The 140138-nt window shown below is 29.9% G+C and overlaps 20 protein-coding genes and 2 non-coding genes across 51 annotated transcripts in view; 13 read left to right on the top strand and 9 right to left on the bottom strand.

Annotated features, from left to right (window-relative positions):
• LOC118449669 (aminoacylase-1) overlaps positions 1-1831 on the top strand; it is a 3563-nt gene extending 1732 nt beyond the window's left edge. For both annotated transcript variants that reach the window (XM_035884503.2, XM_085661465.1), the window contains exons 3-5: positions 1-389; positions 802-1092; positions 1194-1831. The exon at positions 1-389 is cut by the window's left edge and continues 118 nt beyond it. In XM_035884503.2, coding sequence (XP_035740396.1) covers positions 1-389; positions 802-1092; positions 1194-1337 — 824 coding nt within the window. In that variant the 3' untranslated portion in view covers positions 1338-1831. The remainder of the gene's footprint in view (positions 390-801; positions 1093-1193) is intronic.
• Positions 1832-2697: 866 nt separating this feature from the next.
• Positions 2698-18265, top strand: jumu (Forkhead box protein N4 jumeau). 6 transcript variants are annotated; one of them, XM_085661464.1, is made up of 5 exons: positions 2698-2833; positions 14592-14895; positions 15091-15571; positions 15671-15918; positions 16669-18265. In XM_085661464.1, exons 2-5 carry the CDS (start codon positions 14600-14602, stop codon positions 17336-17338), a joined length of 1695 nt encoding a protein of 564 aa, XP_085517590.1. In that variant the 5' UTR covers positions 2698-2833; positions 14592-14599; the 3' UTR covers positions 17339-18265. The 6 variants fall into 6 exon arrangements, with proteins under 6 accessions (XP_085517590.1, XP_035740392.2, XP_085517589.1 ...); XM_085661463.1 differs by lacking the exon at positions 2698-2833 and adding exons at positions 3212-3349; positions 3554-3867 and having other exon boundaries at positions 15091-15918; XM_035884499.2 differs by having other exon boundaries at positions 15091-15918.
• A 3658-nt stretch (positions 18266-21923) lies between these two features.
• LOC118449665 (nardilysin) lies at positions 21924-26815 on the top strand. The gene is made up of 14 exons (XM_035884494.2): positions 21924-22444; positions 22534-22625; positions 22746-22951; positions 23068-23181; positions 23276-23471; positions 23564-23769; positions 23855-24025; positions 24123-24466; positions 24538-25035; positions 25133-25283; positions 25382-25515; positions 25602-25980; positions 26052-26532; positions 26618-26815. The coding sequence occupies exons 1-14, from the start codon at positions 22149-22151 to the stop codon at positions 26776-26778; spliced, it is 3429 nt and encodes a 1142-aa protein (XP_035740387.2). The 5' UTR covers positions 21924-22148; the 3' UTR covers positions 26779-26815.
• Positions 26816-26963: 148 nt separating this feature from the next.
• LOC118449666 (constitutive coactivator of PPAR-gamma-like protein 1 homolog) lies at positions 26964-38726 on the bottom strand. Of its 2 annotated transcripts, XM_035884495.2 has the most exons (17): positions 38596-38726; positions 37418-37846; positions 37155-37327; positions 36953-37066; positions 36737-36883; positions 36277-36643; positions 35957-36208; positions 35491-35874; positions 35260-35398; positions 35025-35150; positions 34825-34942; positions 34428-34728; positions 33878-34122; positions 33174-33302; positions 33015-33115; positions 32729-32870; positions 26964-32196 (listed from the first exon to the last, which is right to left on the bottom strand). In XM_035884495.2, the coding sequence occupies exons 2-16, from the start codon at positions 37626-37628 to the stop codon at positions 32729-32731; spliced, it is 2949 nt and encodes a 982-aa protein (XP_035740388.1). In that variant the 5' UTR covers positions 37629-37846; positions 38596-38726; the 3' UTR covers positions 26964-32196. The 2 variants fall into 2 exon arrangements, 1 of the variants encoding a protein (XP_035740388.1); XR_004840459.2 differs by lacking the exon at positions 26964-32196 and having other exon boundaries at positions 32852-32870; positions 33015-33127.
• Positions 38727-39289: 563 nt separating this feature from the next.
• On the bottom strand, positions 39290-42433 carry Gp93 (heat shock protein 90 Gp93). The gene is made up of 4 exons (XM_035884497.2): positions 42265-42433; positions 42099-42185; positions 41334-41940; positions 39290-41251 (listed from the first exon to the last, which is right to left on the bottom strand). Exons 1-4 carry the CDS (start codon positions 42308-42310, stop codon positions 39604-39606), a joined length of 2388 nt encoding a protein of 795 aa, XP_035740390.2. The 5' UTR covers positions 42311-42433; the 3' UTR covers positions 39290-39603.
• A 1086-nt stretch (positions 42434-43519) lies between these two features.
• LOC118449672 (calcyphosin-like protein) lies at positions 43520-46447 on the top strand. Of its 2 annotated transcripts, none has more exons than XM_035884509.2 (5): positions 43520-43676; positions 44570-44723; positions 45259-45436; positions 45517-45726; positions 45828-46446. In XM_035884509.2, exons 2-5 carry the CDS (start codon positions 44572-44574, stop codon positions 45927-45929), a joined length of 642 nt encoding a protein of 213 aa, XP_035740402.1. In that variant the 5' UTR covers positions 43520-43676; positions 44570-44571; the 3' UTR covers positions 45930-46446. The 2 variants fall into 2 exon arrangements, with proteins under 2 accessions (XP_035740402.1, XP_035740404.1); XM_035884511.2 differs by lacking the exon at positions 43520-43676 and adding an exon at positions 43892-44018 and having other exon boundaries at positions 45828-46447.
• Positions 46448-46492: 45 nt separating this feature from the next.
• On the bottom strand, positions 46493-46563 carry TRNAG-GCC (transfer RNA glycine (anticodon GCC)). Its single transcript has one exon. It is a non-coding gene; the product is annotated as a tRNA-Gly (tRNA).
• Positions 46564-46820: 257 nt separating this feature from the next.
• On the bottom strand, positions 46821-46892 carry TRNAD-GUC (transfer RNA aspartic acid (anticodon GUC)). Its single transcript has one exon. It is a non-coding gene; the product is annotated as a tRNA-Asp (tRNA).
• Positions 46893-47329: 437 nt separating this feature from the next.
• Positions 47330-50827, top strand: LOC118449670 (27 kDa hemolymph protein-like). Of its 2 annotated transcripts, none has more exons than XM_035884507.2 (4): positions 47330-48031; positions 49589-50062; positions 50143-50311; positions 50399-50797. In XM_035884507.2, exons 1-4 carry the CDS (start codon positions 47989-47991, stop codon positions 50649-50651), a joined length of 939 nt encoding a protein of 312 aa, XP_035740400.1. In that variant the 5' UTR covers positions 47330-47988; the 3' UTR covers positions 50652-50797. The 2 variants fall into 2 exon arrangements, with proteins under 2 accessions (XP_035740400.1, XP_035740401.1); XM_035884508.2 differs by lacking the exon at positions 47330-48031 and adding an exon at positions 48504-48695 and having other exon boundaries at positions 50399-50827.
• A 1118-nt stretch (positions 50828-51945) lies between these two features.
• Positions 51946-55214, top strand: LOC118449720 (interferon-related developmental regulator 2-like). Its single transcript, XM_035884617.2, has 6 exons — positions 51946-52231; positions 53375-53853; positions 53957-54210; positions 54320-54563; positions 54658-54870; positions 54950-55214. Exons 1-6 carry the CDS (start codon positions 52198-52200, stop codon positions 55034-55036), a joined length of 1311 nt encoding a protein of 436 aa, XP_035740510.1. The 5' UTR covers positions 51946-52197; the 3' UTR covers positions 55037-55214.
• A 146-nt stretch (positions 55215-55360) lies between these two features.
• LOC118449717 (uncharacterized) lies at positions 55361-58789 on the bottom strand. Of its 3 annotated transcripts, none has more exons than XM_035884605.2 (6): positions 58648-58789; positions 57678-58405; positions 57461-57583; positions 57215-57379; positions 56973-57137; positions 55361-56487 (listed from the first exon to the last, which is right to left on the bottom strand). In XM_035884605.2, exons 1-6 carry the CDS (start codon positions 58685-58687, stop codon positions 56209-56211), a joined length of 1500 nt encoding a protein of 499 aa, XP_035740498.2. In that variant the 5' UTR covers positions 58688-58789; the 3' UTR covers positions 55361-56208. The 3 variants fall into 3 exon arrangements, 1 of the variants encoding a protein (XP_035740498.2); XR_004840478.2 differs by having other exon boundaries at positions 56346-56487; positions 56831-57137; XR_014983032.1 differs by having other exon boundaries at positions 56347-56487; positions 56585-57137.
• Positions 58634-62886, top strand: Suv3 (Suv3 RNA helicase). Of its 2 annotated transcripts, none has more exons than XM_035884600.2 (15): positions 58634-58763; positions 59166-59257; positions 59367-59608; positions 59699-59921; positions 59989-60157; positions 60245-60356; positions 60498-60628; positions 60714-61027; positions 61178-61319; positions 61402-61560; positions 61627-61806; positions 61930-62078; positions 62150-62271; positions 62339-62416; positions 62585-62886. In XM_035884600.2, the coding sequence occupies exons 2-15, from the start codon at positions 59181-59183 to the stop codon at positions 62722-62724; spliced, it is 2238 nt and encodes a 745-aa protein (XP_035740493.2). In that variant the 5' UTR covers positions 58634-58763; positions 59166-59180; the 3' UTR covers positions 62725-62886. The 2 variants fall into 2 exon arrangements, with proteins under 2 accessions (XP_035740493.2, XP_035740492.2); XM_035884599.2 differs by lacking the exon at positions 58634-58763 and adding an exon at positions 58951-59107 and having other exon boundaries at positions 62585-62885.
• LOC118449716 (uncharacterized) lies at positions 61661-70860 on the bottom strand. 3 transcript variants are annotated; one of them, XM_035884603.2, is made up of 7 exons: positions 70721-70860; positions 64536-64761; positions 63424-64462; positions 63043-63353; positions 62116-62262; positions 61965-62041; positions 61661-61800 (listed from the first exon to the last, which is right to left on the bottom strand). In XM_035884603.2, exons 2-4 carry the CDS (start codon positions 64752-64754, stop codon positions 63094-63096), a joined length of 1518 nt encoding a protein of 505 aa, XP_035740496.2. In that variant the 5' UTR covers positions 64755-64761; positions 70721-70860; the 3' UTR covers positions 61661-61800; positions 61965-62041; positions 62116-62262; positions 63043-63093. The 3 variants fall into 3 exon arrangements, with proteins under 3 accessions (XP_035740496.2, XP_085517748.1, XP_035740497.2); XM_085661622.1 differs by lacking the exon at positions 70721-70860 and adding an exon at positions 64942-65146; XM_035884604.2 differs by lacking the exon at positions 70721-70860 and adding an exon at positions 65018-65146.
• Trs23 (trafficking protein particle complex subunit 4-like protein Trs23) lies at positions 65170-66186 on the top strand. 2 transcript variants are annotated; one of them, XM_035884627.2, is made up of 2 exons: positions 65170-65446; positions 65535-66186. In XM_035884627.2, exons 1-2 carry the CDS (start codon positions 65272-65274, stop codon positions 66008-66010), a joined length of 651 nt encoding a protein of 216 aa, XP_035740520.1. In that variant the 5' UTR covers positions 65170-65271; the 3' UTR covers positions 66011-66186. The 2 variants fall into 2 exon arrangements, with proteins under 2 accessions (XP_035740520.1, XP_035740519.1); XM_035884626.2 differs by having other exon boundaries at positions 65175-65446; positions 65532-66171.
• On the top strand, positions 66384-70870 carry LOC118449714 (uncharacterized). Its single transcript, XM_035884598.2, has 3 exons — positions 66384-66790; positions 66926-70632; positions 70736-70870. Exons 1-3 carry the CDS (start codon positions 66542-66544, stop codon positions 70836-70838), a joined length of 4059 nt encoding a protein of 1352 aa, XP_035740491.2. The 5' UTR covers positions 66384-66541; the 3' UTR covers positions 70839-70870.
• Positions 70871-74903: 4033 nt separating this feature from the next.
• LOC118449723 (mitoferrin-1) lies at positions 74904-80896 on the top strand. 3 transcript variants are annotated; one of them, XM_085661626.1, is made up of 6 exons: positions 74904-75045; positions 76542-76824; positions 76913-77137; positions 77209-77419; positions 77499-77688; positions 80762-80896. In XM_085661626.1, the coding sequence occupies exons 1-5, from the start codon at positions 74929-74931 to the stop codon at positions 77686-77688; spliced, it is 1026 nt and encodes a 341-aa protein (XP_085517752.1). In that variant the 5' UTR covers positions 74904-74928; the 3' UTR covers positions 80762-80896. The 3 variants fall into 3 exon arrangements, with proteins under 3 accessions (XP_085517752.1, XP_035740515.1, XP_035740517.1); XM_035884622.2 differs by lacking the exon at positions 80762-80896 and adding an exon at positions 79692-79921; XM_035884624.2 differs by lacking the exons at positions 74904-75045; positions 80762-80896 and adding an exon at positions 75929-76078 and having other exon boundaries at positions 77499-78071.
• On the top strand, positions 80322-81229 carry LOC118449725 (protein SPMIP1). The gene is made up of 3 exons (XM_035884628.2): positions 80322-80678; positions 80762-80916; positions 80998-81229. Exons 1-3 carry the CDS (start codon positions 80490-80492, stop codon positions 81227-81229), a joined length of 576 nt encoding a protein of 191 aa, XP_035740521.2. The 5' UTR covers positions 80322-80489.
• A 47-nt stretch (positions 81230-81276) lies between these two features.
• LOC118449721 (uncharacterized) lies at positions 81277-82785 on the bottom strand. The gene is made up of 6 exons (XM_035884620.2): positions 82782-82785; positions 82452-82694; positions 82186-82388; positions 81912-82114; positions 81662-81839; positions 81277-81579 (listed from the first exon to the last, which is right to left on the bottom strand). The coding sequence occupies exons 1-6, from the start codon at positions 82783-82785 to the stop codon at positions 81277-81279; spliced, it is 1134 nt and encodes a 377-aa protein (XP_035740513.2).
• A 4631-nt stretch (positions 82786-87416) lies between these two features.
• Positions 87417-90475, top strand: HLH3B (Helix loop helix protein 3B). Of its 7 annotated transcripts, none has more exons than XM_035884608.2 (4): positions 87417-87670; positions 88496-88723; positions 88924-89135; positions 89344-90471. In XM_035884608.2, exons 1-4 carry the CDS (start codon positions 87668-87670, stop codon positions 90287-90289), a joined length of 1389 nt encoding a protein of 462 aa, XP_035740501.2. In that variant the 5' UTR covers positions 87417-87667; the 3' UTR covers positions 90290-90471. The 7 variants fall into 7 exon arrangements, with proteins under 7 accessions (XP_035740501.2, XP_035740505.2, XP_085517750.1 ...); XM_035884612.2 differs by lacking the exon at positions 87417-87670 and adding an exon at positions 87696-87769 and having other exon boundaries at positions 89344-90473; XM_085661624.1 differs by lacking the exon at positions 87417-87670 and adding an exon at positions 87750-87892 and having other exon boundaries at positions 89344-90475.
• Positions 90476-91336: 861 nt separating this feature from the next.
• Positions 91337-94924, bottom strand: LOC118449659 (uncharacterized). Its single transcript, XM_085661645.1, has 5 exons — positions 94898-94924; positions 94237-94751; positions 93197-93501; positions 92865-93124; positions 91337-92624 (listed from the first exon to the last, which is right to left on the bottom strand). Exons 1-5 carry the CDS (start codon positions 94922-94924, stop codon positions 92034-92036), a joined length of 1698 nt encoding a protein of 565 aa, XP_085517771.1. The 3' UTR covers positions 91337-92033.
• Positions 94614-130057, bottom strand: LOC118449662 (ADP-ribosylarginine hydrolase CG3568). 2 transcript variants are annotated; one of them, XR_004840458.2, is made up of 10 exons: positions 129751-130057; positions 99723-99995; positions 99040-99303; positions 98441-98610; positions 98007-98078; positions 97427-97713; positions 95824-95985; positions 95636-95746; positions 95274-95469; positions 94614-94751 (listed from the first exon to the last, which is right to left on the bottom strand). XR_004840458.2 is itself a non-coding variant. In XM_035884490.2 (10 exons), exons 1-9 carry the CDS (start codon positions 129778-129780, stop codon positions 95274-95276), a joined length of 1554 nt encoding a protein of 517 aa, XP_035740383.2. In that variant the 5' UTR covers positions 129781-130057; the 3' UTR covers positions 94614-94751. The 2 variants fall into 2 exon arrangements, 1 of the variants encoding a protein (XP_035740383.2); XM_035884490.2 differs by having other exon boundaries at positions 95274-95458.
• A 4896-nt stretch (positions 130058-134953) lies between these two features.
• Positions 134954-140138, top strand: part of LOC118449651 (ferric reductase 1) — a 20230-nt gene continuing 15045 nt past the window's right edge. For 2 of the 6 annotated variants that reach the window (XR_014983024.1, XM_085661594.1), the window contains exons 1-2: positions 134954-135152; positions 136179-136236. Coding sequence is in view for 5 of the 6 variants with exons in the window: in XM_085661594.1 (XP_085517720.1) it covers positions 136227-136236 (10 nt within the window). In the remaining variant the exon portion in view is untranslated. Of the gene's footprint in view, positions 135177-135679; positions 136237-139523; positions 139577-140138 lie in introns of those variants that run through there. The other 4 variants (XM_035884474.2, XM_035884472.2, XM_035884476.2 and 1 more) reach the window with 4 other exon arrangements.

The following is a 140138-nucleotide window of genomic DNA, read 5'->3' as shown; positions in this document are numbered from 1 at the left end:
TGAAAATGTCTAATCAACGTTTCAAGAGAACAATTCACATTTCCTTTGTACCAGATGAAGAAATAGGCGGTAAACTTGGTATGAAGGAGTTTGTGCACACAAAAGATTTCAAGGCTTTAAATATTGGTTTTGCACTCGACGAAGGGGTTGCTTCTCCTACTGAAACATTCTACATGTTCTATGGTGAAAGATCTATCTGGCACGTAGAAATACATTGTACAGGAATTGCAGGACATGGATCTATAATGTTAGATAATAATTCTGGAGAAAAAATCAGAGTTATAATTGATCGATTTATGGACTTTAGAGCATCGGAAAAAGAAAAATTAAAAGATACTACCAAATACCAACTTGGCGATGTAACATCAGTGAATCTAACTCAATTGAGGGTATATATCAACTCTTATTAACATTCTTCTTTGTATCAAATTTTTTTGTATCAACTTTTTTTTATATCAATTTTATTTATATCAACTAAGTTTCTTTGAAATAATAGAATATAAATTGTTCTTCAATTATTAGCATTGTTTCAATTTGCTTTCAATTTTATAATATTTCAATTGATTTTATATATTTATATATTTATTGCTTAATAAATATTTCTATGTTTACATGTCTATTACATTAGGATTTTTACAATTCGCGTAAGTATTTTATGTATATTGAATATTCGCATTGATTATTTTCTTTATATTTTTACATATATATTTGTGGTTTCTTTTTTGTTTTCCTTTTTATATATCATCTTGCATTTAATTTATATGAGAATTCAGTTACTAATTAAATACATGTTTTTTACAGGGTGGAGTGCAAACAAATGTTATACCAAGCGAATTGACTGCCACATTTGATATAAGACTGGATCCGTCCGTCGATCATGATAAATTTGAAGCTATGATCCAAGAATGGTGCAAAGAAGCTGGAGAAGGTGTGTTTTACACGTTCCAACAAAAAAATCCGAAAGTTGAGAATACCAAATTGGATGATACTAATCCGTTTTGGATCGCATTTAAAAATACCTGCGATAGCTTGGGTATAACTCTACAAATAGGTATTTTCCCAGGTGGAACTGATAGTCGTTATGTAAGATCTGTACGTATAACAATTTTCTTTTTTTTATTTTTTAAATATAGAAAGCATATATTTCTAAAAGGAAAAACAAAGAAACTTATTTAATTGTTTTATATATATAGATTGGTATACCAGCAATTTGTTTCTCGCCAATGAATAAAACGAAAATACTCCTTCACGATCACGATGAATATTTGAACAGAGATATATTTTTACATGGAATAGAAATATATATGAAAATAATACCAGCAGTTGCAAATGTTTGAGCGCAATATCGAACGATTCAACGATATGGTGTCATTGAGGTATATCCATAGTATAACCAAAGTGCAATAACAAATTAATATATAATCATACGAATCAATTGTTATGTTAAACGAAAGATTTATATATTTTATGATGCGTATCAGAGGAGAAAATCGTTCTATAAGAATAAGAGGAATGAGAAATCAATGAAAACCCATAGCACATAAAAAAAAAGCAGACAATGCGAGTAATAATATTCTCATAAGAGGGAGAAGAAAATACAAATAATTGAACAAGATAAATTATAAAGCGATGAAATGAAAACATTGAATAGATTAATATAAAGATAGATCAACGAAAAAGTAATATATGTGTATATATAAATCTATATGTATTTGTTCATCCAAGAAGAAGTAGTAGTCGATCTTAATGTAATGTGAAATAATTTATAATATATAAATGTTAATCTTTATACACAGATGAAAAATTGTGAAAATATTACTGGCCATCATAATTTGTCGATGTTATACAAGTTGATCGAAAATATACAAAAGGTATGTTAAAGGAACCGCCTATTGACCTCAGCAGTATCAAAGGATGCCGACTTTATTATCTGTGTAAAATTGCGCAAAAAGTCATCGTCTTATTCCTCCAGATTTATTTGTGCCAGTTTAATTGGATAAAACGATCGGTGATAGTGTCGCGAGTATCCTTTGTTGATCTAGAAGTCGATATATCGGTGCGCACAAATGTGTATTCCCGCCATTGTCGTACGTAGTGGGTTCATTGTTAACCATATGCCAACCATCCCTCTCTAACAAAGTAATAGACTCGTCCATCTTCTTCGACTTTATCTCAATTATTTTATCGACGTAACGATGAAAATTGTGAATGATATTTCGTGTGATAGTGTTTAAAAATAATAACTTCTTCGGATGGTCCTCAAAATATCAAAATAATTTATTAATCAGGAGTAAGAAGAATTTTTTCTTCGTGCATGGACTCGGCCATTTTCTTGCGGCGGGGAGGGGGAAAATGGAAGAAAAACATGCTGCCACTTCTGTCATTCATGCCAATCGTTTGGAGATTTTCGTGGGTGTTACCAAGCGAAGGATTTAACATAATCGGTAGGCCGAATGTTCGAGGTCAAAAAAATCTTTGAGAAGTCATAACAAAGTCTAAAAAGATATCTCGCGTAAATTCCTTTGTCAGCCATGTGCAAATGGTGTAGCATTTAAAACATCCTCGCGAACGAAATGTACCGACCAATGAGTATGGCCTAGGCCGCATCACGTGACTTCGGCCGGCCAATAGGCGGGACGAGATTTGAAATCGTGCGTGGTCTTTGTTCATGAGCCTACCGTCAACGTTACTTCAGTTCCGTAAAGGGGGCCCTGTGTCGGTGTTCGTTTATACATGGTCGCTGCTGAAAATCGCATAATTTCCAAGTAAATATATGTGTGAAAGTGGTGTTTCGCTGAGTGGACGACGTACTTCGAGGATCGTCGAATATACGGTAAGTGAAGATTCCTGTAATCTCATCCTTGAAGATAGGAGATAGAAAGGAAAATGATTTTGTGTGGCCGGCCCGCCACTGCCGTTGTCGTCGTCGTCGTCGTCGTCGTCGTCGTCGTCGCCACTACCACCGTCGCCGCCGCCACCACTGTCGTCGTCGTGTTCGTCCTCATCGTCGTTGTCGTCGTCGTCGTCGTCGTCGTCGTCGTCGTGTAGTCGTTGCTTGTCGAAGTGTTGTGTGGAAAGTTTTGGATTGTGTCGCGCGTGGCGATATTACAAGATATAAGGAGGAGTCGCCTAATGTGTCTTAGAAAAAGAATCGTGTTTATATACGACACGTAGACCTTCAAAAATCCAAATAACAAATACGTCGATTCGTAAACGTTCTTTAAAGCTGATAAACAAATTCTCGCGCTATTTTCTTACGAAATCGAACGAGTTAGTTTTATCGGATTTTTTTTTCAGTGATGAATCTCTTCGAATGAATCTTCGTCGACCTAAAATATTTTATGATACGGTTGGTGTATTTTTCTTTTTTTTTTCGTTTCTCTCTCTCTCTCTTTCTTTCTTTCTTTTTCTTTTTTCTACCACCCTCTTCCTCCTGAAGTGTAAATAATCTCGAGTAAGCGCGGGCATTTTTGCCGCGCTCTACGAATTCGGCCGTGCCTTTCTTTAGTTACACTCATTGTTATGGCAACCGTTTTATTTACCGTAAACGCAGCGCGACCGAGCAACCGAGAATAAACAATCGTGTCGACCGCCTCCGCCGCCACCACCATCACCACCACCACCACCACCACCTTCGCCGCCGCCGCAGCCGCAGCCGCCGCCGTCGTTGTCGTGTCGTCGCTGCCACCGCCGTCATCGTCTTCGTCGTACCGTCATCACTACTACCATTACCAACTACAACCATCATCATATATCGCGTATATGTATGATCGTACAGACCTGAATGAGTGATTCACAATGTGTAGGAGCGTAAAATTGAGCGGGAAGACGTTAGACCGTCTTCTTAGAAAATGTACGTGCGAATAGGTTTGTTCGATCGTCTTTTTTTCTTCCTCCTTCGATCGTTCTTTCTTTTCAAATGGTTCCATACAACTCACGTCTCACGATATATTATTTTTTATTTTTCTTGGTCACAATTAAAATATTTTCAATTATACTTATCGAATGTACGTATACGATGTTTATACAATTCGTATTATTCTCGAGAAAAGCAACGCGCGATCGATAAAAAATGTCGTTCATAATTTAAAAAAAAACGAAAGAAAGGAAAAAAAGGATAGAAATTATTGAATTATGTACATATTTTTAAAAATTTTTTCTCGCAATGTTTTTTTCCTCGTTATATATTTTCCGTCTTAAAGCTAATGGATTTCTATATTATTTTGCAAAAAAAAAAAAGAAGAAAAATGTATTGCTTCTTCTATTATATCGTCGAACTGTCGCGAGAGAAGAGTTAAAATATATCATTCGCAATTATTGCGAATTACAAAGGAAGTTCTCGTTCCATCGATTAAAACAAAAGGCTGGAGTTTATAGTGGCAGCAGTCGTCCAGACTGCTTTGGAGAAGAAGAGGAAGAGAAGAAGAAGAAAAAGAGGAGTAAAAAGAGGGAGGAGAGCGAGGGTGGGGGAGGGAGAGGCTCCTCGTCGTCGTCTCGCGCGCAAATAGATTCATTTTATGCGAGGCAAAGCTTATCGAGCGATCTACTTTACCGTTTGCAACGAGATCTCTCTTAATAATACACTTTTTTTTTCTTCTTTAAAAATATCTATTAACGTTGTACAACAGTATAAAGTAACAACACAGCAAGGAACAAGAAAAAGAGGAGAAAGAAAGAAAATACATGGATCGATAAATATCTGTCTTTTTTTTTTTTTTTTTTTTTTTAATATTGTTGCGTAGTATACTTATGTACGATACTATATACACAAAATACTACTATAAGGTTTGTGTATATATAAATATATATATATGCGGTATAGTTTTTGATAAATTTTAATCTGTCTGATTAGAAAAAAGAGAGGAAAAAAATGAAAAAGGAGTCGTTATATGTGACTTCTCTTCCGGTTTTTCCACCAATATTTCATTATTTTCGTAAAAATCGTCAGTAACGAGCGCATCGGTGGCAGTAAAGAAGGGGGAGGGTTGCGGGGAAGAGCGAGGGAGACCCTCGAGCACTTTCAACACGCTTACCGCCGCCGGGAAAACTATTGACCGTGGGAACCTTCTGGGAACTCTACCCTCGCCATATGCTCACCGAAGGAAATATCTTAGGGACTCCGACCGAAATCTACCGTCTGACCGTTTCTCTCTCTCTCTCTCTCTCTCTCTCTCTCTCTCTCTCTCTCTCTCTCTCTCTCTCTCTCTCTCTCTCTCTCTCTCTCTCTCTCTTTCGTGTCCTCGAACGATTATTTGTCACTGTGTGCGGATACGCGCGCGCGCGCTAATCTACCCGTAAAACTTCACCCTTTCCCTTCCTCTTTCTATTCTTTTATTTTATTCTTTTTTATTTCTTGCGAGGAAAGGAAACTATTATATCTACGAAGACGACTTCCGGTCCAAGATGGCGGCCAGATTTCTTTTTTTTTTTTTTTTTTTCTTGGCTTAAGACAAATCTTACCATTCTTTTTCTTTTTTCCTCTTTTTTGATATTTATTTTATATAAATATTGAATGAAAACGAAGAAAGTTATTTCTAAATGTAATTATAAAATCATAATCACATTAATTTCTTTCTATATACTTCTCGAAGTCATCTTAGAAAGATAAACATTGGGTTGGCCAGCTTTCACGAGACTTTGATAATATACTTCGCAGACAAAGTCTAGTACTAATGGGCCACTTGATAATTTAGAAATCACTCCATTCATTAGGAAATATTTCTTTTTGGTCTTTTAGATCACGATCGATAAAGTTTAGTCCAGTGAAGTTACAGCTTCCTAGTATGAAACAATACGACAAATTAACCTATCGCTTTTGCATCTTTTATTTTCTTATTAGAGATCGATCAAAATATGTACTTACCAATAATATTGACTAGAAATCATAATCGAAAAAATACAAAAATTATATATATACATATACATATACATATACATATACATATACATATACATAAATCGATCTATTTCATATCAAATCTTTAATAGAATTTGAGCGGGAAATTTCCCAAGTTCTCGATTATTCCAATTGCCTTTACTATGTCCGAATCCGTTACACAGTGAAAGCAAAAACTTAACTGAAGTGAGAGAGAACAGGGGCAAATTGATTTCCAACGACTAGTTAGAATGATGTAATCATGGTTTATGGATCTCTATGAGTTAACTTCGATAAGAACTTTATATATGTATTAATTTTGACGACTTTAGGAAAAATAAAGGTAAAGATAAAAAAGAAACCAAAAATAAGAAAATAGATTTCTCTCTCTCTTTTATTATTAATCGAGTCTGTAATACAGAATTTTTTTATCGATTCGAATGATTATTTTCAATAATCTCATCTAGTCATTTTAAATATTAACGTAGTAAATATACGTTATAATCTCTTCGACTAAAGAGTTCGATTGATTTCATGAATTTCGATATAGTGATCTTACTATGAATAAGAAGCATAGAAAGAAATAAAACGTTAAAGTGGTGTATTAACGCAAAAAAGATGGGCTCTCGAAATATTTGAACGATTTCGTGAAGAGGAAGAGGAAGAGGTTAAAGTAAAAGAGGGATAAAGGGGAAGGTTTGGTGAAACTACACCACCGTAGGCTGGTCGATGCGCATGCGCATTGGGAAGTCGGAGGACGACGTCGGCAGGGTGCAAACGTCGTGTTCTCTCACATTTATACGTATATATCTATATATATGTATATGGAGATATATATATATATATATATATACATATCTACACACGGCGAACATCGAAGCTCGATGTGGAGGGGATAACAGATCGATACTCTGTGAAAACGCGACTTAGAGAGGCGCGGTCGTACGCATCCACGGTTGGTCCATCGCGAAATCCACATATTGTTTTCTCCGTGTATCTCTTGTCATTATTATTATTGTTATTATTTTTGTTCTTCTTCTTCTTTTTCTTTTTCTTCCTTTTTTCTTCTTTTTTTCTTTTTCTTCTTCTTATTATTATTATTACTATTATTTCTTCTTATTATTATTATTACTATTGATTTTTGTTATTATTGTCACAATCATGGATCGAACTTAATTTTTACATTACTTTTATTAAAATTTTCAATCAAGTTCAAAGTATTATTTATATTTATATATATATATTTGTTTACTTTTTTACTTTTTTTATATACATTTTATATACATGAAATTTTAATTATTTCGAAAACAAAAGGAAATAAAAAGAAACATTCTAGCTAAACAATTCTACTAAAATATGCTATGTCCATCATGATTATCCTCGAATAATTATTTAGATAATTTAATGGCAAAAGAGTATTATTAGTTTTCTTTAGAATGATAACATTATACGTGTGATATTCTTTGAAATTTTATAGTCAAGATTTGAAGCAGATTATATTTGTTAGAATTTATTCTCTTCCTTGTAATGGAATGGAAAAGGCTCGGACTTCGTAACGCTGGAAGAGTTCGATGTTAATGAACTCGAGCGTGTTTCATAAGTGGTGCCGTTGTTGAAGATCATTGTGTTCTATACTACTCTAGTCAAACACAAGTATATTTTCTCGTTTTAATCTCGCGCGTAACTAAATATATATATATATATATATATATATATATATATATATATATTTTCTGATAAAGAATAAATTAAATATTTAAGGAAACATTTCGTTTGTCTCGAATGAAAGTAGCTTAGAGAATGTATTTGTTCTAACGGTATTAGAGAGCTATTGAACCGAGCCAACAGTTTCATTTCCATGCAAAGTTTTATTGCAGTTAGATATGCTCGTATAGAAAGAAGGATGTAGAATAACCGGTCCGCTTTTGGATAAATAGCATATGCTGTGCTTGAGAGCGGTAAATGAATATGCAGTGTGGGAGCGACAAAGAAAGAATTCGAAGAAATGCATTGTTATTTGAACGAGCCTGTATATACCGTCTCATAGTCACGGTACATTATATCCCTAGAATATTACCAGTGCACTCTTCGCTATTAAAATCGTACTTCTTTTCATTTCTTCTCATTTATTTTCTATTCTTTCCATTTATTTTTTACAATTTCTTTTTTCTCTTTTCTCTTTTTTATTTCTTTTATTTTTTACCTTTTACATTTTTATTCGAAATATAAAAATACAACGAGGAGAACCTTATAGAATATTTTGCTGATATATAAGAGAGAAAAGAAATTTTATGCAATATGCGGAAATATATATATATATATATATATTATAGTATACTATATATTATTATACTTATATATATAGTATAATAATATAGTATAATATACTATATATATATATACTTCCGCTTATCATGAAGAACCTGTTTTATGTATACATACAAAAAGACAGAGATAGAAAGAAATGTTAAAAAAAAAAAAAAAAAAAAAAACGCATATTTACTAGTTTTACGTTTATCCGTGATTAGAAGCATGCTATCACCGTCTAAAAAAGTTTCGAGCATAAATTTTATCGGCGGAAGTGTATCTATGGTGTCCGATACGAGCATGGGAAAGATCAAGGTTTTTTTTTTTTTTTTTTTTTTTTTTTTTTTTTTTTTTTTTTTTTTTTCACGGTCGGGAAAATGACGTAAATTCCTTTATACGAATCACGTAATAAATACAGGGTGATATAACAAATACAACAAATAGGCCAAATGTTTCTAGATAATATTAAAGATCAATTATTCTTTTTCGAGATTACCTAGATTTATAATTTTTTCTTTCTTTCTTTCTTTCTTTTTCTTCTTTTTTCTTTTTTCTTTTTTTCTTTTTTTTTTTTTTTCATTAACCCCAAAAGTCTTTCGAAACAAGTAATTGATTTTTAAAATAATCTAGGTAGTTTTACTTGGTACGTATTTACGTATATATCTTTATATATAAGTCGATTATTTTACATAACGACGTGCGATGCACCGAGTAATCCTCTCCTTACTCCCTTTCCTAAAATAGAAAGTAATCGATATATCCTGACATACATTTTCATGGTTGTTACCACCAGTATACATTTAGATAATGGAAATCGTTTCTTCGTCTAAAGGTTATCACGATTAATAATAAAATAATTATACAGGATAATATCAACAAGTTCGTACAGAAATTCGTTGAAAATATTGAAAATTTTCTATTTGGTTTCCAAGGCCCTTCTTTCCTTTCTTTCCCCCTCTCCCATCCATCCCTCATCCCTTTTCTCGAAAGTTTCGTTTCTTACCTGCTCACAATCCATAAGGTTTCCAAGGAAAAAAACTTTTGAAAAGAAAAGGAACGGCAAAATGTACGTCTACCTAAGTTTACTATGAATAGAAAGGACATTTACAGTGTTCTTCTTTAATTTCATCCATTTTTCTTTCAGAATTTGTCTGAGTGTTTTCGCTGTTCATTTTCCTTCACGAATTCTCAACTTCATTTTCTTTTTTTACTTTTTCTTCTTCCTCTTCTTCTTTTTCTTTTTCTTATGAAACTTTTTCGTCGTGCATCGACTGTCCTTTAGCAGCTGCAACGATATCATCAACATAAGTAAGTGAAACGGGAAGATACAGTTAAGAAAAATAATTGAGGAGAGGGAATAAAATATACTTATATATATAAAGTAAAGAGAACAAAGAAAATGCTTTTTTTATACTAATTATAGATCTTTTCTGTAATTTTTCCGCAACTAGTCCGATATATTTCATTTTTCTACTGACTTTTCATTATTATTTACTAAGATATATAAATATACAAATTAAATATATATATATGTTTTAATAAATTTTCAATCAAAAATATTTAAAACTCTAATAAGCAAGATAGTTGCAAATAGAAAATAGAAAAATATCTAAATTTTTACAAGTGCTTTAACTCCGTCTGTTATTTTATTTATTATTTATAAAAATATTTTCTAATCGTTAATTTCTAATTTTGATTGATATATTCATATAAATATATATATAATATATATTTATTATATCGCTTTTCTCAGATCGGCGAAAATGGCATTCGCTTAGAAGAGCAACGCGGCGACGATTCACATTTGGTTCGCTTCATAAGCCTTCTCGTGCTTCGAATGGAACCGGTTCTCGCGATCCACAAAGAAACCCACCTTTCTGCGCGCGCTCGCGCTCACGCAAGGTCTGCTCTCGTCCCTCGGGTGTACGCGGTACCCTACCCTTCTCTCTTTTCTTCTCTTCTTTTCTCTTCTCTTCTCCCCATTCGATTTTTACAATAAATTATTTTCCATCCGTCATCGGCATCGCCCGTTTTACTGCCTCAAATGAATATATATATATATATATTTATATTTCATTCTCTTTGTCACATTCACCATCTTCTTTTTCCCCCCCTTCGTTACATCCGTTCCTATTTTTCTCTCTTTCTTCCTTTCTTTGTTACTTTTGTTTTATTTCTCTGCTGTCTGCTTGGGTCTGTCTGTCTGTCTGCCTGCCTGTTTGTTTGTGTCTGCCTTCTGTTGCTACTCTTGTCTCCTCTTCCTCGTTGTTTCTATTTTATCGGAGATAGCATCGAGATTCTGTCATGAACGCTGTGCAAACGTTTCGTCAAGAGACCACCGTGTGTTGTTCTTGTAGTAGTATAGTAGTGTAGTAGGGAGTAGAGAGTAGGGAGTAGTAGTAGAAGCACATCGGTCTCTTCGAGGCTCGTACTTATACGGTTTCGAAAGCATCGTGAAAGGGAAATCTCGTAAATCGTCGAAATATGCTCGTTCAAATTGGCCACTCGCTCGTACGAGCTAATAGCACCTTCCTTCTAATATTTCTACGTTTCTTTCTTTCTTCTTTTTTTTTTTACATCTATTTTTGTGAAGGACACGATTACTTGTTCTCTCTTTTTTTATGTATTTTTTACATCATTCGCGAAGAAGTTTCTAATTTTCGTTAGTGGAAATAAAATGGCCGCCGTTTTCTCTCGTATACCTGACACCGTAACGTGATCGACGAAAAGTATCAGAAATATATTCGAGTTTTTTGGGACTGTGTCAAAAACACGGTTGTCCTTTTTTTTTTTTTTGAATAGCCTCGAACGAACAGGAAGGAACGAACACGCACAAAGAAAGAGAAAAAGAAAGCGAGAGAGAGATAAAAAGATAGATAGAGAAGAGGCCCCTTTATGACCTGTGAAGGATTTCAGGTTGAATAGCTCCCAGGGTCTTTTAGGATCGTCTATCGTTTCGAGTCCCTTCTTGGAACTCGAGCCCTCATAATGTACGCCCGCACTGGCTGCCTGTATATACATATACTATAATGGTAAAATGGAAAGACAACGTCATCTGATCGTTTCACTATGAAGTTAACGAATCAAAGTTGATACTTACGTTCCTATGTATCTTTACATATAGCGATTTTGCAAATTATTTGAGAAAAACAAAAAAAAGAGAGAGAGAGAGAGAGAGAGAGAGAGAGAGAGAGAGAGAGAGAGAGAGAGAAGGAACATGTGAGAGCGCAGCATTACTATCTTACGCAAATAGATTTCACTTTCTATTTTGTTACATTGTTCGACGAACTATCTATACGTTCCAAGAAAGCAGTAGAAACAACTATGAGGCTTTCGTATATGAGAATTTGACACTGCTGTGACATATAATATATATAATAGAACAACAGCGGCAAAACAGATATAATTTTTTCTTCAACGTGTCTGCTTTTTCTCATGATGTCCTCTAATTCTGTTGAGTGTCTCTCTCTCTCTCTCTCTCTCTCTCTCTCTCTCTCTCTCTCTCTCTCTCTCTCTCTTTTTTTTGTTTTTCTTTCAAGTATCTTCTTCACTGATTTTTTTTTCCATTTCTTTCTTCTTTTTTTTTAACTACAATGTACTGCTGTTTTTCCTTCATTCTTTTTTCAAATCTAAACTAACGATTATGTTTTTCAATATTTATCTTTTTTCTTTCTCTTTTTCTCTCAAAAGATAGGAAAAAGAAGTGTTCTCTGAAGAACTTCTTTCATTACAATGTAATGTTGATTTTTCTTTAAAAGAAAGAAAGAAAGAAAAAAAAACTTTGAATTTTATTTTATACTAACAATTATAAATTCTCCAAAGTTTTTCTCTCTCTATTTCGTTTAATGGATAGATTGAAAAAAGAAATGCTATTAAAAAGAGCATCATTAAAGAGTAGGAAGATCTTCTTGCGTTCTCTTCAATATATAACAGCCACGGACACTCGATAGTTTTACCTCATCCTATCAGCAGAGTGATTCTATTTAAAGCATTCAATATTAACCAGTCCATACATCCTGAAAAGATCGTATATTAAACTTTGAGTTAGAATCTTCTTATTCGCTAAAGAAAAAAGTTCGATTAAGATTTCTCAACGATCAACAACGATCATAGGGTGGTTTGGTCAGAATGACATTTTTTATGAGTAAGAAAGAACGACTTCTTATAGAAGGGAAATACAAATGCACGCACGCGCGCAGACATACACACGTATATCATATATGTATATATATGTATATATATATATATATATATATATATATATATGAGAGAAAAAGAACATGTGCAACTGTAGAAGAATGTACTAAGTATTCGTCGCTTGAGGATAATTATGGACAATCAAGAAAGCTTGTACTTCGGGTAGAACATAGCGAGTGGTGCTTATATGACCGTATATCCGACTGTATATATATATATATATGTATATATATATATATATATATATATTCCTTGGAATGCAGATGTGAGAATATGAAACGACGACTGTTCATTTTGATACAAACACCAACGGCAACTGCTTACGTCAATTCATCATCGTCGTTCACATATGATCTCTCATCCGTTTATACGATACTCATTCTTCAATTTCGACTATAAAAGAGAAAAAAATAACTATCAATATTTTTATTTTTATTATTATTATTATTATTATTATTATTATTATTATTATTATTATTATTATTATTATTATTATTATTATTATTATTATTACATAGTAATAGATACATTATACGAGCTTGTAAATACTGCATCACAATTCTGTTTAGAAACATGTATCTCGCGAAATATGGCGGGAAATTCAGAAAGTTCATTACAACATGGCCTTCTAACCGGCGGGAAATTCAAATTACCGTAACATGGAAAGATCGTTTTATCAAGAGTTAGCGATGATTATAATATGTAAGAATTATGCAAATTATATTTTTGCCCCACACAGGCGCGTGCGCGTACAATACAACAACGATTGTTACTATAATGAGAACATCTCGTAGTATGATGAGCGTTGGTGGGTCTTCGTACGGGATCAATTCTCTTTCTGTCTCTCTCTCTCTCTCTCTCTCTCTCTCTCTCTCTCTCTCTATATATATATATATATATATATATATATATATATATCTATCTATCTCTATTTCTCTCTATCTCTCTACCTCTCTATTTCTTCAGTCGTGTGTCAGCAATATAATTTGTTTATATATGTGTTACAAGCCTCGTTATATTATCATCGGTCGCACATCATATATATGTACATACGTACGTACAGTTTATACTCGAGCGAACATAACCTCTCTTCCCCTCTCCTGTTTCTTTTTTCCTCTCCTCTCCCTCCCATCCCTCTGTGCACACATTAGGCCATACAAAATAATACACGTTCGCGAGGGAATACAGTCACGAACGTGCGGGCAACTCGTAATTCTCTCCCCTTCCCGACCAGTTCCCCTCTCCGCTTCGTTCCTCTTCTTCTTTTGCCCCCACTCCTTTTCTCTCATTCGTTCTCACTTGAGGGAGAAGGGAAGCGAACCGTAGAACGAGAAAAGGAGGGGGGAGGCTTACTACGAGAGTCCACGCGCGCTCTATAGTAAATCGACTATAATACTATGAGTCAGTCACACCCACAAGTCGCTTGTGGGTTCAAGACCCTCGTATACGCGCATATATATATATACACACAGACAGAGATATAGAGAAAGAAAAAGAGAGGACTCACGTATTACGTCTCTGCCTACGATGAGCTAGTAAACGTGTGATGCTAGCGCGCGCGCACATACACACATACACACACACGTACGGATTGCCGCACGCGAGGTCATGCTTACGGACACATAATCGAGGATCTATTGGCCTCGTCTCTCGTGGAATCACTTCGAATATCGAATGGTTCCGTATTGTTTATCTCGATAAGAATTTCTACTTCCGAGTAAAATTGTCGTTGTTGTTTTGTTGTCTCTTATATGTTTATGTTTTTACTTGACAGAGGTTTAAATAATGTAAACTTTAGAAATATATATATATTTCTAAAAAAAGAAAGAGATATATTTCATATATGAAAGATATAGACATATATATAATGCATACATACGTATATATGTATATATACATTAGCGTGATTAGATGATTCTTGCACTATACTTAGGATCGAATATAGTATTATTTTCTTCTTCGGTCAATGGCTCGAGGAGTGCTTGGCATTTACTCGACCGGTATATATGACAGCCCTTGGAAAACGACGTCGGTAGGAAGATAGAACTTTGTTTTTATATTTCTAATCCCTGATATATCTACCACCATGACGTCTCTTTGAATTCTTTATTGATTTATTTAATTTGACTTGGGCGATTTAAGAAACTGGAACCAATAGAGATCTGATAATTTTTTTTTCTTTTTATAAACATGTATTTTCTTTTCTTTTCAGTCAGGTGAATGTTGGATACAGAGAGTAGACGCGGTACTGGGCTGGATCAGGGACCATCGAGGGACCCTTGGCTCGCTATGGATTACTACCTGGGCACCGATAGTCTTTCACTTCAGGAAATGCTCGACGTCGACATCAAATGCGAGATCGAAGGGGTAATCGGTGGCCACGCAGATCTTGGCTTCAATTTCGGTGATTTGTCACCGTTAGAATTGGACGACAATCCGGTTGGATGTGACAACGATCTCAGCGGATGGTTCGGTTCCACCAGTTTGCTCAACGGCAACAGCAATAGCTCTAACAGGTATGAATGATGATGATGATCATGATGACGATGATGATGATGACAATGACGATGATGATCATGATAATAACGATAACGATGACATGATTACGATAAAACACGAAACGAGATCGGTATGAGACGATCCTCGAATCGATCGAAAGGAGACACCACTTCCATTTCCTCACAGAGTTTTTCTTCTTCGTTTTTCTGCAGCAATTTCAATTTCGATTTGAGTGGCGGCGATGCTGCCTCCATTATGGTGAACCCCAATTCGGTAATGCCCCACATGGCCATCCACAGTCCTACACCAAATAGTAACAGACGGCACTTTTCTTTCTCGCCAAAGATAGACGTTAAAGAGGAGAAAATAGACGTTGAGAACGAGGTAGAAAATGACGATGATAACGAGAATGACAACGAGAACGACAATGATAATGATAACGAAAACGAGAATGAAAACGAAAACGATCATGAAAATGATAACGAGAATGATAATGATAATGATAACGATAATGATAATGATAATGATAATGATAATGATAATGATAATGATAATGAAAATTATAACGAGATCGATACGGAAATCGAACAGTATGAAAATGATATAACGGAAACTGAGGAGGACACCGAGGATGAGCAGGAATTAACGAGGACGATTCCGATTTTAAAAGCAAAGGCGTCTACTACGATACCGGTAAATACTGCCGTTAAAACGATATCACCTCAAATAACGAAGGCTCATTTGTCACCGAAAATCAATACGATATCCGGCATAAGGGTACAAAATTTTAAGGTCCTGCAGAGTCAACCGAATCAACAACAACCGCAGCATGTTAGGAAGCAGATTTACAATAACAACATTCACGTCAGCACGACTTCATCTCCAGCAATCTCAACGATTAATAAAGAATTTGATTTGTCCGATTACGAGGACAAGCTCTATCCGAAGCCTGCGTATTCTTACTCTTGCTTGATCGCAATGGCCTTGAAAAATAGTCAAACGGGTTCCCTGCCAGTTTCAGAAATTTACAACTTTATGTGGTAAGTCGCTAACAAAATTTATTTCGTCATATCTTTTTCATTCTTTCTCATTAAAATATTTGAAAGCTAACCGTATTATTTTTATAATATATTTAAATGAAAAAAAACTAAGGATAATAGTTAATAGTGCGAACATAGAAAAAAGAATGTTAACAAAAGAGAAAGACTTTCGTTCAACAAACAAAGTCCCAGATCGCTTGTTTTCAGCCATTTGGCCGGAAAGACAAGGGTTGGGTATTACCCCTCCCCCTCTCCTCCCCTCTCCTCCCCTCTCCCCTCTTCTCTTCTCTCCTCGTGTTCGGGGAACGAAGGGAGAAAGTATTGTCTTCTCTCCTTTATTCCCAGGTTACAAGGGGGGAGCTGCCATTTTGTATGGGGCCCTTGGAGCACCAGGTGCATGTCAGGGTACAGTCCCCCTAGAAACTATAGGCGGTACTCTTTGTTTATCCTCTACGATTTTCGTAGACTTACGATTTTTTCAAATAAATTCTTGTGTTCCCCTTCCTGAAGCGTATTTTTATATTAAACGTATGAATTCATGTTTTTATTTATAATATTATAAAAGAAATATAATATGTTCTTTTTTCTTTTCTTTTTTTCCTTTCATTATACGTCCTGTTGTCGGGGATTTCTTAAAGTAAAATTATTTCTTACGTTTTATTTGTAAAAAGTTCGCATTAATTTTTTCGTTCATTTTACCAAGCAAACGTGGCTAAACGTATTTTTAAAACTTTCATATTTATGTTACAGCGAACATTTTCCATATTTTAAAACTGCACCAAATGGTTGGAAGAACTCTGTGAGGCATAATCTTTCGTTGAATAAATGTTTCGAAAAAATTGAGAAACCAGCTGGAAATGGAAACCAAAGAAAAGGCTGTTTGTGGGCAATTAATCCAGCCAAGATAGCTAAAATGGATGAAGAAGTCCAGAAATGGTCAAGGAAGGATCCATTAGCAATTAAGAAGGCGATGATATATCCGGATCATTTAGAATTACTTGAAAGAGGAGAGATGAAGTATGCTGGCAGTGGTGACATGTCGGAAGAAACAGAAAGTTCTGGCGATGAGACTGCAGAAGAAAATGCTGTCTATGATGAATCTATACACAGTCATATCGCAGCTAATTCGGTTACAGATAGTTACGATGAAAGTAGCCAGGATTGCGACGTTGACATAACGGAACAACTTTATGATGAAATTGATATAGAGGATAATAAAGATGCTTTACACATGCAATTAAACATTACTAAACAGGAAGCAATTGAATATGAATTAAGTCCTAGTACAAAAAAGCAGAAAACTCTAACGGGTGCGATACAAGGAAATTACGTATATCAACCAGTAACTACTTCTCGAAGAAAAGCGCCTTTACTATTAAGGGCTGGAACCACAGCAGAATCTTTTCTTAAAATTGAATAAATTTAGATATTATTTAACATATTGAAAAGGATAAATGTATCTATAAGTATTATATACCCATTTTTCAGAGGTTTCGATAAAAACATTTCATGCGCATAGAACAAAATAAAGGAGAAAAATTAAAAGTGCGTCAAATTTTATGCAGTATGACGATCTTATGAGTTGAGTTTAAGATGGATTTCTATATCGTATATCATAATATCCATGAAAAAAGTTCAAAAGCTTTGGTAGAATAATTGATTTATAATTATTATACGTCTTTTGAATTCTTTTCATTGTTAATCGATATAAATGATCTTCGATATAGCACATCATTTTGCTCATAATAATTATTTAATTTTTAATATAATGTAAACTTTATATGATTATAAAAGTTATAATTTTTATATATATTACGATATGTGTGCATGGAAATACTTTTTTGTCATGCCTCAATTACCAAGTAAAATTGTGAGTAGACGCAATCGCAACAAACAACATCAGTACTATATAGTGTACATATGATGATGAAAAGTATAACAAGCAAAGTGGTATATATCCCACTATATCAGTTTAACATGTTAGCTTTTATATGATCGAAAATATTGAGTTATAGATTTAAAACTTTAGTAATTTATGTAACAAACTTACTAGTATATATGTCATGCATTTTAGATTGTATAGATAGTATGTGCTCATGAATTAGCGCTATCATAAATATCGTATTTACTTTACACACTGCATTAGTAACTATAATAAGATATATAGTTACATATGAAGATCTTCCAAATTCATTGAATGATTTCACAAACTTCCGTTTAATATTATTGCGAATAGTATATGTACCGATCTTGTTTCTCTGTAATCTCTATACACGTATAGTTCTATCTTTCTAGCACCATAGAAAATTTCAAAATGTCTTCTCTAATTTTTGACGTATCCTTCTTATCGTAGTTCTTATTTTTATTTCTTTTTTTTTTTTTTTTTTTTTTTTTTTTTTTTTTTTTTTTTTTCTTTTTGCAAAAATATATGTATTGCTTTGCAATTTTATATGTCTGATAAAAAAAGGTGTATTGAGAAAACAAATAATAACAAACAACATTACGTTTATATTAAAAAATTGTTATATTATATATAACTGAACATTATGGTAAAAAAAAATGAGTTTCGAATGCGGTAATTTATAACGTTTTATCTGTATCATCAGCATTATCATTGTTTATATTTTGTAACTATGACTATATTTGAAACGAAAAAAAAAAAACGAAAAAAAATGTAACATAGATTAATAAGTATTTGGTCATTGTAATGTTGGCCAGACTGATGTATTATACTTTTTATACATTTCTGAGATAAATAATAATTGTAAATGTTTCTGCAATTATATACCTGAAAAAACATAAGATTACGTAGTATCACATTTAGGTAGAGTACAAAGACGACAGCTATGGAATGGTCAGAAAGAAAAAATTTTTTTATAGAATAAGCAGATGGGAATTGTATACCTGATTTGTTTTTAAGTATAACAGTAATCGTATTCTTAGTTTTTATTTAATTGTAGAAAAATGTTCCTTTCTCAACTTAGAACAATATTCAATTGACAACTTGATTATTCGTATAAAAAGTATATAAATTGAGATTTCATAGCTTTTCAGAATATTATTGAAATTTTTATATTGACAATAGATATGGCATATCAGTAATTGATTTTAATATTGTATATACATCTTGCAAGTAATAATGCTAGGTTGTATAACAAAACTATCTTTTTTTTCTTTTTTTTTTTTTTCTTTTTTTTTTTCATTTTTTTTTTTATTTTTTTTTTATTTTTTTTATTTTTTTAATTAATGATATGACAAAGCTCACGTTTATGAGTTTTCCTTAAAAATATTATAATACAACGTACCTAATATTTTGATTTATTGACATTATTTTATTGATATTTTTGCAGTAATGTACAAATGTAGGATCAATTAATACAAACTTTGTAAAGTATCTAATCGATAGAATTCTTTTAATTTATTAGAGAAAAATTTTATCCTTTCGGATGTGATTTCTAATTGTCCTATATATTTGCATTATTTACGCTACGGTAAATACTTGATTTGAAAAAATACATACAAAATGAAGGAAATATAACTAATATTTAACAAAAATTATTTCTCGATATTCGTAAAAAGAGAATATGCACACTTTGTCTCCAAGTTATTACAATTCTTATTCATAGTATCTTCTAAGGATATAGAACTTAATTAAAAAATAATATTATATTCAAAATAAGTTGTATATAATAAGAGCTATCTCTAAATTTATATAACAATAGACGAAATATTGATATACTTGTATTACAACATTTTTAGGAAAATTAAATGTGGTATTATAAATCTATTATGTACTAATACAATAGAAAGCTTGCTTTAAGATGTATAAAGTATGTTTTATGATTAAGAAATGGGACCAATCTTTCAAGTTTGATTTTATCACACAAAGATGTTCTTTTTTGTTTCTCATAAGACAGACTTAGTTGACTCAAAGATACATTTTGTATAGAAAGTATTTGTATTACTGTAAATACTTCTTTTTTTTCTAATAAACATTAATAGATTTTTAATCGTACATTCATGATTTTATTTTTTACAGAAAAACATACATTAAACGATTTCTAATAATTAACAAAGAACTAGCTTATGCATATTTTTCCGTGGATATGTTATAGTATCGATATAAAATCGTCCCTATATATAATTGTGCGAATGATTTTCTGAACGGTTTATTTATTTTCTTTAGCATTGCAATGTCAGTAGAAAATCTCCAAGTAACGTATTAAACTTATATACACATTAATCTCTATTAAAAAGGTTTTCAGAAGCATAATATAAAGATTTAATCACACTCACGTTAAGAATTTAGGAAATACTGTAATTATATATAATGATCGATGATTTAATCATTTTTCAGCTCGCAAAATTATATTTGCATAAAAATAATTATTATAAAAAGTATGATAGACAATTATTAGGCCCATTAGGCGATCACGAACAGTGCTATAAAAATGTGTGATATGTACATATGAAACTGAAAAACATCATCGTACAACATTTTTATAGAATAACATTGTAAATATTTTTTAATATATACGTGTGTCTGTTGTTATATGAAATAATGAGTATCTTAGACAAAGATAAAATAGGGACAAACGAAAAATACAGTTCATAACATAAAAAATATGTTACTATTCTATTTGAAAGTATACTAGTTAAGTGCGTATAAACCATAAAGCACACTTTTATCACACAATATGTTTTATGAATTATGTTTGTAGAGAAAAAATAAAACGCAATGCAATATACGTAAATACAGATTCATGGAAAGAAAAAAATGGAATTAGAAATATAGATTGTCATATTATGTAACTACCGTCCATAAAAAAAAGAATTAAGCAATATGCGATGCACATTGAAGATACTGCATTTTCATGATATTTAAATAAAATTTTAGAAGATACAGAAACGTTGTGAACGAGTTAATAAAAATATAATGTATTCAAAGTGTAAAATATCAGGATATGGAAGTATCTATAGAAATTTCATAATCAGTAGGAACACGTTGATATTAAAAGAATTAATATATTTCATTGCATATTTTGTATCTATGACATTGCACTGCCAAAAATGGCCAAATTATGTGAAAATAAAAAAATCAAGAAGATCAATGAAGAATAAATGAAAGAATTCGAATTCGAATTAGATTTGTAATCAAAATCTTCCTACCAATAATTATCTTGATTTCGTTATCATTCAAGTAATAATTATATTTTGATACTTTTCTTTTTTCTTTGTAAAACTAATCTCAAATGGATCAAAATTGTGATGCAAACAAAGATCTTGATTACAACTCTGTGAAAGTACAAAAACTTTGATGCATCATTCTGATTATTGTTCATTCAAATTTGGCGCTTTTTCTTTCTTTTTTCTCTTCTTTCTTTTTTTTTTTTTTTTTTTTTTTTTAATTTAAATAAAAAAAGATAAACGTACATGAGTTTGTATGATTGTATATGATTATAAAATAATAATGATAAAAACGAAGTAACATATTTATTATTATTATTATTATTATTATTATTATTATTATTATTATTATTATCATTATGTGCATAAATAAAAGTGTACTTCGTTTTATGTATTCGAATACGAAAATTGAAGAATATAAATATTCATAGCTTTGAGAATGATTACATTTATGCGATATATATATATCGCATAATCGGTTAATTGTTAGTTTATAAGTTAAAATAAACAAGTAGAATAGTTTTTGTACCTGTTTGTAACATTTCTATATAATGTATAATCTAATGTAAAGCTCGCGTAGTTTCATACAAGTGACTTAGTGCATATTATTAATAACATGTAAATATCACAATAAAACTTTGGATAATAAAACAGATGAGAAAAGCAAAAGCGCTCTTGATAAAAAACAATTCTTAATGAGGCATTAAGATGTTTTATTCACTTTGTTTTTGATTTGAAAATAAAATTAAAGAGAAATAAAAATCGATTTCTACGTCAAACTAATGTCAGAAGTTCGGTCGATAAGTAAGAAATTTGTAGTATTGCCAAATCTGCAGTTAGTGCGTCAAGCAGACACGCTTCTGATATAAAAAAAAAAGTAATGACAATTAAATATTATTCAAAAGATTATTTTAAAATGAAATAATTGTTCTTTTCATTGATTCGTACAATATATATATATTTTCTCTTTTTTATTGCACTATTACGTTTTCTACTTTTTTTATCAGTCGCAAAATAGTGATTCAATATTAGTGTCACGGCACATGCTTTTATCTTTTCAACAAATTCTTTTAAAAGGCAGTGCTAGATGTACGTTTAAAAGAATATTGTTTCCAAATATAATGCCAAAAAGAACGTTACAAAAGCCAGCTGAAAAAAAATTGAAACCAAATTTAAGCTCAATAGAAATGTCTAACGATCAAGAAGTCTCGAATAATATTAACCTTAATGAAAGCACGCTTTCCATGGAAAATATCCAAGAAAATAATGAAAAGCATAAAATGAAGCTCGAATATTTGAATTCTCCAATTAAATCAGAAAATGATAAAAAAGAGTACAGGTAATGGTAAATTAAAATATTGATCACAATCTTCCTTTGAGATAGGTGACATGAGTGACAGAATCTTTTTTTTAATCAAATTTGTTTAGAGTCATCAAATTGGAAAATGGACTTACAGCTTTGTTAATCGCAGATTTACATTCGACTAAATATCCTTCACATAATATTGATGGTATTCAAGGTAATGATACAGTTTTAACATTCAATTTTTGTAAAAATATTCAATTTGTGTAGAATATTGTATGGAAAATTGATCTATCTATATGATTTGTACAAATAATAGTTCATTTGTTATGTTAAGCTGATGCAATAAGTAGCGAGACTGAAGATGATGAGACTGATGATGACGATGAAGAGGATGAGGATGAGGATGAGGATGAAAATGAAAGTGAAGATGAAGATGACGAAAGTGGAGAAGACGAAGAGGGTAAAGGTGAATGCGAACGATTAGAGGGCGATGATGGTCATTCATTAGGAGCTAAACGTCTTAAAAGAGAAGAAAAAATGGTACATTTCAAGAAAGAAAAGAAGAAAAAAAAGATATAGATATTTATTGTAAAATTATTACATGAAGGGTAATACGATATAAAGATTTTTCTTTGTTTTGTAAAATGTGGCTACAGGCAGCATGCGGTTTGTGCGTCGGTGTTGGAAGTTTCAGCGATCCGCCAGAAATTCCAGGAATGGCTCATTTTTTAGAACACATGGTTTTTATGGGTTCTGAAAAATATCCTCAGGTTTGTACTTTGTATATTATATATTATATAAATGAATCATTTTAAAATATTATTATAATTAGAGTTTATTTCAAATGTAAATTATATTTTTTAGGAAAATGATTTTGATGCATTTATTACAAAAAGAAGTGGTTCTGATAATGCTTCTACGGAATGCGAGCAAACCACATTTTACTTCGAAGTACAAGAAAAATATTTATTAGCATCTCTTGATCGTTTTGCACAATTTTTTATTAAACCTTTAATGAAACAAGGTGCAATTGCCAGAGAACGGGAAGCCGTTGAAAGTGGTATGCAGAAATTTATAATCCTTGTGTAATGTATTTATTTGAAAACATATATGTATATATATATATATATATATCTAATAGAAAATATATAGAATTTCAGATGGCTTTGCCTTCTGATCTTTATAGAAAGGAACAGTTATTTTGTAGTTTCGCGAGACCAAATCATCCCGCAAGAAAATTTACCTGGGGAAATTTAATAACGTTACGAGATAACGTAACGGATGATAAACTTTACGAAGAATTACATAAATTTAGGGAACGTCATTACAGTGCCCATAGAATGAAATTGGCTATACAAGTGAGAATATTAAAAATAAATATGTTTAAGAATTATATTACACATGATGGTCACATGATAATATCATGAATTCATGTTCTCTTAGGCTAAATTACCATTAGATACATTAGAAGAATACGTATTGCAATGTTTTTCCGAAGTTCCAAATAATGGCTTACCTCCTAGTGACTTTAGCCAATTTAAAGGAGCAGATTCATTTGATACGCCTAGCTTCAGAAAAATATATAAAGTGAAGCCTATTAAAGATGTTTGTCAAGTATGTCTGTTTTACTTTAGATAGAAAAATAACTTCAACAATAATGATGATGATATAAATAATGATAGTATATCTTATATGATTTTCATATTTTTAGATAGAGTTAACATGGGCAATGCCGCCTTTACATGACTTATATAAAAGTAAACCTCATCATTATATTGCTTGGATTATTGGACATGAGGGAATAGGTTCCTTGATAAGTTATTTGCGCAAAAAGATGTGGTGCTTGGATATTTTTAGTGGAAATGGAGAAAGTGGCTTTGAACATTGCTCTATGTATGCATTATTTAGTTTATCATTGATACTTACAGAAGAAGGTCATAAGCATTTAGAGGACGTATTAAACAGTATCTTCTCATATATTAATTTAATGCGAAAGGAAGGCCCGCAAAAACGAATTTACGATGAAATTGCTCAGATTGAAGAGACTAACTTTAGGTATATAAAAATAATTTCATTAAATAGAATATATCAATGCGTTTATGTGTTATATTCTCTATTGTTTATAGATTTACGGATGAAGTAGCACCTGCAGATTATGTAGAAGAATTGAGTGAGAATATGCACTTTTTCCCTCCGGAAGATTACATTACTGGTAGCGAACTTTACTTTGACTATAATCCTGAGGCAATACAAATGTGCATGGATTATTTATCTCCTGATAATGTGAATATTATCATCTTTGATAAGAAATTTAATGATGAAGAATTTGATAAAGTGGAACCTTGGTTTAAAACAAAATATACCGACATGGATATACCCACAGAATGGACTGAAACTTGGAAGACAATAACTCCATTGCCAGAGTTCCACTTGCCATTACCAAACATTTTTCTTACAAACGACTTTAGCTTAATACCTGTTATTTCGGATGTTCCTAAATATCCTGTTAAAATACATAGCGATGATATATCTGAAATTTGGTACAGGCCTGATCCAAAGTTTGGTTTACCCGAATGTTACATGTACTTTTATATTATATCTCCTTTAACAACGTCAGCTAAAAAGTAAGAAACATTTTTACATGAAATATTTATTTATTTTTACTATATAAATTTTATCCCTTTGATATAATCGATCATTCGTTTATCATTAATCTTTTAGTGTTGCTCTGATGGATTTATTTATAGAAATATTAAAACAATTATTGGTTGAAGAATTATATCCAGCTACAGCAGCTGAACTTAAACATCAAATGTATACGGGTCAAAAGGGTATTGTTGTTAAAGTTAGTGGATTTAATGAAAAACTCCCAGTAAGTATATCTTATTTGATTCATCAATTTTTATCATAAATTGACTGTAATTGTTATTAAAATGTAATAATATACATATCACACACATGTGTTTACAGCTTTTATTAAATATTTGTGCAAAATATATAGCAAATAGTCCAAATCTTATAACGAAAGATCTATTTGATGTTATGAAACAAGAACAGCTAAAAGCTTATTATAATACATTTGTAAAGCCAGCAAAATTAGCTAAGTACATATCCTTTTTTTTTTATCTTCCATTATAAATTATGAAGTTATAATGTATAAGTATTTAATTTTTCATATAAAACTTTATAGGGACGTAAGATTGTCCATATTAATGCTCGATCATTGGCCTGCTGTCGATAGACATACAGCTATCTCTGGTACTACATTTAATGAATTTCAAACTTTTATCGAACAATTTACCAAGCATACATACATACAATGTCTTGTACAAGGCAATATGACAAAAGAAAATGTCATTAAAAATATACAAAATTGCATTGATATTTTAAAATGTGGTCCATTGTTATCGAACACTATGCCTCAATTGAGAGTTACAAAATTGCCCACGGGAATACAATATTGTAAAGTACAAAATTTTAACAAGATGGATGTTAATTCAGTAGTGACGAATTATTATCAATCGGGTATATCGTCTATCAAATTGACTGTTATCATAGAACTGCTTCTTGTAAGTATCTAGATTGTTATATTAAAAAGAGAAAATAAAAGTTACATTAACTATTTCTTTTGCATATTTAGATGATTATGGAGGAACCATTATTTAATCAGCTTAGAACACAAGAACAGCTTGGATATGATGTTTCGTGTCTTATGAGAAATACTTATGGCATTCTTGGTTACTCGATTACTGTGTATACCCAAGCAGATAAGCATTCGACAGAGCACGTGGATAATAGAATCGAAAAATTTTTAAAATCATTCAACAAGTTATTAAAGGAGACTTCAGAAAAAGATTTAGAAACCATAAAAGAAGCATTAACGAAAATAAAACAATGTGCTGATATTCATTTGAAAGAAGAAGTTGACAGAAATTGGTCTGAAATCACAAATTGTGATTACGTATTTGACAGATTGGAAAAAGAAATAATTGCTATAGATAGTATAAAAATTGAAGAATTAAGAAATTGGATAGCTTCTCATACTATTAATGGGGACAACCTTAAAAAATTAAGTGTTCATATAATAGGAAATAAAGAACAAACTTTGGACGAAAAGAAATGTACGTATACAGATATTTAGTCACAGTATGGATTAGCAAAATCATATATCTACAATTATATGTGTATATATATATTTTTTTACAGATATGTCTAAATTAGAAAGTGATAATAAGATTACATACAAGTTGAACTATTTAAATAATAAAGTTACTAAAGCCAATAAGTCATCAGAAGTATATATTACAGATATTGATAATTTCAAAAGTGATTTATCTATATATCCTTTAAAAGATACATTAGGATGATAATATATACCATAAAAAAATGATGTATTTGCCACATTCAGAAAAATATAATAAATATGTAGATTTATAAGTATTAAAACATGGTAACTCTTTGTATTTCTTATCACTTACCTTTCTATGTGACTTGCTGAAATATTACGCATAAAAATAATTAAAATAAATATACATATTCGGTATATAAAACAATGATATGCTATTAATAGAATTTTTATAGTTCTTTTAATTATATTCAAGACATGACAACACGTTTCAATAAATCATTAAACTTTCGAAAATGTCAGCCAACCATATCCAAGAACCTCTCGTGCTAAGAGCTTTCTTACAAAACTTGTTGAAGGTTCAATTTTTCATTGTATGAACCATACATTATGTTGAAAAGCTTTTTTTTAACCCAACGGAGGATCTATGTATCTTATCATTCTATTCTCTGCGTGTGTGTGTTGTGTAGTTACATTATACAAGAAAATTATATGGTTAATATTTTTAAAAGAAATGAACTTAAAATATCTGCCAGTGGAGACGAGAGCCACTCTGCCATAAAAAATGTTTACTTGTTTGAGAAATTGTTTTGATGCATCAAATATAATCTTGATTAGCAGAGCGGCATACTCCAAAGAGCGCAGATTTACAAAGCAAATATTAATGTAATTTGAATATTCTAAATTGTTACAACATCCATCAAAGTGCGTTTGCATTTTAATATTTCGAATAATCATTGTATACATTGTTTTTTTTGTAGTATTATAGAGTTGCCACTACATTTATATAATTATTATCTCCTACTTCCCAAATATGTATTCACTTTTAAAGTAGTAAATGTGATTTTAGCTTTATAATAATTTTTAATTGCCTTGTGTTCTCGTCAGCACTGATTCTTATTTCACTTTATCCTTTGAATTGGAATTACAGAAAAGCATCAGAATTTCAGCATACAAACGTGATTACTTAAATTTCTGTACTTAGTTTTCAGTTCTTCGGCTAGCAAAAGCATAGAATCAGCTCTGCTTGACACTAGACATGAATGGGGTACATGTTATAATATTAAGTTACAAGATAGAATAATTCAACAAGAATACATCAATATTATTGTGTTATATAAATGCAAAGATACTAAATGGGTCGGCTATGTAGCAATAATCGCTATATGTTTCTTAAATATATATTTAATAGTTAAAAATGAATAATTCATTCTGAAATGTAGCTTTCGCTGAATCGATGTTATTATTTATATTTGCCATCACTGAAGCATAATCCTACTTAGTATTATATCGGACACTGTTTAGCAATGACATAATATTTTAAATATAACGCAAGCAATTCATCAAATATCAACATTACATATTCAAATTTAAATATATGAAATTAGTGTCACTGCTTTCATAAAACAGAAACCACTCACCGACCCATAAAGATAAAATTAATTGATTACTAACAATATAGCAGCGCATGCTTATTTTTTCAGGAGGATCTTTTAACTTTTTATAGTTTTCTTTGATAAATCCAAAATAGCAAAAACCCCATAATTTATATTACGCGTTAGACATAATCGAAAAAACATTTTATCCACCACTTTGCGGCATGCGCTTATGTATATAAACATTGTTACATTTTTTAAATACAAAGAAAAAGCAAAACAAAAATAAACATACTAATGATTATCAAACATACATGTTACCTCGCATATGCGCATGTATCTTTTTTAGCTATGAGAAATAATAGCAGAATATACATTATGTAATATTTAATAAGAATATATAATGATGGGGCCCACATGCATTTTCAGCTACATCAATAAGTGTTTAATTTTTTTTATTTTATTTTATTATAGTATATCGTGTTCGCTATATTTTATTATATCTCAATATTGCATATGTAAGCAAAAACTATGACATAAGAAAACTTAAAATTTACAAATGGAACATACTAATTAAAGTTGTTCTCTGTCTATTATTATTTATTAAATTACAATTAGAAATTGCAACTCTACTCATACAATCCTACAGCAAATTAAGAGAATAAGAGAAACATCAATATTTCAATGCCCATCATGGTGTATATATTATAATACGCGAAAAATAGGATAATAATATTTCCTTTTTTTATTTTTTTTTTTTTGGTAATCATTTAATAAAGTAAGTAAAAATTAAATGATTTCATTTTTTTTCTTGTTTTTTTTTTTCAACGATATCTAAAGACCTACTGAGTATAAATAAAAATAAAAATAAAAATTAAAAAAAAAAAAAAGAAAAAAAAAAGAAAAAGAAAAAAAAAGAAAAAAGAAAAGAGATTGTTTTCTTCTGAATCAGGAGCATAATTATATTAGTGATACAAGTAAGCTAATCTGTGAAATCCTACTGGCTGTCGCGACAATAATCTGCGCTAGAAAAATATGATGTTAACGTAAGAATAAAACAGCCATAAAAAATACGAGTCTTACTTTAATTCGTCTGAATATCGATTGCAGACATTAATCGCGTAATTCGTACCATCGACCGTTTCTCAAAAGCATTTGTCACTCTAGCAGAGATACCAAGTTAGTCTTATACTTTGTGTATAATTAATTTTCTGTTATCACAACACACAATGTTCAAAGGTCATTATAGATGGTTACTTCATAAATATAGTAGATTATTCGTATGTTTTTTTTGTTTTTTTGTTTTCGTTTAAATGGTATGTTGTATCATAGACATTTTCTGTGGGCCCCCTTTTTCTACTTATACAACGAAAAGCAGGCACGCATTAAACACGCCCCTGTTTTTAACGTTGATTATGCTTTTATGCAAGTTTCTTTTTTCCGACATTTCTATTCTGTTGTATTCAATATGGATTTCCGCATTTGCTTCGTATTTATTAAATTATTTCATGTTATTATATTGCATACTCATATCAGTGCAGCAGCAACTGATTATGTTGTGTACATCATTGTGTCATTTACATTTTGTATCTGGTATCAAGAGATTGATTTCTTGGAAAGAAAATCATCTACCTTTACGAAAGCGTAAAGTGGCATTTACTCTCAAATTGGTTTGTCAGATCAGAAGGTCTGCTTCTAGTACGTGTCACTTGTAATGATTAATATTCTTCGTTTAAAAATTGTAATTCGCGCGCGCGATAAACAATGTGGTAATGCATATGTCTCAATACATTACATTGCAATTGTAAAATAATATTAGCTAATGGAAACTGTAAGATTTTATATGTCATAAAATATACCTATAAACGCATTTATTAGTTTAATAACCAAGCAAGTGTGTGCCATTCAAAATGCATCGGAAAAACTGTTAATTATTCGCAGATGCTCAGCGCACGTTGAAGCTGACATTGTATAATAATTCATTTCTGTTATTCATTCTCTCCTATCTCTATAAGCTGTCCAAAAGTCAGAGTTAAACAGTTAGAGATATAGGAGAATATGGGATTTTTTTCGGCAATGCTTACTTATGGATGTCATTTCTAAATATGCACATCCAAAGCACTTTTTCTAAACACATCTGTCTTTCCAGATCTTACTTATTTTATCCCACAGGCTCATCAACTCTCTTTTTCTCTTTCTCTCGCGCTCTCTCTCTCTCTCTCTCTCTCTCTCTCTCTCTCTCTCTCTCTCTCTCTCTCTCTCTCTCTCTCTCTCTCTCTCTCGCTCTCTCGCTCTCCCTGTCATTCTATTCAAATTATATAAAGTTTCTCATTGTCTTAATGCATTTTACGCAATAACAAATCTACAAAAATATAACATTTTATTTTATCGTCTCTTCTTATATTATCTCAATAAATGGTTTTTCTTATTCGCTTTAATTATCTCTCTGCACTTAGACACACATCTTTTTGCCTCACCTTATTTAATAATCGTGTTTTGTCGTGCTGTCTTGTTTCTCACCATTCTTTCATTATTGATAAAAGAACACATCTTAAACACTGCTCTTTGGTAGAATGTCCCTCTTTTTGACTATTCTACTCATAAATATATTTATAACATAATCATGTTCTCTAACTCAGTGCATGATAAGCACATGCAACTGGATTTTGTATGTACACCACATTGATCGCACAATTACTTCTAGTATAACTATTCATATGTACAATTAAATGATATATATCATTAAATATAGTAAATGTGTGGAGGACAATAGATGTGTAGGATTTTTGTACTTGGGTTATATGATACTATCTGATTGATTTTTCTACCTCAAGTACATTTTTTTTTTTTTTATTTTAACAGCAACAAGCGACACTCGTATAATTTTGCATTAATCATTGTTTAATGAGTTTTGTGTGTCCAAACACTTAATAAAAATTAATATAAAGGGGCGAAAGAAAACTTCAATGAAAATTAAAATTTTTTTTCTTTTTTTCTTTCTTTTTCTTTTTTTTTTAAAAAAAAGAAAAAAGAAACTATGTCGTTCAAAAAATGTCATTAATATAAAGCAATTCATTGCTCTTTTTCTTCTTTATAATGCAACATATCTTTTAAAGATATAAAGCGTGTTTTATAATATTATTAATCTCTTGAAAAAACTCGTTCGCTTATAATTAATAACCAGCTTAAAAGCTACGTACGTGTAATAGAAAAACTATTACATTTAACGTTCCAATTCAATAGAGTACGTTCATTCATATAAGTTCCAATGCAACAGCAAGTAAATATATAATTTTGATTGCATATAAACGTATATATAATGTGTGTATATTTATATATATATGCATCCTGTGCACATATATAGAGACTTATATTTTATATATATATATATATAAATATATACACGTATATATGCAATGACCTAACATCCCCCACTTATATACATCATTCTCCCACACTTTCCCCCAACACTATCATAAATACCGCATTCATAAATCTCTTTTCTACGTAAGTATATGTCCACATTCATACATCTCACATTCACAACTTACGTATAATACGCTATGGGAATCTAATCTAAATCATATATAAATATATATTTTACCTATATGAAAAGCATCAGTCTCCATGTGCAAACAATCATCTCAGTATCCTATACCTTTTATTTCTATTTACTTATAAAAGTCAATAAACCATCTCGTGATATATCCTTCATTAAATTTAAATTCATTTATCAAAGGCTAGGTTACTGAGATCATCAAAGCAAGCATTTCATATAATACCGGAAAATATATATTTTCATTGTAAAAAAAATAATCACACTTCTTAAGAATTAAATACTTAGCAGCTGACAACTTGTTCTCAGTAGTAAAATTAGCGCACGCATACACTAATCAGTCGAGTTCATCATCCCATGGTATTGCGAGCAAAGATGCTCGTTAGCACAAGCACGATTTTTTTCTTCTATTTTACATAGAGTGGTATGTTTGGCAGTGAGGACATCATATAGTATATGTCAAAAATTGGTTATTCTTTATGCCATCTTCTATATCTCTTTGAGACGCCTTAAAAAGACGTCTTGTCACTTACATTAGTTAAATAATTTGGCCCCATTAGAGCTTTAGATAGATACACCGAGCTATTGTGCACTGGATACTTGACATAATGAATATATGATTTTCATTCGATATGAGAATTCTTGATCACTTTTTAAATTACCGTATCGTTAACTTTCTTATACAACTGAGAGATTCTATACATTTAAAAGTAAACAAAGCAGAACGAAACAAGACAAAACAAAATAATAATAATAATAATAATAATAATAATAATAATAATAATAATTAAAAAAAAAAAAAAAAAAAAAATTTATTCTTATATTGCAATAATTATACTAATCTTTGTAATTCAAATTAAATTTACAGAGTACGACTATAAAATACTTTCTCAGAATACATATAGAAATATCATTATAAGTAAATATTAATTTTTCAAAAGTTCACAGTGCACAATTGCCGATTGAATATATGGATATTGCAGTCTTGAGTCGCATCCGGGAGTGTCTAAAGTCCATGAAAAAGTGGTTATTATAAATACCTAATTTTCAGCCACTACCTGTGTAGGAAGTGGTGCATCTCCCTGGCCCTTCTCGACGGTTTTACCATTTTCCACAGCATCATCAAATTGACCAGGTACTGGCAGTACTTCTTTTGTTGTATTAATACTTGTTACAGGATCTCTGAAATAACAAATAATTCAATTACATTCTGTATGTATATGAATCTGTGTTTGTGCATGTATATAGTGCTTTTGTAAAAAAAAAACAAAAAACAAAAAACAAAAAAAAAAAAAACAAAAAAAACATGGTCTATAAATAACGTACATATAATCATTTAGTCCATCCACATTAATACCTCGTCCTTTGCTATCCTTCTTATCACACTCCTTAGTCTTCTTTATAGTAGTTTTTTTCTTACTGGTTGCCTAAAAATAAAGCTTTACATTTATTTTAGAAACTAGAGTTAATTTAGGAATATAATACCTTCATCTGAGTCTTCTTCCCGCGTCCAGCTATTTGTGTACGATTATTCCCGCGTGTTGGAAAAGTTGGCCTTCCCATTGGATTGAATGCACGGGGTAAACCATACTTCAAACCACCTATTGAAGTAACCTACAACAAATTACTTGTATTATTAATATCTCAATTTTTTTTTCTTTTTTTTTTTCTTTTTTTTTATCTCTGATTTTTTACATTGAAGAGATTTGTAAAAGACTCTTTGGAGAAAGCCTTTACGTATAACACTTACCTTTAAATTGTTTGTTAATTTTTTGTCATTTATTTGTATCAATGATAAGGAAAATCTTGTATAATTAGTCATAACTAATCAGTAACAGTTAAAAATGATTGTGTAATAAGACATCAAATTGAGATACATGTGTGATATAATGTAGATGTCTTTATTTTAATATTGTATGTACTACATATGAAAAGCACACCTTTGTCAAAATAGTTTATAATAAAATTATGTAAAAACATAAAAACAGAGATCCATGATGTACTCTTTAATAATTTTCTCTGAATATTTAAATAAAAATTAAATTTGCAAAATAGAGAACAACGATCTATGCAATCCCTTCAATATTTTTTTGAGAAGAATTCAAAGATTCGTCTTCAGGAAAATCTTCTTCCACGTATAAAGAATGATATTGGATCATAGTTAGACTGCGATTATATGTATATCCTACCTGAGGTGGAAGCCGTCCCCGAGGATGTCCCTGCATAGGTTGTGGCAATCGACCAGGTTGACCATAATTGGGACCCCATTGACCAACAACAACACCAGCAATCTCCAATTGTCCTCCGCGTGAAGGTATAGGGCGACGCATTAGACCACGTTGTGGCATTGTACCATTGCCTCGACCACGAATTAATCCATCATTAATTGTACAGCCAGCTGGTAGTATATTCTGAGGTACTGATACACGAATGCCTGTAAATAATATTGCATTCTTTATCAATTACACGATAATATACATGTTTGATACTTATTTCAATGGGGAGAAAAAGGAAATTATATTATTGTATTAGAAAAAAAGACATAAAAATTAGAGCAATTTTGAGATTCAGGACTTTAAGTACCCGTACTTTTTGGATCAATTGTTTTATCGATACCTATTACTTTTTATGAGGATTTTCATCAAATTTAATGGATGTATACAGTAGATAAATAAAATATATATGAATAGCGAATGTAAAAAGGCAATAATATAATTTGATATATAATAAAATTTTTACCTGGTGCAATAGGCATTGGTGGTCGTGCAAACACGACATTGATCCCTTCAAGTACAGCCTTTCTCATTCTTTCAACTTTTACAACACGTTCTATATGACCACTGCATAATTCTAATAAATTTTTCGCGATAGTAGCTCGTGCTAATGTATGGTGAAATAATTTTCCATCAAAATATAACCAAGGACAACACATTAGCCAAGGTATTGGAGCACCGCAAGCATCATTTGCTAACAGAGCAGTTTCTACACCTGCCATAAATAAGCTTGCAAGTTGAACACCACGAGAAGTTACTAAAGGAAGCTGTAAAATAATTATTTTTTTATTTTCCAATTAAATTTACGATACTTTATTATAGCTGCATTTAATGTTATACTATGAACAATATTGTTGTATTACCTGTAAGTCCTGTAAATATTGAGCATTCATTAATTCTGGAGAAAAGGCCTGTGCAATAAAAGCATCTAATTCTTGACGTCGCAAAATTTTTATTTTATCAGAGAAAGACATAATGTATCTATAAAAAACAAGAAAATTTAAAAAAAGAAAAAATGTCGAACATACAATAAATCAGCTTTTAAAACGTCATATGTACTCACCGTAAAACACAAGCCATAACTAAAAAATGTTGAGGTACATAAGCCGTATTTAACATAAGAGGTGTATCTGACCTCATGCAAGTCAAAAATCCTCTTAATCGGCGACGTTTGTCATCTATTCCTGTGCTATAAATAAAACAATACAGATTTTTCAAATAACACTTATAAAATAATTATTGTGATATATATATATATATATATATATATATATATATAATTAACAAAAGAAACTAACCCAAACCACAAACGTTGAATTGTCGGAACACCCCAACCAATTTGTTCTGCTTTTACTAATTCTGGAGTTTGATATGGATTCGACTTCGACCATACCCATTCCTTTATTATTACGTCCGGAACTTCAATTTTTTCACTATCTACAAAAGTTCAGAAAATATAACAAATACATGTTAAATCATATATAAATGTTATATCACATATAATAATATTTATATGTACATATACGTACCACCTTTTTCTTTACTTTTAGTTGCTAAATACATCCGATGGTGTAAATTAAAAAGAATTGCATATACCATTTGTCTTACTGGTCTATAAATCAGATGAATAGAGGGAAATTCTCTGTGATTTTCATCCTCTAAAAGAACTGGCAATTTAATTTCACCAGCTATAAGAATTTGATATATGTGAGGAGACATTAGACCTTTCTGATGTCTTTCAGACGCTGTACGCATAACTTCTGGTACTGTACTAGGAATACTAGTAGTTGTCTTTTCTATTTGTTTTGTTGAATCTGTAGTAGCATGCGATGGAGATGTAGCCGAAGAACTGCTACTTGAACTTGATGAACTTATTAAAAGATTATGAGTACCATTTATAGCATGACCATTACCTGCATGGATTAAATAAATTCAATTGTTATATATAAATATAAAAATATATTTTGGTTGATATAACATTGAATTGATATTCACTTTGTTCCTCCTCAGATCTGGCATTTTCAGCATCTCCATGACCTTGGATACCAGGTGGATCTATCACTATCTGTGGTGCTGACTTTGCATTTGCCGTTGCTTGCTTGTACGCATTTAAGCTTTCACGTTCACTTTCTAACGTTTCAGAAGCAAATCTAGAAGTTTCCAAACTACTATCACCCTCTGAAGTTGATGGTCCATCAGATAAGTTTGACTGTGTTTGTAAATTTTGCTTGGAATCTATCTTGTGAGCTATAAAATGTGTTTATTGTAATACACATTCTATGTATATATAAAATTTGAAAATATTACTACTTTACCTTTAGTTGGTTTTACGGGCTTATAATGTAAAAATCCTTCTTTTGTACCATTTATATAGTACTGTACAGATTGCCTTAATTTGGAACACCTTGGATCAGATAGAGATCCAAATACTTTCTGCGATACTACATCTAACTCAACAGATGGAAGTTCTCTAACAAAATTAGCAATTATTTTTATCGTTTGTTCAATACTAGTCTTATTAGTGTTTGCATTTATATTTAGTTTTTTGTAGAAGTCAAGAAGATTATTTTCCGTTAAGATATAATTCCCAAGTAATGCTGCCAATAAGCATAGTCTATCTGCTGGGATATTTAAGGCTTTTAAAAGTTCAGGAATTATATATTCTTTTGTATCAAGGGAACCCTTAAAATAGATAAGAATAAACATATGATGAAATATATAACAAAAAATTAATATATATATATATATATATATATACACATACATTATACTAACCTTATATGTAAGTTTTAATTGTTCTGAAGAGAAGTATCTAGGTGGATCAAATGCAGCATACTCAGCATCATCGGCTATTAAACCATTAAAATTATTTTCCCGACAGTAAGCAATGACTTCTTGATGATGATCATCCATACTGCACAACTACAGTTATATAAACTGCATTAATTTTTACTTTTTATTACATATACTTGATATAAATAATCAACTTACAACTGCAACATTAAAATATCTAAGCGCCATACGTAAACTGGTTCTTAAACATACAGGTGGTGTCCACCAAATCTTTGGTGGTGGAGTTCCTTTGGTTGTAATATGTTTGATGACCTATAAACATGATACAATTGTTCGAACAAAGATATAATTAACAAAGGTAGGAAAAAATAATATATTATACCATAAAGGCAGAACTTACATTATTTACTTTGATCCTCACTTGCAACTGATTTTGAACCCAGTCTGCACGACGAGAAGCTTCAAAACAACCATTAAAAAAGACAGCTAATTCTAAACCTGACATTTCTGTTGCTTGTATAAGCACTGCTAGAAATTGTACCATACGATTCCATTGTCCGCCACAAGCCCAATCTGTTAGAAAATCACATTAGTTTCAAAATGATAAAATAAACTAAACCTTCGGATCGTATTATTAAATAAAAAAAAACATCAAATACTGACCTGAGAAATAACCGCCATAGAGTCTATCTAAACAACATTCTCCATCAAGGACTAGTCTTAGTTTTGCAGTTGAATGTGGCGATAAAACTTTACAAACACGATTGCGTTGTCGCTGAGTAACAGTACGTGCTATTTTTAATAAATCTACCGATACCGATCCACCTGGTATACAATTACTATCCAGAAAAGCTTGCAAGTCTTGAATACCCATCTTTCAAAGATATTATTTCTTTTCTTTATGATAATAAGTTTATGATGTATATTTATTATTTGTTGTATTTTTTTTTTGTATATAGTAATATTACTGTTTTTTTTTGTTTGTATCTACTTATATTATAATAATAGCTGTTCCAATTTGAATTGAATTTTTAAATTTTTTATTAGTTTTATGACTTCAAGAAGTGTAGTTTCAAATTCAACAGTTTGAATCTGTAAGAGAACGATAGACTTGGTTAATCAATTATTTAAATTTAATTTGATGTGACATCATCTTCAATCAAATACACGCACACACACACACGCACGCACTCACACAAAGTAAAATTTCACATTTATTCGTTTTAATATATAATATACTACAAGACTCAAATTCATTATGCATTAATTATGTCTGACAGGTTACAAACATATCAACACAAGAATTTTTTATTAACGTGCAGAAATTTGTTGAACATTATTTATACGTCGTAATGAAGATGAAAGAAGGATATAATAAATATGATCGGTCGCGTGATGTGTCCCAAAAAAAAATACAAAGATTTTCTAGTTTGCTTCTTTATTAGAGAACTCTCGAGAAAAAAAATTTGTCACAATTAACAACGAAATATGTCGACGCCATTTACTTTGTTTATACCAGCATAGGAAAGTTTATACACTTACGATAGTGTTTAAGAAATAAATTGATAATTTTTTGACGCGATAAACGTCAATTTAGATGAAATTTATAATTTTCAATGATTCCATTGTGAAAGGAGCGTGTTCAAGGAAAAAAAGAAGGATCCTATAAACCGGCATGGCGAAAGACCAAAGGATATATCCTTTATATTAATCTAGTAGTTAAGATAAATGAAAGGTATTCGCGCGGATTCGTGACCAATTCTTATTTACGAACGAGACCGCGCGAAATCACCTTATTAACAGGATTACTCTTCGATTTGCTTTAGATTAAAAGTACTTACGTTAAATTAGCGAGAATCATCATGGCCCCAAAGAAACACAAAACACACGGGCTTTCAGAGTAGGTGACGTAGGATTCGAAAACGGAAATGAGCACTTGACCGCGCTCCTATGTCTTACGCTTTACGTCCCGATTCCATGAGAATGCTCAAATAAGATTGGTGTTTCGAATCGAGTAAGTAAAAATGGCGGCCGGAAGTCGATTCCGTAACATCATTTGAAAATCTTTTATTTTCCTCTTCGTATTTGGTTTTTCATTATGAATTTATTTAGAATAAAAATTGTATTTTGTCGAACGAAATAATGTCTTATTTTCTTTTTTTTTTATTTTTACATTCTTATATATATTTATATATATAAATTAGATATTTATTTGAACCTGATTTTTACGTATAATAATAAAATGGAAATATATTTTTTTTTGAGTTTTATAATATAGATCATGAAGTTATACACTGTAGGAATGTGAGAAAATAAACAAAATATGTTTGTCTTTCGTTAATTTTTTTTCTTTTTTTTTTTTTGTCAATATATATCACGTATACAAAGAGAGACATACGCACATGTCACATACATACCGTACTAATAATATTCAGTCAATGCTCTTTTCTTTTAAGATACTACAAATAAAATGGAAGATCAAACTAAGTGAATAAGATACTTAATAAAGTTTTCAACTTTTTATCCAAATAGAAATTGCCTCTTATTTCTTGATGAGAATGAATTATATTTTTGTAGTATAATTTTTTTTTTCTTTTTTTTTTTCAAAGAGCATAATATATATGTGTAATCATCCTCCATTAAATACACATATCTATTCGAGATGATTGTAGTGCTATAAATTATAAAAAATCTCGGATTTTATCATTTTAACATAATCCTGTTCATATCTAAATGGTTTATAAGTTTGCAATAACATTTGCAACGGTAATAGAGTGCACAATATCGCTATACATTGTATAGCTGAAAAACTAGAATAAGTCTTTTGTATTATACACGGCTGCACTTATTTAGAGTTCGTCATGTCCCTCCTCCTCTTCTTTTTCCTCCTCCGCATCAACTTCTGTTACTTGTTCCGTCTCTGTGGAACTTACAGTATCTTCCTCTTGAATTTCTTCTTCTTCTGGTACTTCGTCCAAAGAAATACCTAATGTTTTCCTCATAAGCTGTTCCACGCTATCAGCAAAACTAGCAGTTTCTTTCAGCATATATCCTGATCGAAGAGTTGCTGTTCTAAACATCATTATAGCTATGTCTTTTGCAGTTTGATCAGACGGATCAACTTGAATCCTATGTAGTAATTCTCTAATAAGTGGATGCCTTGGATTGATTTCTAAAGTTTTCTTTTGATTTAAGTAATAAGTTTTCTGTGGATCATCAGACTTTTGATGAGCATTGGAGATCGCTAATCTTTCCATATTTCCTGTCCATCCAAACATACTCGCAACAAGAGCACACGGTGAATCTGTTAGACGTTCAGAGACCTGTGCTTTACTGATATAATCTTTCAAAATATCATTCAACCATTTGAGCAAAGGTTCGAACGTTGCTTGTAATTGTTCTTGTATTTCTTTAGCTTTTTCACCTTCATCCAATTGGAAACCCTCCTTGGCGACATTTTGGAATTTCTTTCCATCGAAATCAGGAAAAGCAGAAATAGTGTATTCATCAACAGGTTCTGTTAAATACAAAACTTCGTATCCTTTTTTGTTCAATCTTTCAACGAACGGAGATTTTTCTACCTCTGCTTCAGAAGTTCCAGCAATATAATAAATATGCTGTTGCTTAGGTTTCATACGCGATACATAATCCGCCAATGAAGTAGTTCCCTTTTGAGTCGAAGAACGGAATTGCAAAAGTTTCGATAATCTGGCACGATTTTGAGGATCCTCAATAACACCTAATTTAATATTTGTACTATATTCTTTCCAGAATTTCTCATAATCTTCCTTCGAAATTTTCTTTATCATATCTAGAACTTTTCTAATAAGCTTTTTCTTAATGACCTTAATTAATTTGTGCTGTTGCAAATTTTCACGCGACACATTAAGTGGCAAATCATCACTGTCTACGATACCACGTATGAAGGACAAATAATTAGGCATCATATCGGTGAATTTATCGGTAATAAATACACGCCTAACATATAACTTAATATTATCTGCTTTTGTACCGTATCTATTAAAACTGTCACTGGGCTGGACTTTAGGAATGAATAAAAGAGATTTGAATGTGACTTCACCTTCCGCAACAAAGTGGATCTTTGCCAAAGGATCTTGTGTATCTTTTGTTAATGTTTTATAAAATTCATTGTATTCCTTATCATCGACTTCTGATGGTTTTAAAGTCCAAATTGGTTTAGATTCGTTTAAAAGTTCCCAATCCCAAACAGTTTTATCTACCTTTTTGGTCTTTTTCTCATCTTCTGATGATTCTTCTACTTTAACATCCTCTTCTTCTTCTTCAGATTTATCCTCTGGATCTTTCTCAGTGTCTTCTTCTTTTTTTGGTTTAGATTCATCATCTTCTTCGTCCACTTGTATAACTTTGCTATTCCAAAGATAGATAGGAAAGTTAATAAATTGGGAATACTTTTTAATTAAATTCCTAACAGTATCTTCTTCCAAGAAATCCAACGCTTCATCCTTCATGTGCAAACTATAATATAAAAGAAATTTTTCCTGCATATTATATGTTACAAACAATTTATAAGAATAAAAAAATTTTGTTCAGTTTTTACCTTATTGTTGTTCCTCTCTTAAGTGTATCTCCTCTAGGATCTTCAACGATATTATAGCTACTGCTGTCAGATTCCCAAATGTATTGTTTATCATCGTTATGTTTAGTAGTGACAACTACCGTATTGGCAACCAAAAAGGCAGAGTAAAATCCAACACCAAATTGACCAATCATATCGTTCATGTCTTGTGCATTTTTTACATCTTGCATTTTACCCAAAAATTCAGCAGTACCAGATTTAGCAATTGTTCCAAGATTATTGATCAAATCAGATTTGGTCATGGCTATACCAGAATCTGTTATGCTCAATATTTTATTTTCCTTATCGGCCTTTATTCTGATAGCTAGTTCAGGATTGGCGTTCAAAACATTTTTATCAGTAAGGGACAACAATCTGATCTTATCTAAAGCATCGGATGCATTAGATATTAATTCTCTAAGAAAGATCTCCTTATTACGATAGAGTGAATTTATAATAAGTTTCATCATGCGATTAACTTCTGTTTGAAACGTAAATTTCTCTGCCTTAGCCCTAAGTTCCTTTATCTGAGCTACATTTAATCCATCCAATTTTATACGTTCCTCGTCTCTTTGAATAACCTCATCATCTGCAAACGATATGTGATTTAAAAATTAAAAGGATGTACATGTTTGTTTCAATTTAAATTGAATTAATTTATTTGTAAATGATGGTGAGGATAGAATAACAAAAGAATACACAAAGCGTATTATATAAAACTGTATAAAATATAAATGAGTGTCTTACCGGTACGTGATCCTTCCCGACTAGATCCAAGATCTTTTTCTACAGTTCCAATTTTATCTTCTGTTTCATCTTCAGCCCTAACGAGCCCTTAGAAAATAAAAATAAAACTTACAGATCTTGTTGTTTAAAGGCCATTAAATATATTTTTAATAAATATAAAAATTACCTGCTAAAAGTATCAGGGCCGTTAAAAATATGAATAATTTTTGCATAACTATTGCGCGAGTTCTACAAAGAATATTAGTTAAAGCGATGACGCTTTACCAAATATATCACAAACGCTTCGCACCACTATTTTTCACCGACTGTCACAGAATCCAACTCGACATCATCATATAGAGAAGAGAAGTAAATAATCAAAAACCAATCGCGTGAGACCACGCAATAGAAATAGACCAATCACAGAGAAACTCTTGGCAATTCTTCCAAATGTCGTATTTTAATTCGTCGCTCGGGAATATATAGTCGTTACTTATGTATTTCGAGAATGTTCAGTTTAAGGAAGTAATTGAATTGTTAAAAAAAATTGAAAATATATACTATTTCCGAAATTGTTTTCAATAGTTCTTTGAAAGTGATTTAAATATTAAGGAATAAGAGAGAGCTTTGCTACACTTAATTGAAAGGAGAAAAATATTCTCTTTATTATCAGCATGTGTGTGTAAGAAGTTAGCAGCTGTCGGTAAAGTAACTTTCAACTGGACTGTTGATAACTTTTCAATATAATTTATCGTGTGTCGATAATATAATTTTCTAATTAAAATATTGATATCATTATCTCTTCTAGCTATGTAGTAATCGGATCTTATGCAGATCATGGATTAGTTATAATTGATTTAAGATAAAAACATAAAAATATAATACCAACGTATCGATTACTTTTTTTTAAATATTTTATGTCATGAATTAATATCTACATTAAGTCAAATACATCTATAAGCTATGTAAGGTATGTATATCTATCAGCAAGTATCAAAAATTAAATATATAAACTAATCCACTAATAACAAAAATGATCATGTTATTTATTCAAAAAATACTTTACAATCCAAATAATTGTTATTAGAATAATGAAACTACTTTAGAAAGAGATTCGAAGTTCTAAAAAGAAGAAAAACGTGAAGCAAATAAATAAATGATTCCATATATAAATTCGACAAATTTGTTTCTTTTTTTTTCTTCTTTCTTTTTTGTTCATACGAATATGCGTGTTGTGACACATTCGTCGTTATGGATACGTCTTCTATCGGCAAAAGACCTGCAAGCGTACACATAGTTATAGACCACACATGTCAAACAAAGCTCCTTTTCGAGTAGAAGCAACATGCGAGAATGTAGCCGTTCTGCGTGCGCGCCTACTCGAGCAATATGTGTGTTTGAACTATAGGATGCGACGATACGCGTCGATGAATTCGAACATTGTCACTTGCCTTCCGCTCTTCTTCCGAGAAGTTACCCATTTTATATTTTCCCTTTAGTCATTTATAACCCTCAGCCATTACGATCATAGCGATCGATAAACAGAAGACGAAGACGACTTCCGTTCGCCAGAGGAAACATTATTTTCTGAAAATTTTGGTGAGTCGAACTTCACCGATCGTTAATTGGTGGAATCGAAAAAAAAAAAAGAAGAAAAATCCAATGTTAGACTATATATATCAGACAGATTAGACATATATTGTCTTACATAGGAAACTTATCCTTGGATAAAACAAGACGACTGACATTGAACGTTTCTTAAATATTTAAGGAATCATTTCCTACTATCTGCTGTTTACTAGTCTAACCCCGCCAGTCCTTCGAGTCGAACGTTTCCATTTGTTGATGTGACTACTATAAATTATCTGAAACCTCCTTAAAAAAGAAAAAAAGAAAAAAAGAAAAAAAAATAGAGGTTTAAAAAAAGAAAGAAAATACATTGTGAGTTGTCTTATATAGTATTTGTCGTTAGATATTGTTTTCTATCGATTTAATTTAAATCTATTCGAAAAAGAAACTTTTCAGTTTTCCTTATCACCCCGAATTACTTCTATTCTCAATTACTATCGATATCTCTCAACGTATCTAAATTAACAATTTTATAAAAATTTCATTGTCTTCTTTTCCTTTATTTATTTATTTATTATTATTATTTTTTTTTCTTATTCATTTTTACTATTCGATTCTATTTTTAGAGCACATTTTCTTCAACAAATAAATAAACGAAAGGATACTTATTGATCGTACGTTATCGCGCATATTACACAAAGATAACCATACGTCGATATAATATATACGTTATACATTATGTTTGAATATATAAAAACAAAAAAAAAGAGAGGGAGAGAGAAAAAAAGAAAAAAGAAAACATCACGAAAATCCTTTAAAGGCTCGATTTACAAACTGAATTTATTTTCTCTTGTTGTATTCTCCCTCCTCCATGTTCTTTATCTGAGTCACAATGATTCACACGATCGTTCCCTCTCTTCCAGACATGTTCAACAGACCTCAGAGTGCGACTACGAGGCAAGAGACTGAAATGATTAATAAGGCCCAGAGGGCCATACATACAACCACGGATTCTATCGAGAAGTTACGTTTGCTCTGTCTAACTAGAGGTGCCAATGGTATCCTCGGCCTTGGCAGGTAAGTTACATTTAATAACTTTTGATTTTGTTTTCTCTTCAATTATATCATCAATGAAAAAAAATTGCAGATTTAACAAAAATCGTATTATTTAAAATAACCGACAGATATTTTCATGCAACGAGAAGGATTAAAAGCCACGAGATTTCATATTTAGTATTTCAGATGACTAAACGGTGTTTTTATCTTTTTTTTTTGTTCTTGCTGTAATCGAAATGATTCATCCATCGTTGTTCTCTAACGCAATCTAGACTCATTATAATAAATGAAATTCTTTCTTCAATGTAGTACCTATAATAGTATTGAAAATTTTCTTTCATCCGAGCTTTTATTACTAGGGTTACTATAAGCTTTTATTTAATATTCCTAGGAGTGCTTATTACTGCAAAATGTGTAGCATAAATTTTCGTTTTACGGTTTTCCTTAAATCGTCAATTGATCCGTCAAAAAAAAAAATTTGCAGTTATCGCGATAAAAAAAAAAAAGTAAAAACAAAGAAGAATTAATATTGAATGTTTTTTTCTACCGTCTTCAGAATATTCCGTCGTATGGACGATGACGGCAATAAGCAATTAAACTTGGAGGAATTTACGAAAGGTTTGAAAGAGAGTGGTTTGGAAATATCGGATGATGAAATAAATGAGATATTTCAAAAATTCGATACCGACGGAAATGGAAATCTCAGCGTCGATGAATTCATCGTCGCGGTGAGAGTAAGAATCCTTTTGAGTATTACAAAAATTGAACATATTAATTGCTGAACCGATTTTATATAAATCTATTATTTTCGTAGCCTACAATGTCTTCAAATCGAAAAAAAGTTGTTGAACAGGCATTTCAAAAATTAGATAAAACTGGTGACGGAGAAATAACAATAGACGATTTAAAAGGAGTATACAATGTGAAATGTCATCCACGTTATATAAGTGGCGAGGAAAGCGAGGAAAGTATATTGAAAAAATTTCTTGGAAATTTAGAACAAAACGCAACGAGAGACGGAATAGTAAGTTCTTCGTATAAGTAATTACAATATCCCTGCCTCTTTCGCTTAATCAATTAGTTAATTACTTAATTAATTAATTAATTTTTTCTTTTAATTCTCAGGTCACTGCGGAAGAATTTATGAATTACTATAGTGCGATAAGTGCGAGTATCGATCACGATGCGTATTTCGATTTAATGATGCGCAATGCTTATAAGCTTTAAAAGATTAACTCCATTTGATTATTTATCTAATAATAAACTAAAGCACGTTACACGCGAGCTTTTGTTCAAATAATCTTATTTTGAAAAACGATACAAATCTTAGGATGAAATCGCACAGAGATTATTCGAACCGTGTTATTGCAATTTTCATAGAAATTATCGAGCATAGGTGTTATATACAAATGTTATAAAACTATAATTATATAACGTTGTATGTGATGATACATCTATATTTAATGTACATTTAAATGTACATAATTTTGATGTATATACATAATTTCGATATTTCGAATTCCACTACGTTGTCCTATTTCAATGTTCGACAAAGTTGGTTGCAGGGACCAATCTAATTATATACGTGTGCATATGATATGAAATCCTACAATCCATATTTCAAATATAAAATTTAGTTTTTCTTTTCTTTGTCTTTGTTTTTTACTTATGCGAATAAATATTAATTAAATGATATTGTATGTATTTATGGGCAAATAAAATAAATATTCTAACAATGATGTATACAAATATAATTATTAAAGGAAAATTAAAAAAGAAAAAAAAGGATTTGCATCGGCCGGGAATCGAACCCGGGCCGCCCGCGTGGCAGGCGAGCATTCTACCACTGAACCACCGATGCTCGAAAGAAAACATTTATTTTGAGTATACTGTAATAAAATATTGACCTAGATTTCAAATTTTCATATATTTAGAAAATATAAAGTATTCTAATTCAATCATTTTATTATAATTAAACAACTACACAACTTCGGTGTATTTACTGCTGTTGGGATTATCAATTTGTAAACTTTAATGGTGATGATATTGATGATACTGCTGTAATAATCGTTCATAAAAATAAAAAAATAAATAAATAAATAAATAAAAATAAAAAATCTCCCAGGCGGGGAATCGAACCCCGGTCTCCCGCGTGACAGGCGGGGATACTGGCCACTGTACTACCTAGGATTTTTCTGTCAAGCGCCGAATTTATAAAGTATTTATACGTCAGTTATATTAATCATTATATTTTTATGTAAAATTCTTGTTTACTTATATATAATATACACTCCAACGATACATTATAATCGATTTCACGTTATCAATAAACAATACACCATTTGTAGTCTTAATAAAAATATCACGTAACATTTTTAAAAATAAGAAATGTGTAGACGTGTAGAAAATGCAAGATTACTTTTATATCATAGATAAATATCAAAGAGAAGTACAAAAGTCAATGAGAAAAATGCAAACAAAGCAAAAATAAAAAAAATAAGGAAAAGCTAAAAAGAGGGGCTGAGTTGTAAGAGTAGGAGAAGAAAGAGAGAGAGAAAGAGAGAGAGAGAGGAAGAGAGAGGGAAATAGAAATCGTTGAGAACTTATATAAACTATTCGCTAAGCTATTCCATCTCATTGTTGAGATAAAATAGTAACCGTGATTGTTTAAATTTTGGCGGCATTTTTGTTCTCGAATCTTTTTCTTTTTTCCCCTCCTTGCTTCTCATTTCATTCACACACACGTTCGCTCGCTCGCTCGTCGCTTGCTTACATACTCTTTTCATTCTGGCTTTGTCTATTCCTTTATTTTCAATCGAACCTTGATGACCTTATTGTACATACGTATCGCGTCTCTCTTCGTTTCTCTTTCATTGGCTATGTTTCGATCGCGGCCGTGACACAAGCGTCATATTTTCTATAACAAAAAAAAAAAAAAAAACATCGGTCTCTATTCGATCAAGTGAAAAAAGAAATAAGAATAATAGCATACTCATCTCTCGTACAGTGCATACTAATCGTCAACAGAGTGAAGTGTTCTCTATCTCTATTTCTGTCTCTATCTTTATCTCTCTTTATCTCTCTCTCTCTCTCGCTCTCTGCTAAATCAATAACAAAATATCAAGGTGCATAGGTGAAGGTTTCTTTTCAAGTTAAAAAAATCTTAACTGCAATTCGTCGTATATGAACTATCCTTAAGTTCTTCTGATAATAAGATCTCTACATAAATACGTGCACGTTTGTGAAGCCCTTATTAAAAAATTTTCTGGTTCTTTCGAAAGTGAAAATGAAATATTTTAGTGCAATTGCCGTGGTCTGTTTACTCTTTGGTAAGTTAAAAAAGATAAATAAATAAATAAATAAATATAAAAGAAAAAAATTTCTTTTGATATATGTGTTTTTTTTCCATTGTGATACTCCTTATCTTATTCTTTATGAGCATTTGAAATAGTATTTTTTGTACTTTATCTTTTAAAATACCACTCTAAAAGATAGATTTTAAAGCTTTAAGAAGAAAATTTTTTCATTGGAAAAGAATAAAAAATATATATATATATTTTTTTTTTATCATCCATTTCATTCAAATAGTTTTTTAGATTTATTAAAATTTGTTCTTTTTTCAATTTGAACGATTGTTAAGATTATGAAAATTATGTTGATTTGCGTAGTTATATAATCGAAGTATTCAATTATTTTTTTTTATTTTTAAATAATAAGTATCGATAATGTTATATGGAGTTTGATCTGATTAAGCAACTTCGCGTTGTTAAGATGTGTTGTTCTGATTACCAAGAAGTTTGTTTATAAGATTAAAGAATTGTCAAAAGTGTTACGTCTTCGTGTTACCCTTAAATCGAAGTTAATTTAATTATTGGCTTAGTTTATGTTGGTACAGATTAGTCAAGCATCAGCAAATTTTTTTCACGAAAGATTCAATTCCATTTTGTCATTCTATGAGTCACAAAGAGAGATTCAAAACTATACAAAGACAACGTACTGATATATTCTACAGTAATCTAATAAAATACATAATTAATATTATTTTTTTCTTTTAAATAGATTTATTGTTATCATTTTTAAATAAACATTGAATGTACATAATTTTTATTTCCTGTTTTTTTTCCTCTAACCTCGTGAAAAATGATTGTATATGTTCGGTGCAAACTCTTATTAATAATAAACAATTATTATAACTTTTTTCGTGAGATTTCATAATTAAGTAAATAGAATTATTTAAAAAATATGTTTATCGTATCATAATTAAACGATCGAAATATTTCTTGTTTCCTGCATGAACAGATAAACACTCATTAACAACAGTTGATGAAAAACTCGGTTTCAAAGTCCGTAGATTACATTATATTATACCTCTGTATAGTAATTATAATCTATGTATATGTATAATAATGTATATGTATGTATATGTGTGCATCATAACTATTGCAAAATTTTAAATATTTTTTTATACTTTTTTATATAATCTTACCAATAATTGACATTATGAAGTTATTGGTATTAAAATTAGTATTTTCACTTTGTGATAAGTAGGAACAATTCAAATATTTAATCGTTTTTGAAAACAAATCATGAGATAAAATATCAACATTTATTTCCAGATGAACAAATTAAAAAGTGTGACTTGCAAGTCACTTGTTAGTAGAACTAACCTAACGATATTTTTTTTTGTCGACTATATAATTATGCATACAGACATAAAAGCAAAATACATTCAATAAATAATAGGTTCTATTCGGATAAAAAAAAGAGCAAGCATATTTTTATCAGTAATTAACTTATTTGTTATCATTATGCAATAAAAAAGCTCCTTAGTATTGAACAAAAGTATAAGTATCTTATAATATAGAAAAATTATTTATTTATTATAGGTTTTCTTGGATATGGTAATACGCAGGAAAATTTACCATCTGGCGATGATATACTTAAGAAAGCATCTAGTATCATAAATATTTCTGAGATCAATAATTTAAATACTTCGGCATTGCCTACCATCCAAGAAGCTGTAAATCTTTTTGAACAGAAATGCAGAAAGAATGGTGGACCAAATGCATTTCAGAATGCTAAACATGCCCAGACAGAAATGGAAAAGTGCCTTAAATCGCTTATCAACATGACTGAGTTAAATGCAGAAATGGAAAGTGCCAAACCTAAAGGCGAATTAGATGAAGTTTTCAAAAAATATTGCCGGAGAAGTTCTATTCTTAAAACATGTGTAAATAACTTTACAACTGCCATTGAACCCTGTCTTGAACAGAAAGAGCGTGAAAATAAAAAAATTATTCTAAATATCACAGAATCTCTGCTTAACTTTATATGTTATAAAGAAGGAGATAGAATCGCCCGTATGTATTTTTTTATGTGCATAAAATTGTTTAAAAAATATATATTAATATCAATTAATGTTTCTTATTTTCTTTTCAAGTCTTCATAGCAGCAGGAGGACCAGATTGTTTCCAATCCAAGCAACAAGAAATTCAAGACTGTTTCAATACTACATTTGGTAGTTATATTCCTACAGCTAATCCTACTACTGGTGCAATGCCTACACTTGAAAGTTTGCCATCTTTAATATTTGATGATAAAGAATGCACGTAAGTAGATATACCTGAATATTATATTTATCTTATATATAATATAACAAATATATATATATATATATACTCTTCTATAATTATCAGGGATATGAATAATCTACAACATTGTATCGTTAAAGAATTAGAAAAATGTTCAGACCCAACACCTGGAAATATAGTGGAATCTATATTTAGATTCATTAAAAAAGTAACACCTTGTGAAACATTATTAGTCAATGTTCGGAGTGCTGCTGTTACTGGAGTACAAGAAGAAAGTTCTTCTTCAATTATGACATCTATTCCAACAATGATTGCTGTTTCTTTTTTATTACAATTTATGCATCGTATTTTCACATAGCAAATTAAATAAAAACTTTATTGATGTGAAATCTTGTCAGTTAGAACAATATTGAATTATGTGATTTTTTATTGTATAAAAGTACTATATAAAATTATATAGTAAAGTAATTATAAAATACAAAATATATATAATTAATCTTTCGTTGAAAATTAATATTCATTGTTCGTATTTCTCCTTTGTGTTAATTAAAGGTAGATAAGATAAGTTTATCTTGATTTAATCTAAATCATTTTACGACAACGAAATTGCCTAATTTTTATAAGAAAATATTGTACAAAACTCGTATAAGTATCAGCAAAAATTAATAATGATTATTTTTTTATAAATGAAGAAATGTATAAACAAAGTTTTTGTACTTTATATTTGTGTCTAATATATATATATATATATATATATATATATAGAATAAATTATTTAGATAAAAATTTTATTTTCTTATTTGCATTTACTTATTTATCAAAATACCATTTATAAATGTAATGTAATAACTCTACAATAATTAATTGTGTTTTGTAATTGTAACAGTAATTTTAACATGTTACACTTAATGCAAATTTTTAAATTATACATCGATAAATTTAATCTATAAGCAGATAAATATACATATACAAATGCACCTGAACTCTAAGAAGTATAAAGTATAATTAAAGTACTTCATTTAAGAAAAGAGATATTTATATTAAAGTCATTTGACTATTGTACAATAAAAAACGATTATTGCAATAAATATTATTTCATATACTGTTTGATATTGTGACTATATTTTTATAACAATTATATTACTAGTAGAAATAATCTTTAAGCAATCATGAGTAATAATTTAATGTATTAACAGAAAATAATGTATATTCATATTGCATGAAATTCTTAACACTAATTATTAAATTAAGATATTAACCTTATTAACATGGAATAACTTATATTTATATAAAGTACTTGTTATTAGGAGATATTCATGTGTTAATACATACAAATGTATGCTTATATATATACTTCCATACTTGGTTCAAGGTTAATACAAGTGAAATGTCACAAAGTAATAATGTAATATAAATGAAATGAAATTTTATATATTTATTTGAAAAAATATCTCGCACATTATTTTTCTCGTTAACAGAAACATTTTTATAAAGGTATTTCAATATAAATAATAAGTAATAAATTAAAATTATGTAGCGATTCTGCGCAGTTGTTCCTATTGTGATAAAAATACACGAAATTTGATTCGTTATTCTGACATTTAACTATGACGTCAGAGGAAAATCTGACGCATGCGCATACTAGTTTTCGGAAGATCTCGATAAGTTTCGGGTACGTTCGCTTGTTCGCAAAGGCAGTGCACTTGAGAAGGCCCGTCGAAGGCTGTTCTCGACGTGTATGTTTTAAACAGTCCGCAACATGTTAATGAGTTTTTGTCAAATTCTTATTAAAAATTCATACAGTGGATTCAGTATACGAAAGAAAATTACTAGTGCTAGACATTTACCCTCTTGATCAAGTATCTTTTTTAGTATAAATTGTGCAGGAAAAAAAGTGAAGAACGATGCCAGGCAAAGGAGGGAGAAGAGGAAAATCCGGTAAGAATACCTTAAGAATACTTTTTGTTGCTTCCTTTATGCCTAACTTAACTAAAGGGATACTAATTAATCTTCTTTACCTTTGTTATAAAGTATTAATGTATAATAAGATTTAAAAGGATAATACGAACACGTGATTCTCAACCATCCTACGATTATCGATTCATCGTTTTCTCTTTCGGATGATTCATCCTTGGTAAAGAACTTATTTACTTGGTCTTACGTCACAATACACATATACGGTCGATTAGAATCTTTTTTATACCTTACGTATATACGAAAGGACGTATTGTCCTTCGAAAACAATAATATTTGTCTAGTTATGAAGCATTCATATCGATAATCATACGATAAGATTCCTTCCGCAATTCCCATGTGACTTTCATGCTTTTCGCACATGGTTTTGGAATGCAACGAATCTCTTATTTTCTTCATCGATCCTTTATAATTTTATAAAGATTGTTCCTTTACTTTTTTTAATTATTTTAATACTATAATAATATAGTAATATTTCTTGTTTCTTTTTTTTTTTGTTTTTTTCTTTTCTTTTTTTTTTCGTATTTATATATTGTAGAATTAATCAATTGATACGCGAGGATAAATGTGTTGAATTTTACGCAACATATGATTTTTTCAACAATTTTAGTAATTAGGATATTTTTTAATGAGATTTTAAATTTCACAAATTTGTGTAACTCGAAGGGAGAAAAAGAATTTTCCTCTTTTGTACACGATTATTTTTATTTTCATGTTTTATTACTATTTCCATGATTGACTTTTACGGTACTCTTATTTATGTAAAATATCGAATTTTAGAAAATATGTGATTTACATAAAATATTATTAAAAAAATTAAATGACCTTTAATATGAAGCATTTGGTGTGTTATCATGTGTGATAACTGTAACAGCTGTTCTGATTTAACACATTGCGCAATATGCCATTCACTTTCACATATTAGCTATAGATGATATAATGATTACAATCTGTTAGTACATGTAGAAATTTATTTATAATAAATATTTTTTATTATCATTATTAGTTTTTATAACGTTGTCCTTTTTTTTCTTATTCTTCTGTAATTTTCAAATAATTTCATATCAATTTTAAAATATAGAATTTAATTTTGATGAATTTATTTAGGGCACGGTGGAAAAAAGGCTGAAATAACATCTGATGAGGATTCGATCAACAATGATGCGTGCAGTGTTTCTAGTGGTCAGTCAGATAATCGCAGCATGCCTGATGATGTAAATGATAATGAAGTTGATGAAATTGCACAACAAGAGGCATTTGAGGAAAAATTGAAAGAAGCTATTGATGGTCTAACACAAAGAAGTGCAAAGGGCAGGATAATCTGCTTTAATGGAATTGAAAAGATCTTTGCGATTAAGTATGTTCCAGACTTCGTAGAGGATAGAAAGATTACTATTTCGGATTCTATAGAACGAAGTTTGAAGAAGGGAAGATCTGAAGAACAGTTGACAGCAGCTAGATTGAGTACTTTACTTTGCGTTCAACTTGGAGTTTTTGAAAGTGCAGAGGCAATTTGTAGAGACCTGAAATCTACCTTAACTTTTGTTGCTAATGATACTGCAGCATCTACGAATGCACGTTCTGAAGTAAAATAATATTTTTTATATACAATTTTAAAGATTAGATGTATTAATTACTTATGCTTGTTTGATTTCTATTACTATATATTAAGCAATATTACTTTTTTAGTGTTGTTGGGCATTAAGCATGAATCAGTTTTTGTCTGGTAACGATGCAGCTGATACACTTGATATTGTTCAATTATTATCTGGCATTTTTTCTGGTTCATATTTAAAAGGAAATGGTACAATAGCAGCAGTTTCTGCAGATGTAGCAGCACTTCATGCAGCAGCAATTTCATCATGGACCCTTCTCTTAACTGTCATGACTTCTGCAGAAATATATAATCTGCTTGCCAGTGATAGAAGCAATAATTACATGCCGTTAGTATGAAATAAATAAATAATTAAATATATATATATATATTTGATATATTTGTTATATTTGTTATATTTGTTATATTTGTTAAATAACTAATTCGTGAAATTATAGCTCTCTCAATAGACTACGTGAATTATTAGAATCACCACATCTCGATGTGAGGTTATCTGCAGGTGAAGCTCTTGCTGTGATATTTGAACTTGGTCGTGATTTTTCCTACGATTATGAGCAGGAGTGGGCAGTTGGTCTTATTGATGTACTCAAAGAACTAGCTACAGACTCTAATAAATACAGAGCAAAGAAAGATCGGAAACAACAAAGGGCTAATTTCCGAGATATATTACGATATGTGGAGGTAAATATTTCGTCAACATTTTCTATATGTGCTCATTGATAACAGAATAAATTGAATAACTATAAAATTCATTTAAATATCTTTCACTTTTCAGGAAGATATTGTTCCAGAAATGCATGTTAGATTTGGACAAGAAACGTTATATTTAGAAGGCTGGTGTGCTCGTACTCAATATAATGCTTGCTGTCGATTACTTGGTCCTGGCATAAACATCCATCTAGCAGAAAATCAGTTATTGCGTGAAATTTTCCATCTAGGTAATAAAGTGTTGCCTATAACGTCTCAGAAAACGACTAAATTAGAGAGAGTAAGTATAGTTTTAAAGGAGAACATTATCGTAATTATAGTATATTAAAAAATCTATGAAAATATATTATCTTTTTCAGACTTTAATGAATGCAGCTGCTTTCAAAGCGCGCACTATTTTACGCAATAAAACTAGGGATAAACGATTTGCAGCCATGGCACCGTAACTTAAGTTACTGCAAGTCAAGTATTAAATTTTTCTATATAAAAAATTTGTTCGATTTAATCAAGTACGATTTTTTATTTATTGTATCTACTTAACAGTGGTAGATTATTATGAAACGTTTCATTTTTTTCGTAATATAGGTTCATATGAAATTAAATAAATCATTGAATTTTAAACTATTCACAAAAAATTGGAAATGTGATTATTTTGTACAATTAATATTCTGTATATACAATAACAGATTTATATTTATAAAATTTTGGGTATATTAATAACAACTGCACGTTTTACTGTTCCAAGAGTTGAAAAATTATTATAATTTGATTAATTTCTTAATTGAAGTTTAAAGGCATTATACTGATAATCGTAAAAATTTATAGTATATTTTATAATGTTCAATATGATGTGTTTTAACTTTATAGTCAAGTTAAAATATTTTAATAAAAAAAATTGAGAGGTAGAATTAAATATTTACATAATTGTTGTTAATTTAACAGTTGCGATTCAATTTGACTAAATAATCGTGTATAATTATAATGTTGTATGAAGTATTTGTATTCATTGTACATAGTGACGTATATTATAACGATGATCGTCAGAACAGAAAACGAAGGATATAAATAAAAGTAGTACCTCAGATTAGATGAAATTGTTATTACACATTATATCATATTTCTTTTTTATTTACAACAGTCCTTTCTTTATATCGCGTATGATACATTTTTCTTTCATGTATCGAATTTCTAATCATAGTCAATTTATTAATCTCAATAATATTGCAACTTATAAAATTATGATAATAATAAAGTCAATAAGATACATTAGCCAAATATAGTATTGTAATTAAATATTTCCGCATAAGAAGATCAGTATAATACATTTATATTGCTAAAACTTATAATCATATTAAATGCTATGTTGCAATCGTGTCATTACTTTTTCATCATATATTATTATGATTTTATTAAATTTAGACAAAGTTTATACTGATATAATCTTTTAATATAATTTATTTACTTTGTAAATAAATTTTAGATTATAAGAAAAATTGAATGTTTTTTGTTATTGTAGATAGAATAATATTAATACTTGTACTTTATCGCTTCGATCCTACATATTTTTTATCAGGCACATAATGTACGAATATAAATAATCTTATATTCTAGATATCAGTTAAATATGTAAATTAATTGTTTGTTTCTTAAATTCTTTTTCAGATAGCATATGCCATCTATAACCTAATATTTTTGATACTTCTTTCTCTGTATCGTCATAACTACGACTATTCGTTTTTAGCCATTGATAATGTTCAGGTGTCCAACATGATACTTTTAACCAATCTCCATCACATCTTTTTAAAACCACATTACGTCGAACGTACAAACAACGAAGGAATTTTGCCGTGGAAACTATTTCTAGTATCGTTGATGTTGATATTTTATCACGAATCATCTGTATGGAAAATAATTTTTTATATAACAATTATGTTAACAGTCATGCTCGAAAAAAAAAGAAGAAAAATATTATACAAGATAATACGGTTAGTTACTTTTAAATCAATTTTATCAACATTAAATTGTGTCTGAGTATTTCTGTGTGTGAGACTATATAAAATTGTACACAGAAAATTATACATTATTAACAAATTCATAAAATGTATGTTGATCAGTTTTCACAGAAAGGACATATAATGCTTGAAAAAAAATTGAAAAGTTCATTTAATATTTCAATAGAATATTTAACGACGTAAGTGTTAAAAGTTTTAGGGTTAGAAAATTTTGTTAGAGGAACTTACACTCTAAAAAAAATATTTTGTAATGCAAAAACTCGCATACATATGTTTACACAATTAAGGCATTAATTAGCATCAGTGTAGGGCTTAAGAAAGCTATCACAAATTGACAAGATCAGAAATTTCTTTAAACACAAAATGCTACCAGAGTGTGTAGATTGGGACACATTTTGCAAAATTGTACCAATGCCTCGTCCAATCTTTTAGAAAAATTTTTATGTAAATAATATCTTGTTATTCCCTTGAATGCATAAATTCGAATTGTTGAATCGAAAAAAGAACCATGTGTAATGATCCATGATGGTGAAATCTGTAATACCTCATGATTATGATTATATATACACATATAATTGTAACATATTTTTTCAGAAAATATATTCTACTAACCTGTGTACTTGGATTGTCTATGACTATACTATGACATGGTACAGCACTGTGTTCTAACAGATCTATTGGTAAAAGTACATCTGTAGATTTACGACTTTCTATTTCAAAATGTACTTTTATATATGGGTTATTTGATCTCATTTTTATCCATGATGCTCTTTTTGGCTGTAATTATATTTTTATTAGCATTTTCTTTTCCTTTTAAGATTATGAAAATTCCATAACTTAACAATTTTTTTTTTTTACCAATCTAACAGTTGTATCCTTCGGACTATATCGATTTTGTAAAATATGAAGATGTTTTAATCTTGTATGTCCAAGTAATTCAATGACATCTTCATGAAGATTTTGTGGACTTATAACAAGAACCTTAACAAAAAATAGATAATAGTTATATCGTTTGTTTTATATGTATTTTATATATTTTATTTAACAAAAGTAGATTCTTTCGACAAGGACTTACATTCAAATTAAGAAATACTCCTACATGCAACAATGGACAATAGTACCTAGTAGTATTTATTAATATTAACTTTGATAAAGTCTGAGTACAATTTTCACAAATATCATCCATTAAATGTAAAGCTTCCTTACTATCAAGCATTAAATCGATTAATTCTAAACATTTTAAATTCTTTAAATTCCTCATAAGTCTCTTCAAAGCTTCTAGCAGCTTTCCTCCTGTACCAAAAAGTCTAATACGATCTGGATCATCTCTGTTTGCCATATTACAAGGAAATGTAAACTTAAGCCTTCGAATATTAATACCTACACCTGCTACAGAAGTATTATCTGATCCTTGTCTTTCCGTATACCAAGATATCATATTCATAAATTCATATAAATTATAAAAATTTAACATAGGTTCAAAGACAAGAGTTCTAAAATTTTTTCCAACTTTATTAAGACAAGTTGATGTTCTGATATGATCCAGAACATATTGCCAACCACTATAATAATTAAATTTTCCTCTTGTTAAGGTTGTATCTTCTAATGTAAATGTAGACCATACATTCTGCAATTTGAATGCATGATACCAAGAGCGACATACAAGAGAAGCATAGTATCGCTCACGAATAGTTAAATACGAAAATATCTCTTCCAAAAGTATGTCAGGTATTCTATCCCAACAGCTAAATACTTTGGATGACTGTTCATCTTCCGTATCTTCTTCCCAATCTATATACAATGCTGTAAATGGCAAGTTAATACATCCTCGACTCTATTTATGTTGGAGCTTATATAGTTTAAAGTACTATTTATATATATATATATATATATATATATATATATATATAAATTTTTTGATTTTAACATTTTACTAGTAAAGATTTTTATTTGTATTAGTTTTCTAAAATATATGTAAGATTTGTTAACCTTAATTTTATTTATTTCTTTTATCTCTATACAATCTAAAAATATAATTAACTTACCTTTATCTTCCTCGTCAAATTTCCAACAACCTTTGTTCATTTTTAATATTAACAAAAATATAATGGATGACTTCACAACAATAATTCTTATGAATTTCGTTCCGAATTTTTTATTTGTAAGTATTTATTGCGTTAAAAATACATTAAGATAGAAAACAGCTGATTGAATATCGCCATATTATATACTGAATACAAGTGCGTAAAAGAAACGATTGATGTAATTTCACTGTATCTAGTCTAGTTTGATTTAATATAATCACATGTAGATGTTAAATATGAATTTATAGAACTTCTATTTATAGAAAAGGATTAATAAATGAAGTAACTTTCTTTAACTCATAAAAGAATATAATTCTTTTGAAAAAGAACCTAAAAGTGATCCTTCATTTGAACATCTAGAAAATTGTTATAACTAATATTACATTTTTATTGTAATTGTGACTCAATAAAGCTGATTCATGTGAGTGGAGTAAATTTTAATTTTGTTATTATTTATTTTAATGATCTAATAATTACAGATATAATTGGTAAAAATGTTATCGATACAGACATTTATCTGTGAACAGTATATACAAAGAGGTTCTTTTTTAGCATGTATTTTATTGAAAAGGTAACCTATTTAATTTCCTAAATTATTAATTGATTTATTAGACGCAGAATAAATATTTAGATAATTGTTTGTAAAAGATTTATATATTTTTTTTTTTTTACTATTTTAGATTAATAAATCCGACAGCAAGTATTATACATATACAAAGAGGAAAAAAGAGTAAAAATAATGCCGAGGATATAAATATAAATACATTATTTCGTCCAGTACCCGTAAAGTCAAATTCAGATGATATTAATATAGGAAGCGAATTGACTGGTAATTTAAATAAAACAGATTTGTTAATAGTTTTAAACAAATTTATAGAGGCAAGGGAAATTAAAAGTTTGGCGATGGAATGTGGATTAGATGGTATGTTCAGATAAATTTGTTTCATATTATTATAGTAAACATTTATTATTTATTTAAAGAATAATCTATATAAAAGCATATACTTTATAGATTATTTGCAAAAACAAGCATTTGTAAAATTTAGGGAATATTGTATTCAGTCGCAATCATTACCAGTTGATCTTCATGTTACTTTAAGTGACATTCTTCAACATGCTGGAAATGTAACAGATATTTATCCATATTTTTTACGTTTTGCTAAAAAAATGTTTCCACACATGGAATGCTTAGATGATCTTAAAAAAATTAGCGATCTCAGATCACCTGCTAATTGGTAAGAGTGCACATATACTGAATAATCTTTAAAAAGTAACCGAATAATATGTATAATTTAATTATAGGTATCCATATGCAAGAGCAAAAACGCGAAAAATTATATTTCATGCTGGTCCAACAAATAGTGGTAAAACTTATCATGCTTTAGAAAGATTCATCAGAGCAAAAAGTGGAGTATATTGTGGACCATTAAAATTATTAGTTTCAGAAGTATATAATAAATGTAATGATATGGTTAGTATACTTATCATATATCTATTCAAAGTATTTTAGAATTTAAAGAAGTTTTAACAAACTTATATTTTTTATAATTCTAATCAGGGAACTCCTTGTGATTTAGTAACTGGAGAAGAGAGAAGATTTGCTCATAATTCAGACAATCCAGCGGATCATATATCTTGTTCGGTGGAAATGATTAATTTAAATATTCCTTGTATGTATTAATTATGTAATGATGTTAACTTTGTTCATAATTTTGGAATGAATATTTTCATATTTAACTATTTCTAAACTTTCTTTTGGATATTGCTCTTGGTATATTATGTAACTATTTTATCATTATTTTTTATTGTAGATGAGGTTGCAGTAATTGATGAAATTCAATTAATTAAAGATCCTGGGAGAGGGTGGGCATGGACAAGAGCTCTTCTTGGAATTTCTGCCGATGAAATACATCTTTGTGGTGAAACAGCTGCAATAGATTTAGTAATTGTCTATCTTTCCAATTTATTTACTTTTGATATACTTCATATTATTTTTTATTTGCTGATCGTAACATTATTTTTGATAGGTAAATGCTATATGTCTCACAACGGGTGAAACTCCAGAAATTCGAAAATATAAACGATTAACTAAATTAGAAGTAGAAGATAAAGCGCTACAAACATTTAAAAATATTCAATCTAGTGACTGTATAGTTTGCTTCAATAAAAATGATATATTCGCTGTATCTCGTGAACTAGAAGCAGAAGGAATAGAAACGGCAATAATATATGGTAGTTTACCACCAGGAACAAAACTTGCACAAGCTGCTAAGTTTAATGATCCAAATAATTCTTGTAAAGTATTAATAGCAACAAATGCAATCGGAATGGGATTAAATTTGTAAGTTTCCTATGTATTATATGTCATTATCAAGTATTGAAAATATTTACAAATACTACTATCATAGAATGTACTATATATATATATATATAATATATATATTCTATGATATTATATTAAAGTTAAAAAATGTGTTTTTTTTATATACAGACATATTAGAAGAATTATATTTTACTCTTTAATACAACCAACAGTAAATGAAAAGGGAGAAAAAGAAATGGATACAATTTCTGTATCTACAGCTTTGCAAATAGCAGGCAGGGCAGGACGTTATGGCACACAATGGGAAACAGTAATATCATAATTTAAAATTTTCCTAAAAGGTAATTTTCATTTCATATTTGGAACATTTCATTTGCGAATTTTTTATTTAGGGCTATGTCACAACTTATAAATCACAGGATCTTCCAACACTGAAAAATTTACTCAGTCAGCAACCTGAGACAATCATTCAAGCTGGTCTTCATCCAACATCAGATCAAATCGAATTATATGCTTATCATTTACCAAACACACCATTGTCAAATCTTGTGGTAATAATATAAATTACATATACATTAATTGCTGATATACAAGAAATAATATGTTTATTATTTCAGGATATTTTTGTAACTCTATCTATAGTTGATGATTCTTTATACTTTATATGTAATACAGAAGATTTTAAGTTCCTTGCCGATATGATACAACATGTTCCTTTGCCATTACGTGCGCGATACGTATTCTGTTGTGCACCAATTAATAAAAAACTTCCATTTTCATGTGCTATGTTCCTAAAGGTATAAATACTAATCTTTATTTTTTTTTAGAAATAAACTAATTGTATAAATTTTAATAATATATATGTTAAATATATGTTAATATTACAGTAAATGATAATAATAGAACGATATTTATTATAGTTTGCCCGTCAATATAGTAAAAATGATAAAATTACCTTTAATTGGTTATGCAAACATATTGGTTGGCCATTTTCAACACCTAAATCTATACTTGATCTTGTTCATCTGGAAGCTGTGTTTGATGTTATGGATTTATATCTTTGGTTAAGGTATTTATAATATATATAGAGATTTATAGATATTTACTTAAAACAAATTTAACTCATATTTTTTAATGCAGTTATCGGTTTATGGATTTATTCCCCGATGCTACTATAGTACGAGATGTCCAGCAAGAATTAGATTCACTTATCCAAAGTGGAGTACTTCAATTGACACAATTATTAAATAATTCTGCAACAGGTAAATATCAATTTTCATTATTATATATTAAATATTGATAACATATTAGAATATTTTCATTGTACAGAAGGGACAAGCGCAGAAGCATCTATTTCAGAAATGGATCAATTTTATTTACAAACACGGAAAAATAATTTTTACAAAGGTAAAATTTAAATCAAATAATAAATTACAGAACTCCGTTAAGAAAGTGAAAGTAATAAAAAAAATATTATATTATATTTTTAACATTTAATAATTATATGTGACTTATATTAATAATTTTTAATATGTAGGAGTGTGTGCAAATTGATTTTTCTATATTTTACTTTAGGAAATAAGGAAACTGATAAACATAAACCCTCTCTACCTATAAGGAAGGGTAAATTAACAGAAAGATTATTGGCAGAAGGTTTGCTAACACCACAAATGTTACAAGAACTTCAAAATGAATGGGCCAAAAAGAAAAAATAAAGTTATTTTTTATACAAAATTAATCAACGAAACCTTATGTTAAATTTTTTGGTATAAAAAGTTAAGTCTATCATTGTACATTATTCAATCTTCTTGAGATAGTTCTAAACGAAAACTTGTTTTAAAAAATGTCGTAAAAGAAAAAAAAGAAAAAAGAATTTTCTTCTTTTGATTGAAGAAATATATATATATATATATACTTGTAAAATGAGTGATCAATTTTAAAAAATTTAACATATTTAATATTTCAATAAATAATATAATTCTTTTTATTTGTGTCACTTCTAAGAATTATAAAAACATTGAAAATATATGTACATTTTATCTTCATGTAACCAGGTACAAGACCTTTTTTAAATATTAACATTTTTATTTCGTGTAATGCTCTTTTGCATGTCTGATGTTTCTTTGGCGTGTATACATTTTTCTTTGTTCTCTTAAAGTAAAATTGGAATTATACGATACAGACTCTTTAGATCTGCGTCTTATCAAATGAGATAACATGCTGCATTTGGAACATCTCATAGAATCGTTATTTATAATGAGCGGGCATAGTATATGTCTCCATCGTATACCATCTTTACAGGCTATTTTAGGACAATTATATTCTTGAAAATTTTCAGTTATGCCTAATTAAATGAGATAATAAGATTAATACATATTATTAGAAATAACCTATTTGTATAATTTGGTACATACCTTCGCAAATAATTCTTATGTCAAATTCATCTATTAGTTCCTCAATATCTAACAAGCATTGCACTTTATTATCTTTACCTTCCCTTATAAGATTATACATTATCGGATCAATTTCTTGATTTAAAGCACTACACCGTAATATCATATCAGTTTTTACAAATACTTGTTTTTCCAAAAAAGGCATACCAGTTTTTGTCATTCCCATGCTCAGATATACTATTGTTGTAGCATGTCCTTCAGAAGTTACATTACACGACCAACCTCTTGGTAAAGCAATTTCGAAACACATTTCCAATAAATCTTCAAACAAGATTTCATGTTCTCGTATTTCATCATATACACAGTCGTTATATCTATTCAAACGATCATTTACAATATTTAATGTTTGATTTTTCATATATAAATTTCTATTTTTCTGTAAAGTATTATCTATACATTTTTCCATAATATAAGTTTTGTTTTTAACTTCTGCATGTTCCCACATATCTGCCGATGTCTCATCCTCTTCAGAATAACTGAATATATTTGAAGAATTATTTTTACTTCTTTCAAGTTTTGTTCCAGAGAGTTGATTATAATTATTGTTTTCTTTTTGCCTTGTTTTTTCTATATTATTATCTGCTTTAATACTTACTTCAAAATTATTGTAATTACTTGTAAGCATTATTTTTTCATGTTTATTATTTCTATTAGAAGGCAGTCTTAATTGTGTTCTAGAATCATCAACAGACATGTTTATATTTGATTCATCCTTTGAAGATTGCATCTTTGTTGATCGATTAGTATTTTCATGTGTATATTCATTTATAAATTCAAGACATTCTTTTTCTGCATTTGAAATTTGGTCCTTTTTAGGTATACGGAAATTCTCTTTTTTATTATCAATATTTTGCACCAAATTATTACGAAATGTTAAAAAATCATTTAAACCATACAAATCGGAATGATTTTTTTCATTGGCTTCGTTATTTTTTGACTGAAGATGAATATTTCTACCTGGTACTGCACCTGGTCTTAATCTACATTTTTTATACTTTATCTAAAATGATTTGAAATATTTATATGTAGATCAATTTTTATAAAAATGAAATGTTTGTAAATATGTAGCTCACAGTAATAACATGTGGTGGTACTCCGCTAACCCAATGTGTGATAATATCACTTTTATGAAAATGTTTACTACAAACATATGTATCATCGCTTACAGAATAATTTTCTATAGCAATTGCAGCTTGCCATTTTCTACGTGTTTCTGGATCCTTTGGAGCTGAGAAGAAACTATAAGTATTTTTATAATTTGTTTCTTTACATAGCACACACTTACGTGTCATACTGATCCTGCAAAATTATTTATTATTTACTACATATTATGATTAAATTTAAATGAAATTTATTTGATTTATCCTTTTTTAATAAACTTTAATAATACAATTTGTCACTTTGTAACATTATTTTTTAACTAAATTATAAAATGTAACAGAAAGTTAGAGTAAAGAATGTAAATATATAATTATGTACCATATAAAATAACAACATGAGATTTTAAGGATTGTTATAATCAATTTAAAAGCGATATAAGAAAACTGATATATACTTTACTCAATATTTTTGCAAAACATTATAGATACTTCTAGTGAAAATTCACACTCTGATTATATATATGTACTATTGGGGAAAAAAAAAATAATAAGAGTACTAAACAAGTTGTGCCAACGTATAAAAATTAATTTCGAAAAATTACGGCAAGTGACGATATTAGTAATTAAACTAAACAGCTGATCTGGTATACTTTGAGGTGTGCATTGCTAGATTATAAATAGAGACACATAACCTTTAATTTTCTTAATAATGGTGATATACGGTGTTTATATTGTATCAAAATCGGGAGGTTTAATTTTTAATCATGATCACAATATTCCCAAAGTGGAAAATGAAAGAACTTTCGCTTATCCATTGGATATAAAATTAAATTATGAAAATAAAAAGATTGTTGTATCTTTTGGTCAAAAAGATGGTATAAATGGTAATAGATTTTATTAATATTATTAAATTATTAGGAACATATTCTTTATATTTAGTTGTATATTTAATAGAGTATTCTTATTCAGTAGGCCATATGTTAACTGCTGTAAACGGTAGTCCCGTTATCGGCAATGAATTGGAAGATGGAAGGGATGTGCTGGAAATGTTAAATCAACCAGAAAATTTTCCTGTAACGCTAAAGTTTAGTCGTGCAAAAATGACAACTAATGAGAAAATTTTTCTCGCATCTATGTTTTATCCTCTATTTGCGATAGCTAGTCAGTTGAGCCCTGAACCCCGATGTTCTGGAATTGAAATTCTAGAAGCAGACACGTTTCGCTTATACTGCTATCAAACGCTCACTGGAATTAAATTTATGATAGTGGCAGAGCCATCACAGTTAGGAATGGAAATTTTGACGAAAAAAGTATACGAACTTTATGCAGATTATGCTCTCAAGAATCCATTTTATTCTTTAGAAATGCCAATCAGGTGTGAACTTTTTGAGACTAATTTGCAGTCATTACTTGAAACGATTGAAAAATGTGGTATAAGTAGTATTTAAATTTATTCAATAAATTAGATCGATATATCTGTAAGTATGATGCGAAAGCATTTATGCAGATACGTACGCAAAGTTTTGTAATAAGCAATTCTATATATAAACATATACATAATTAAAAATAATATTTTTTAAATAATTATAAAAGAGATACTCATTTTATTTAAAAATGTAAAAAGTAGATCGGATAAATTATAAATAGAACAAATAAAAATTATTTACTGTTATTTATAGATACCGTCAAAGAAAGATACATATATATATACATGTATATATATAATGAGAGACTGAAAAGTGTGAGTTTACAGTCTACTAAGCAAATCCACACTAAACCAATAATTATGTCGCGTGAGAGAGGAATAACCAACAAGCTTATACACCGATACATGTAGACGCTTGATTCGTAGTTCATATTTTGTCCATAGCTGTCGCAAAAGATAGTGAACAGCCTGAAAAATCGCGAGTAAATTATAGAGATTTTTTTTTTAAGTTGGTATCGAAATAAATGTATTGCTTGGCATTACTGCGTAGACAATGGTTCCAAACAAATATGGCTGCTCACTATTTCACAGATCGACTTTAGTAGAAAAAACTCTTTTGGCTCTTGATCGTAATCGAGTGATATTTATTTCTATTATAATAATATTTAGAATGGAGTTAGGATTATCTAGTACGTTGTTAGCCGGCGATCCACGTCTTGTAGATCATATCGTTGGTGAAGTCAAATCGCAGGGTATTTTTGATCAATTTCGTAAGGAATGCATAGCCGATGTTGACACAAAGGTATATAAATTGTATGTTTATATTTTTCTCTAATATAAGTGTCATCTAAATAATATCAGAGAAACATTTTATTGGAGTTTTTGTTTTGGCGTTTATAAAGAAACAGTAAATAATTAAATATTATCTCTCACACAGCCTGCGTATCAAAATCTACGTACAAGAGTGGAGGGGTCTGTTAATTCATTTCTTGACAAGCAGTTATGGAAGCCAGAACTTAATAAAAATCAAGTCAGAGAAACATTGCGTAAGCATATACACGAAGCACCATATTTAGATGCTGGAGTTGAACGTATAGTCGATCAAGTAGTAAATCCAAAGGTCTATTCAGTATTCATGCCTCAAATAGAGGATGTTGTATACAAATTCTTAGGCATTGAAAGACCCAAAACTAAAGAAAAATCTAGTAGTTGTGGTCTTAAAGATCTATTGCCTAAAGATTTAGATCCAGTTTCACCAGAATCTGACAAAAACAGTTTGAAGGATGTGTCACTTGAATCTGTAGATGCGATAGATGATCTTGATGTCAAGCAAGATGAAAAATCTGAACAATCGTCTGATGAACAAAAGTTAGAAATGATGGAAAAGTATTCTGAAAGAAATAAAGATCCGGTTTCTGAGAATGGACATGCCTCCTCTGAAGAAAAAATATTGGATGAAGGGTGTGTAAGTTTTAATAAGACTGTTAATAATATAAGTTTAAATATATCTGGAAAATCAGATGACAAAGCAGATGAAGAAGAAGAAGATAGTCCAACTTTTGAGCCGATTGATATTATGAATTTAAATGAGTCAAATATATCTAACGATTCACATTTATCTGGTATATCCGAGTTGACGAGTCATAGATCTAGAAGTCCTGATTTCTCCAATGAGATATCGCAGGATAATTTTGATTGCAGCAATCAAGATTCACAACTTAGTAAAGTTTCGTCCGATTCAAGATTATCAATAGTAACTGACTTTGGATTGTCTAATCATGCTTCTACGCCGATACATGATGGTATCAAAGAAGAAACTTCAAAAGATAAGTGTGAGAATAAATCCACAAAAGATAATTTCAGAGCTCTTAGAGAATTTGAATCTTTTAAGAATAAAAATAATAAAAACATTTTTGAATCAAAGAAATGTAAAGAAAGCACATTTGACTTTAAAGATGCAAAAGATACAACAAAAAGCATTAAACTTAATTTACCATCCAAGGAAAATTCTAGCGATGCAACAGACAATAGTACAAAGGACAAATATGACAGTAAATTATATAAAGATAAGCATAAAGATAGTGAAAATTCGAAGTCTAAATCTACAAAAGAAAAAGTATATTCCAAGGATCTAAAAAATAAGGAGAAAGACAATGAAAAGAAGAAGCAGAGTAGTCATAGTAGTTCAAAACACGATAAACATATTAAGGGTAAGGTTAAAGATAAATCCAATCAAATAAAAGATGTTGAAAAAAGCAAAGATATTGCAGAGAGCGTTAAAGATAATGTAAGTAAAATTAAAGAAGAAAAGGTAAAAGAGGTTGATAAAAAAGAAACTAGTACCAGTAAGGAAGCAAAAGATTTGAAAGATCTTTATAAAGAAAAAATTAGAGAACTTAGAGAGAAGAAAGAATTAACGGAAAAAGAAAAATTAAATAAGGATAATGTAAAGTCTAACAAAGAATCTAGGGATAAAAAAGATTCAATTAAAGATAAAAAGTCTTACAAAAAAGAACATAGAAGTTCTACTTCAAAAAATCATGATGAAAAAAGTCGTCATGAAAACAAAGTTAACAAGGTGTCTGACAGAATGTCAGATATTAAAGAGAAAAAATCCGAATCTAAAGAGAAAGCAAAACGTGATGAGCGTGGCTCAAAAGATTGTAAGGATAAAAGTAATGTTATGAAAACAGAATCTTCAGGTAAATCTGAAAAAAGTGATGTAAAAAAGATATCTAAGAATGGCAAAGAAGAAAAGACAGAAGCAAAAAAAGATATTAGAATTATCGGTGATAAAATTTGTAAGAAGGATGTACGTACTCAAATGCAAAGTAAAACAACGGATCGTAATGAAAAGTCTGTAGATATTAAAAAAGATTCCAAAAGTGATGCACAAGCTAAGGATAAAAAGAGAAGAGACGATAAGAAATCAAAAGCAAAAGATGATCATTCTAGTTTACGGAAAAATTCTAACGACCGTCGTTCCACCGACAGAGATGGTTCAAATGGATCTAATAGCAAAAGTTCACAATCTAGTACTTCTAGCTCAAGTGCTACAACAAGTAAATCAAGTTCGTCTGGTTTAAATAAAGAAACCAATCATGTCAGTAATTCAAGTAGTGAGACGTCAGACAGTATAGGAGAAACACAAATAAATAAAATGAAATTGCAATTACAGAATGAAAATTATGATGATATAAATAAAGATGATGTATATTTGACCGATATCGAATCGTACTGCGATCAAAACAACAGTAATGGAGATATTCTGCAAGTAGAAATGCAGTCAAGTGAAAACAATTTGCCATTAAAAAAGAGACCATTACTCAATGAAAATGATTTACCTTCTTTGAGCGAAGTGAAGATAAAAAAACCTAAATTTGCGAAAAACATACATGAGGCCAAGAAGTTAATGAAAATTAGGAAACAAATGGAGAAACAAAAGCAAAAGGATGATAAAAAAATTGAAAAAAAAGTGGAGCAAAGGACCGAGTTAATAACACGTTCAAAGCCAGTAAACAGTATGAATGATTTCGAGACAGTTCCCGACGAAGAACGTGTACAAATAATAGAAATACCAGATGAAGAATACGAAGAACCTTATCCTGATCGCCAAATAAATTTAACATTAGAGGAACGTACGATGATATTATTAGAAGGAGAACTTCGTGGTACTGATTTATTACAAAAACAATCTAATTTAGCATCAAAATTATCTGATTTGGAATTATGTATAAAGCAATCCTTAGATGAAGCAATATGTCATACAAGATTATTTCAAAATAACAATAGAACACAACAACAAGATGCTATTAGAGAACATCTAACAATAAATGAAACTTGTAAAGATGATATAACTCCAACTAATAGTAAAGAAAGTTCGAAAACAAAAAATACTGTTGCAGTACTGGAGATAGTAGGAACAAATTCTGAAACATTTCTTAAAACCCAAATTAACTCAACAGATACTGTCGCTGAAAATGATAATCAATTGACAGATAAAATAAATAGAATTGATATGAATACAAGTATAGAACACGGTTTAATGTGGTGCGACAGAAGTGACAATGTCTTTGAACAAACAAAATCTCCTATTAGAGATATTGCAGAATATAATGAACTTGATGAACAACTGTCTGGACAAGCTAATGCACAGTCTTCCAAGAATGAATTTTTACCAAAAGTTAATGATGATCATGAAGATTGCAGATACTTCAAACTTGATAATGAAGAATCTAATAAATTTTCTAGTTTTTTACACTCATTAGTAATGGTGGAAGGTAATACTCTAGAAGATATGATAGAAAGTTTAGGTGGTCAAGTAGTGTCGTCAGGTTCTAAAACTATGGCACCACCAATGACAAAAAGAAAACATTCAGGAAGTCCTTTAACAGACATACTGTTCAATAACTCAAATAATAATAATAATGGTCATAAAACTGTTACGCCAAATGATAATTCTTTAAGCAATATGAAAAAAAGAAAAATGATTCCTTCAAAGAAGCAAAGACTTCATGCAAATCCTTGTGTTTCACAAAGTCTCCTAAATGGAGAAAATTTCGTAATGCCTTTAAGTCCGGAAAGTGATGTGTCAGCAACTAGTGAAAAAATTCCATCATCTAATATAATGAAAGAAGAAAAAAGGTAATTCCTTGATACTTCATTGTAATATAATATTGTCCCATACTTAGATAGTGAAAATGATAATTTTATCATATTTCACAATAATTACCTTCAATGCTTACAGTCGGCATAGAAGCAGTCAACGATATTCAAGCGATGACTTGTATAAACCACGTCCATTGTTTTCAAGTTCTTCTCGTCGAAGTAGAAGATCTAATCAAGTGTAGCTAGCAACTCATGGCTTCAGATGTTGAATCATATTGTACTCTGTATAATACAGAATTGACACATTTTATTTTTCTAATATCATCTTAATGTATTTAAAATATGAAATGATGTCTTATAATCTAATTAGCTGATTTGGCCAGTTAATGTAGATGATATTGTGTACAAAATTATGAGTTTTATTTTTAAATTATGTTATTATGTATAATTATTGTTAATTATAATCTATATCAGATAATTTTTAATGAAAACAAACACTGAAGCCGTAGATATACTTTAGACTGTTGTTCCTTAGAACTATGTATTTATTGTACAATAAGTATAATTGCTTTTAATATAGATTTATTTAATAATTTGATATAAAGAGGTTGAATAACACAATTGCACGAATAATAACCATTAATTAACTTGAGCTATGTAGAAACAGAAATGTATATTTTTCAATATTTGCATATCTGAAAGAAAATGCTCAAAATTTATATGACAAATTTATATGCTTATTGCATTATGTATACATTTGTATAAAGTAATTTTATTTAAAGCAATATAAGAAAAAATCGATTGATAAACTACCATATGTTTTGAAAGAGATAACTAAAGAAAAATTTATCATGTATTATTTTTTTTACAATATAAAGACAGTTGTTTCTTTTATATATTTAAAACGAGTGAATTATATATAATACTATAGATGAATAAGAGTACAATGTATTTTACTTATTATTACATTTAATCCTAATAAAACTAAGCAATGTTATTTTACTAATTGTACAACAAAATGTAGTAATAATATAAGTTGTCAGAGAGCAAAATAATATTAGATGCGAAGCGATACCTTTTTTATCAAGTTATTAAAATATATAATATATGATTTTTAAGATTCACTGTGATAAATTGATAGTAAGTTGAAACATTAGTAACAGTGAACCACATGATGTTTAAATGCCATATTTTGCAGAGTTGTGTACTTTTTCCACGATAACTGTATTATTAATTCTGTATATTCATACATTGTACAAATACTATGTGTGTATATATATATGTTCTGATATATATATATATATATATGTTATGATATATATATATATATATATATGTATATATATATGTATATATATGTATATATATGTATATATATGTATATATATGTATAAATATATGTATATATATATGTATAAATATATGTATATATATATGTATACATATGTATATATATATGTATATATATATGTATAAATATATGTATATATATATGTATATATATGTATATATATGTATATATATATATATGTATATATATGTATATATATATGTATATATATGTATATATATGTATATATATGTATATATATATGTATATATATATGTATATATATATGTATATATATAATCTGAATATGTTAAATTTGATTACAATAGTTATATTGTAGAATATCTTTTTCAAATTTTTCAGGTATTTATTCCAATTTATAAAACAGTCACTTCCAAAATTTATAATATCATATTTACAATAATCGCTCTGAAAATAAAGCGAGTTTTATATACACAATCAAACGATCTATCTTTTCATTCCTTCAATGTACTTTACAGTGTTGTTAACATTATTTTGTATAATATATTTTAAGTTAGTGCTATTATAAAGAAAATTTTAAATATGTACATATAATATATATCTTGCGATAAACGTATTAAATAGTTTCAGAAATGAATGAAGCAGAATACAACGAAAAAATCTTTTTTTAATTGTCATTACCATTTCTTTTGATAATATTCTATGTAAATAAGGAATCGTACCGCGTTCGCGTAAAAATGAGATGAAGTTAAATAAAAAGCATGGAAGGCTGATATTGGCAATCGTTATTTTCCTTGTTTTCTACAGATGGTTTATTTCGATTTATGTTAATTTAAAAATGATATTATTTCGATCGACAGTCTCACCTAACCTTTCATAAATCCATACGTAATGCATGAATAAAAATAAATGTGTACGTATCACATTTACTAAACCGATATTTATGCTTGATATTATGTTATAATTAGTAATAATTATCAAAAATTATTATTTATATTCGTAGCGTAGAAATAATTTAAAATGATCTTTAGGATATAGGAGTTATGTGTATGGAAGCAATACGTATGATATATTGTATATACGTAAACACAGAACAATCTCAGCAACTATAAATAGAGGAAGAAAGAGAGAGAGAGAGAGAGAGAGAGAGAGAGAGAGAGAGAGAGAGAGAGAGAGAGAGAGAGAGAGAGAGAGAGAGAGAGAGAGAGAGAGAGAGAGAGAGATAACACTCGTATTTTATCTCTTTAGGCACGCATACATTGTGTCCTCGTGCTTATATTATAAATATTTCGACGTAAAATAAATCGTATCCAACGACATATCCAACAGCGTATAGAAATATGAAATAAAATTTTCAACGTAATCTTATCAGTCGATTGTAACGTGAAACAATTTATCAAGGTGCGCCACATTTCGATATTTACAATGCGGTTTCGAAGACTCAAAAATATTATGTAATGTTTGATTTTATAGATCATCGACAATAGTAGCGAATATTTTAAGAGAATATAAGATCGAGGGTGTAATGAACTTTAATTCCGCATCTTTTATATTATAAAAAAAAAGAAAATAATTTCAAGATTTCAATAAATTGAATTTTTCATCGCAACATGTTGCGCAAAAGAAAGAAAAGATACAGTAATAGTGACTAAGCAAAAATGGAAACTACTTTCAATATTTCGTACAAATGTACGATGACAACATAGTTTTTTCTAAATAAAACATATTCTCTATTACGCCATTCGTTTATCTGATATGAGTGAGTCATGATAGATTGAATAATAAGCGTCTTTGATTACCGGTAGTTACGATTGATTACGAAAAAGAGTAATACATATATATACGTATGATATACATACATAAAGGAACAAGGAGGATTCCAATAGAGATGAAATATGTATATATATAACAGTAGTTTAGAAAAAGTGACAGAATTAGAAAAGAATTTAATGCAGTTATTGACCGTAAATATATGAACACGGAAAGCGTCCTCTATTCTTTCTTTGAAGGAGTTAGGAAAAAGGAGATATATAATGGAACATATGCCCTTTTTTAATTAATTGCGTGTTCTGCTGCGTGTGTGTGTATATATATATATATATATATATACGTAGCTGCGAAAGAAAGAGAGAAAGGAATAGTCCGTCTCGATTTTATTACTCTCTCTCCCTCTCTCCTTTTTCTTTCCCTCTCTCTTCCTACCGCTGGTAGCTCACGTGTTGCGACCACGTGGTCGAATACGACGCATGCGCGACACGTGCTCGCGACCTAACCTCACTAACTTAATGATCAACGATCATTCATGATAGTGTTAAGCATATTGAAGTAGGTAAAGTAGCGTTAGATCTATCAGAATTTCGTGAAAATTTTTTATTAGAATAATTAGTGTTTTTTTTCTTATCAAACGGTTTTTAAGATTTATTAGGAGCTTACGTTACCATGCGACTTCGATCCATAGAGAGGGGATGGTAACGTCATAAATTTGAGCGTTCAGGGGTAGCAGCCTTTTCGATTCCGATTCGGCCCTATTAAGATACGATCAACGAATGCGAATGCACGAGTTGATTATTTAATGTACCGACGATTTTATACGACTTGTTAGTTTTTTTTTTTTTTTTTACGGAAACGATAATGATAAAGTCGACGATAAAAAGGATACGAAATAACGCGCGAAAAGTGTTCACGATTTCCAAGGTTTAAATAGTCTCTTGGTGTGTTACACACAGTGTTACTATGGAAAACTCAGTTATTCATTCCTCGTCGTAACTCGTAGAGCGAGCGAGAACGAGAGCGGATAAGAAAGAATAGTGTATTTGTATGTGAGAGAGAGAGAGAGAGAGAGAGAGAGAGAGAGAGAGTAGGAGAGAGAGAGTAGGAGAGAGAGTAGAGAGAAGAGAGAGAGAGAGAGAAGGAAAGAGACAGAAAAAGAGAGTTAGTTCAGTGGTTAGTGCGGTAATACCGCGGCACGACCGAAAAGGTCAGAAAAAGCCATCGCGGCTTGATATTTGCATTTTAAGGATATGAATATTGAAGATTACGAGAGTTTGCCCACTACATCGGTGGGTGTTAATATGACGGCCGGTGCTTTTGCTGGAATCATGGAACACTGTATAATGTATCCAGTTGACAGTGTCAAGGTAAAGTAGTGGTATATTTGCTCCACGTTTTTTCCCTCCCAGAGACTATCTTTTACATAACCTCAATGTATGCACCTATATTTTGGCTTTCGATACTTGTCATGTGGGAAGATTAATAAAGACGAGAATTTTTAGAAAACTTTTTATTATACCCGAATATTTATCATCATTATAATTGTCTTTCAATCGGAAATGATCGTAGTAAAGATCATGATTGTACATGTGTTTCTTTTTAACATTTTCCTCCATGTTTTCTTGGAACGTGATTTTAATGTTTCAATGTTATCATTATTTAAATATGATAAAATGTTTGTAGATAGTGTTTCAAACTCTGTCGTTATAACTTTGTATATCCTAAAAATATATTGTCATAAAGAAAGATATTAGTAAAATGTATGCTTTGTGACTTGAATTACTCTTTTATAATACCTATTGTGTATGATATTATGTAAGGTAAAAAAGAAAGGAAATTCTTTTTTACCTTTATCTTACATTTAAATTTACAATTATATACTTGACGTAATCTATTACTTGCTTTTAATGTTGAATTATTCTCAAAAGTTCGATCTATTCTCCTCATTTTGTTTGTAAACAAGTAACATATAAACACAAATATCATATAAGTTAGTAAAATTGCCATACATTTCAATTTCAAAACAACTTTTTTCAAAATTTTAATTAAAGAAATTTATATATGTATATATGTTAAACAATTTAAGTCATCTTTAAATACATCTAAAAAATAAACAAAGAATTAGGTATAAAGATATTCTTGAGTGATAAATAATAATGTTAAGATATATAAGAATCTTGTTGAGAGTGTATCTACTCAGTGATCATTATGTAATACAGTCTGTCAGTCTATTGCAGTACATTCTATTTTTGATCTGGTTTTCAGCTTAAAATCTGTACTTAAGTTTATTTTACCATCAAGTTTCTATGAATGAATGAATGAAATATTTAAAATAACAATTCATTATAATGTATGAATAATTGAAATAAGCTATTAATATAATAAACACAAGAACGTTATGTAGGTGAAATTTAAATTAATTCAAATTTTCCTTGTAACAAATAGGTTATAATGAGTACCTTTCTTTAATATACATTATGTTTTCATTTTGTTATATTTTTCTACTTTTTAAAAATTACACTGATCATTAATGGAATTAAATAAAAAAATAGTGAAAGAGAACGATCAAATTTAACATATAAATATAAATTTTTGAAATACTTTATTCTTTGAATTGAGGATTGATAGATAACCATTACTTACACATATTTGCCAGTCATGTTATTTGAAACTCTGCAGATATTAGATATTATCTATGTGCCTATTTGTGTTATCTTGAAATCTTTATTAAAGTAAAGAAATTCTAATTTGTAATTTTTAATGTCACTTTTTAAATACATTAATATACTTATTATATGAAAATATGTATAATTTGAAAACTTATTGTGGAAATATATTTATAATAAATGAATATCTTTTCTAGACAAGAATGCAGTCACTGATACCAGGCCCAGGTGGGGGAGGAGGAGTAGGAAATGTACTCCTTCGAATGATGCGTCAAGAGGGTTTGTTAAGGCCATTTCGAGGCATGGGAGCAATGGTTGCCGGAGCTGGACCAGCACATGCTTTATATTTTTCTTGCTATGAATTTTTGAAAGATAAATTTATGAGCTCAAAGCCACACTCACAATTTAATCATTTGGTCTATGGTGCAGCTGGCTGTGTGTCAACGATCCTTCATGATGGTGTTATGAATCCAGCAGAAGGTTAGATGTATATGTACTTTGCATACAATGGCATAATTTACCTAACACAAGCTATTATACTTAATTATTATCATTATACTTGTTACAGTGATTAAACAACGGTTGCAAATGTATAATTCTCCTTATAGAAATGTTATCAGTTGCATAAAACTTATATATAAACGAGAAGGTGTATATGCGTTCTACAGAAGTTACACAACTCAGCTTGCTATGAATGTGCCTTTCCAAAGCATTCATTTTATTGCTTACGAATTTGTACAATCTATGACAAATCCAGATCATTCTTATAGTCCGCAAGCACATATGATTTCTGGTATATATTTTATTATTTATATAATTTCTATATATATCTTAGATGATGTTAATTTTTATATGTGACAACAGGTGCTTTGGCTGGAGCCATAGCAGCTGGATTGACGACACCATTGGATGTCTGTAAAACGTTATTGAATACACAACAGGATGGTATAAAAGCAAGAGGTATGATCGATGCTGTTAAAAAAGTTTATAGGTTGGGAGGTGTACGAGGATTTTATCGTGGGATGAATGCGCGTGTTCTTTATCAAATGCCAGCCACTGCTATCTGTTGGACGTCGTAAGTAAATTATTTATTAATTTCCACGTAATTGATATTAAAGATAATAAACTGTTATGTTAATTGTCCTATTGTTTAGATACGAATTTTTTAAGTATATATTACGAAGCAAACAAGAAGATGGACTTAGCAAAGATATGGATGAAAATTCTTTAAGTGGTATAAATCAAAATCAACTTCCTACCTCCAGAAGTAGTACTTTCCAAGGAACAGGATTATACTTTCAAAATAATGCTCATACAGGTGTATTAATAAAAGCAAGAAGTTAGGTATGTTTTCAAATGCAAAAACAACTGTTTATATTGATAAACTGTTTAAATAAGGCTAGATGAGCCCATTTTTATATATTTCAAGAGTTTATTATTAGTAAATAGTGTATTATGAAATCACTTGTCATCAATGCATTATGTGTTTATTATTATCAATAAGGACTGAAAACTGACATATAAAATATTACTAAGTCAAAGTGGACAGGCTCTGCTAAAAGATAAATGATATTAGCGATCTTTATTAACTTGTATTAACACAGACAAACAAATTATTCATTATTATATTATAGCAATTATTATTCATTTCTAAGTTGAATAGATTAAAAATCATAACAAATGACTGTCCTCAAAAGTTACATTATTTTTTTATCTAAAGTGGAAACTTGATTTGGCATTACACTTTTAAATTACTTTGAAGAATGCATAAAAACTTAATAATATTACATTTTATAACGATAAAATATATGAAATGTCTTTATAAATATTATGTTTGTGGCTGCCATATTATTTGTATAAAGGATTAAAAAAAGAGTTTTATTTCTTCTATTATTCTTCTACTGTTCATATGGAGTATCAATTCTGAATTTTATATTCTTATCCATCGAATAAGTTAAATTTTTCCTCTTATAATATTATTATAATTTATATATTTTGTAATATATAATTTACCTTATTAATTTCATTTGTTATGTTTTGTTATTTATAATTTATTCAACAGTGAATTGATTCAATTTATCGTAGTGTTCGTTTCGGGAAAAAGTGTTGGTTGTTGTGTTAAATTGAACCATTTAGCTTAAATTTCGTGAAATAAGAAATTAGAAGTAAAGTGCGTGTTTAGTAAAGAAAAATCCCATTTATTAATTTTTAGCATAAATGTTAGACTATCGAGAAGCACATACTCCACTTGAATAGTTAATTAAAGCATACATATAATGTATATGTAAGGTTGCAGCCTATATTGAAACAGTAATATATATAAACTTCAATTTTAAGAAGAAAAGAATGGAATGCATGCAAGGAAATCATGAAAATACATTGATGCGTATAATGTTCAAAATTTGGCATAGATAAGTAAAGTTAAGACGATGTAACTTTACATTACAAGTCTAGAGTTACAAGAAAGGTTTTCTTTTTTGGTAAAGATATTATAAGATAATATAATACTTAATTTTTAACCAGTGATTAAAAAGATTTTTTAAAGAGCAAAGCTGATTGTAGTAAAATTTGTATTAGAATGAACATTTAACGGTCACAATTAAAAGATCTTGCATTCAAATTGTCAATAAAATGCTTTGCTACATGAAAATATAGACCAAGTAGGAACGTTGTAAATTGGTTATTTTATAGGCGAGTGTAGATAAGATAACATTAAGTGTGTACAGCATAAAAGGACAGTATAGGAGCAGCGGAATTGTTAGTTGTATAGCATTATATATGTTTCGTCTTGATTATCCAAGTACAAATTATATGAAATGCTCCTTAGTCAGTTGTAATATAAATCAAACAGTATATGCATATAAATCCTGAAATATACCGCAATATTGCTTCCTATGGCTGTGATTACTGGGTCATTTGATGTTGACTTTGAGAGGGAGTAATATCACGTGGAAACTCATATTTCACGCCATACGTATCTATTAATATAGAGCACAGTACTATTATGCATTGTTATTGACCAGGTCATTTGATGTTGTCAAGAAAATATTGTCAAGTAGAGAGAAATGAAAATACCATCTAGCAATGCCGTGATACAAATAGAGCGCAGTAAAAAATATAGCAGTATTTTTTTGTTGATGCATATTTATAGAATAACAAGTTCTTATTGTTTATATTTCAAAGTAAAATTCATACTTTACGTGACTGGGTTTGTAACGAGGCTCCGTTAGAAGGTATATATACATCCTCTGTTCATTAGTAGTCAAAGTCAGTTAAAAGCAAGCTTTTATATCATATCATTTTTTTTTGTATTTCTTTAAGTGTTACTTAAGGATTTTATTTTACAGAATATCATACATGAAAAGAAAACTTGATTTTAAAAATTTATTTTGTACGTGTATCTAAAATTATTTGAGTGATGCGTATGTCATGCACATACGTGTATATGTGTGTATATACATGAAATAAAATATTTGAGCGAATAATGTAAGTAACTCTAGTGATATTCAAAATATATTTTATAGATCTATCAAGATCAATCAAATCCAGTATAACATCGAGTAAACTCTTTTGATACGTTGTTTGTATCATTTATCTTTATGACTTATAACTATTAACTGTATGTACGAATTTTGATCAGTAGCAATTAAATTGCTTGTGAATATTTTATAGATTAAATTTAGGATTTTCAATTTGACATTTCTGAAGTTGACTCTTTATAATTAAAACTGTACATAAAGTATATACCGCCATTGGCTTTAATAATTAATATGAAAGAAAAAAAATGTTAATTTACAAGTACACAATTTGATTAATATACAACAACAAAATATCAATTCTCTAACAGTGTAAATATATAATTCTACAAAGTATACATTTGTATTATATAAATATTTTTTTATTGTTATTCCTTATTCCTTATGTTAATTATCTTGTAGTAGTCCTTATGCTAATTATGTGTAAGAATGAAAAACATCAGAGCATCATAATACTATGAATATGTATTAGTAATATTAGTTTAGTTTGACACATTCATATTTTAAATTACGCTTTTATAAGTATAATTTACATTTATTATTAGACTTTTACATAAGGGATATACAAAATTAATATGTAAATAACTTTCGATAGATATATTTAACAATATGTGTGATAATCGGTGTCAGTTATTTCACAGAGAGAATTACAAGAAAGAAGAATTCTTACGTATGAAATGGTTTTTAAAGAATCAACAGAAATTAATAGATAATTTAGGTATTGCAAAGACTACAGCACAAATTAAAATAAAAAGCATAGAAAAAGAATCACCAAAAAAAGATAAGATCGAACCCAAAGTTTTGTATCAACTGATCTTTTATATAAACATTATATATATTTATATAATTGTAACTTATATTTGTACTTTGCCATATTACAGATAAGTAAAAAATACATGCCGACATGGAGACCACTTAATATTGATGGTTCTGTAAATATTGATATAATGAAACCAATTGAGCCAGAAATACGTGCCATTCTTTATGAAAAAGGAATTGAAAGTTTTATTTGCAGTGATAATTATTTTCGCAAAAGGTTAAAAAATAAATTGAAGAGCGTGTTATCGTTTGGCCAATATTTGACGGAATAATTAAAAAAGAAGTTTGATATTTTTAGATTACAAAAATTGCCGGAAGATCGTTTTTATTTTCCCGATTGTACAAATTGGCTTTATGGATGGCATCTTAGTGATTATAATTTACCTCCCATTAGTAAATTTGGTGCCAAATCTGTTATACAGGCTCAATTTTATCAACGGACTGCATCTTGTCTACAACGAGACCCAGATTGGTATCGTAATTGTCAAACAAATAATCCAAAAAATTTCAATGATTTGTTGACTTATTAAGAATTGACTAATTAGAAGTACTACTAATTTTATTACCATCTTTTTAATCAATTTTGTTTTTCTAACAGTAGATTCTGACAAATTGTATTATATTTTTTTGTATCTAATTTTTCATTTAAAGTCTGATTCATTTGTTGCGAATAAATAGATTCTGAAGGTAATACAAACTCAGCCTGGTTTGGTACGGTATTAAATACAAAAGTGACAAACTTATGAAATTCTTGGTTAATCTTATCAAATTTCTCTTTTAACAATTCATTATTGCTTTGATATCTTTCAACAATTTCTTCGGCCGTATTTAACATTTTCTTTAAATCCAAAATAATGTTTTGCAAATTACTGAATTTGTTCTAAAATAAAGAAATATTTAAATATATAGTACTATTTTTTTTTCTTTTTTTGGAAAATCAAACATGTATTAGTTTGAAATACCTGGAAATTATTTTGTATTTTTTGTTTTTCTAGATTAGAATGTAATCTTTCAAGGCAAAGCATGTACATAATATTAGCTATATTCTTTGTCTCAAGTTTTACTTTTTGAACATATAATGATTCCATTTTTTCCTTTTTCAATTTTTCTATTTTTCTATTGTTTTTCATATGTTCCTTCCTGAATTAGTTACAATAAATTAAGAAACTCCGGATCATCATAAAATATGTAGCAGAATATTCGTGAAAGTACCTTAAAATCTCATTAACATCTGCTATAATATTTTCTATATGTGATCTGCGAGTTTGCTCAAATTCTTCATAAAGATCTGCCACCATATAAGACATTTCATTACGTATTTTTCTTAACATATGTTGTGTCATATTTATACGTTGTTGTACCACTGCTTTCTGTATCTCTCTATTACATTTAATAATAACTTTCGCAAGTTCAATCTGTCAACACAGTTATCATATATTATTAGATATATTATTTACTGATGCATATATAAAATTAAATTATTCACCTGTAATTCTTTCTGCATATCACACTCTATGGTATTAATATATTTTTGCCACATCATATGGATTTCTTCTGTATTGATTTTAATTGCTTGGCGCTTTTCAGCTTCACATAAATATTTTTGATCGATTAACTGTTTTTTAAATTCCTTCTTTATATTTGCTTTAATTTCTGCTTTGAATTTATTTAACAGATCTTGCCCTAAGGCTAATTATATATTTTACACAAAGATTGTTCATTTTAATAATATGTAACACTTAATGCTATTACCAAGTATTCCTAAATGTGTGCATTCTTTAATTATATTATTATTTTCTGGTAAGCTTAAAACTTTTTTGCTTATTTGTGCACACGGTGAAATCCAGAGATCTCTGGATACTTGCTTTAGTGGTGGTATTAATCCTAACAATTTTTTGGTTTCTTGATGATCATAAGCAAATAGTGTTTTTGCTAATGGTAAACCAAGGTGAAGACCAACTTCCGTTTGTGTTGGAATTTTCTCTTGTATAGAATTTCGTGTGATTTAAAATATAAATGGTAATTATGTTAGAAACAATTTTTATATTTACATATATGTAGTAACTTATTAATATAACTTACTCATAGTTTTATATTTTTCTTGTGAATTTTTTTACTGAAAGTAGTGTTTAGAGAGATTGAGTTATATCTTATTTGTAATTTATATATAACGTTCAAATGTTTTTTTACCAAACAAAACTAAATCTAAAGACCTGATATATTATATTTTTTGCACATACCTGCCAACTGGATCTTACATTTGTAAATAAAAATTTGCAAAAGCAAAAGTTAGATTCATAATTGCATAAGGTTAGACGAATCTATAATGATATAATAAATTGTTAATTTCTCCATTGATAAAAATTTTGACAATTATATTTTACATCAAATCAATAAAATATCTTAAAGTGTCTATAATTGTGTATGTTATTTATTTATTCACTTTCGTAAATAAGAATTCTTCTCTTTTGATCATAATCTTTTTCCAAACGTATGAGTATCTACAATGATTTATCAATCGTTTTTCTAATTTAAAATTTTTCCTTTCTTCTCACGTCATAATTCGAATTAATCATCGAAAATAAGACAATTATTACAAAGGTTCGACTAGCAATTTTCATGAGAAGAAAAATATTCTCCGAGAATTCGATTTGAATTTCGCGCTGTGATGACGTAATACACCAAAGTAAAATGGCTACCGTTTGTTGAAGTTTGGTGAATTAGAACTTTTCAAAATAAGAAATTAAGAAGAAAAAAGCTTACAAATACGAATACCATTAAATTGTTTTTCTTGCCATTATTATCGTCATCGCCATCGACATGAATTGAGCGCCGGAATGATATTATTAAGAAATTAAGCGAAATTTTCGAAGCTTTGTGTATTAGAGAAAAAATTTTCAATATAAATGAATTGAGGAAAAGTTTCAAGTACGAATTTATTTGTTATTTACTATTATTATCGCCATAACTATCACTATTATTATTATTATCACGATATATATTTATGACTATAACTACCACTATTATTGTAACTAGCGTTATTGTTAATATTATTGTTATTGGTAAAATAATAATTATTATTATCGTCATTATCTTTTAGATCTCCATTCGAAGTACTTAAGGCTTCTATCAGTTGGTTGTAAGAGAGGGGCATACATGGAAAGGCAAACACTCGCTAACGGAATTAATATGGGGTGTCTGGTTGACGACGATAACGAAAATTGATTTCACCCTTATACCCCTCTTACTCGGGATCTATTCTCTTTCTCTCTCTCACACACACACATATTATATGTTCCATCCTTCTCTTCGTACAATTCATACCACCAGTATGGGGATTCTATTCGAACGCACACTGATGTTCATGGGACACTGCGCAAACCAACAGAGGCACGCCTCTTTTCTATCGACACGCCCTCATTTCCTCCTAGAATTTCCTTCTATGTACCAACGCGATTTCGTGTCACGTTCCAAGGATTTTCACTTCATACCTAATCACGATTTTTTTATTATCATCTTTTATCCTATTCTATTCTATACGATATATTTTATACATTGTTTTTCTTTTCTTTTCTTTTTTTTCTTTTTTTTCTTTTTTTTTTTGGTAGGAGAGAAAGAAGAGAAAGGAGGGAGAGTACGTTTGAGTTGAATTCTTGGAAAACGATAGAGATACTTTCTTATGTGTTTCTATGTACAGGGTGACCTCATATTTATCGTTCTTATGATGATAATTTACGATTTTTTACTTTATTATCTGTTACATGAGAAAGCTATATATATATGTAAAACATTTGTATCTCTTCTTTTTTTTTAAATCGAAAATAATTGATTCACTCTGTATATGCAAATGCAAATCTATTACTAGTGTCATTAATCTTGATCTACAATTTATTGTCTCGTTTAACGACAGCATTTTATTTCTCTCTTTCTCTCTCTCTCTCTCTCTCTCTCTCTCTGTCTCTCTCGTTATATACACGCCCTTCGAAAATGACTTTTCACGATATTTCTCTCGAATGAATTCAGGTACTTATATAAAAATTTTTTTTTGATAAACGATTGTCGTTCATAGAAAAATGTAATCGTGCCCGATAAGCGACATTAATGCTACAAATTTTATTCATTGTCACGCGCTAAAATTGAGCCACAAGTTAGCAACCCTGTGGGAAACCACTGCAAATAGTGCAACCCCCGTCGGTGGTGAAAAGCACGTAGGGTGATTCTCGTTTTTCAAAGGGAAGGATATATTTTATCATTGACATTAATATTTTTCTAAACATTGAAATCGTTTCTCTATTTTTTTTAGATTTCTCTTTTATTTTTTAAATCACTAACAAATTGAGGGATATGATGATATATAAGAACATAGATATATCAAAATTGTGTGCTTATGTGAACATCCTGTATAAGGCTAAGGTACTTTTATTTTTATATAAATTACTTATTTATTAAATAAAAATTTTTAATGCATATAAATCTTTTTTGTTCTCTTTGTCTTAAGATCAATATTTAAAAAATTTTATATCGTTTTAAGAATTCTCTCGAAAATGGTTTTGAAAAGAACAGTCAAAAGTGAAGAATGAAAGGATATATATATATATATATATATATATATATATATATATATATATATATATAAAAGAAGAAAGCAAAAAAATCAGGATCCCCTTATAGAATTTTTTTATATCGATATGGCACACGCAACTTCCCTGGACGATCACTCGACATATGCACGTGCTGAACGTACGCCAAAAATTATTTTCGGATCAGTACACATCGCTATCTATGAAGCTGCGGTCCTATTAGTACTATTAAATAATTCATAGGATTTAAATGACTTTAAAATGATCTTCTTTTCCAGAGTCACTAATACGATCTATATACATAGATATATTTGACTTTTCATGCGTTAAGTTTTATTCGAGAACAATAAAAAATCCTGTGCAAAAGAAAAATTATTTCGAAACATAGCTGTCATTTCTACGTTATATTTATATTTTTATCATTTTTCGTTAATCGTCGTTTAACGAGACGAATATATAAATGTTTGAACAATTTTTTATCTTCTCTTTTTCTTCCTTTTTTTTTTCTTATCTCCTCGAGGAAAATCTTTTCCAAACAATCAAATTCCTATTAGCTAAATCCCTCGAGGAGTCAATGTGCAAGCTATGTAGAATATACGAGAGAATCCTTGATTAATATACATTAGGTATAGGAGGTATGAGAGGGGGTGAGAAATCGTAGGACCCTTTTCATTTCTCAGCAAGTGGCTATCACCAAAAAGTTTTATTGCGATTCCACGACCGAAGTTAGTAGGGTGCTTATAGTTTTTACGCTAGGACAAATTCAAACTATCGTCGTGTTGAACCCGATTATATGATAGCATCTTCTCGATGATGCTCATTCGAGCGCTATTACTACATATGGTTAGGCCAATCTGCGTGGGAGCAAATTCGTGTTAAAGCGGAACCTTTCTCATTGATTTTTTTTACTTTCTCTTATACGCGATTTTTGTGAGTTAAGAATTTTGTCAATTTTTAAACAAATTTTTAATGATGATAGATATAATGAGAATTCTTTTATTCGATTTTCGGATTAGTACAATTTGTTTTAATTTTGAACAAATTAAAATATATAATATGCGTATGTATATATATATATATATATGTATGAATTTTTCTATTCGCGATCATATTAAATGTTAAATAAAATCTTATAGATTTTTCTAGAAATTAAAAAAAATTTACGATTGTGAAAATATATAAGAAGGATTTCTTTCTCTCCAAATTTTTGAACAAAATTATTAAAGAAAGTAGAATCAGTAACGTACCGACAACGATTAGATAAAACGTCAACTGTCTTCTATTTTCACATTTTCTTCGAACACACAAGTGAGACATCTTGAATACACGTGTTTTTTCAAAAAAACAATAGGAAGAGGAGGAGAATAGTTAATTCTCTATCTTTCTTCCTCTTTCGCACGCATGATAATGAGAGCTGGAGATAAGTATATTTAAATCAGAATTTTATTTTTTTAAAGGGAAACTTTTAATCCTTTGATGAGTTCGTTATTATCTTCGTTTATTTATCTTCACCACTTCGAAATGATAATTACAAAAAAAAAAGAGCAAAAATATCATTTAAAAACCGCACATGATACAGAAAATATTTTTTTTTATTTTTCACGAAGATTAAAACGTACGTTTAATAAGCGTCGTTAATGCGATAGAACGATTATATTTTTATTATTAACTTTCTTTGTAAAAAGGGAGTGAACGAAGCGCAACGCGTATAAAAAGATTTAATAACGAATGTCCCTGGGTCGATTTGATTGGACGAGCGAGAAAAGCCGAGTGATTTCTCTTATCACGTCACATGCTCCCTTTCGCGGATTTCTCTCTGTCCATCTCCCTCTTTTTTCTTTTTCTTTCTCTCTCTCTCTCGCTCTCTCTCTCTCTCTCTCGCTCTCGCTCTCTCTCTCTCTCTCTCTCTCTCTGGCGTTTAAAACGATCCGCTGGTGGACCGATAGAGGGAGGCTGGATGGACGCGTGTGCAAGCGATATGGGATGGTCCAAAGACGAGCTCCACCCATGGAGATCAAGTTACCAGAGATAGAGAAAGAGAGAAAGAGAAAGAGAGCGAGAGAGGGAGTGAGAGAAAAGAGAGAGGGAGGGTAGGAGAGAGAGAGAGTGCTCCGCCTTCGTACAAAATTTTCATTTTACCAAAGTCTGCTCTGTGCTACTAGAGTTACAGACTTTCTATTAGTCAAATCGTTTCGTTTGACTTTATCGGTCGTATAACTTACACGTAGCGATTGATATTTGTAAGATTTTCAACGGTGAATATAAAAGAAAACAAAAGAAAAATTTTAATAATAGATGAATCATACGATCGGAGAAGAGTGTTATTAAAGTACGCTTCAATATTTTCGTTTATTTCGATATTGTCCTCAAAAGGTCAATCGGTTCAACATGGTAAGATATTCATTTGTATATAATTTGTTTTCTCTCTTTCCTTTCAAGATCGAAATGCGTAGATTATATATTAGTTGATTCTTGAACGACGACGGAGTTGTAAGTGATGAGAAATTATAAAAAGAATTATATTAAATTACTAAGATGTATATCTGTGAACGCTTATGACTTTGTGTAATGAAAATAAAACGAGAAAACGCGCGTATATGTGTGTGTGTGTGTGTAGGTATAGGTGTGGATTATATACGATATATATTTAGTAGTATTCCGTCGAGGAGTGTAACAAATTCTTCTCAATTTCCTAATCTTATCGTTAGAAACATTTGTGTGGGTGATTGTCTTTCAAGAGTGATATTTCAGTCTAACATATAAGAAATAATTAATACTGATTTAATATTTATTCAGTGGACAATTACATACATGCGAAATTAATACTTTCCAATAGAATTAATTTTTTTATTATTGATAAAAAAATGATATTATAACTTAGATTAGAAAAAAGTTATAGTATAGCTTAAACCAATGTAATCGTATTATAGTTAAATTTATAGTTTAATTTATACTTAGCATTCATTAATTTTTAATACGATCTTTGATAGGATCATATATCTAATTTCCTATCAAAAAAGTAATTGTTAATTAAAAAAATACTAAGTGCATTTAAGCGGGCAACTTAAAAGTTACATTCAATTATAAATCTTCAAACTCTCAAAAAGATCGAAATAGGAAAAGAAAGGCACAAATCGTTATTTATTACAGGACGATCTGTAATTAAGATTAACGGCGAACAATGAGACGAATAATAAACGTGGCGTTAATTTTCAGCCGATGTTGACGTACAATGGATGTAACGGTGTAACAACGGAAACGGACAATGGTTCTCCTGCTGAATCATTTTTATCAGCCGAAGGAGAACTTGCCGAGGAGCCAGGGGATTCGCCGGGTACTCCGAGAGATACCGAGGAAGAGGCAACCCTTTCCGATGAATTTTATTCCCACGACACCGACGAAGAAGAAGAACAGGGAAGGCGTAGGAGAGATCGTGCGAATTCCGTGAGAGAAAAAAATAAAAATATATCTTTAACAGAGATAACATCTTTAAACAAAGATAACATCTTTGTTTTTTTATTTTTTTATTCTTTTTCTAATAACAAATTTACTCTTTCTTATTTTACTCTTTTAATTTTTGAAATCTTCTTTTTTTTCTTTTTTTTCTTATTCGCATTGTTTCATAATCGGAAATAATTTCATAGCTAGACGGCATTTCATCTTCCGGTAACGGTCAATTAGGCTCGCCCACACTTCGGATAGGCAATGTTGGTGTTAGGAAATTATTTACGAACAGTCGTGAACGATGGAGACAACAGAATGTCAGCGGAGCTTTCGCTGAACTTCGAAAGCTTGTTCCTACCCATCCTCCGGATAAAAAGTTGTCGAAGAATGAGATTTTAAGAATGGCTATACGGTCAGTATATCTATATATCTTTATAGATAGAATATTTATTGAACATTTTCGTATTGGTTTTCTACAAATTAATAAGGGAAGTTTGAAAGTAAAGACAAAATAGAAACAAAAAAGAAAACGGAAAAAAAATAAATAAAAAGAGGAAAAATCTTTCTATATTTCTATAGATATTTTTTTTTCGTCAAATTATGTAAAATATAATTTACAGATACATAAGATTGCTAAGTAACGTTCTTGAGTGGCAGAATGCTCAAGATCGAAACGGACTAGTCCATACGCAAGATGGTGTCAGAGTAAAATGTGAGGGACACTTTAACAACAACAACAACAACAATAACAACAATAATAATAATAATAACAATAACAACAACAACAATAATAATAACAACGGTATTCAAAAGTCCAATTCTTATCAGACAAAGTGCCCGATTAATTTAACGAAACAAGAGAAACAACAGATCAACGAGAACGCCCTCCAATCGTACAGAGTCCATTATCTCGGCCAACAACAAAGACAACATCCTGTCGGTCATCATGGCGCCTGTGATAAGAATGGGAACAACTTGCTAATGATCGTACCAGCTGTATCGTTAAACGAATTGTCGGCCTCTTCGGTTGATAAACACGTGGATTCCTCGAATGTTATTTCTCAAGGTCACCATCATTCGGTTAATCATTCTTTAGGCTCTAATCTGATTCGTTCTTCGTTATCTTGTTCGTCGTCATCATCATCATCATCATCATCATCATCATCATCATCCTCGTCATCCTCCTCGTCGTCGTCATCGTCGTCGTCATCGTCGTCATCGTCATCATCGTCGTCATCGTCGTCGTCGTCATCGTCGTCTTTGTCGTCGTCTTCATCGACCGTTTCCAACAGAGTTAATAACTTTTCAAAATCTCAACAAATCAATTACAACGTATCCTCTACGAATGGCTCCTTAGTAACTAATGGAAATAGTTCGAGTGTTGGACAAAAGAGATTATTTAAAGTCGAGAGACAAGACGACGAACAATCTGGCATTGGTAGAGAGTGTAGATCGTCGTCAATCACCGAACATCCCATTCAAGTGCGGAAGAGAGTTAAGGTTACTTTTGCCAAAGATACAACAGGAAATTTTCGGCAGGATTTTAGACATGTCGAAAGAAAGTGAACATTGAAAAGAAGGGAATCAAGCAAGATATGAGGATTGGATTGGAAAAAGTTTTTGTCGACTTTCTGTCTTACGTATTTGAGATATTCCTATTACTGTGTGACTGCTTTATTATTACTATTATTATTATTATTTTTTTTTTTCATTTTTTTTATATAATTATATTTTTTTAAAAGTAATTCGTTCAATAAAAGTTCATTGTTTTTACGAGACAGAAAGCTTAAGTGTTTTCTTGAATGTAAATAAAAAAGACAATATTATGTGATTTCAATCGAAAATGTAGAGAGAAAAGAAACATTCATGAATCATCGTTTCACAAAAACTTTATTTATTTATTTGTTTATTTATTTATTTATTTATTTATTTATTTATGTTCGTTTATCATGACACTTTTGTACATCCTGTGCTTGTGGCTTATTTTAAACCGGTGCAGTGACTTTTTAATTGTTACAATATATAAACGATCGATCGATCACGCACGTGCGCGCGTGAGAGAGAGAAAGAAAGAGAGAGAGAGAGAAAGAAAGAGAGAGAAAGAGAGAGAGAGAGAGACAGAGAGAGAGAGAGAGTTCGTCACATCATTTCTTTTTTCTTAATCGTTTAAAACACTTCATTTTGTTTGTATATTTTTTACATATAACGCGAGTGTGGAATAGTTCTTCGTTTCTTTTTGCCTTTTTCTACGTTTCGAGTATAATGTGATTATGATATTACATTATTTATTTATTTATAACTGTGGCTTAGTATCAAATGAGATATACTATTCATTCATTTTGAACACAAGAAAAAATGAATTGCGGACATATTTATTGACATATTTATCATATATATATTTCTTTATTAGTTAACACTGTGCGAGAACGAAAGATTTCATTGTTTATTTTAATCAGTTACCATAATTTATACATATATATATATATATATATACATATACATATACATATATGTATATGAATTATAATTATAATATATGTATTAAATATTATTTTATATATATATATATATATATATATATATATGTATACTTGAAGATGTTTCATTCTTTAAAAATTCAACAAGTATTTCACGTGGAAAATAAGATGATGAAACGAGATAACGGCGCTTTAAACACGTATATAATACTATACATAATACGTAGGTATATAATAATAATTATTATTATTTCGTTTATATATCACTGTTACCCTGATTGTTTCTTATTGCAGGCACGAATTTATATATTTTTTCTTGACTTTTATGGTTTGGAATCGTTTCAATATGTGAGGCACATTAATAACTCTATTACCTTACTTCAAATTTTATTTAATTTCTAATCTGAAGATTTTATTAGTCTCTTCTTCACTTTTTCTTTTTCTTTCAGAAAATATCGATTTTTCAATGTATCTAACAGGACAACAAATACTCGACTCTTTCCAGTTTTACATCGAACGTTTCATTGGTCAATAATATTTAACGATGTATACGATAACGACGATGACAATAATAATAATAACAATAATAATAATTCTGTATGAAATGTTAAACACATACACGATGAGTCGAGGATTAAGTGCTTCAGGTAATTATTTCGAGAAACATATTGAATTCTAATTGTATAATAAATTGGTATGGTTAAAGATTAATCGGACGATTGATCGATCTGCAAAGAGTCGAGAAAGATATATTCTATCATTTCTTCTTTTTTTTTTTTGATCTCGAAATTTATTTAGAAAATCTTTAGAAACGTATTACGTTACGTATTTATTTACGTCAGATAGACCTTGTATCTGGTGCTGTCTCTCTTTTGACATTCCGAGATCAATCTAACAGCAACGACACGATCTGCATTCATTTCGATTGGTGGTACCGGAGTGGCAGGTCTTCCCTCACCTTGACTGAATGCTCTTCGTGGTGGCATTTCGAGAATACGCTGAGTCGACCTACATTCTAAACTACCTCTTTTGCCGGTTGGGTTAACAATACTGGCATAACTAACGTTGCTCGTTCGTGAATTTCTTTTACTAGGAAACTCAATTTCGGAATAACTACCGCGTGATTCCTGGGATCTTTCACTTGCGTCGGAGTTCCTTTTGTTTTCAATGTGTACGCGTTGTTCTCCTTTCGATCGGGCTCCTTCCTCTCTGCTATCCGATCGATAGCTGTTCCTTTTCCTACATTTCTCGTCGTAATCATCCGATTGCGTGCGTCGATTTTGAGCTCGCAACTTTTCCGCGGTACCGCGTAATCCAAGATCCTCCGAATTGCTATGCCTTTCAATGAATTTCTTTGATCTTTCATCCGTGTCACTGTGGAAGACCTTCGATTCCTCCGTTCGATGAATTTGCGATTTTGTATCCTAGGAAATGTGTATTTTCTTTTTTATTTTCATTAGAATTCTAATCAGATTCTTTAACAATTTTTTTTTTAAATAATTGATCGACAACAATAATAACTTTTTTTTTCGATAAAATGTAAATACTATACTATTGTTCATTGCTTACTTAGATATAAAATACCGATAATTACGATATTATTGGTTAGTGATCAATTCAAAAATTAATACGAAGGAATTAGATAAACAATTCAAAGCAATCACCCTGATTCGTAACGATCTATCGTTAAATTCCATATCTTGACTATTTCTACGACCACTGGGAGGATGCCTCTCCTCCTCGCTACTACTTTTACTTATCCATGTTTCTTCATATGGTCGGTTCTTTAATCTCTTTGGCCATTCGTTTTCCGTTTTGAAATCATAAAGATCTCGCATTCGTTGGCTCAATTTGTTAGCTTTGTCAAGTGCATCAGATGCGTCGTTATTTTTCAAGCGATTTTGCGGAGTAATCTCCGATAAATCTAAAAGATCAAATTAAATAGTTTTATAAAAAGTATTAACAATATAATATTTTTTTGCAATAATTTCTATACCCGGTGTCGTATCATTTTCAGTATTTCGTTTGGACGGTATAGGCGACGCAAACTTTCTCAAAGGTGTCCATTTTGTTGCTTCAGTTTTGTTTTCCTTTGTACAAGATTCTTCGTTTTTTTGTGAACTCTCTTCCATTTGTGTTTTCTTATCTGGATTCATTCGAGGCGTTGGAAACGGCGATGGATTTTTCGCGAACGTTATCCATCTGGTTGCAGCATTTTTTGTAATTTCGTAAGAATTTGTGAATTTTGCGAATGTTGACGTGTCACTGCGAAATCTGGCACTATTTATTTGTGGTATCCATCTGCAAAATTATAATTTCTCGATAAATATTCCTCAGACGATTTTACATGATTTTACGATAGCATTTTTCATTGACAAATATTTACAAATTTATATATATATATCCTGCTAGATTCAATCAACGGAAACAATTTTTATCGGAAATATTTGTTTAAATAACGTGTGTATCGTAAATTGTAGAAATTTAAGAAACTCTGATGTATCAACGTGTACTTCGATGTAAATTTTGCCTACCATAAGGGGTTTGCGCTAAAGTTAATTCAGACGTTTCAACGCTAGGTGCCTCTGAAGAGCTCAGCGATCGATCATTGACTAAAAAGGTAATGTAGGAATCTACTATATAATCGATCCTACAAATCTTCGTTTTAAAAATAGGATCTTGATCGATGAAATTAATAAGTCATATTTTAATTATCGATACGTGAAATTATTGAAGAAAATATTTCAAAGGGCGATCGCTAGAATCGGTAAGACTCTTCCATATCGAATATCGATACTACCATTGTATTATTTATAAAAACAATTTTGTTTTATTTGATTAAAGTTATTTAAAACAAAAAATATTATATTTATAAAAATATATGTATATATATTATTATAGTTATCGATATTTGTCGATAACTTTAATCAAATATAGAATATTAATATACATATAAAATATACAAAGAAAAAAATACATATAACACATATATTAAAAATATTAATGATTGAAATGAAATGAATTAATGATGACAACCTGGATGAAATTCTGATATCACCGCAGTCGGTATGTCTTCGTTCTTCGGTATATTTTTCTTTTTTGAATGTAGTAACGTCAGTACTTCGACTACGAGCAGCTACTTGTCTGCCATAAAGCTTAGCTTTTTCTTCTTCTTCTTGCACTTCTTCTACTTTTTTTTCATTTGGCAAATTCCTTTTACGTTCGTCCACTTCCATCGAAGAAGTTTGTTGCCACTTTATCGAACCGCTCCTCACCGTATTAGAGTTACTCTCATATCGTCGTTTATCTTCGTCTTTCGAAACTTGTGCCGTTTTTTTCATACTCGTTTGACCCCGAGAGACATTCTTTGCCAATGGTATCCATCTTGACGTATCTAGCTTACTGGTATCGGCAACGTCCGTATGTCTTCTTCCTTCAATTCTTCTTTCGGTATATTTTTTTAAGCAATCAACATCGGCACTTCGACTTCTCTGACTGCGCGGTGATCGAGATGGTCTTCGTTGACCGCTGCCCGTTGGGCCGGCCCTTTCCTAAAATCACAATTTTCATATTTATTATATTAAAATTTATTATATTAAAATTATTTCAACGTATTAATTTACACTGATCGGAATATTCACGTATATTGATCATGTATTTTACAAAATATTTATTATTAATTAATAAAAATTTTTACTTGAAAAATTGGTAAAAATAAGTACATGTGTTATTAATTTTCATTTATAGATTTCAAAAGAAACATTTATCAAATATTTCATGACTAACGATGTATAAGGTAGACATATAACTGTCCTATAGCATGGTATCTGAAAATACGAATTCGATGTAACACGTTACAAAGTGAACCATGTTATATGAGACTTGCATGTATATGTATATATAAATGCATACAAGTTTCATATAACATAGTTCACTTCGTATATATATATATATATATATATATATATATGGCTATAATTTCATTTTGTACACATAACCTTTTAGATCTATGTATTAACTTTCCAAGTGATCTATCATAAAGACTTTAACTTCCAGCTTATGTTACTTTTTACCTAAGTAAGATGAAGTCTCGCGTAGTCGGATATGTGCAAAATTCCATGCTCGGCAGATGCGACGTGTAAACTAGCACCGCAAGTTCTTGGATTTATCCAAGAATTGTGCAATTCTGCTATTTGACTGCTGCATGCTGCTGCTGGATCTCCACTCGATGCGAGATAACCGCTCCAAAATTCGTTTCCTGTAAGTCGACTGCAATTAGGGATAAGAATTCGTTACTACGAATCTGTCGATGACGTTTGTTTCATATCAACGTTTCAATCGATTAAGAGAGACGGTAAATTTAAAAAGAAAAAGATAAAAAAGAAGAAGGAAAACGACAAAGAAAAATAAAAATAAATTAAAAAAGAACAACAACCTGGTTGAGCGTTTCCGTCCCAAGCATAAGTTACGATCAGTAACTTGCTTGCATCTGTCGATCTCAATAATTTACTATGGGGTTCTCTCAGAGCAAAATGGATCTTGATATCTGAAGGATCATTAATTACGTTAATTACAAGCTCTCGATTCAGATCGGACGCGTGATAACAAAATCGATTAGCGAACCTCCAAGATAATCGCCGTTTCCTGTATTCCCACATTTCTGTTGTCTAAAGTAAGCGAACATCACGTCTGATACGTATTTCAATTTCTTATTCATCTTTCTAATTGCTATCTCAAAGGTCTTTAAGAAATATATTTCTTGATCCTGTATTATCTTCCATGTTCCTGTAATTTTTAGAAATATATTATATACTTATATACTTTATATATATATATACATATATATATATATAAAGTATATATATAAAGTATATATATAAAGTATATATATAAAGTATATATGTATAAAGTATATATACATATAAAGTATATATATATAAAGTACATATATATAAAGTATATATATAAAGTATATATATATATAAAGTATATATATAAAGTATATATATATAAAGTATATATATATATAAAGTATATATATATATATAAAGTATATATATAAAGTATATATGTATAAAATATATATATATATAAAGTATATATATATATAAAGTATATATATATATAAAGTATATATATATAAAGTATATATATATAAAGTATATATATATAAAGTATATATATATAAAGTATATATATATATATATATAAAGTATATATATATAAAGTATATATATATATAAAGTATATATATATAAAGTATATATATATATATTTATATATATATAAAGTATATATATATATATTTATATATATATATATATAAAGTATATATATATAAAGTATATATATATATATTTATATATATATATATATAAAGTATATATATATAAAGTATATATATATTTATATATATATATATAAAGTATATATATATAAAGTATATATATATATTTATATATATATAAATATATATATATATATTTATATATATATATATATTTATATATATATATATTTATATATATATATATATATAAATATATATATATATATATATATATATATATATATTTATATATATATTCTAATCATTTTAATATAATTCTCAAGTTAAACGTTTCATCTTTAATTTGAATCGTATAAGCTTACTCGTTAGGACAGTCAGACATTACAGTCATTTACGGAATGGATTGGTATACTAATACATATCAATTAATTTCGTACGTGCACTCAACCTCGATTATACTCGCCGTTGAAGACGATTATTAATTTTATCGATATTAATTATTTCATAGCGTTCACATCTCATGTAATGTATTATATACAAATCTTTAATAAGTGTTTTAATCATTTTTATTAATAAGATTTGATCGGTGCAATAATGATTTCATTATAAATAATAAAATTCTTGACCTTCGATATTTTACGTAATAAAATTTCTTTAATCAAAATTAAAAATAATATATGATAATAATAAAGTAATCTTTCGTTTTTTTTTCTACAAATAATTCTCTCCAAAAACAATTTGAAAAGCTTTACGAGAAAGCTTTGTGAATATTAAGCTTTGTGAAGTCAAGAAAACTATTTATTCATATAAATTCAAAATTTCGACTCGAAAGATTGAGATTTTTTTTTCTTTTTGCTCTTTTTACAAAACTTTTCCATTCGGTTCAAAGTAAAATGATTAAAAGGCATAAATAAAAAGTTATGCTCGTTTACGTACCAAGACCGAATCCAACAACGTGAAGGAAAGCAGTGGTATTTTGTTTTTCGGCTCTAGTATTCGCTTCGAGAAGTATTATTTCAACAGATAAAAGAGTTCTTTTCATATAATTTTCAATGTCGAAAACCGTCTGACTCGTAAGCGATAGATATCTTTTATTGTCTTTAGATTTAATACGCTTTACCGTTTCCTCGTAAAGCGGATGATAGATTTCTCCATAAAAATTCGCCCATATTATTCTAAGACCACGTTTTTCTTGTGTCATACCTTCGACGTTTGGACCGTATCTATATTAAGGAAAAGTAAAAGAGTAAAAATTAAAAAAAAAAAGTAAAACACTTTGCTATATATAAGATCATAAGTATCGTTGCTGATAATAAGTATTGTTATTGAAAAAGTTATTTTTCTTTTTTTTTAAATGCAGTCAATATATATCACGATTAAAAATCATTTCTATTATTCCAAGTCATTATATTCGAGGCATAGATAATTTTTAATTAACCATTGTCAAAATCAAAGTAAAGATAACGAAGAAAATAACATTTAAAAATGTATCGATATAATTCTCTTAATCTCTTACCCATTATCCATATTATTTTGTAAAGGAGTTATAAGTATATCCTGATATTCCATAACTCGTGGTTTTTCGAATCTGCATATAAAAAAGGCTATTAATAAACTGTTTTTTTAAACTGTTCTTTTTTTTCGACTGTTTATTTAAACTGTTTATATATGTATATGAAAGAAAGGATAAAAAAGAAGAAAAAAAAAGGAAAACAAGTGCAGGAAGGGTATCGCTTTCGGCACTGTTTGTTCTGGTCTAGTTGTTCTAAAAAGTTGTACAACTTTTTTTTTTCCCTACAGGGAGAGCGGGACGGTGAAAATAGAAAAAAGAAAGAAAGAAAAAAGGAAAAGAAAAGTATAGCCGTAATAAAAAGCGACACCTCTAGAGACTAATTTTTTACATGCGCACTTTCGTGATTAATTGTACGAGTTAGGTATATAAACGCGAACCTTGCTCCCACGACACCCATAATAACGCCTCTGGGCTGGACGGAGTCTGGATCACTTGTTACTACGCCCCTATTTTCTCGAGAACCGTCGTTGATGAATTCCGTGTGAGATGAAACTACGATCATTGACGACAATTTGATTTCGTCGTACGACAAGCACTTCGTCAGAACCTAGAGAACAACGATCGATTGCCATTAATTTTATTTCTAATTAATTCTTTGTTTGATTGTTTGTTCGTTTGTTTTTTTTTATTTTTCCATTTCATTTATCTACACATATTTTGTTTGTATGAATTTTTATAAATGTTTAAAAGGGAGGCAATCGATGTAATAATGTAAAGGAAAAAAAAAAATAAAGGAGAGAAAGATTGATTTATCGGTCAATCAATTTTTTGTAATTTAATTATATTTATTTTAATATTAATTATATTTATATTTGGTATTTAAATAGTAACTAAACAAGAAAAAAGGAAGAAAGAAAAAAAAGAAAAAAGGAAAGTTTTATCGAGGTCGAGTAAAATTTTCTCTTTTATCTTATTTATTTTTCTTTTCTTTCTTTTATTTTTATACTTTTATATTTTTATATTTGTGTGCACTCACCAGCGGCTCTTTCTCATAATCCGTTCCTACGCTCTCCCAACCATCAACACCGGTCTTTCCATCGATCAGCTTGTATCGATCGTCCGAGCCAAAGAAATTGACGGCTCTTTTTTCGAGAAGTCGTTGAATAAATTCTATAAGACCCATTTCTTTGTAAAGGGCTCTCTCGATTGCACTACCATATTGACGTTTATGCTTTAACCATCGTGCTATGAGTGGTAGCATGGCCTCATGGATCAATGGATACGCCGAATTAGCGTTTAACTGAAATAAGTTTTTTTTTTTTGTTCATGTAAGTAAAAAACGATTCAAAGAAGAAGGGAACTTTTTAATTGGAAGGTAAAGGGTCGTACAATCGATCGAATTAACGAAGAGAGCTTCTTTTTAATTCGTTCTACATTTATTTGAACTATTTACCGAACATTATTTCAGTCGAGTCTAAGGAAATTAAATTATAAAAAAAAAAAGAAAAAAAAGAAAGAGAAAATAAATAAATAAACGCATGGAAAACAGTGAAATATATAAAAGTTAAAATATAGAGGAAAGTTTTAGATTCAAGTATTGTCTTAGATAATTGATAATACACGCGTATATTATTAAAAGAAAGAAAGATAAAAACATTGTGAATTTTAAAAGTATATTTTAATTGGATAATTTCTTTTTTCACTTCTATTAATACTAACCTCCAATATATCAGAACTGACACCTCTATCTCTCAATGTTGAACATCTAACGGTGTTTATTGGGAAATTGATAGGAAAGCTTGAGCTACGCTTGATGATATCCGTTATGGTAGTCTGAGGTGGAATCGAAACGTCGAGGCAATTCTTAAGGAGATTCTTCGTGTCGTCATCGAAAGGTACACCATTGGGTGCACCCAATGTGTTTTCCCATGAGATTTCTGGTGGTTCTCTCGTCAAAGCTTGCTGACGAGTTTCCTCGACTCGTCGGTGACTCTATTGAGTTTAGTTTCGAACATAAAATATCAAATATTTCGATCTAGCCATATATATATATATATAAATTATTTTTGATCTATAAAATATGAATTCGTTTTGTTAATTAGATTTTTCGAAATTTACTTGAAATATTCATTACAAAATTAAAAAGAAAATTTTTAATCGACATATTAATATATAACTTTCAAAATAAACATTTTCATCTTTGATTTTATTTTCATCTTTGAATTTTTATCAAAAGTCATTGGGCATTCGTCGAATAATCAGTCCGTTAGAAAATAAATAAGTATTTCACTTTTTAATTATAAAATGTCGAGCATCGTTTTAAAACATCTCTCTGAACTCTCGTACGTTTCTTAATTTTTCTTTTTATTTTTTTTTTTTATTTTTTTTTTTTTTTATTACGTATTTATATTTTTTCAACGAAACGCTTAGTTTAATAATACGAGAGTGAGAGAGAGAGAGAGAAGATCTTTCAAAAGTTTGAACTTTAATTACAGGATTCTTTCGTTTTTATTTTTTTTCCTCTCCCATCCCATTCGAAAGAATTTATCAGAAGGTTGGAAATGTAGTTTAAATCCTACTGAGGCGGATTCTAGATTTATCGTCGTAGTCGTAATCGTAGTCGTCGTAGTCGTCTCTCTACGCGCATTTTCGATTATTATTATTATTATTATTATACACCCTGAAAATCTTTCCCCCTGCAACGTCAGACATCGTAGCGTTTCAAGATAAGAAGAGAGAAAAAGAGAGAGAGAGAGAGAGAGAGAGAGAGAGAGAGAGAGAGAGAGAGAGAGAGAGAGAGAGAAAGAGAGAATTCGTGCAGGATGAAAGCGACACAAAACTTTGTACCGAGTACTTAAGAAATACTGAAGAAGTACGTCAAACTCGAATAAGAATGAGAACGAATTTTTCTTCTTTTCTCTTTTTTCCTTACTTCTTTTTTTTTTTTTTTCTTTATCATAACTTTTTCTATCCTATATTTCGAAATTAAATTTTGTTTTTCTTTTTATTTTATTTTTTGTTAACGTTACTGATCCCATTTATTATTATCCGTAAATTTATTTTGAAGAATAATATGTCCAAACAAACGACGTTATTACATTTCGATTGAAATTTAATTTTGTTTCTATTAAAAATGTTTTATCCAATTGTTAATATAGATGTCTTATTACTAATTGATGTTATCAATGCATATATCTATCAAATTGAAAATATCAGTAAAATCAAATAACTGAAATTCTGTTTATTCGAATCAATGAAATTCGTTGGAAACATCCACCATTCCATTCTACATTGTTTTATTTTAATAGCAAACATATTATTCGAGTTCGCGTACTTACAATTAATCTCAGTTGAAACAGAGAACTGAATTTGATATGACAGATTATATATCCATATATGTTATTTATACGGAGAATAATGTTTCGACTAAGCTCGGAACCATAAGACTCTTATCTTGTTTTTTTATTACTTTTCTTTTCTTTTGTTCTTTTTCTTTTTATAATTTTTTATATCATTTAAGATAATATAAAAGTCATGGGGTGTACAAGGTGAATATTCAGAGCTCTTTATATCTGAAGCAATACATCATGGATCAAAAGAGTATTACCAGAGTGGAGGTATCATTTTTAGTAGTACGTGTAACATAATACCGAACGACGCTCCGAAAAAGATTTTGTAATCCGGTATGTTTTTCTCGAATGGTTCCAAGCTTGTAGGACACTCTGTATCTATTTTTTGTCACTATTTTTATGGGATATATCACTGTTGTATAAAAAAAAAGAAAAAAAAAAGAAGAGAAAAAAGAATAAAAAGAAAAAGATTATTTCAGTTATCCAACCAAATCTCAGGGGTAAAATGAAAAACTCTACGTTCTCGTTCACATCCATTCCTTTTCATCAAAGCAAAGATTTTTGTTAGGATTCCTTGAAAAAGATGAGCATGAGGGATTTCCTAGAGTAATTTACTTTGCAATGTTTCACGAGAAAATTACATTATTGATCTAGCAAAATGGGTTTCTTTTTGTTTTTGGTGGATACTTTGTGATATTAAGATTTTTGTCTCTTTAAAGATTGGTAAGTGATGCACGAACTTATATATGTGTGTGCGTGTGTGTTTGCGTGCGGGAGCGTATCTGTGAGGCTTCTTCGACAGAATAGCTTTATTCGCTACTATCACAAAGTAACAGTAGCTTTACAGTCGAGTTCGTAGATCTTAGATATTGGAACGTCGAAGAAGATAGGTCGTATCGGTTCGCTAGTCGTAAGAACCAAACTCGTTTGTTAGTTAATGTGCAGTCTTCCGTGTATATTCCCAAGTATGATACAACTTAGAATTTATCTGATTTGTTTCGAAATTTTACAAAACAAATATTGTTATCTTTGAATTTCTTTTGAATATTGATTTTATCACAATAATTGTTTCTGGAATTTCAAACACGCACACGACAATATTGGTGAGTCGTCGAAGTATTCCTATAATTATGATTATCCTTTCTTTTTCGATTATCTATAAATACTATAATTATGATTATCCTTTATTATTCGATTTTAAGGAAAATCTTTATTATCAATATTATCTTTATTGTTGTTTCGTTCGATTTATTTAATCTTCGATTTAATAATTATATGATTGGCCGACTGAGCATATTCAATTTATTCGATAAAAGTCTGTCTCTTTGTTACAAGAAATTTTCCTATTGGCTCTCCATGATAATATTAAACGACCAGAAAATGTTCCATTCTTCTTTCCCTGTACGCTTTAAATAAATTGCCTCGAACAAAGCCACGATAAAGCTGGAAAAGTCTTTGAATCTGTTTCTTCGTGGTTATGCAAAGTATGCTCGGTCATCGATATTCCTTTTCACAAGATCAAAGGTAGCTGTCGATGTTAGATTCACGAGCAAACATGGGAGTGTATTGTGAAATTTCGTTTTATATATATATATATATATATATATATATATATATGTACATGCATACAGAGTATATCCTAATATTAAAAAAATTATTTTGCTTAAATAAAGTATATATATTATAAAAAGAATATGGTTAAAAAATTCGATTAATATTTGTTATTTTTGAAAGAAAAGATCGGAATATCACAATTTGAGATTCATATTAAAACTTGGAATAATTTATTTGTGCAATTTTCATGAGGAGTAGTTGGTGATTGCTAAAATAACAAAACTGAATGCATCTCGGAAACAATGTCGGACGTGACGAAAGTTAATATAAAAAAGTTTTAAAAAATTTTCTATTCATAATACGTTGGAATAATATGACATCCCCTTATATACCAGAGTGTAATATATTCGTTTCAGTATCTTCTCATTACATTTTCTCTTTAGAAAGAAAAAGTAATATAAGAATGAAAAGATACGATCACAAATAATATTATATTATTATTATTATTATTATTATTATTATTATTATTATTATTATTATTATTAATATTATTATTAGTATTATTATTAGTATTATTATTCTTTGACTTTGTTATACTTCGAGAAAATAATTGGAAACTGAACGAAAAGTGAAAGACTATAAAGTATTAATTAGCAACGATATATAATTACGAGCGCCTGTTTCTCATTTGTGAAAAAGTTAAAAGCTTGGAAAAAGATTAAAGAAAAAGAAAAAGAAAAAGATATAAAATAGAAACGCAGTAATACAGGAAGTATCTTTTGAAAGATTTTTCGTGTTGTTACTTATTGTTAGTTCATTCGATTCATTTCGTTCGTTTCATTCGGCTCGTTTCTTTATCGTTAGCATCGATTGATTATTTTATTACATACGATAGATGGATATGTATTATATACGTACGTATATACATATCTACATACTTTCAACGCGCCAAAACTGATCAACTCGAAACGAATTTGTATCGGGTCGATTATTCCCATCGCGCGCTATTTACCGCGCGTTTGCACGTGCTAGAGAGTTGATCATTAATGTACGCCTGACCCACCATCATCTTTTCCACTTATTGCACTTACATATACCTTCATTTACGTGCATACGCACATGTGCGTGTTAATACATTCAAAGAGAAGCATATTTGATTCGTAAGTAACCTTCGTTCGCACGAATTAAAAAGTATTACCGTAAAAACTTTTCGTTTTTCTTTTCTTTTTTTTTCTTTTCTTTTTCTTTTCTTTTTTTTTTTTTTAACTTATCACACGCATTTCATATAATATGTTAAACATTATAAAGAACTTTTTAAACGATTCGTTTGATATCGCAATTGATTTTGATCCCATTTCGAACGTATGCCCCGAACGAAATCTCGTCGATTGAACGACAAAAAGATCATAAATGGTATCGATCGGGTCATTCATATTGCGGACTCATTCAAAAATGAACGTGACATCGTCGCTCGTACGCTCATACGCATTATAAATTTACCGCCAAATTCGTCTTTCATTGAAGAATTTCGCGATAATTGTAGTGCATGTCACGGTCAGAAGATGGCACTTACAGTGCCGTAGATATGCCGGATCGATATAAGAGAGGCTTCAATAAGTAAACGCCGAAAATCAAACGGCATGATTTTTTCCGCTGCAAAGGATCCTACTTTTTCTTTTTCTTATCGTTATTTTTCTTTTTTTTTTATCGTTGTTTTTTTTTTTATTTAAAAATTTTTTTCGCTATTTTCTCTCTATCTCTCTGACAAAAGAAAATATAGTTTATTTATTTATTTTGTTATTTATAATCCTCGACGTAGAAGCATAGTCAATGGGAGGGAGAAGGGTGAGGAGAGCTTTTTAAAACATGGGGATAAAGTTTCTATCGAGGAGAATCAGTGGACTTTGGATTACCCACTCTTCGCCAATGATACTCTTTTCGTTGGAGAAAAAGGATCAACGTGCATTAGTTCGTTTAATCTCTCTATTTTGCGACGGAGACGACGACGACGAGAACGAGGACAACGATAAGGACAACTAGGACGACGAAGACGTTAACGAGGACGACGAATTCACGGATGTAGAAAATTTCAAGTAATTTTCTTAACTATCACACGGAAAAGGTCATTTTCTTTCTCTCCTTTCTTTTCATTTTTTCATTCATATATTCATATTCATTTTTGTCGTTTTCTTTTTTTCTTTTTCTTTTTCTCTATCCTTTTCAGCATCGTTCGAGTATCATTGCTCGATGGAAACCACGAGAAGGTGGTGGGTTTGCTTCCATCGGGAGGGGATAGGGAAAGGAGTAAAAAAGAAGATTGGAGTATAAGGTATTAAGGTGGAAAAGGGAGAAACAAAGGGAAAGGGATAAGCTTGAACGACGTTGAACGGTGATGGGAAAATGTCACGATTCTTGAAGATTTTTCTCTTGCGTCTGAGCTTCGAATCGTTTTATGCATATCCTACGGAAAAGAGTATATACTTTTTGGTGGAAAAGAAGAGGGCGGGGGAAGGAAGGGACGGGAAATGGAAGAGAAAACCTATAAAACGTCGAGAGGATTTCACGATCGGCTGAAGTAACCGATAGAATGTCGATCGTTTCGAATATTTAAACAATTTTCATTTATTGACATCCAACGATTTAATTTGGCTTATTTATTATTTAATCGATCGATTGATTTCTATGCATTCAATATTAAGATCAATCCGTATCGATAGTTTTCTTTTGTCGTCATCGTCGATCGAAATATCTTTTTCTTTCTTTTTTATTTATTTATTTATTTTTTTTTTTTTTTTTTTTTTTTTAAATCTCTTTCGTATCGAAGTTCGAATAGAAAAGTCACGGTGTGTATCTCGAAGTAACGATGTCGGATGAAAATGAGAATGACGATAACAATAAAAACAACAGCACTATTATCGCCAACCAAAATAATAACAGTAGATAGATACCAGTTGAACACACATCAAGGGAAGCCTTTAATTAGAGATACTGTTTTCGTGCGATTCAATTATCCGTATTAGTTATCTCCGTACACTAACTTTCACAAACTAGCGTATGTGGAATATCAGGCTTGGTGTATTTCTAAAGCGACACTAATTAAAGCACGGTATTCGCTATCGTATGGACGAACACCAACGTCAACTGTAATAGGAAAGAGAGATGAAATATCGTTTGACTTTCATTCAAGAGAGCTCATATAATATTTTATATTACGTGTATTCGATCAAGAATTTAAGCGATCATTCGATTGAATCCGATCGTCGATTTTTGTACAGCGATTTAATTAATCTCTCATGTTGATTTTCTTTTATTATTTTCACTACCACTTTTCTTTTCTTTTTCTCTTTTGTTCCCTTTTAATTGACGAACAAACGTATATATATATATATAGAACGATTTATATCATACATCTAATTAATTCTCACGTATCAATCGTATTAATCGATCGTTAGATTGAATATTATTATAAGAAAATATTAAAATATTAATTAACGCATTATCGCATTGCAACAAGCTAATCCAATGATTATCCCTTTACGATATCATAGTTAGTTACTTCCATCTAGATTACTCGCTAATAAATAAGTTTGTCGTGTCGTACTAGAGCATGATCACCCCGTATGTAGATAGATATCTATATACCTATATGTATATGTCTATAGGGAGTGTAACAAAAACAGTGAATCGACTATACGAGGATCGATTCTATTCATTGAAACCTCAACGGTAACGTCGATGCTTTCGGATAAAATTTATTGCAAACGCGTTCTCCGAGTGACGATAGCCATATTGAATTACATTGGACGATATTGCGTTACTGTCGTGATCATTATTTCAACAGGATTGAATTTATTGTTACGGTTAACTCGAAATAACAATCGAAAAGACAATTGCCAGTGGACATTTTCTTCTCTTTTTTTTACTTTTCTTTCTTTCTTTTTTTCCTTTTTTCTTGAATTCTTTCATTAAGGCAAGACAAATTAGGAATATAGTATGCCATCTTTGTTACACCCTGTAGAAGGAAAACGTGACTTCCGGAGGAAGTTCCTTGGCACGATAAACCCTGAAGCCTCGTGTAAATTATCAGCTAAATTCTACACGACAGTAGAAACTATTCTATTTTGTGGCGAGAGAATGGAAAGAAAGAGCAAGAGAGAGAGAGAGAGAGAGAGAGAGAGAGAGTGAGAGAGAGAGAGAGAGAGTGAGAGAGAGAGAGAGAGAGAGTGAGAGAGAAAGAGAGAGAATAAAAATTCGTATTAAGAATTTTTTTTTCTCTCTTCTTCCATCTTTTCTATTTGATTCGATTCGATTTGATTTGATTCCTTCTGTCTCTTAAACATTTTTTCCTCCTTTTTTCCTTTAATCTCATCGCCATCGTTTTCTAAAATTTATCTAACCACAAGCAACTAATCCCTCTCTCTTCTTCTCTCTTTTTCGATTCCTCTTACTACTACGTAGTCTTCGTAAGGGGCTGAGGTAGGTCCGGGGAGGGGAAGTATGGATATACCTCCAGCGACTAAAGTCGATCGATCGGCGTGTACCCATTCGTTACAGGTAATGGAGGCAACACAATTATCAGGAAATCCAGTTAGCAGGTAGCTTTCGATCTCATTAAACTGAAGCAACGTTCGTATTGACGTGGCTTGGAAGAAGGCATTATCGGACATTACCGGAACGTTAACGTCTTCTTATGTGACGTGTCATAATGACTCTTTTATATAGTATTGTTCTTTCGAATTACACTCGCGATCGATTATTTCCTTTTTCACTAGAGAAAACTACGGGCAGAGGATATGTATATATATATAGATGGATAGTGAGGTCAAAGTTCAGCCATTTTGGTGGAACGTCTGACAAGGATTAAAATAATCGATTAAAACCACTCATCGTTTCTCTCTTTCTTTTTCTATTTCTCTTTTTCTTTTTTTATTTTTTTTCTTTGATTTTATAACGTTCACCATTTTTCCTTTGTAAAGGACGATGAAAGTAGGGGAGGGGCGTGGGGAAGATGGTAGCTAATTTCCATCGCTCGTAACGTTTCCCGCGCTAATTATTATTTCAAGTAGAAGGAGTTAGTGTAGCGAAGGCTCAGTCGTAAACTATATTATGCTTGTGATAGTTTATCGTGCCAAGGTAAATTACACTTCGTCTTCCTTCCGGAATACGTATGTATGTATGTATGTATGTATGTATGTATATATGTATGTATGTATGTATGTGTGTGTGTGTGTGTGTATGTGTGTGTGTGTGTGTGTGTATATATATATATATCTACACGATCCATACATATTATAATATATATTTATACGTATGTATAAGTGTGTATATATATATATATATATATATATAAAAGTGTGTATAAATAATAATTATTAATAATAAAAGAAGTGATGGAAAAACTCCCAAGTTTTAGCGAGTTTTGTGTTTACTGCTAGATTAATAGTTTCTAAGTCGTGTATTATTTAATGTTTGTAACTTTATTAATAAACGTTCCTAAAGTTATATAAAACTTTGTATACATTCTATAATGAGAAAATAAAACAATATGCACGTTAATTCGTTTATATAGTATATATGAATTATATTTAAAATATGTGTAATAAATTTTTGATTAATTTTACCTGAATTTCTTTAGGGTCTTAACAAATGTATATTTATCATTTTATATACTTCATGTAAATATACATACATATATAGGTATAATATTATTATTAATGGTTGAGTTCGTACTTCGATCGACGACTAAGACAACACCAAGAAATTCATATAAGAGTTGGAGATAGATAGATAGAGAGAGAAAGAGAGAGGGAGAAAGGGAGTATTGCTATTTCCATCGGTTGACAACGGAAGTGAGCTAATCGTATATTTTAGTTTAGTTTCGAATCGATCGATCGATCGATCGATAGATCGTTAAGTTAGTTAAGTGAGGAGAGCACAGTGAACTCTAGATTTGGAGGATCCATTTCTATAGGAAATATGTCTTATATTTTCTTAAATCTGGTTGTGTTCCTCTCGACGATATTTAATATTCGATTTGCTTACCATTTCATCGAATTTGCCCAGAATCGGGAATATTAAAATCTAATGGATCCAGATCACATGCGCATACACGCACATATATATACGTGTAAGACGTTGCTCCGTGCCGAGGAATAGTTTTTTTTTCTTTATTTATTTCTTTTTTATTTGTTAGATATTTGCTTTCACTACTTTTATTTAATTGTCTAAACAATGATATCTAAAAATATGTGTGTCTACGAAATTATTCTTTGAGAAAAAAGCAGGATACTTCGCATAAGCATGAATGTAATAAGCGATTGAAAGAAAAAGAAAAAGAAAAAGACAAAGTTTTTTATTTGTATTAGATTTTGTTAATAATAACAATCATTAATTGCTAAGTACAGGCCACCAAGCAAAAGAATTCAATGCAAAAGCTTTAAAAAAAGAAATATATATATATATGTATCTTTCTTTGGCATATCACCACGAGCATATGAACGCATGCACACATGCATAAATATATTAGGTATATATAGATAGATAGAGATAGATTTGTTTTTCTCTTTGATATGTTCTCTAGCGTATTAAACCGAGAAGAGGGCGCATTTTCGAAATGGGATGCTGCCATGTAAAGAATCGTTTCGGCATGTATGTACGTAAATCTCTTCATTCGAAAATGTTGAACAAGAACCTTCGTGATATATTTCATGAAGGCCGACAGATAGATTTTCTTCTTTTTCACAAAACCTGCAAACGATGAGAAATTTGATTAGAAATTATACATTATCAGTTTGATCATTTTTTAATGAGTTTTCACTCTCTCTCTCTCTTTCTCTCTTTCTCTCTCTCTTATTTTTTTACTGAATAATTGATAAATAAAAGTAGAGAAGTGCTGTCGAAAAAAGAGAGAGAAAAAACAAAGAGAAAAAAAAAAGTTAATATAAGTAGAAGTAGAAGGTTCGAAAAAGAACATTAGCGAAGTTTTTACAGTGTATCGTTAGCCACTAATTTAATTTTCTATTATACTTTTCAGAGGAGCCTTTCGACGATACCTTCGCCTCGAAGTAGTTTCCTTCGCTGAGAAAATGACCATCCCATTAATTAAATTCTTTTCTACTATAAATTCGATTTTTCGTTGAAGTAACCATAATCGCCGAAGTCCAACGATGATGATGACGACGATGAAGAAAGTAATTTTCTTATTTTGGTGATACAGGATCGCAGGAGCGTATATTAGACGGATTTTTAGTGAGAGATCGTCGATCATATATCTACCTACGTAATATTATATATCTACCTATCTATATCTACTATATATATATATATATATATATATATATATATATATACATATATATATTATCCGTAGCTCTTTTCAACGATGAGTCTCCAAGGATCGAAAGTAACGAAAGCTTCAGATAAGTTCGTCTTTTCGAGTCGATTTAAAGGATCTGTCAGGTTCTAGCGTTAATAATAAAGAGTAAAAGGATGATAAAAGCGAGGGGAAAGAGGAATTGGAGGGAAGAGATTTATCTTCGTATTATATATATATATATATATATATATATATATATATATAAAATATATACAAGGGTGTCTTCGATTGCAATCGATCAATATCTATAATGATCACACACGATGATGTATCTAACTCTTTGACAAATTTTTATTTAAATTATTGTGAACTCTTTCATTGAAATATTTATATGTTAATATCAACAACTGAAGATCTCTACCTAAATGTATAAAAATATACAAGGTGTCTTTTTTTCAATCGATCATATATCTAATATGTCAAATGAAGATGTATGTACTTAAGTCTAAGTTACACGTTTTTACAAATTATACTGATCTCACGACTGATATTTTTCTTTATTGAAATATCAATTAATATAGGGAGAATATATCTCTCTTCATTATATTTAATAAGAGAAAAAGAAAGAATTCATTGATAAAAATTCATTCATTTTCTTTTTACTTTTCCAATAGATTTAGAGATTTCTTTGTACTTATCTTTATCTTTATCTTTATCTGTATACACATATAACGTCACATAGATAGTTTATTCTAAGAAAATTTGAAAAATACTAAGTCGTAAAGACTATTAATAGTCGACGCTGATTGGAGCAAGGACGTCATGTTCCTTTGACGATAGCCGAGCATGAAATCCGTTAAGTAGCGGAAAATGTGTCTATTCACCCTAGCAAGAGACACTCTCTCTCTCTCTCTCTTAGACACACACACACACACACACACACACACACATTTATATATATATATATATACATACACATGCTTTCGATCCCTTCACACACGTACATATACATATGTATATACATATATATATGTATGTGTGTGTGTGCGTGTATATATATATATATATATATATATATATATATATCTTTTTCTCCCATGGCTGGCACCTGCCTCGCAACGCAAAGTTGACGTCGTTTTTCTGTTTACCGATTTTGCCACCTCAACGACAGGGGTTGTGCGCGTTCGATTAAAGTGGCGATCACGTAAAATGCGATAATAGTCGATATACAGTAGCCCAGCTCGATCAGTTACTATACCATCACTATATATTTTCTTCTATGACAAAGATTATAGTTCTATATAAGATGTCTTAGAATTACAACAACGATATTTATTTAACTGACGAATAAATAGAAATCGTTAACAAATTTATTTAGATTAAAATGTCTAAAAATAATGAAAGTTGTTCCTTCTTAATAATAAATTACTTATTAATAACTTACTTAAATAATTACTATTTATTAATAATAAGTTCATTTACTTATTCCTTGGAAAATTTAGAACGTGGCTATTTCTTTCTTTTTTTCTTTTTTTTTATTCAAGTTTTCTTTTTTTTTTATTTTATTCCTTTTAAAATGATTAATTTTTATCTTTGGGAATAATTCTTGGACACCTTCTACATTGGTTTCTATTGGATCACGTAGATTTTCAAATGATTTTTGATGCTGAATCCAATTCGAATTTGTCTTTATTCTTTCTATTTCTATTTCATATTTTTCGATAAGCGATTTCTTTAATCAACACAAAAGAAAATCCTTATCGAGGAATTTCTAATCTAATTCTTGCGGTGATAAATTTTCGATGGAATACTATTTTGTCTTTGGTGTCTGTGTAAATGATAAGAAAGAAAGAGAGATAGAAAGGAGAATCGACGGAGTCTCTTTAAAATTAATCGGATGGATATCGATTTTTCAACGCGTATCCTACCGATAAGAATCCATATCTTCTTCTAGTCTATACGTTTTTCAAAACGGGGGTATAAAATGGAAGGTGAGGAGAAAAAGGATAAGAGGAAAAGGAAAAATAAAAAAAAAGAAAAAATAAAATTGAAGGGAAGAAAAATTGACTCCATTTTCCTATCCTGTATATTTTCTTTTTCAATTTATATATATATGTATGTGTGTGTGTTTGTGTGTGTGTATATATATATATATATACACACTATATTATATATATATACACACTATATATACATATCTATATTCTCTTCCTTTTTTATTCTAACTGAAAAATACATTGTCACAGGATAGCCGGTCAGTTTTTTTTATCTATCCCACTGAGCTTTCAATGCGATTGGGATCTATGTACTTTGCATCTGATCTCACTAAGAGAAGAAGAGAAAGAGAGAGAGAGAGAGAGAGAGAGGGAGAGAGAGAGAGAACCTTTACAGTTCTCTGAAAAGCAGGAACGTTCTCTGAATACCATGAACCTTTGGGTTGAAACGAATAGGCATGTATTCTCGCCTACGTTTCTCTATGCGCTACCTTTAAACCGTGTAATCGTCAATAGTATATATGTGTTTGTATGTATGTGTTTGAATACGTATTCGAGTATACATACATACATATATATATATATATATATATATATATATATATATATATATATATATAGAATAGTCTCTTATGTTTGAATCGATTCAAGAAAATATATTATCGAATAAATTACCAATAGTTAGGAATATTTCATACAAAAGTCAAATGATATTCAAAGATGAATGCTTCAGATATAGATCTGCGTTTCGTTTTACCGTGAAAAATTATCTTTTCTTTTTCTTTCTTCTTTTTTTCTCTCTTTTTTTTTTGTTTTAATGCAACTGGCCTTTGACCTACATTCTATAATTTACGAAGTAAATAAATTATGTATTTAGGTATTTATGGGTAAGATTGTGTGAATAGAGAGAAAGATAGATAGAGAGAGAGAGAGAGAGAGAGAGAGAGAGAGAGAGAGAGAGAGAGAATCAATCAATTTCATGCACTTATTTCCCTCTTTAATGTATTCGACCGCCTCGTTATCAAATCATTTGGCAATTAGGGACATCGAAATCACGAGTGCATCGAAGCATCGAACGAAACGCGAGAATTACGAAATCGTTATTTGCCATTGCGACGAGGTCGCACTCACCAATCTTCAGAGCATTTCGATTATTCGTTCATTTTGGGAAATTGGAAAGATTCTATTTGAGAGGAAATACGTACATACAAGATCTATTATCGATCGTTAGAAGAAAATATACTATTTTACGTTTTCCTTTTTCCTGTCAGGAAATTCGTATCATCTTTCGAATTTATCTTTTTCTTTTTTTTCTTCGAACTTTTCTTCAATTTTCTTTCCTTTTCCTTTTTCTTTTTCTTTTGTCTTTTCGTTGTGCATTCTTTATCTTTATTTTCTTGTTCATCTTTTCTTTCGTTTAAAATTCTTCCGTGAAAGAAATGCAAGACGCAGTCTCATGTCTCTCGCATCGCCGAGCAAATTTATATTACGTACGGCGAGGTTTGGATATTATCGGAATAGAATAGAAAGGGGGTGGACATCGAAATTTGTCGTACAATATAGACTGCGACCTATCCTTGTGTTTACTCGCATAGACACACTCTCTATCTATCTCTTTCTCTCTCTCTCTCTCTCTCTCCCTCTCTCTGTCTCTTCCTGGCATTATCTAGTGGGGGAACATTGATAGGAAGATTGTGTCAAAGCTTCGCAAATTCTCATCAAGGTATCGATTGCCACTTGGCCAAATACGTGTCCATATGTCTGTGTCTAGATAACGCATCCATTTATACATCTCTACCATCCTCTTGAAGTGGTTCATGCCATTTCAAACATCATGGACTCGGATAATAATCGATTAATTATGGATTAACGATCGTAGTCAATTTACATTTCATTCGTTTTAATATATTCTCTTTTTCCTTTTTTTTTATTTTTTATAGGCGAAAAACATTCGATACGAGTTTTCTTTTTCTTTTTACATACATTTCTAACATTCTGAAAGAAGTGTTGCTAGTAAAATTGATATCTCGAAACTAATTACTAGTAAAATACATTTCGAAACGGAGCTTTATAATTACTTCTACGGATATTAATGAGTGTATTATTTACACCTGGGAGATATACAAATACATTGCATACATCGGTGCAAATTGTCAATGCAAATGTCGAGAGAAAAAAAAATTTTTACGAGCACTTATAATAGATAAAATATTCATACATTTATGTAATACTTGTTGCCTTTTATCAGGGGGCTTCGAAAATATCATTCTGACAGATGAATGACATTTGCAGTTGCATTTATCGAGGTTAAGTTTAGTATTGCCTATTTTCAGGCACTATGCTTAATATTTGTTGAAATACAGAATAATCAATAAATAAATATATCGTATCGTTAATGTTAATATTAGATCGGCCAGTAAATAAATTCTTTGTATATATGTATACATATATATATTGAACTTAATATTTTTATATCAATTTGGATATGAAAATTTGCTTTTTTTTCGTCTTTTGCCTTTTATTTCTGGTTATTATTTTTTCTACAAGAAAAAATGTACATGGCTGTGTACATACACGACGTACTAGCAAGTTTATTATGAGGTATTCATGTAACGCAAATTTTTTCTAAAAAAGAAAGAGAGAGAGTGTGAGGGACAAAGAAATACAAAGAGAAAAGAAATAAAAGAGAGCCAACCGCTCAATTTCAGGTACTTTGAAAGAGCCGCGACCGTAAAAGTCGGAGCACGAAATTAAGCTATTCTCGTGGCGATCGTAAAGCTGGACGAGAAAGTATTTCTCCATTGCTATCTTTTCTTATTTGTTTGTACCAACAAAAATCGTTGATGAAATTTTTAAAAAATATTTATGGTAATTCATAATTTTAAATTTGATTTGCCCGCGATAATGCCAAGAGAAAAAATTTTATTAATCTTTTATTATGTATTTATTTCTGAATAATTGAAATAAATTTTTATAAATCGTAACTGAATATTATCGAATAAGTAATAAAGACAATGGAAAAATAATAATTTAATTAGAAATTTTGTTGATATGTTATTCAATTCGAAACATTTTATATGTAATTATATCACATAAAATTCGTGGGTTTAACAAAAAATGATTATATCTCGTTTTTTATTGAAACAAAAACGTATAGAAAATTTGATAGTTTATTCATATGAAAAATTTCAATTGGCACCGCATCATCAAATATTATGATGTTCCATTAAACGTTATCAACCACAATCTTGTCCCACAGTGAGATTATATTTTCACCAATTATACTTTCCGAATGTTGAAATTGTATCGTAAATAAAAGGAAAAAAAAAAGAAAAAAATATACAAAAATGAAAAATGTGAAAAATATCAAAAGAAAATCTTGGTGAGTTGAATCATGCAGCTTGTAAACGCGGAATACAAGCATTTGTGTTTAATTTCTATAGTAGAAGGAAAGAAGGAGAAAGAGAGAGAGAGAGAGAGAGAGAGAGAGAGAGAGACAGAAAGAAAGAGAGAGAGAGAGGAGAGCACCGTTAACGAGATCACGCTCGAAAGTTTGCCATGAGAGCGTATGATTCGCATATGAATCGTGATTCGTCGCTTGCAAACATTGCTACATTGTGTATATATATATATATATATATATATATATATATATATATATATACACATACATATATATCGTAGTTTTCACTTTAAATAAACTCTTCATGAGATATATACTCTTTCAATCAATAAACTCTTTTAATTTCATTATTTTACTTCTCTTTATCTCGTGATTCTATACACCCTTTTATCAATATATTTCTTTATCTTTTTTTATTTTTTTTTTCTTCTTTTAATCACAAAGTTATACAGAATTAATTTAATCCTTTCATTTCTAATAACGAAGTTGTGGCAAACTTTTCGATCAGTCAGATGAAGAGTATAATACACGCAGGTTTTAAAGTTAACTTGTCAAGTTAAATTAACAAACGTCGTATTATCATTATCTAAATATTTTATAAATATTATATAGATAGACATATTTATATATGTTTATTAAAAATTTATTTGGGACATAAATGATCGATGGAATACGATTTATAAATTTAATACGATTTACATCTTTTATTAACGTATGGCAATTGTTTATAATGTATAGATTTGCATATAATTTATAGAGACATTTGCATATAAATGTGAAGTGACAGAATTTAATGACTGCTTATAACGGATTCAAGCTTTGAACAATTTTATCTACTCCATTCCAGCGTCTATTATTTAACAAATAAGTATTTGACAATTAGGGAATATTATCTATTATAGATTTCCTATAATTAATAGGAATAAATGAATGGCTTAAAAGGCTTTTATTTGTTTCGAAGTGATTTGCGATGTATTTGAATTATAAATTGTCCAAATTATATAAAAGAGAAAGAGAGAGAGAGAGAGAGAGAGAGAGAGAGAGAGAGAGAGAGAGAGAGAGAGAGAGAGAGAGAGGACAAATAATTACAGTTTCACATCGTTTAGAAATTTCAGAATGTGGAAACAAGATCGTGTATTCGTATATACGTATATATCCATCTCTACGTTTATATAAATCATGAAGCGGTCCTTGAATATATCTATCTCATGCTCCAAACGTGCAAGACTCGTATTAACGTAATGTATGAGTATAATGCAAATATCAGATCCGTAAGACTAATATCCTATGCTATGTCTCTTGGATTTTGCTCGGTTCTTCTCTATCCTCCGTTCTTCTATGTCCGATCTCTGTCTCCGTGTAAATTGTTTACGAAATCACGTAGATGGAATTCTTAAAAAATCTAAAAGAAATTTTGTAACTTTTGTAAAGAAATTTATGAGAAACTTAATTTCTTTCATATATTTATAATTATTTTATAGAAAATATTTATATATACATATATAAATGATAAATTGAATTTATTTTCTACGTTTCTTCCTTAAGTTATTTTAGCTCTCTTTTTCTTTTCCTCATTTATCATTAATATCGATATATTCATTTTATACAAGCCTGAAGAGAAGCATCATTTATTATTTTTCCTTTTAATTCAATTTTTATATCTTTTTATACATGCTCCTTTAAAGATAAGAGAATTTGACATGTGGAAATAAGTTCAGTTCTTCATTTATTTATCTATCTATCTTACCTAGCTATTTATGTCTCTCTGTCTCTCTCTCTATCTCTCTCTCTCTCTGTCTCATTCTCTCTCTCTCTCTCTCATCATGTCATTCTTCCTGTCCCTGGATTCTCGTATTAGCTCTATCACATTCTACTAATCTCGAGCTCCAGTTAAGTCAACCCATTAATACGTATGAACTCTGATGGAAGTTCTAACTCGCGGATTGCTAATGCGAACAGAAAATTCAAGCTTTGCCTCATACACCTACACCGACCCACACACAAACACACACACACACACATACGCATACACGCAAATATACATACATATATACGAAGGATGTGCGCGTACAAAACTCAAAGGAAAGATTAAATTACAAACGAGTTTAAGCAAATCTTTTCTTTTCTTTTTATATCTTTTTGTTTCTTTTTATATTCTTTTTTTTTTCTTTTTTTTTTTTTTTCATTTCATCTTTCTCGTTTAGCTTATCCTCGAAATAACACTCCGAGTGTTTCATATTATTTCAATGAATAATTTTCTTAATATATAAGAATACGGAATATTATTTTAACATTTCTATCTGCCAAGTAACGACTTCTTTTTTCTTTTTTTTTTTTTCTTTTTTTTTTTTTCTATTGGCCACTCCCTTCTCACGTCTTTTCACCAATGCAACAATGGTCCCGTCATATTCTGTTGCTCGTTGACAAGAGTGTAAAGCCGAGAGCGGTCTCGTGTCGTTCCTGGCAGAAGATAGATATACATTTTTTCGAGAGGAGAAAAAAACATATATATATATACATATAAATATATATATATATATATATATATATATATATATATATATATAAAGATTCCTTCGTCTCAATGATTCGACAACTTCGGAATGTTAGAGGACATTTTTAATTTGTTGGAAATGAAAGATTCTTACTTAACGAAATATATACGATTTTTTGCATATGAAATAAAACATAAATATAAAAAAGTAAATATAAAAAGGTAAATATAAGAATATCATTTCGGTGTACCATCTGAAAGAAAGAAAAAAACAAGAGAGAGAGAGAGAGAGAAAGAAACGTAATAAAACCGTAGTAAAAAAAGTATATTCATCTAAACGCATTCGCTAAGAGTGTTCCCAAGGGTGAGATAAATGAAATTTCTTGCAAAAAAATCTCAAAGATTATTGTTGATATACACACATACACACACACACACACACACACACACACACATAGAGAGAAAGAGAGATATGTATTATACTAGCATCCTTTCAAACGTTAATTTGCACTTCGCTTACAGGTATCACCCAGTGAATGATGGTCTATGTCGAGTGGCATGTTTCTGATCAAAGGTACAACAAGCTTTAGCTCGAGTATCCCAAGATACAATAAGGATGGATCTTAAATTGCTATTTACTCGATAATAGACAATCATCGTCACTATATACACGTATTTTGTATCGTTTATGCGTTAATATCTACGACATAACATATCTGTATATTTCAATATGAAATTTGTACAAAATGTAACAAAAGTTTCTATGTGATTTTTGAAAATCAATTACTCTTTTTTAATAGTTCTTGGGCTAATTCTTCTTCTTTTTTTCTTCAAGTTTTAATATTACAAGCCTTGACTTGATCGAACGATTTGAAAAAAAATTAATTTAAAAAGTATCGAAATAGTGTAATGGACTTTTTGAAATCAATTAGATACTTTTGACTCATCTAAAGAAAGCCATATCTTTTTTTTTTCATTCTTCTTTTTTTCTTTTTTGTTTTTTTTTTTTAAAGTATGTTAGTTGAAAAAGATATAGTTTGTTATAATTGCGTTTAATAAAAAAGTGATTTATTTATAATTTGTTAAGTTATGTAACTTTGTAAATTAATCGAAATTTGATTGTTTGATTGGTAAAATAAGATGAATTTACTTTGTAAGAATTTGTTTATAAAAATTTTTTATAACAAATTGTTAATTAATTATTAACAATATGTTGAAAATATAGAAAAAATTCTGCCCTTTAAAATGGTGTTTGATTCAAGTCTCTACGATTTTTAGTTTCCCATATAAATTGAAGATATTTACGTTGACATACTGACCTATATAATTTCATTCAATTGGCTCGGTGACACACTGACCTATATAAATTCCAAGATTTTACGAGTCCCTAGTACTATTACTACTACTACTACTACTACGAACAGCTGTAGTATACGAATTATGAATGGAAATCTTTCAAAGCCGATATCTTTGGAACGAAAAGTCGTAGAGACTTGAATCAACACCATTTTCAAGGGTAATTTATTCTTTATTTATTTAAATATTGCAATAATATTGTTATAATAAAATCGCTTTCGTTAATAATTATTTTAATCGAATATTTCCTTTTCTTTCGTAATAATGTCAAAGCTACAATAAATTCTAAAAATTTTTAATATAATTGTGTAAATTTTATTTTGTTTATTTAATATAACGAATAAAAAATATGTTAATAATCGCCAATATAATAAATTGGAAGATAGAAAATTCGAAAGATTTATTCGTAATAAGAAAAATTACGCTTATCTCGCACTTATTTTGTTTTTATTATGACATACGACATTTATTAATAAAATTTCTTTTCATTTGTTAATAAAGATATTTAAATATGATAAAAGTTATTATCCCATTCTATAAGGTATGAAACGTACTTTCGACATCATTACTTTTATCTATCGAATATCTTCATATAATGATTAATATTCTAATTAATTACCTATTATTCGATCTAATACATAACATGACATATCCAATGGAGTAATTAAATATAATTTTAAATATATCAAATATATTTAGATATACATAGTTTTTATTTATATAAAATAAAAGGGTATAATTTTTACATATATATTTTATTTTATTGTATTTTTGCATCGAATTTATTTATTAAAGAATTTCACTCAAATTTTGTATTTATTGTCGTCTTAAGAGAGAGAGAGAGAGAGAGAGAGAGAGAGAGAGAGAGAAAGAGAATCGACGATAATAATAATTATTCGTTAGGTTAGTTTAACGATCAGAATAATCGGATTACGTTGGACGTTTTAAATTTAATTCGACGATACTCGAAAACCAAAGAAAATGTAATTACATAGTTAGGAAACGTTCGAGACTTTAGATAATAGAAATCATCGCAAGCTGTCCTTGGAATTCATTGAAATACGGACAGTTTGGTTTCGAATTAGGAGACACACTTTGATCTTTCAATGGAAAGTGTATTTACTTTACCATTTGTACCATCGAATTCATAGGGAGGTATATACGTTCGCAAACATACAAGTTCTGCATACATAGAAACGTTTCTTCAGAAAATTTTCTATGAAATAAAAGAGAAAGAAAAAGAAAAAGAAAGAAAAAAAAAATAGAAGAAAAATAAAAAAAAATTAGATCGTCCGACGTACGATAATAGTTTTTAATTAACGAAAGAAACTTTCTCTCTCTCTCTCTCCCTTTTTCGTTTTCAATAAAACTCATCATTTCGAAGAACTCTTAGATTTCTCAGATTTCTCAGATTCTTCTCATCGATATCAACTTCTTATTAGATTTGACTAGTGAGACTTCCGTTGAGAACAAATTTATAGCCAACCGTTTAACGCTCGATATCGAGTATTTACCCCTTCCTTTTTCATTTTTTTTTATTATATATATATATATATATATATATATAATAAAAAAAAAAAAATATATATATATACATACACCATACTAATCTCTATCTTTTTCGTCTTTCCCAACTAATCCTTGGATCGAAAGGATTTTTTCGATATTCCTGCCCGTTATTTTAATCCTCGGTGTTCGTGCTCGAACAGACCGAAAGGATCGGAAACTGTATTCATGGGTCGGGGGCTTTTAATGTTAGTTAACAAAATTGATTTTCCGAATAGATATATATATATATATACATATATGCATATACATACACACATATATAGGGTGTTTATGATAAATTTATTCATAATTATGTATTCACATATAGTTGAATAATAAATCATAAACGAACCGAGATCAATTATTTGACCTCATTTTTATTTTCATTATATAAATATATATGTATATACATTTGTGGACACGTTATATATCCAGAGCATCGAAGGGACGATTCGTTTATCAGTTCTCGAAGCCTCGATTTTGTCGAGAACACTCGTGTCCACGATTACTTACTCTCCTGTCGAACACGTACATAGATATAACGTGTAAACTTTCACGGAGAGAGAAGAGAAACTCGACTTTTGCATCGACTTCTCAAAGTTTCAGACACGACCTATCTCGACAACTTGTACGTAGCTACATTAGCGATTATTGCGAATAAAATTAAACTTTGTTGAACTGTAATAATCTAAAATCGAACAAGGAATCTTTAAGGGAAAAGCCTTATATTGTAGATATATACATATATTATCTAGATTTTATAATATTATATATATTATTATTATTATTATTATTATTATTATTATTATTATTATTATTATTATTATTATTACAAATATATCATATATGCCTGTCAGTAAAGAAGAACTGTGATAACTAAACGCCTTTTATTATTATCACAAAATTTATTGAATTATTGGAAATTGTATAAAAAATTCTTTTTCATCAATTATCGAGGCTAGTATTTTCTTTTCTTTTTTTTCTCACAAAGTCCTGTAGTATAAATAATCGCTGAAAATAAAATGTAGATATTATAGGCACACACACACACACACACACACACACACACACATGTATGTGCGCGTGTGTGTGTGTGTTGAAATTGTGTTAAAGAAGTATCTGTAAAAAAAAGAAAAACCAGAAAAACAGTACGATAATATAGCTGACAGACAATAACACATTGGCAATTATTTGAAAGCTCTTGTGAATTCGTGTGAATTCTCGTTGAAATTCGATTCGCGTCAAAGTCGCCACTGTGAACATATGTTTCTTCTTAATCTATTAAGTGTAAATTCATTGAATCGAAAGGGTTAATGAAGGAAAAAAAGAAAAATGTTAAATCGAATAAATTATGTATAAGAATTTTCGGTCGAAAGCTACGCGACGCGCGTTTTTCATTATTCATTTTCATTATTTATGTTTTTCATTATATATTTCCCAGAGGTGAAATTCTCTCGACTAAACTTATTTTCGTGACTTCGAATCATGTTCGATCGATCGATCACATAGGGATATTACTTTCATCGAGTGACACTTTTTTATTTCCGTTCCCGTGCATTCGATACATTTTATGTATACATACATACATACATACATACGTACATTTCGTTCGATACATTTTATATGCAGTATATATATGTGAACATGAATCGTGGATTTCTATGGTATTTCACAAAAATACGAGTCACTGCTCGAGAAAGAATTTCATTGGTTACTACTTCATTTTCGTTTTACCCTAACGTTTTTTAGGTCACTTATACGACAAGTTAGTTAGGAGGAAAAATTGAAGTTAAAATTTATTATAAAATATTTTATTATATCCGTATAGAAAAAAGATGCGAAATAAAATACTAAACGTTTCGTTTTAACGAAAGATTAGAATCTATCGTTAAAAAGAGCCAGTTTGTAATCCTCTGTCAAGCTATGTCCGGCCTTTTTCTCTTGACAGGGTTGAAGAAAAATAAGGGAAAAAGAAAAATAAAAATAGATCATTTCCATCGTAAGATTAGATTTTCCAAGGACAAAGTGAAATTCTCGAGAAGATGAAGGATTCACCGTATAAAGCTGATACATGTGGGACGATGAACGCGAAGAAAATGAGCGTGAAAATATCAAGGTAACGAAGAATAAAATTGCGGGAAGAAGATAAGTATAATTATTTTAGTCCAATTAAGAAACATATTAGGTTAATAAAATAATATCATTTTATTCAAATAATTATATGATTAAAAATTGTTTTATTTTTTAGATATTGATATACCAAAAGTTTTATTATATTTAAATATATTAAATGTATATTATTTTTTTTTTATTATTACTTCTAAATCGTATTATTTTATTACATATTAAATCCATTAAAATGTTGTGATTCTTAAAATTTCAATATCATTATTACAAATGAAAATAAATATTTTAACAATCGGAATTAAAATAAAAGTATCGAAAAATTCTATTGAAATTATTTTATAATCATAAATATAAATTTTTTTTTAAATTGGTATGAAACCCGAAGATATGGAACCCGCCATACTTACTTGATAATTACGATTAAGAGTGCTCGTTTATCAGGAAAAACTTTTATGAACTCCTATACGATAGGCAACGTAGTCACGCGTATAGGTTATAGATGTTGCTTGCCATAAGGGGCTTAAAAGATTTTTTTTCTTTTTATTGAAGGATGGTGCAGGCAACTGCAATTAGCAGTAAAGTATAAAGTATTACCTGCTTTTAGATAACAGTCCTCAATTTTTTCCGTATAAAAATATAATCGCAAAAAATATCTACGAGTGTATATTATTTTTAATATTATTTGTATATTTTTCAAATTGATTTTTTATGCATCTTCAAATTTTTTTTTCTTTCTATGTATATTTGTGTTTGTAAAAATAACAATCCCAGCACTTTCAGGAAGAAAAGTCAATCAATTTAACTCTCGATCGCGTTTTATCTAAATTAGAAATTTTCCCAAGTATCTTGTTATATATACGTATACATACATACATACATACACACACACACACACACACACACACACACACACACACACACATATACACACATATACATATATTATATATGATACAATTGAATTGAAAGTATCAGCAATTGTTGCTAAGCTTGAAAATAAATCTTCTCAATTCTCATTTTTGCTTCTTCTACGAGAAAATATTTTACAAGTTTTCAAAAGCAAACGAAGATAATTGAGTTTTTATTGTCGATTGTGTCGTTGAGAATACTCAAAAGGCAAAAGGGGAAGAAAGATAAAGGAAGTGAGAAAGAAAGAGAGAGAGGGAGAGAGCGAGAGAGAGCGAGAGAGAGCGAGAGAGAGCGAGAGAGAGAGAGAGAGAGAGGGAGAGAGCGAGAGAGAGCGAGAGAGAGACAAAGAGATAAGTGGAAAATTATATTCTTTGATCGTAACGAAGACAAATAATTTAGCAGTTTCTTTCTTTGATATTAAACATCCATAGACGGAAAGAATATATTTTAAATGAATGTTCTGATTATTTTAATAAATTCTCGAGAATGGATTACAATGATATTTTGGGAGAACCTATTAAGAATATCCATGAGTAAATTTAAAATATATATATATATATTTAAGGAACGTCTTATTTCATTAAGGAACGAATTATTTCATTTCAAACGTATCTGCCTTTATTTAAAAGTGTCTTAAGAAATATTAATAATAATACATTAAGAAGAAAATTTTCAAAGAGAAATAATTTCTTCATTTGCACGAAGAAATACATATTGTAAATAATCCAATAAAATGTAATACGAATTATATTTAATATTATAGATAACATAAAATACAATCAAATATAAAATATTAATTTTCAAATATAAAATATCATTTTAATGTTGACTCATTGCATTATTAATTCTCGAATAATTATAATTTAAATGTAAAATTGTAATTTGTAACATTGAGAACAACTATCTCATTTTCTCGTTAATTTCAATGTCATATTAAAACATTTTCAAAATAACGCCATAAGATATTTTAAATGATCTATCTTATATGTAAATAAAATTTACTCTTGGTGGGATAGTTGAGAGGATAATTATGCATCAATCGAATAGGTAAACGTGTAACACGCCTTCGAAATTGGTCCCTTGGTTATGTGGTAAAGCACGTATCTATGTGTATGTAATGTTACCGAAGCACACTGACATTAACAAGTCGATCTTGCACGTATCGTAGCCACAGATCCTCTCTCTCCTCTCTCTCCTCTCTCTCCTCTCTCTCTCTCTCTCTCATTTTCTCTCTCTCTCTCTCTCTCTCTCTCTCTCTCTCTCTCTATGCCTATCTCTCTGCGGTAGATTGTATCAACGTCTTTTGTGACGTTTAGATATTGCCTTTTCTACTAACTCGAACATTTCTGTTTTATTCTTAGATCCCTTATAAAAATAATTACGATATGGACGGCTTCATCGTTAAATTAAATATTCTACTTTTTTAAGATATATTAATATTACTATAGATATATATATACGTTAGAATATAATAAATATATATATATATATATATATATTAATTCTTAATTTAAGATATAATAAATCAAAATGTAATATTCCATCGTATAGATTTACATTTAACAGGAATAATAGAAAATGGAAAATAATTTTTCTATGTTTTTCTCGTACATAAACTTTTTATAACACTTATTCGTTCGTATAAAAATTCGTATGTAAATCGAATAAAATTTTTATTAGAATTTCAAAGAATTTCGTAGAATTTCGTAGAATTTTGTTAAATATATGATAGAAAATCAAGATGAAAAGTTTTTCGATTGAAGCCGAATAAGAAATAATATCTTTTTCTCCTCGTTGGTTTCTCTGTAACATTTTCAATCAAATTTGAATCTATGAGTTTTCTACTATATACATATAGTAACGCGGAAATAAACTGAAGAAAATGCGAGGTTTACTATCGAGCCAACGAATTAGATTTATCGTCGGCAGAGGGTCGGCAGAGGGTCGGCAGAATTTGGCACAAAAGGTATAAAAGAAACTGAAGAAAAAAAAGAAGAAAGGGTCTCTTCCTTCTGTCTCTCTCTCTCTCTCTCTTCTCTCTCTCTCTCTCTTTCTCTCTCTTTTCTCTCTCTCTCTCTTCTCTCTCTCTCTCTCTCTCCCTATATCTCTGTATTTCTGTTTCTCTTTGACTATAAGACCGATAATAAGATATATGTTGATCCGATCTAATCTTAACGGGCCAGCACGTTTCCCTTTTTGATATACGATCGTCACGTGATATCGTTATTTTTAGATATAGTAGATTATCTCCGATACTTTCATTACGAGCAATTTTCGAAAGTAATTCAAAGTATATGCTTTAAAAAATTTGGATCAATAATGTATTTCCAAATGTGCCCCTTTTTGAAATTTTCCATTTCTCGATTGATTATCTCTTTCGTTTAATTTTTCGTTGATGAGGAAGAAAAAGAAATGGAAAAAAAAAAATAAATAAATAAATGAATAAAAATACAAAATTATAAAACGAGGTCATGCCTCTCCGTCTCTCTCATTTTGTTTATCGTTTCAGGAATAGACGATTTTTTCGAACTTCATCAATGGAGGTATCTCGTTAAAATGACGGTCGATAACGACGCCGGGAGATTATCCAGTTTTCATTGGCGAGCATAGCGTTGCAACAGCAGGTCGAAAGAAAGAAAACCAAAAAAAAAAAGAATGACAAAGAAAAAAAAGGAAAAAAAAAGTAGGTGGTATGGCGTCGGTACTTCGATAAAAATTTTATTAACTCCTTTTCATCGAGCCGTTTCGTTCTTCTTTATTTTTTATTCAGTTTCGTATTTTTTTTTGTTTTCCTTTTTTTCATTGTCCTAACAGGACGTTGAAAAAATGCCATGATCTTTTAATGAGAAAAACTTTTTATTTTTATTTTTTTTTATGCGTTTTGCAACAAAACTCATGAATCAAGGGAATATATATATATATATATATATATATATATATAATTATATAATTATATATAAATGTGTGTGTTTATTCTGATAAATTTTTATGAATTATTAAAATCTAAAAAAAAAAATAAATATATATATATATATATATATATATATATATAACGTATCTTTCTCTAATATTTTGAAGCGACTACGTTAAAATTTTCCATAGATCCCCGTTACCCTTTGATATTCATTCTAAAAAATATTACGTAAGTATAAAGGTACCAAAGAGATTTTCACGTTATAGGATGATCTATATGCGTGAATAAAAAGAAAAGTAAACTATAGAATACTAAATAAAAAGTAAACTAAAGAATACTAAAAAAATAAAAAAATAAACAAAAGAAAGATAAAAAAAGAAAATATCTCGAGGGAAAAAAATTGCAACGCTCGGTGATAAAACGTCGTATAATATTTCGTTTCGATCCTGAAACAGTGACATCCATTTTTATTTTCTCCTTGAATGGATTACGATTTTTGATAAACCGACCGATCGACCAAAGATGTTCAGGTATTTTTGGTAAATTTCCGGAAATATTTGAAAAATAGGAATGTTATCCTCGATGGGATTGAGAGAATGAGGGAATGAGGGAGAGTGAGATACAGATAGAGATAGAGATAGAGAGATAGAGAGAGATAGAAAGAGAGATAGAGAAATAAAAGAGATAGAGATAGAGAGGGACAATCACATTCACATAGGATAATCTAACTATACAAAAGGTTATCTTGAATGGTGGAGCATTCATCAACTCTGTCAACAAGATCAGATCTTTCCACTGACTTGCCAAAATTTACAATTGCTCGTCATACCCTTTTGTGATGTCTCATTTTGCTCGAACACCTACATAATATATACGTAAATATATGTATATATATATATATATATATATATATATATATATGTACATACGTATGTACGTAGATACGTAATTATGCATGTATGTATGTATAGACGAACAAAATATATACTCACGCACGTTCACAATACATGGGTATATTAACGATCTTCGAGTCTCTCTCTCTCTCTCTCTCTCTCTCTCACTCTCTCTTTCTCTCTCTCTGTCTAATGTATTTAGCTTTGTGTGTACGCTTTTAAATCGTATAATCGATAAGTCGATCTCATACAAGATCGTCACGCGCAAACGATTTCGATTTATTATGTGGTCGTTCCAATGTAATTACATTAGATGCATATACGGATATATTCTAACCGAAGCGAAATGTACGTATATGTATGTTTGTATGTATGTTCATTTTTTTTTTTTGTACTTTATTTTTTAAATCCATCTTTTCATGCGATTAGGATTAATAATGCGTTGGGATATTTTTTATTCGTTATCCCTCTTTTTTTTTTTTTTTTTTTTATTTTTATCAAGTTTTATAGATATTCTTCGTTGGATAAATAAAGAATGGTGAGTAACGATAGATAATTTAACAAATTTCTTGGATAAAAATGCGAAATGGAAGATATAAAAAGGGAGAAAATAAAAGGGAGAGGGTATTATCTACGAACGATTTTCTCGGTACGAAGTAGGGTTGGCTTGAAAAAAAGAAAAAAAAAAAAGAAAAAACAAACAAACAAAAAAGAAAAAAAGAAAAATAGAAAAACTGATGACGCGAATTAAAGAGAAAATAGATCAAATGGCGAATCTATTCGCGAAGTAAGGTCACTCGATTACGAAAGTAACGTGATAATTCGCGAAAGCAATCGTATTGCGAAAAATGGCGGGAAATTTTAATAAACCTGGCAATTCTTTTCACCCCCGACTTTTTCGATCGTTTCAATAAATTCTTCTTTCTTTTTCCATTTGCATTTTCATTGGACTTTATTTTCTCTATCACTTATTATTCTCCCTTTTCCTTTCGTTTCGTTCTTACGATTTATTTTCATACTCCTTTTTCTTTTATAAAGTAAACTTGACGATCTCGTCGTGTTTCAATAATTTACTTCGACGAAAATACGATCGGAAGAGTTGTTAATCTCGCAACATCCGCTTGTGAACATTCGGCATGGACGATTCGAAGAGAGAACGAGAGAATTCTCTCTCTCTCTCTCTCTCTCTCTCTCTCTCTGTGTTTAGCTCTGTTGCGATATCGTGCCTCGATCGATGCCTGTTTTTCATTTCTCTTTCTCTTTCTCTCTCTCTCTCTCTCTCTCTCTCTCTCTCTCTCTCTCTCTCTCTCTCTCTTTCCCTTCCAGTTTCCGTCCTCGCAAAAATGAAATCTCGCGCCGGTAGCGAATTCGACCTCTCGCGAGAACTTTTTAACCGAGAGAAAAAAAAGAGAAAAAGAAAGAAGGGAAGGAAACAGGTCGAATGAAAAAAGAAAGAAAGAAAAGAAAAGAAATAAAAAGAAAAGGAAAGGAAAGAAACAGTAGAAGAAAAAGAAAGAAAGATAGAAAGATAAAATAAAAAATTCATGTCGAAGAAGAAGAACTTCTTCGATATTTTTTCTTTTATTGGAGTGAGAACTTCAAAAAAAAAAAAAAAAGAAATGAAAAAAAATACAACAACAACAACAATAAAAATAACAATAAACTATTCAAACTTGTGAAACTAAAAAGAGGATATTATATGTACTTTTTTTCTTTTGTTGTTTATCTTTGTTTATGATGTACATCATATGGTGTATCGTATTTAATATAGAATAAATGACTAGTAAGAATATGTGTGTATATATATATATATGTATATATATACACACATATATACAATAAAATCTAAATTATGAACAATGATAGATATATTAAAGGAAAACAACTTACCGGACGTGTACAACACGCGAACAAGGACATATTGGAGAGTGCCAGCTTCGTTATTATACTTATCGCTGGTTACCGCCGAAAAAATAGTCGTTGACGTTGCCGTCGGTGCGTTGCGATCTATCTTCTCTGGATCCACCGTCGAGATGATCCTTCGATCTCAACTTCTTCTTCTTCTTCTACCTGTTAATTTTCGCGTATTTCTTTATCTCGATCTCGCGCCAAAAATTGTCGATCTATCTCTCTCTATCTCTTTCTCCCTCTCTTTCTCGCGTCACACGAGATGAAAATTTCTTCGTACGTCCGTACGAGGCTGTATCGCGTAGATAACTGGACCGCCTTCTAGCGTGCTTTTGCACATGCGTGTTTAACGACTCGTCGTACGCGCGCAGATCTCTCTCTCTCTCTCTCTCTCTCTTTTTCTCTATCTATCTATCTTTGTATCTATCTGTCGCTCTTTCTTTCATTCTTACATTACTAAGAATGAAACGTAAGCAACTAGTTTCGAATTATTTTTCCTTATATACGCGATCTCTCTCTCTCTCTCTCTCTCTCTCTATCTCACTTAATTCGAGAAGTTGGGCAATATATTTGAAGAAAATCTATTAATTAAATTTGTTCGATCGCAATGAAAAATAAATGCGTTAATTCATTTAAACTTTTCTATTGTTTTTTCTTTTTTTTTTTTTTCGAAATTTACACGTCTGTAGTGTAGAGCTCATTGAGAAAAGGTTTTCTAATATTAATGCTTTTTAAAATTTATCTCATGTATTGTGCCAATCAAAGAACCACAATTATTACGACATTTGAAGCTTTCTTTAGAACTAGTTGATATCCTCTGACGAAGACATTTCGTCACTTGGCTGATGTCATTAGATTGCATTAGCGCAACACTTTTGATCACTGTTTCGATATAGTAATTTTGTTCGGGGTCATTTCACTTTGATAATTCACAAGATCGTTTTATCGATACTTGCTTGTCCGTCATTGATATTGATTATTTTTCAAAGAGAATTGAATGAGCGTCGTTTGATTGAACGAAGTGCTGATGAAATAAAAAAGGATGCGCAAAACGCACAACGAGAAAGAGAAAGAGAGAGAGAAAGAGAGAGAGACAAGTTGAAAATCAAAAGGAATAATTATTACTATTATTCGTAAGAAATACGGATAAAAGTCCTTTTCATCGTTGATGTTTTGTTTACATTATGCTATCAAAAAATGTAAACGAAGTTAATAATCGATTATGATTAATGGGATTTCCTTACGTATTATAACTTACGTTTTATGTCTTAGATCGATACGCGTAATGAAGGTTTTAATGTCAGAAAATAGGAACGAGTCAATTTAGAAGGAAATATCAATTCCCGTGTGTACTTGGTTTTCCATCGTGATTTTAATAAAGGATCGCGAGAAAAATCATAAAGGAAGAACAATCCATCAAATACAAAGAAGGGCCGATCGAATCGATTATATCGATAGAATTAGTATTAACGCAGAATATTTTTCGTTTCTTCGATCGATTCCATTGATATTATTAAATCGGAGAAAGTGTAGCTCGCCGTTATAAAATGACGATATTATTTTTCCCCGATATTGTTCGAGGCAGTTCGATTCTTATAATTTTGTGGAACAGATTGGACGGTAATTGGAAAGTTAATGGACGATAAAAAAAGAAATCTTTTGGTCCGCCGTTTGTCGCTTATCATACTTACTTTATAGGATAAAAAGGAAAAAGGAAAAAGGATAAAAGAGAATAAAAAAGTAAAGAATAAAGGGAAAAGCGCGAAAGGTATTGTTTTTTTTTCCTTCGATCGGTTGTACCGAAGGTAATCGAGTTCCTCGATAGTAAGGTTTTAACTTGATTGCGAAATGTCGATTCCTTTTCTCTCTGCTTTTCGCTATTGTTTTATCCTGAATATTTGATTTATTAGATTATCAATCGAACTATCGTAATATAAATTCTTGAATTTCAGAATATAGTCAGTCTGTCAGGATATTTGCTCGAACTATTCCCATTTGATTAAATGGAACTCGCAGAATAGCGCTACGTGCAGGTATTTACCTTTCTTTCCTTTTAATCCTTTATTTAATCTTTTGTCTTGCAAACGTTATAAAACGATTATATCAACGTTATCTATGCATTTGTCGATCTTTTTGATCGACGTGCCTCGAAAATCGTATTCTTTTACGTTTTACGAGACTACGTAACAGCGCAAGAAAATTCAATTTATTTTTCTTCGAGGGAAACGATTTAAAATTAATAACGTTATAGGAAATTATATCGAGTTAAATTCGTCTATTATAATCTTTTCTCTTTCTTCTCGATCTGCAGTTCAATTTGAAAAAAGCGGCAAAATTATTTGTTTTACCGATCTACAAAATTTGACGAATACATCATACACCATCTACATCTTGTTCCCGGAACTACATTGCTATTACTCTTTTTATCGAATGAGTAATAACATTTCTTTTTACCGCGATATGTAATTTCCATTTGATATTTCAATACACGTAAATGCCGAATTCTAATATTAATGTACTGATCATTACATTTATCAATTACATCAATTATTATTCTTCGTACTTTTATCGTCATTTTGTTTCGAATCTAGTACGAATCGAGTGCCATCTATCTCTGGTTCGTGAAACTACGTTGTCCAATAATTGAACACGTAATAGTTTTTTCTTTGATCGATATTACCTGGGTTTTGATATTTATGATTTCATTTTGTTCCAGTTCTTACAGAGTTCACATTCGCTCGATCAATGTAATCTCATTTACTTATAAATTTACAAATTAATAATCATATCTTTGATCAATTTCAAAATAATTATTCGATTTATTCAAATTATAGGTAAATGTAATAAGAATAATTTTAACTTGTAATACAAATAACATATTAATTGTCGCTATTGATTTTATCGGTATCAAAGATTATCGATGTAAATTATCGATAATAGAATCTTATTAACGTATTAGCGTTTTTAGATAATTATTTTCCAGAAATAAAATACGTTTTTATTCTAATTACATTATTGTTAACGTCGCATAAACGTCGATCGAAAAGAAAAACATAACCAATATTTTATTTAACAAAATTTGACGAATATTTAATAATTTCATTATGTCATATATTTGAAGAAACAATGGAACGAGCAACAAGATACGAAATGATTTAAGTAAAACAAATCGTAAGAAGATACATTGGGTAAAACCCAAGGTATGATACAATTTCAAAGATATACATATATATTTCGTCTGATGAAACTACTCGAATGAATAAAATTATTCGCGGTCGTCTAATGTTTCCTAATGTTCTCTCCTCCTTAAATTGAATTTCAACGTTAAGAATGTAATCAAGTTGTTTCGTAATATTTGGGGGAATACATTTACGTCGAAATAGCGGTCATTATCGTGTAAACCTAAAAAGGTTGATGAGGGGTTGGAGGAGAAGGAGGAGGAGGAGGAGGAGGAAGAAGAAGTGGAGGTGTAGGATCGTGAGTGAAATTCTAAAGAATCGTGACGAAGGAATGGAGGAGAGGGACAAAAAGAATAGAGAAGGATAAAGAATGGTAGAGGGGAATTAAGCGTGTGAAAATGATTGAGACTAAAGATAATAAAAGGTTTATGGTACTTAAACAAGGAATTTTCCTACATTTATCCAACGTCTTCGTTAACGATTTTAATCATAATATTTCCAATTTTTTTTCTTATCCTTTTTTTTTCGTTTTTTGTTTGTTTTTCTTTTTTTTTTTTTTAATTCTATCAAGTATAACACGTAACGATAGATTACTATATTTTCTTCCTGTAGTAGACATTTTTTGTTCAGCACTCAATACACGTTTGAAACTATTAATCATGAATCAAATCGAAATCTTTGATTTTCACTTTATTTTATATTTTATACTTTCTTATTTGTAATCTTAATAGACTCGATAGTTCTTTCTTCATATCACCTTGAATCATTCAACGCATTGTTTCACTATACTTCCCCCCCCACTCTCCCCCCACTGCATCCTGCTTCTTCTCTTTTTTCTCCTCCCACTTCCATTGCCTTCGTAAAATGTAACGGAGAGTCGTAAAAAGGAAACTGTTCTTTTATAGGCGTAAGTATACGAACAGGTACGTATATCGAAGTTAAACTCCATTGCTTATAGGTTATACGTACATTCATTTTATTATTTCATTCCTACGAATTTAGAAGACTATTACCAATTCATTCTGTTATCTTTTTATTCTTGATTACTTTAGTTTATTTTCGTTATCTTTTTATGGTACTACGTGTATATATATACACACACATACATATATATATATATATATATATATATATATGAGCTTTTTATTTCAGGTTAAATTCTTCTTTGATCTCCTTAGATATTTATGCAATTGAATTTTTCTATAAATTATATTATATTATAGATCGTATTGAATCAGATCGGGATGATAATTTGATTAGTTTCAATTATCAAAATCAAATTAAATATCGTCGGTAAAAATTTCTTACAGATTTATTTGAATATTATAATAATATATATATATGTATTTGTTTTAATTGTTTATTTAATTGTTTAATTATTATATATACATTAGCATAATTACAATCATTTTGGATAATTTTACACATAATCGATGTTCGATGTCAACGATCGATTATCGGGTCACATGGTATCAAAGCGCTATCTGGTGGTCGAACGTCGAATTAAGTTTGAAAGTAAGCACCTGACGTTAGGCAATATTACTAGGCATTCGCAAGAAGAAGCTCACATCGTTCGCGTGTCTATTATATATTACCTTTGAATATTTAGAGTTTTAATAGGGAAAAAGTAAAAATCCATTAGCGCTTTTTCAATCGATTCGATCTACGATCGATATTAGAAAGGTTTATGATTTGTCAAAAAAATTTTGTAATAGAATAGAACATACATAACCTCTCAGCTTTGATTCTAATCATTTTTACGTATGTACATAATAGAATCCCGAACCAACGATAGAATAATTTTTCGATAAATTCTCATTTCTTTCTTTTGATCTTCGAAACAATGCTTTCTATCGATTAACAACAATCTTGTGTTGTTCGATTTTTTACTTCATTTCTTTCTTTTGTTTTAGATCGATATATGTATATGCATATAAATATCCGATAGATGTACATATATATATATATATACATATATATACATATTGAATTAAAATGGAACGTAGAAAGACTTTGAGAGGGACTCTCGTTCTCTCATCGTCAACGTTGTCAAAGCCTACGGATCGATGGATCAATAAGAATAAAACGGCAGGAGTTAGCAGCAGGTGGTGCCAGTTGCTCGTGACTACGGTCCTGATCCAGTCCAGGCAGCCGGGAGGCCTTTCAACTCGATTCGTGTATCCCCTGTACACAGTATCCGACAAGGTGTGGTTCTAGACGCGTCGAACGGTGCTCATATTTTCTCTTTCTGTCTCTCTCTCTCTCCCCTCTCTTTCTTTATTTTTTTTTAATCCTCTATATACTTCTTTCCAAATCATTGACCGTGCGAGAGAGATTACGTAAGGAAGAGTTTTCTCGCTTGCGAGATTCTCCGCTTTCGTTCTGTCTCACTCGCTCTCCTTTTTCTCTTTCTCTCTTTCTCTCTATCTCTATCTCATAATCCTCGCATATATCAGTGTCTCTCTTTCTCTCTCGTTCTCTCTCTCTCTCTCTCTCTTTCTCTCTCTCTCTCTCTTTAACGTATTCAAGAAACTTTTCGTACACGCGCGCTTGCAACTCGAGGACATCTACCTACGTAGTACCAACTCTCGACGATATTTCGATTCTCGAAATATCGAAATAAAACGAGTTGGAAATATCATAAGGAAAAGATAGAGAGAAGGAAAAAATATATACGTGTATGCATATATATATATGTATTATTATATATATATATGTGTGTGTGTATATAGATAGAAATTTGTCAGAAGAAGGAAGAAATAAGGTGAAGAAGGAGGAAAAGAAGGAGGAAAAAAAGAGAAAGAAAATAACGGCGTACTCGGTCATTATTATTATGTTCGCCATCTTGTCGAATTTCGTCGGCGCGAAAAATCACTTCGTATATCGTTGATATTAATTTTGAATATAATTTACGTCGTGATTTTTTTTTCTTCGATCAATAAAGGGTACCTGTTTTTTTGAAGAGGATAAAACGATTATTGGTTGGAGAGAAATATCTACGTATTTTAGTTCGAAGGAAAAGAGATAAAATCAAAAAGTGTGACAAGTTTGAACGAAAGGGGTTAAGGATAAAAAGGACGCCGGTTAGGTGGATTTTCGTGTCGCTGCGAAAGGATTTTACCGATCGGACAGACGCACGCTCTCACATTTCTTTTTCTTTCTTTTTCTCACTCTCTCTCTCTTTCTCTTTCTCTGTCTCTCCTTCTCTCTTTACTTTCACACACGATCTAGAATTCGAATCACTGTGGAAGAAAAGGAACAGCTGCGATCGTCGGAATCATGAAGTTTCGTAAGTATTATTTTCTATTTTTTTTGGAGGATCAATGATTTATCTTGTCAAAGGAAATTTGTTTATCTTATCAAAAAAAAAAAAAATGGAAGAAAACAACAAAAAGGATGATTAAAAACACGTGAGAAGTAAGTGCGTTTAAATGTATCATGACTCAGCTGTATATATATATATATATATATATATATACATATATATATACATATATATGTATGTATATATATATATATATATATATATATATATATATATTTTTTTTTTTCTGTTCTGTTCGATTGCGAGAGAAAGGTATGTTTATCGTATGCGGTGAAAGACGTTCTTTCTCCCTCCCCCTCCTTCTTTGCGAAAAGATTCGTTCGAACGTCGTGCTATCTATCTCTTTCTCTCTCTCTGTCTCTCTTTCTCTCTTTCTCTCTCTCTGTCTCTCTCTCTCTCTCTCTTTCTCTCTCTCTGTCTCTCTCTCTCTCTCTCTCTCTCTCTCTCTCTCTTTCTCTCTCTCTCTTTCACACAAGAGTCATATTACAACGCATCGAGAAGTGGTATTTGAGTTTATTCGAGCATGATCGAGCATGATCGTTGAAAAATAATATCTTTTGAAACGTTTCCACGACATCTTTTCCTTTTTTGTCGTCTTCTTTTCTTCTCTTTTCTTTTCGTTTGCTTTTCATTTCTTTTTTTCTTCTTTGAAATTTGAACTACGTACTTATTTACGATATACGTTATACGTGCACCATGATAAGTATATTGTATTCCGTTAATATAACATTTCTCTTTCAAGGAGCAAGTTTATTTTAATTCGATATTTCGCCAATCGTCGAGATTGGTATTATTCTTATAAGGTACGTTTTGTAATTCCTTGCGGATCGATACCTAACCTCGAAGCGCGTTCGATTTAAATTTTCTCTCTCTCTCCCTCCCTCTCTATCTATCTCTCTGTTGCTCTCTTTCGTTCGAAGCTACGACTCGTAAACGCATGCCTAACGGTATTCACGGCATACCGAGTTCAATTTCCACGAATCTTGCGACTCAAAGAGTTAATCCTTTTTATGGCTATGTTACGTTCCTCCTAACATAATTATTGCCATACTTGTATTGTTAGAAAGTATAGCCATTCTGTTTTACGGTTCGATAAATTCAACATTATTATTATTATTATTATTATTATTATTATTATTATTATTATTATTATTATTATTATTATTATTATTATTATTATTATTATTATTATTATTATTATTATTATTATTATTATTATTATTATTATTATTATTATTATTATTATTCTACGGAGAAAAGACAAGAAAAACATTTTATCGTAATGGGAAAGATCGAGATATGTAAAAGGTCATTTTTTATATCGATTGGTCGATTTTACAGGTTGAATAGAGAGTATATCTGATCATGTGACACGCTAGAATTACGATTCGAATGATATTAAAAACCTTTTGAATAATATCTATTTACGAGTATTTATTATTTATTTATTTATTTACTTTTAATTATAATTTCGAACGATTTCTGAAAATATCAATTCATGAGAATAGTGATTAGTCTCGTAGTACATTATTCGTAGGAATGAACAGTGATATCCGGCAAATTCCAAAATTCTGATATAAATAATACGCGGTGAGAGTTTAAAAAACGTTTTATCTTCGATTTACGTAGATACGATTTATATACATTCATATAAAAAGAATATTTGATCGGATTCGAGATTACCTTCCGGCTAAATGATTAAATGCTGCTTTCACAGAACGAATGGCTGAGTAGAACACGGAGTGTTTCGTCGAAAGTATAACATTGCATTGATATATAAATCGATGTAAAACTACCAATGGACTTTAATGTGATTTAATTAAAAGAGGATGGAAATAAATATAAAAAGAAGAAAAAAAACATTAATACGTACATTCATTTAATTATGCACGTTCCTTTTCTTTCTTTATTTTATGCAAAACGAATCAATCAATAATAGAATACGTAAATTATCATTTATAATAATTTCATATTACAATTTATCGCTATTGCGATAAAAAGAAAAAGAAAGAAAGAAAGAAAGCAAAGAAAATCTTTTCTTCAACCGATTCAAGATAGTGACTTGAGAACACACGATTAAAGTCGTTCGCCATCTAGCAGGTGCTCGTTTCAAAAATTCATGGCCCCCTCACCCTCCTCACCCAGATCTCGATGTGGTTGCGTTTGACGTTTGAAATCGACTTAAAACCTTTTCGTTTTCACGCCTCAAATACGGACGAGTATTCTCGCATAAATAGTTGTGCCATCCTACCTGTATTAGATAATTACGTCGTAAAATCTTTTTGATAATTGCTTACATTTCGAAGAAAAAAATAATAAAAGAAAAGTAAGAAAAATCGATCATAGGAAAAAGAAAAATATATAATTATATATTATTAATCGTAAGTATTAATAACAAAATAGAAATGTTATTGTATAAATAATACGTAATTTATTAATTGATATTAAAAGAATAGATATTCAATGAGAAATTAAAAAAAAAAAAATAGAATAAGAAAAGGATTAGAAATTTATAACAATAATAATAATAATAATATTGATAATATTTAAAAGTTAATATTTGAAGTATATTTCGAATAATAAGCGATAATAAAATTTACGTTTAAGCGCGTTCTCGCATTCTCTTATAAAATAGAACAAGGATGGATAATAGAGCGTATGCGTTCGTGCAACTAGCTTCAAAGACAGATACTATGGTAAAGAAAAATCGAAGTTGAGCGTGGAATTTCTAGGACATCGTAGTCGCGTCACCACGACGACATATTCCCTAAACATCGCGCTTTAGAAGATCGTATCGTGCGAGCGACGTGTCTCCGATGGGAACCAACTTCTTTCGAATGATTTGCGTTAAGTTTGACAGCGTCCTATCGATCCCAAAGAATATATCTATATGTATATATGAAGAAGAAGAAGAAGAAGAAGAAGTAGAGTATAAATATCACTTCGAGTCAGTCGAGTTTTTACCTTTCGAGAGAAAAGTGGATCAAATTTTTGCTTCCGCAATAAAATAAATAAATGAATAAATAAATATGCAAACAAATATATAATTTCTATAACAATGACTATATAATATTTATGAATTTGTTTTTGAACGTAACTAACTCATCGAAAAATGTACGTTCGATATAAGTAGAGATATTCATTTTTTCATCTTCTTCTCGAACTTTAGTAACTTTTAAATCGATCAAATGAATCATTGTAATCAATATTGTACTAATAAAACGGAACGAACAATGTTGAAATCAGTGAAATTTCGAATAACCACGATGACCAATCGGGAGATTTTTGGGTTAGTCGTCACATGGTGAGTTCATTAATCACAATGAATTATCGCGAATTAGAGTATTCGTTCTTAATGGAGAAAAACGACTGACAGAGTTACAGAGTTACAGAGTTAGAAAGATAGTTGAGGGAGAAAGAGAGAGGGAAATTCGAAGAGTAACAGAAGGCAGAGACAAGTCACGAAGCCTTGTACTCGTTCGGTCGAACAATAGAATGAATAATCATATACGAGAGAGAATCGTTCTTAGATTAAATAACTTAGTCTTAAGAACCTAGATTTTTTTTCGTTTCCTTTCGAAGATGCATTTATCCAATGATAATTAGATTTATTCTCTCTTTCTCTCACACACCTGTATAATATACAATTAATATTTTTTCTTTTCTTTCCTTTCTTTAATAATATATATATATATATATATATATATATACACACACACAGACATGCAACTTAATAACGAAGAATATATGACTCTCCAATGATAATTAGATCTCTTTCTCTCACTTACACACATACACACACACACACATGCGTATAATGTAACCATTTATTTTAGTTGCAATATATAGATTTTTATATATATATG

This window comes from Vespa mandarinia, chromosome 15 (assembly GCF_050613455.1).
Source record: "Vespa mandarinia isolate Hongniang chromosome 15, ASM5061345v1, whole genome shotgun sequence".
In the NCBI taxonomy this organism is placed as follows: domain Eukaryota; kingdom Metazoa; phylum Arthropoda; class Insecta; order Hymenoptera; family Vespidae; genus Vespa; species Vespa mandarinia.
The sequence above is the reverse complement of the archived record's forward strand: the minus strand, read 5'-3'. Positions and strand labels throughout refer to the sequence as shown.

Bases quoted from the DNA above. Each gene is read 5' to 3' on its own strand.
- jumu (XM_035884499.2), top strand. From the start codon at position 14,600: ATGTTGGATACAGAGAGTAGACGCGGTACTGGGCTGGATCAGGGACCA. The intron at 14,896-15,090 runs GTATGAATGATG...GTTTTTCTGCAG, and splicing joins AACAGCAATAGCTCTAACAG to CAATTTCAATTTCGATTTGA. The intron at 15,919-16,668 runs GTAAGTCGCTAA...TTTATGTTACAG, and splicing joins GAAATTTACAACTTTATGTG to CGAACATTTTCCATATTTTA.
- LOC118449665 (XM_035884494.2), top strand. From the start codon at position 22,149: ATGCTTTTATCTTTTCAACAAATTCTTTTAAAAGGCAGTGCTAGATGT. The intron at 25,284-25,381 runs GTAAGTATATCT...ATGTGTTTACAG, and splicing joins GATTTAATGAAAAACTCCCA to CTTTTATTAAATATTTGTGC. The intron at 25,516-25,601 runs GTACATATCCTT...AAAACTTTATAG, and splicing joins AAGCCAGCAAAATTAGCTAA to GGACGTAAGATTGTCCATAT.
- LOC118449666 (XM_035884495.2), bottom strand. From the start codon at position 37,628: ATGGGTATTCAAGACTTGCAAGCTTTTCTGGATAGTAATTGTATACCA. The intron at 37,067-37,154 runs GTAAGTTCTGCC...TCATGTTTATAG, and splicing joins TGAGGATCAAAGTAAATAAT to GTCATCAAACATATTACAAC. The intron at 34,123-34,427 runs GTAAAAATTTTA...TATTATTTACAG, and splicing joins ACCAATGCCTATTGCACCAG to GCATTCGTGTATCAGTACCT.
- Gp93 (XM_035884497.2), bottom strand. From the start codon at position 42,310: ATGCAAAAATTATTCATATTTTTAACGGCCCTGATACTTTTAGCAG. The intron at 42,186-42,264 runs GTAATTTTTATA...TTATTTTCTAAG, and splicing joins GGCCCTGATACTTTTAGCAG to GGCTCGTTAGGGCTGAAGAT. The intron at 41,941-42,098 runs GTAAGACACTCA...TATCGTTTGCAG, and splicing joins TCGGGAAGGATCACGTACCG to ATGATGAGGTTATTCAAAGA.
- LOC118449672 (XM_035884511.2), top strand. From the start codon at position 44,572: ATGTTCAACAGACCTCAGAGTGCGACTACGAGGCAAGAGACTGAAATG. The intron at 44,724-45,258 runs GTAAGTTACATT...TACCGTCTTCAG, and splicing joins GGTATCCTCGGCCTTGGCAG to AATATTCCGTCGTATGGACG. The intron at 45,437-45,516 runs GTAAGAATCCTT...TTATTTTCGTAG, and splicing joins AATTCATCGTCGCGGTGAGA to CCTACAATGTCTTCAAATCG.
- LOC118449670 (XM_035884507.2), top strand. From the start codon at position 47,989: ATGAAATATTTTAGTGCAATTGCCGTGGTCTGTTTACTCTTTG. The intron at 50,063-50,142 runs GTATGTATTTTT...TTTCTTTTCAAG, and splicing joins AGAAGGAGATAGAATCGCCC to TCTTCATAGCAGCAGGAGGA. The intron at 50,312-50,398 runs GTAAGTAGATAT...TATAATTATCAG, and splicing joins TTTGATGATAAAGAATGCAC to GGATATGAATAATCTACAAC.
- LOC118449720 (XM_035884617.2), top strand. From the start codon at position 52,198: ATGCCAGGCAAAGGAGGGAGAAGAGGAAAATCCG. The intron at 53,854-53,956 runs GTAAAATAATAT...TTACTTTTTTAG, and splicing joins CTACGAATGCACGTTCTGAA to TGTTGTTGGGCATTAAGCAT. The intron at 54,211-54,319 runs GTTAGTATGAAA...GTGAAATTATAG, and splicing joins AGAAGCAATAATTACATGCC to CTCTCTCAATAGACTACGTG.
- LOC118449717 (XM_035884605.2), bottom strand. From the start codon at position 58,687: ATGAACAAAGGTTGTTGGAAATTTGACGAGGAAGATAAAG. The intron at 58,406-58,647 runs GTAAGTTAATTA...TGCCATTTACAG, and splicing joins ATTTGACGAGGAAGATAAAG to CATTGTATATAGATTGGGAA. The intron at 56,488-56,972 runs GTAGCATTTTGT...TTTTCCATACAG, and splicing joins GTCCCAATCTACACACTCTG to ATGATTCGTGATAAAATATC.
- Suv3 (XM_035884600.2), top strand. From the start codon at position 59,181: ATGTTATCGATACAGACATTTATCTGTGAACAGTATATACAAAGAGGT. The intron at 61,561-61,626 runs GTAATAATATAA...TTATTATTTCAG, and splicing joins CACCATTGTCAAATCTTGTG to GATATTTTTGTAACTCTATC. The intron at 62,079-62,149 runs GTATTTATAATA...TTTTTAATGCAG, and splicing joins GATTTATATCTTTGGTTAAG to TTATCGGTTTATGGATTTAT.
- LOC118449716 (XM_035884603.2), bottom strand. From the start codon at position 64,754: ATGACACGTAAGTGTGTGCTATGTAAAGAAACAAATTATAAAAATACT. The intron at 64,463-64,535 runs GTGAGCTACATA...AAATCATTTTAG, and splicing joins TACCACCACATGTTATTACT to ATAAAGTATAAAAAATGTAG. The intron at 63,354-63,423 runs GTATGTACCAAA...TCATTTAATTAG, and splicing joins CATAAGAATTATTTGCGAAG to GCATAACTGAAAATTTTCAA.
- Trs23 (XM_035884626.2), top strand. From the start codon at position 65,272: ATGGTGATATACGGTGTTTATATTGTATCAAAATCGGGAGGTTTAATT. The intron at 65,447-65,531 runs GTAATAGATTTT...ATTCTTATTCAG, and splicing joins TCAAAAAGATGGTATAAATG to TAGGCCATATGTTAACTGCT.
- LOC118449714 (XM_035884598.2), top strand. From the start codon at position 66,542: ATGGTTCCAAACAAATATGGCTGCTCACTATTTCACAGATCGACTTTA. The intron at 66,791-66,925 runs GTATATAAATTG...TCTCTCACACAG, and splicing joins TAGCCGATGTTGACACAAAG to CCTGCGTATCAAAATCTACG. The intron at 70,633-70,735 runs GTAATTCCTTGA...CAATGCTTACAG, and splicing joins ATAATGAAAGAAGAAAAAAG to TCGGCATAGAAGCAGTCAAC.
- LOC118449723 (XM_085661626.1), top strand. From the start codon at position 74,929: ATGAATATTGAAGATTACGAGAGTTTGCCCACTACATCGGTGGGTGTT. The intron at 76,825-76,912 runs GTTAGATGTATA...TACTTGTTACAG, and splicing joins TGTTATGAATCCAGCAGAAG to TGATTAAACAACGGTTGCAA. The intron at 77,420-77,498 runs GTAAGTAAATTA...CCTATTGTTTAG, and splicing joins ACTGCTATCTGTTGGACGTC to ATACGAATTTTTTAAGTATA.
- LOC118449725 (XM_035884628.2), top strand. From the start codon at position 80,490: ATGTGTGATAATCGGTGTCAGTTATTTCACAGAGAGAATTACAAGAAA. The intron at 80,679-80,761 runs GTTTTGTATCAA...GCCATATTACAG, and splicing joins AAGATAAGATCGAACCCAAA to ATAAGTAAAAAATACATGCC. The intron at 80,917-80,997 runs GTTAAAAAATAA...TGATATTTTTAG, and splicing joins GATAATTATTTTCGCAAAAG to ATTACAAAAATTGCCGGAAG.
- LOC118449721 (XM_035884620.2), bottom strand. The intron at 82,389-82,451 runs GTAATAGCATTA...ATATATAATTAG, and splicing joins CACACATTTAGGAATACTTG to CCTTAGGGCAAGATCTGTTA. The intron at 81,580-81,661 runs GTATTTCAAACT...TCTTTATTTTAG, and splicing joins AAATACAAAATAATTTCCAG to AACAAATTCAGTAATTTGCA.
- HLH3B (XM_085661624.1), top strand. From the start codon at position 87,848: ATGAAAATAAAACGAGAAAACGCGCGTATATGTGTGTGTGTGTGT. The intron at 87,893-88,495 runs GTAGGTATAGGT...GTTAATTTTCAG, and splicing joins GTATATGTGTGTGTGTGTGT to CCGATGTTGACGTACAATGG. The intron at 89,136-89,343 runs GTCAGTATATCT...TATAATTTACAG, and splicing joins ATTTTAAGAATGGCTATACG to ATACATAAGATTGCTAAGTA.
- LOC118449659 (XM_085661645.1), bottom strand. From the start codon at position 94,924: ATGTACTTATTTTTACCAATTTTTCAA. The intron at 93,502-94,236 runs GTTGTCATCATT...ATAATTTTGCAG, and splicing joins GATATCAGAATTTCATCCAG to ATGGATACCACAAATAAATA. The intron at 93,125-93,196 runs GTATAGAAATTA...TTGATCTTTTAG, and splicing joins TGAAAATGATACGACACCGG to ATTTATCGGAGATTACTCCG.
- LOC118449662 (XM_035884490.2), bottom strand. From the start codon at position 129,780: ATGTCCTTGTTCGCGTGTTGTACACGTCCG. The intron at 98,611-99,039 runs GTGAGTGCACAC...GTTGTTCTCTAG, and splicing joins ATTATGAGAAAGAGCCGCTG to GTTCTGACGAAGTGCTTGTC. The intron at 95,986-97,426 runs GTACGTAAACGA...TAAAAATTACAG, and splicing joins CGTTGTTGGATTCGGTCTTG to GAACATGGAAGATAATACAG.